At 40.7% G+C, this 144179-nt stretch overlaps 7 protein-coding genes across 15 annotated transcripts in view; 2 read left to right on the top strand and 5 right to left on the bottom strand.

The window, feature by feature from the left end:
• LOC133619710 (anthrax toxin receptor 2-like) overlaps window positions 1-3265 on the bottom strand; it is a 28325-nt gene extending 25060 nt beyond the window's left edge. For 2 of the 3 annotated variants that reach the window (XM_072915383.1, XM_072915384.1), the window contains exons 1-2: window positions 3033-3265; window positions 1-57 (exon numbers count right to left, since the gene is read on the bottom strand). The exon at window positions 1-57 is cut by the window's left edge and continues 15 nt beyond it. In XM_072915383.1, the coding sequence (XP_072771484.1) occupies window positions 1-57; window positions 3033-3238 (263 nt within the window). In that variant the 5' untranslated portion in view covers window positions 3239-3265. Of the gene's footprint in view, window positions 58-470; window positions 543-3032 lie in introns of those variants that run through there. The other variant, XM_072915385.1, reaches the window with a different exon arrangement.
• A 4088-nt stretch (window positions 3266-7353) lies between these two features.
• On the top strand, window positions 7354-19299 carry LOC133619833 (progestin and adipoQ receptor family member 3-like). 3 transcript variants are annotated; one of them, XM_061981104.2, is made up of 7 exons: window positions 7354-7519; window positions 11060-11269; window positions 11843-12005; window positions 14459-14614; window positions 14692-14889; window positions 15052-15142; window positions 18371-19299. In XM_061981104.2, the coding sequence occupies exons 2-7, from the start codon at window positions 11082-11084 to the stop codon at window positions 18505-18507; spliced, it is 933 nt and encodes a 310-aa protein (XP_061837088.1). In that variant the 5' UTR covers window positions 7354-7519; window positions 11060-11081; the 3' UTR covers window positions 18508-19299. The 3 variants fall into 3 exon arrangements, with proteins under 3 accessions (XP_061837088.1, XP_061837087.1, XP_061837089.1); XM_061981103.2 differs by having other exon boundaries at window positions 11048-11269; XM_061981105.2 differs by lacking the exons at window positions 7354-7519; window positions 11060-11269 and having other exon boundaries at window positions 11938-12055.
• An 11582-nt stretch (window positions 19300-30881) lies between these two features.
• Window positions 30882-46150, bottom strand: slc26a1 (solute carrier family 26 member 1). Of its 2 annotated transcripts, none has more exons than XM_061980938.2 (8): window positions 45913-46150; window positions 37061-37484; window positions 36809-37000; window positions 34925-35171; window positions 34623-34854; window positions 33889-34072; window positions 33539-33826; window positions 30882-32537 (listed from the first exon to the last, which is right to left on the bottom strand). In XM_061980938.2, the coding sequence occupies exons 1-8, from the start codon at window positions 45960-45962 to the stop codon at window positions 31992-31994; spliced, it is 2163 nt and encodes a 720-aa protein (XP_061836922.2). In that variant the 5' UTR covers window positions 45963-46150; the 3' UTR covers window positions 30882-31991. The 2 variants fall into 2 exon arrangements, with proteins under 2 accessions (XP_061836922.2, XP_061836923.2); XM_061980939.2 differs by lacking the exon at window positions 45913-46150 and adding an exon at window positions 42707-42746.
• An 11911-nt stretch (window positions 46151-58061) lies between these two features.
• Window positions 58062-94589, bottom strand: LOC133619707 (5-hydroxytryptamine receptor 4). The gene is made up of 8 exons (XM_061980934.2): window positions 94504-94589; window positions 92303-92393; window positions 85289-85360; window positions 85074-85229; window positions 82826-83026; window positions 82516-82669; window positions 79588-80210; window positions 58062-59237 (listed from the first exon to the last, which is right to left on the bottom strand). Exons 3-8 carry the CDS (start codon window positions 85309-85311, stop codon window positions 59144-59146), a joined length of 1251 nt encoding a protein of 416 aa, XP_061836918.2. The 5' UTR covers window positions 85312-85360; window positions 92303-92393; window positions 94504-94589; the 3' UTR covers window positions 58062-59143.
• A 2039-nt stretch (window positions 94590-96628) lies between these two features.
• On the bottom strand, window positions 96629-104270 carry inip (ints3 and nabp interacting protein). Its single transcript, XM_061980932.2, has 5 exons — window positions 104174-104270; window positions 103892-104088; window positions 101881-101977; window positions 96981-97068; window positions 96629-96902 (listed from the first exon to the last, which is right to left on the bottom strand). Exons 2-5 carry the CDS (start codon window positions 103914-103916, stop codon window positions 96804-96806), a joined length of 309 nt encoding a protein of 102 aa, XP_061836916.1. The 5' UTR covers window positions 103917-104088; window positions 104174-104270; the 3' UTR covers window positions 96629-96803.
• On the top strand, window positions 104268-126043 carry snx30 (sorting nexin family member 30). Of its 2 annotated transcripts, none has more exons than XM_061980931.2 (9): window positions 104268-104602; window positions 106794-107009; window positions 110418-110528; window positions 110606-110764; window positions 111156-111345; window positions 119041-119240; window positions 120814-120903; window positions 121031-121183; window positions 124875-126043. In XM_061980931.2, the coding sequence occupies exons 1-9, from the start codon at window positions 104444-104446 to the stop codon at window positions 124959-124961; spliced, it is 1365 nt and encodes a 454-aa protein (XP_061836915.2). In that variant the 5' UTR covers window positions 104268-104443; the 3' UTR covers window positions 124962-126043. The 2 variants fall into 2 exon arrangements, with proteins under 2 accessions (XP_061836915.2, XP_072771483.1); XM_072915382.1 differs by lacking the exon at window positions 124875-126043 and adding an exon at window positions 123132-123863.
• A 14214-nt stretch (window positions 126044-140257) lies between these two features.
• The window catches only part of palm2akap2 (PALM2 and AKAP2 fusion), a 129009-nt gene continuing 125087 nt past the window's right edge, over window positions 140258-144179 (bottom strand). For all 3 annotated transcript variants that reach the window (XM_072915379.1, XM_072915380.1, XM_072915381.1), the window contains one exon: window positions 140258-140651. In XM_072915379.1, the coding sequence (XP_072771480.1) occupies window positions 140493-140651 (159 nt within the window). In that variant the 3' untranslated portion in view covers window positions 140258-140492. The remainder of the gene's footprint in view (window positions 140652-144179) is intronic.

Below are 144179 nucleotides of genomic sequence, written 5' to 3'. Positions count from 1 at the left end.
GTGAGCTGCTCCACAAATCCATAGATGTCATGCCAGTGTGCCGACACACTGCCCGACCTGCACACACCAACACAACAATGTCCATCAACTTTATAATCTTTGTTCAATATTACAAGCAGCATTTGATTGTTGGGCCAGCAACACCTTCTCTGCTGGCCTAACAACCACAAATCATCATCATCATTAAAGATAAAAGTCATTGACTTTCCCTAAATATGTAAAAGTATTCATATTGTCTTCATGTCATATTATGTTCCTTCCACTGCTGTTCTTTTTACTTGATAGAGTTTGTATCCAATCACAATTCAGCTAGCTTATGTTGCCATGCTGTACCAAATCTGCCTTCACAATCAACAATGTGTGTGCACTGGAAGTGAACGGACACATACAGTTGATAGACAGTTGTGATAGCCAATCAGATCAGGAGTTGTTGTCAGTAGCCTATCTAGGTAGTCTGATTGGATACTCACTTGTCACTCCAAAGTGAGTATCCATTCACAAGTTGCAATTTAGCAGGAAGTGTTGCACCGTAGTAGCCATACCGGGCTAGCAGAGCAGGAGAAGAAAACGTTGATTAGGTGTCAGATATATATTTGCAAGGCCATTTTCAAGAAGGATATTTAAAGAGAAACTACATCTTGTGAGACCATGTCGGCCAACCCTGGAAGCTAGCTCAGCTGTTCTGGAATGAAGCGACTACGATGGTACCACTGGTTTATACGGCCTCGAATAGGTTCTACTAATTGTGAGTTCAAATATTTTATTTTTTCACTTTTAATATGTTTTTTGCCATTTTTATTTTGACAATACCACATAAGATATGTTTTAATTGCATATGCGGGTTAATTGGTTTTTAAACGCGCCAGAAAATAACCCATTTTGTACACTGTTGATGTGCTTCAATATTAAGTAGTGTGTAAATGTGTTTCTGTATAGTATTTCTCCAGCAATGGTCATGTGGTGACATCAATGATGATATTTTGAGAGGTAATCATTGATGTCATCACTGAAAGCCTAGGTGGGAAACTCACGGCCCACCACTGTATTATATACACTGTTTAAATACAAACCCTGTTTCCATATGAGTTGGATGTAAATATGAACGGAATACAATGATTTGCAAATCCTTTTCAAGCCATATTCAGTTGAATATGCTACAAAGACAACATATTTGATGTTCAAACTCATAAACTTTATTTTTTTTTTGCAAATAATAATTAACTTAGAATTTCATGGCTGCAACACGTGCCAAAGTAGTTGGGAAAGGGCATGTTCACCACTGTGTTACATGGCCTTTCCTTTTAACAACACTCAGTAAAGGTTTGGGAACCGAGGAGACACATTTTTGAAACTTCTCAGGTGGAATTCTTTCCCATTCTTGCTTGATGTACAGCTTAAGTTGTTCAACAGTCCGGGGGTCTCCCTTCTGCTATTTTAGGCTTCACATTTTCAATAGGAGACAGGTCTGGACTACAGGCAGGCCAGTCTAGTACCCGCACTCTTTTACTATGAAGCCACGTAGATGTAACACGTGGCTTGGCATTGTCTTGCTGAAATAAGCAGGGGCGTCCATGGTAACGTTGCTTGGATGGCAACATATGTTGCTCCAAAAGCTGTATGTACCTTTCAGCATTAATGGTGCCTTCACAGATGTGTAAGTTACCCATGTCTTGGGCACTAATACACCCCCATACCATCACACATGCTGCCTTTTACATTTTGTGCCTATAACAATCCGGATGGTTCTTTTCCTCTTTGGTCCGGAGGACACGACGTCCACAGTTTCCATAAACAATTTGAAATGTGGACTCGTCAGACCACAGAACACTTTTCCACTTTGTATCAGTCCATCTTAGATGAGCTCAGGCCCAGCGAAGCCGACGGCGTTTCTGGGTGTTGTTGATAAACAGTTTTCGCCTTGCATAGGAGAGTTTTAACTTGCACTTACAGATGTAGCGACCAACTGTAGTTACTGACAGTGGGTTTCTGAAGTGTTCCTGAGCCCATGTGGTGATATCCTTTACACACTGATGTCGCTTGTTGATGCAGTACAGCCTGAGGGATGGAAGGTCACGGGCTTAGCTGCTTACGTGCAGTGATTTCTCCAGATTCTCTGAACCCTTTGATGATATTACGGAGCGTAGATGGTGAAATCCCTAAATTCCTTGCAATAGCTGCTTGAGAAAGGTTTTTCTTAAACTGTTCAACAATTTGCTCAGGCATTTGTTGACAAAGTGGTGACCCTCGCCCCATCCTTGTTTGTGAATGACTGAGCATTTCATGGAATCTACTTTTATACCCAATCATGGCACCCACCTGTTCCCAATTAGCCTGCACACCTGTGGGATGTTCCAAATAAGTGTTTGATGAGCATTCCTCAACTTTATCAGTATTTATTGCCACCTTTCCCAACTTCTTTGTCACGTGTTGCTGCCATCAAATTCTAAAGTTAATGATTATTTGCAAAAAAAATAAAGTTTATGAGTTTGAACATCAAATATGTTGTCTTTGTAGCATATTCAACTGAATATGGCTTGAAAATGATTTGCAAATCATTGTATTCCGTTTATATTTACATCTAACACAATTTCCCAACTCATATGGAAACGGGGTTTGTGTAAACTACCAACACAATGACAATATAGTACAGTATACATATTGTCTGTGTCAACCAAAACTGACAATTCTGACATTTTTGATGCAACTCCTGCATTGGATTATGCAGGTGTACCTAACGCTGTGGTCAGGTATTATTGACAGTTTGCACAGTCAAATGAGGGCTGCAGCTGAATATACAATTGAAAAACACATTTGAAGTAAATGACTGTTAATGTCATATACAACATGAAGTAAGGTGACAATTGCAAACACAAAGTTACAATACATCGACATTGTGCAGCTACTTCAAAGAACAGTTTGTCGAGATGCGTGAAATTGTTGTGCAGCAGCAGCTGAGATGAGAAGTCAAACACAACCATACATGGACACTGATGCTGAGCAGCCTGGACGCTCAACTTTAAAGTCATCCTCACCTGTCCAACACAAAATAAACATCGAATGCACCATTGCAGGACTCGTCGTCAATGTCCGTCAACGTTGGCTTCACCAAAACAATTATTAATAATAAAGTCAATGAGCAGCAGATCCATAAACGACCCATAATCCGACACACAACCGAGTGTTCTCCTCCCCTCCCCTCACGATCAAATGAATCCATCATCTTCATTGTGGGCTTCATCTTCCCCAGTGGTGCGTTCAAGTGCCTCACATCTCATACACTGACGGAACCGCCCTCTCTGGATTTCAAAGTTAAAGCCCCGCTGCTATTAAAGGTTAAAATAAAACTCGATTTTCAACATTTTATTGTTGCGGGTTCTGCCCACAAACACACAGACAACATTAAGTACATATTCACAATTATCTGATGTGCTCATATGTATCTATTCGTGTGTGTGTGTGTGTGTGTGTGTGTGTGTGTGTGTGTGTGTGTGTGTGTGTGTGTGTGTGTGTGTGTGTGTGTGTGTGTGTGTGTGTGCAAAAACAAAACAAACATGTACTTGCTTTTATTTTGAAATATATTACACCCTCACCAGTACATTACATTTCCTGTTTGTTGTAAAAATGTGACTTGACAGTTGAGTGCTCAAACAGCTGACACCATTACCAAAATAAACGGTGACTGAATGGGACACAAACTATGCAAAGACACTATTATCAACATAAATAGTGACTGAATGGGACACAAACTATGCAAAGACACTATTATCAACATAAATAGTGACTGAATGGGACACAAACTATGCAAAGACACTATTATCAACATAAACGGTGACTGAGTGGGACACAAACTATGCAAAGACACTATTATCAACATAAATAGTGACTGAATGGGACACAAACTATGCAAAGACACTATTATCAACATAAACGGTGACTGAGTGGGACACAAACTATGCAAAGACACTATTATCAACATAAATAGTGACTGAATGGGACACAAACTATGCAAAGACACTATTATCAACATAAACGGTGACTGAGTGGGACACAAACTATGCAAAGACACTATTATCAACATAAATAGTGACTGAATGGGACACAAACTATGCAAAGACACTATTATCAACATAAACGGTGACTGAGTGGGACACAAACTATGCAAAGACACTATTATCAACATAAATAGTGACTGAATGGGACACAAACTATGCAAAGACACTATTATCAACATAAACGGTGACTGAGTGGGACACAAACTATGCAAAGACACTATTATCAACATAAATAGTGACTGAATGGGACACAAACTATGCAAAGACACTATTATCAACATAAATAGTGACTGAATGGGACACAAACTATGCAAAGACACTATTATCAACATAAACGGTGACTGAGTGGGACACAAACTATGCAAAGACACTATTATCAACATAAATAGTGACTGAATGGGACACAAACTATGCAAAGACACTATTATCAACATAAACGGTGACTGAGTGGGACACAAACTATGCAAAGACACTATTATCAACATAAATAGTGACTGAATGGGACACAAACTATGCAAAGACACTATTATCAACATAAACGGTGACTGAGTGGGACACAAACTATGCAAAGACACTATTATCAACATAAATAGTGACTGAATGGGACACAAACTATGCAAAGACACTATTATCAACATAAATAGTGACTGAATGGGACACAAACTATGCAAAGACACTATTATCAACATAAACGGTGACTGAGTGGGACACAAACTATGCAAAGACACTATTATCAACATGAGTGGGACACAAACTATGAGCACCTGTCGTGGCCGATGACTACAATGATCATTTTGATTGAATCTTAGTGATTTTAATGGCGACTGTACCATCTGTTCTTGATGAAAACAGCACTTCAATTGCAATTGATATGGAAAGCACTGCAATGTCTGCAGGACAAAGAAATACAAATAGATCCAGATGGAAAGAAAAGGAGCAAAAGTAGCATTTAGTTGTATTGAGTCATGACATGTAAATCAAATGTTCCTCTCCAGAGATGGGCTGACTAGATTCATTGTGGGAAGCATTTATCTGAACCTGCGCTCTATAATAAATGGACATAATGAGGTTTTCATAATGTCTTTCTCCTATCAACACAATGAGGACATGACATGTAGAATCATGTCATTTTGTGGGCTCCCCCTTGGAGACTTCTGTTATTGATCTGTGTTTAGTTTGTGGGTGTAACGTTACACAATGCAGGCCCCAACCTCCTGCTCGCCCATCTTTGGGCTCTTTTCTTCCACCTCATGTCCACCCAGGGCCCCTGCAGAGGATATGCACAACCGTCTCCATGCACACACTGAAAGGGCTGAACATTATGTGCAGCCAAAACACATTTCAATAAGTTAACACGATTGTACCAACAAGTGCTTTAGTGCATTTGTGTTGTGTTAGTAGAATTTAATCTAATTTAGCAGGTTTACTGGAATTGAACCCAGCCTTGACAAACATCATTTAATTGTAAAATGTTTGTATGTTCTTAACCGTTTTGACCTGGGGGCCCTACCGACCCACTCAAATATTATTACTGAAGTAGTAACCTTACTTTTGAATATATTGAATAATTATATCTCACTTACTTACAGTTACAACCTTGTCAAATGATATGAAGCCATGTGTTCATCACAAATGTTGTTATTTATATAACACAAATACCTTAAGCTTAGGTCAAGATGATTAGAACAATTATTGCTAAGCAAATATATATACTGCAAAAGAAGAAATTCATAAATAACTGACAAAAAAACATTTACATACACAACTATGTTTATAAAACAAATACACTAGTGCTTCTCAAACTTCTTTTCACTAAGTATAACCTCAGAAAACACTTGGCTTTCCAAGTAGTGTAGTAGACATAAGTATTCATTAAGTACCACCATATTGACAACATTAAATACAGTAGTGTAGTAGACCTAAGTATTCATTAAGTACCACCATAATGACAACATTAAATACAGTAGTGTAGTAGACATAAGTATTCATTAAGTACCACCATAGTGACAACATTAAATAGAGTAGTGTAGTAGACATAAGTATTCATTAAGTACCACCATAATGACAACTTTAAATACAGTAGTGTAGTAGACCTAAGTATTCATTAAGTACCACCATAATGACAACATTAAATACAGTAGTGTAGTAGACATAAGTATTCATTAAGTACCACCATAATGACAACATTAAATACAGTAGTGTAGTAGACCTAAGTATTCATTAAGTACCACCATAATCATCAACATCAAAATACAGTAGCGTAGTTGGCCTAAATATTCATTAAAAACAAGGCAGAGGTTTTAATGAACAAATATATGTCATATTTTGGCCACTGTAACATTACACACAGTTTGAATAGTAACACTGTTTTTGAATATCTAATGAAGTGATTCTCTGGCATACCACTAGCTGGAGCTCACGTATCACGAGTGGTACAGTTTGAGAGTCACTGACATAAACTGAATTAATATTAAATATGTTTCTTAACTAAACTTTCAACACAATTAAAGTGGAAATGAAATGCAGCTTCAGCACTTTAGTGAAAATTCTGTATGACTTTAGCTCCAGACTTCTTCTGTTTGTTTGATATTTCCATTACTGCCACAAGTGGTGTAAAAGTGTATTAGAATGAAGTATGGCTGCACAGCTGACAAACACATCTGTTCTAAGAAACGCTCTTCTAACTCAGTGTTCTGCCGACTTGCTCTGCAGGCTCTTTCTAGTGGCACTTCATTACATTTATACTATTCATTTTCCTATATTCAAACACAGTCTTAATGTTCAAACTATGTCATACATGGTACTTGGTAAATAAAACCTCTGCCTTGTTTTAATGACTACTTAGGCCTACTATGCTACTGTCTTGGTACTTAGAAAGCCAAGGGTTCTTGGTAAAAAAAATAAAATAAAAAAAAAAGTTTAAGAGTCACTGTTCTAACATTTAGAAAACGATTGTAGTGGACTTAAACATGTTTTAAGTTTTCCAAAGATATAATAATTAAAACCATATTCAAGACAGTTAGATCGTATTTTAAATATTAAAGATATATTTTCAATTATGATTCCGTTTCAAATCACATGGTTGCACTGTAGTGTCCTCTAAAGATGATTAGTTGTCTATTTGACGCAGTGCATCCTAATAAATGAATAGAATAAGGTTTTATTTTTATTTCAAAGGTTAAATTGTCGATGACTTGCAGTTTTTCTAGTTAGCAGAAGAGTGTGGATGTGCACTGACGGACTTTGGCCACTCGATGGCAGCAGAGCTCATTCTCTACTATGAATAGCAAACAAACAGGCTTTGTAATTGTTGCTGACGGATTGTGTGTGTGTGTGTGTGTGTGTATTATCCAACAAACATGCCGCATGTGTGCATCTAAGTGGAGATGTGAAGCCACGGAGGCATGGCTGGATGCGCCGAACAAGAAGAAGAGCGCCATTGGGACTCCGAAGATTAAAGATTAACGGTCAGTGAGTTTTAGCTGCCCGACGTGATGCCTGTTAGTCTCTGTTAGCATCCTGCTAACTAGTGCTACTATGTCTTCTTCTTCTTACATATGTCTTTATAGTTCAACTATATCTTCTTCTTGTCCTCCAACTGTCTGTTGTAACAAGGCTCAGATAGAAAATATCAACATTTTAATTCTGTCACAAGCTGTTTGATGTTCTAAACTATGTTGACTTTGTGTGCTTCTTTCTCACATTTGTCTCATTAATGCCTTCTTTCATCATTAGGGGTAGTTGTATACCATTAATGTCTTCTTTCATCATTAGGGGTAGTTGTATACCATTAATGCCTTCATACATCATTAAGGGTAGTTGTATACCATTAATGCCTTCATACATCATTAGGGGTAGTTGTATACTATTAATGCCTTCATACATCATTAAGGGTAGTTGTATACCATTAATGCCTTCATACATCATTAGGGGTAGTTGTATACTATTAATGCCTTCATACATCATTAGGGGTAGTTGTATACCATTAATGCCTTCATACATCATTAGGGGTAGTTGTATACTATTAATGCCTTCTTTCATCATTAGGGGTAGTTGTATACTATTAATGCCTTCTTTCATCATTAGGGGTGGTTGTATACTATTAATGCCTTCATTCATCATTAGGGGTAGTTGTATACTATTAATGCCTTCCTACATCATTAGGGGTAGTTGTATACTATTAATGCCTTCTTTCATCATTAGGGGTAGTTGTATACTATTAATGCCTTCATTCATCATTAGGGGTAGTTGTATACTATTAATGCCTTCCTACATCATTAGGGGTAGTTGTATACTATTAATGCCTTCTTTCATCATTAGGGGTAGTTGTATACTATTAATGCCTTCCTACATCATTAGGGGTAGTTGTATACTATTAATGCCTTCTTTCATCATTAGGGGTAGTTGTATACTATTAATGCCTTCATACATCATTAGGGGTAGTTGTATACTAAATCATTATTAATGCCTTCCTACATCATTAGGGGTAGTTGTATACTATTAATGCCTTCTTTCATCATTAGGGGTAGTTGTATACTATTAATGCCTTCATACATCATTAGGGGTAGTTGTATACTATTAATGCCTTCTTTCATCATTAGGGGTAGTTGTATACTATTAATGCCTTCATACATCATTAGGGGTAGTTGTATACTAAATCATTATTAATGCCTTCCTACATCATTAGGGGTAGTTGTATACTACAAACCCCGTTTCCATATGAGTTGGGAAATGGTGTTAGATGTAAATATAAACGGAATACAATGATTTGCAAATCCTTTTCAAGCCATATTCAGTTGAATATGCTACAAAGACAACATATTTGATGTTCAAACTCATAAACTTTATTTATTTTTGCAAATAATCATTAACTTAGAATTTCATGGCTGCAACACATGACAAAGTAGTTGGGAAAGGGCATGTTCACCACTGTGTTACATGGCCTTTCATTTTAACAACACTCAGTAGTGAAGTGAAGTGAAGTGAATTACATTTATATAGCGCTTTTTCTCAAGTGACTCAAAGCGCTTTACATTGTGAAAGCCAATATCTAAGTTCCATTTAAAGCAGTGTGGGTGGCACTGGGAGCAGGTGGGTAAAGTGTCTTGCCCAAGGACTCAACAGCAGTGACTAGGATGGCGGAAGCGGGGATCGAACCTGCAACCCTCAAGTTGCTGGCACGGCCGCTCTACCAACCGAGCTATACCGTAAACGCTTAGGAACTGAGGAGACACATTTTTTGAAGCTTCTCAGGTGGAATTCTTTCCCATTCTTGCTTGATGTACAGCTTAAGTTGTTCAACAGTCCGGGGGTCTCCCTTCTGCTATTTTAGGCTTCATAATGCGCCACACATTTTAAACGGGGGACAGGTCTGGACTACAGGCAGGCCAGTCTAGTACCCGCACTCTTTTACTATGAAGCCACGTAGATGTAACACGTGGCTTGGCATTGTCTTGCTGAAATAAGCAGGGGCGTCCATGGTAACGTTGCTTGGATGGCAACATATGTTGTTCCAAAACCTGTATGTACCTTTCAGCATTAATGGTGCCTTCACAGATGTGCAAGTTACCCATGTCTTGGGCACTAATACACCCCCATACCATCACACATGCTGCCTTTTACACTTTGCGCCTATAACAATCCGGATGCTTCTTTTCCTCTTTGGTCCGGAGGACACGACGTCCACCGTTTCCAAAAACAATTTGAAATGTGGACTCGTCAGACCACAGAACACTTTTCCACTTTGTATCAGTCCATCTTAGATGAGCTCAGGCCCAGCGAAGCCGACTGCGTTTCTGGGTGTTGTTGATAAACGGTTTTCACCTTGCATAGGAGAGTTTTAACTTGCACTTACAGATGTAGCGACCAACTGTAGTTACTGACAGTGGGTTTCTGAAGTGTTCCTGAGCCCATGTGGTGATATCCTTTACACACTGATGTCGCTTGTTGATGCAGTACAGCCTGAGGGATGGAAGGTCACGGGCTTAGCTGCTTACGTGCAGTGATTTCTCCAGATTCTCTGAACCCTTTGATGATATTACGGAGCGTAGATGGTGAAATCCCTAAATTCCTTGCAATAGCTGCTTGAGAAAGGTTTTTCTTAAACTGTTCAACAATTTGCTCACGCATTTGTTGACAAAGTGGTGACCCTCGCCCCATCCTTGTTTGTGAATGACTGAGCATTTCATGGAATCTACTTTTATACCCAATCATGGCACCCACCTGTTCCCAATTAGCCTGCACACCTGTGGGATGTTCCAAATAAGTGTTTGATGAGCATTCCTCAACTTTATCAGTATTTATTGCCACCTTTCCCAACTTCTTTGTCACGTGTTGCTGGCATCAAATTCTAAAGTTAATGATTATTTGCGAGAAAAAAAAAATCAGTTTGAACATCAAATATGTTGTCTTTGTAGCATATTCAACTGAATATGGCTTGAAAAGGATTTGCAAATCATTGTATTCCGTTTATATTTACATCCAACACAATTTCCCAACTCATATGGAAACGGGGTTTGTAAATCATTATTAATGTCTTCTTACATCATTAGGGGTAGTTGTATACTAAATCATTATTAATGCCTTCCTACATCATTAGAGGTATTTTTATACTAGATTGTTATTAATGCCTTCCTACATCATTAGGGGTAGTTGTATACTAAATAATCTTACATCATTAGGAGTAGTTGTATACTAAATCATTATTAATGCCTTCCTACATTATTAGGGGTAGTTGTATACTAGATCATTATTAATTATTAATGCCTTCCTACATCATTAGGGGTAGTTGTATACTAGATCATTATGAATTATTAATGCCTTCCTACATCATTAAGTAGTTGAATAGTCAATCATTGACAAATGTATGTGCAATCGTGCATTTGACCATTTAATTAAAAAGATAGAATGATGTTCTTCACTACTATACAACAATAGTGCAGCAGCTAATCACTAGAAAATGATTAAGTATAATCTTATAAACTTACTGTTTTCAGTTCCCTTTCTAGCGGTGGAGACGCGTAGCAGAAGATGGCGTTGAAGATGCCCAAGAAGACAGCTCACTACATGGAGCTGGGCAGCAACCAGCACTGGCCAGTCCTCAGTCCACAGAGGATCAGACTCTACACTTACCAACAAATCCCCCTCTTCCTTCGAGAGAACCCCTTCATCACAGACGGCTACAGAGCACACCTGCCTTCAAAACTCTGCCTGAAGAGGTGACACTTCTGCTTGAAGTCTTTGTGTCGCTGCCTGTTTGTGTGTCGCTGCTTGTTTGTGTCGCTGCTTGTTTGTGTCGCTGCTTGTGTGTTTCGTTGCTTGTGTGTGTCGCTGCTTGTTTGTGTGTCGCTGCTTGTTTGTGTGTCGCTGCTTGTTTGTGTCGCTGCTTGTTTGTGTGTCGCTGCTTGTTTGTGTGTCGCTGCTTGTTTGTGTCGCTGCTTGTTTGTGTGTCGCTGCTTGTTTGTGTGTCGCTGCTTGTTTGTGTGTCGCTGCTTGTTTGTGTCGCTGCTTGTGTGTTTCGTTGCTTGTGTGTGTCGCTGCTTGTTTGTGTGTCGCTGCTTGTTTGTGTGTCGCTGCTTGTTTGTGTCGCTGCTTGTTTGTGTGTCGCTGCTTGTTTGTGTGTCGCTGCTTGTTTGTGTCGCTGCTTGTTTGTGTGTCGCTGCTTGTTTGTGTCGCTGCTTGTTTGTGTGTCGCTGCTTGTTTGTGTGTCGTTGCTTGTTTGTGTGTCGCTGCTTGTTTGTGTGTCGCTGCTCACCAGTGTGATAAACTTGACCGTGCTTTTGTCTTTCCAGTATTTGTGTCATGTCTAATGAGACGGTGAATATTTGGAGCCACCTGTTTGGGTTCATTCTCTTCTTCTCCCTTGGGGTCAACGACTTCAAATCAGTGTTGCCGGCCTCGGGAGCTAACCAGGAGGACTATGTCATCTACACTATAGGACTGTTTTGCTTCCAGGTAACCAGGAGGACTATGTCATCTACACTATAGGACTGTTTTGCTTCCAGGTAACATATCAACATGCACACTTTGGGTTAAAGCGGCTTGGACAGTCAGGATCAGACTCCACTGTCTTATTTGCTCAAATGTTGGCCTTATTCAACTGCAACTTCCTGGCATAAAAACATATTTTAGAAATCTTTCCAAAAATAAAAATGTTATTATTTATTTGGCAAATGGTAAACTGAAACAACTAAGTAAACTTGTTCCAAATATATGCATATTTTAAATGACCTCTTTTGGCCTTAAAACAGCTTGCAAAATGTAAGTGTTCTGTTCAGGGATGCAATTAAATAACTCTTAATTTCACAAAAATAATCATGTGCTTCACTACTTATTTCTTCCAACATCATTTTGGTTAGAATGTCTACATACTGGTGTATAAAAAGAATTACAAAAACAAAAATGTATTCTAATTATTTGGTAGGGATTTGAATCTTACAACAATTCAGGATTTGATTCGGATTCTTGGCATGATGATTGGATTCTCACAATATGTTGTTACAAAAGCACCTCGATGGATGTATGTTGGATGTATGTTGGATGTATGTTGTATGTAAATTGGATGTATGATGTATGTATGTTGGATGTATGTTGGATGTATGATGTATGTATGTTGGATGTATGTTGGATGTATGATGTATGTATGTATGTATGTATGTGCAGTGAATACACATTTGCTCTTCATAATTAAAAATACTTTTAAAACATTGATTCCAGAAAATGATGAATTGATTCAGAATGTGATTATAATAAGAATTGCGATTCAGGTGTGAACCGATTTTTTTTCCAGCACCCCTAATATTTCAGTTAGGACTGCACGATATTGACCAAAAATGCAATCCATTAATTTCACAATGTTAGAAAACACCAATCCTGAAATGCTAAACAAACATTATACAAATATTTAAAGACAAATCTTTGTGTCTTCTTCCATTATTTCTATCAACAGTTTATCCTTTTCTCCTTACTTTGTGCATTTTGCTCTGGTTTTTCATTTTTTATGGGTTTTTTTTCCCATGTAAATTGTGCCACAGATCCGTAGTTCCCCAAATGGCACCCAGGGCACACTTTGAACATCACAGGTTTTCAGATTTTATACGTCTTGCCAAAACCCCCAATAGGGTGTGTTTTTGATTCATCATGACTAATTACAGTAAATCACTTGCTTGAAATAACTTAAAACAATTTTTTAAATGTTATTGTCAGAATCTCATCAACGTACACAAAGATTTTAAACATGTTGTAATTAAAACGGCTCATTTATTTGCTCAAAACTTGTTAACAGTATTATTTTAAGCTTTTCGTTGGATGGCAAAAATATATTAGCATACCATACAGTGTATATATTCTAATAGATGTATTGATCATTTGCCAGTACAATGAAATTAATGTCATGATATGATTTGTATGGATATACTAAAACAAACCTACTGTGTAACCACATGATTGAACCTTTGCTATGAGACGTCGTAACAGAAGTTCAATAACTTCTGTTTCCTAAAACAGGTTCATTCAGTCCACCCCTGTCACCCAGCTGTGGAACCTGTTTGTCTTTCCTCTTAAATAGTTTTAATAGGAGTGTTTGCGTGTTGGCACTTTGTGGATTGTACAGTAGTAGAACCGGCTTGACACACTCAAGTGGTCAGTTTGTGGATTGTACAGTAGTAGAACCACCCTGACACACTCAAGTGGTCAGTTTGTGGATTGTACAGTAGTAGAACCGTCTTGACACACTCAAGTGGTCAGTTTGTGGATTGTACAGTAGTAGAACCGGCTTGACACACTCAAGTGGTCAGTTTGTGGATTGTACAGTAGTAGAACCGGCTTGACACACTCAAGTGGTCAGTTTGTGGATTGTACAGTAGTAGAACCGGCTTGACACACTCAAGTGGTCAGTTTGTGGATTGGACAGTAGTAGAACCGGCTTGACACACTCAAGTGGTCAGTTTGTGGATTGTACAGTAGTAGAACTGGCTTGACACACTCAAGTGGTCAGTTTGTGGATTGGACAGTAGTAGAACTGGCTTGACACACTCAAGTGGTCAGTTTGTGGATTGTACAGTAGTAGAACCGGCTTGACACACTCAAGTGGTCAGTTTGTGGATTGTACAGTAGTAGAACCGGCTTGACACACTCAAGTGGTCAGTTTGTGGATTGGACAGTAGGAGAACCGGCTTGACACACTCAAGTGGTCAGTTTGTGGATTGGACAGTAGTAGAACCGGCTTGACACACTCAAGTGGTCAACAGAGGGCAATAAGTACGTTTGTGCTTATTTCTTTGATTTTGTTAACTTGACTATATGACAAAAGTGACATCTCAGTCTATGAAATTGCACTGTGAGCATATCAACAAACATATTGTTTCCATGTGTGGTTGTATTAGTAAAGGTTGTGTTTATCTTCCCAGGTGTGCATGTTGTGTTCTGTGGGTTATCATCTGTTCTCATGCCACCGATCAGAGAAGACCAGTCGTCGCTGGTTGGCCTTGGACTACGCAGGAATTTGTGTTGGCATCTTGGGATGTTATGTGCCTGGACTCTTTTACGCCTTCTACTGCAACCTTGTAAGTCGTATTCTTCCTTCTTTTTGCTGACAAGTCATCCAGCTCTCACAAAAGCTTTAAATCATTTTTTTGGACAGTTTTGGCGGCAGGTCTACCTCATTATGGTGCTGTCCCTGCTCCTGGCTGTCTTCTGCACCCAGGTTCACCCACATTATCTCAGCAGGGACTGGCGCTGGATCAGGGTGACCATCTTCTCCTGCATGGTTGGCATCAGTGTGGTTCCGGCGGCCCACTGGGTGTGGCTCAATGGGGGGTTTACCTCCTATATTGTTCAGGTCAGCAAATCATCTTACCAAGACGTATGGATGTCCTGAGGGTAGCGTTACTTGTTTTTGTGTTTCCTGCTTCAAGTCATTAGTGAGTGACCAAGTCAACACACTTGGACTTGCCTATGTTTTACACAACTGCTCAAACCTTGCATTTTGTTTTATGTACAGCACTTCTTTCCTCGAATGATCATCATGTACCTGATTGCTGGAGCTGCCTTCTTATTCTACCTTACCAAGATCCCTGAGCGCTACTTCCCTGGTGAGTTTTCTCTCAGCGAGCAGATGATGCACTAACAAACAAGTTGGAGACGGTGGTAAGGTCACTATTAAACAAGTCAGAGACGGTGGTAAGGTCACTAACAAACAAGTCAGAGACGGTGGTAAGGTCACTATTAAACAAGTCAGAGACGGTGGTAAGGTCACTAACAAACAAGTCAGAGACGGTGGTAAGGTCACTAACAAACAAGTCAGACACGGTGGTAAGGTCACTAACAAACAAGTCAGAGACGGTGGTAAGGTCACTAACAAACAAGTCAGAGACGGTGGTAAGGTCACTAACAAACAAGTCAGAGACGGTGGTAAGGTCACTAACAAACAAGTCAGAGACGGTGGTAAGGTCACTAACAAACAAGTCAGAGACGGTGGTAAGGTCACTAACAAACAAGTCAGAGATTGTGGTAAGGTCACTAACAAACAAGTCAGACACGGTCAATGACACAACGGTCATTTGGCCATGAAGCAAATATAAAATAAAAAGTGTCCCGATACAACTTTTTGACTTCCTACACAATAGCAATATTGGAGCTTTGCATATTGGCCGATACAGATATTAATCCCATACGATATCAACAGAAATAATGTACTATTTGAAAGTGTGGAATGTTGGAAATGGCTTGATCAAGTGAAATTCCTCAGAAAACAATAAGCTTATGATGCTGTCTTTAAATTGAAATGGAAGGGTAATTTGTTTTACGCCGACACCTATTAGCCACAATAATTCATTAGGTTAAGCTTATGACGCAGTAAGATGAATGATGCAGACACCTGTGTTACTGGATACTCTTATTACGTTTTTGCCTGGTGATGTAGCATGTGTAAGTAATATGCCACGACAGTAAGACCTGCATTTACCAATTGAATTGTTCCGTGAACATGGTTGGTCAATCAAAAGGGTTTTATAGTGAAGCACAATGTCAACAAAAGTCCTGCAATACAAATAAAGTGGATTGGACTGAAAGTCTCTTTACTCTGTAGATTTGTCGCTTTTTTTGAAAAAGGACTATCTTGAGGGCTGTGATTATTTGCTAAATATAGCAACAAAGTGGCTAAGTTGGCAACACTGATCCCTCCTACTCTGTTGTCTTCTTCTCTGGCAGAGCAGCGTTTATGAGCAAGGGTGCCCCACAAAGACATATTTCCTCAAATAGATGGGAAAGGCCATAAGGTCTTACTGTGGCCAAAAAGGAAGTCAAGTGTTGCAAACTCTGCCAGGCGTTCCCAGCAGACCCTCACTACTCGTTTGGGCCTGCCAGGTCTGTCCAGCGTCCTCCCACACCATCGCAGCCAACTCACCACCAGGTGGTGATGGGTAGAAAGCTCCGCCCCTCTCTTCACCCGAGTGTCCAAAACATGAGGCTGCAAATCCGATGACACAACTACAAAGTGGATCATGGAACTGAGGCCGAGGGTGTCCTGGTGCCAAGTGCACATATGGACACTCTTGTGTTTGAACATGGTGTTTGTTATGAACAATCTGTGACGAGCACAAAAGTCCAACAACAAAACACCACTCGGGTTCAGATCTGGGTGGACATTCTTCCCAATAACGCCTCTCCAGGTTTCACTGTCGTTGCCAACATGAGCGTTGAAGTCCCCCAGTAGGACCAGGGAATCACCCGGGGGAGCACTCTCCAGTACTCCCTCCAGTGTATCCAATAAGGGTGGCTACTCTGAGCTGCTGTTTGGTGCGTAAGCGCAAACCACAGTCAGGACCCGTCCCCCCACCCGAAGGCGGAGGGAAGCTACCCACTCGTCCACTGGGTTGAACTCCAACGTGCAGGCTTTGAGCCGGGGGGGCAACAAGAATTGCTACCCCAGCCCGTCGCCTCTCACTGCTGGCAACGCCAGAATGGAAGAGAGTCCAGCCCCTCCAGAGAACTGGTTTCAGAGCCCTTGCTGTGCGTCGAGGTGAGTCCGACTCTATCTAGCCAGAACTTCTCTACCTCACGCACTAGCTTAGGCTCCTTCCCCCCCAGCGAGGTGACGTTCCACGTCCCAAGTGCTAGCTTATGTAGCCGAGGATCGGACCACCAAGTGCCCTGCCTTCGGCTGCCGCCCAGCTCACATCGCACCCGACCTCCATGGCCCCTCTCTATGGCCCCTCCCATGGGTGGTGAGCCTATTGGAGGGGGGACTCACATTGCCTTTTCGGGCTGTGCCTGGCCAGGCCCCACGAGGACAGGCCCGGCCACCAGGCGCTCGCCATTGTGCCCCAACTCCGGGCCTGGCTCCAGAGGGGGTCCTGGTGACCCGCGTCCGGGCGAGGGAAATCGGAGTCTCAGTTTTTGTAATTCCATAGAAGTCTTTGAGCTGCTCTTTGTCTGATCCCTCACTTAGGATTTGTTTGTCTTGGAGACCCTACCAGGGGGCATAGAGGCCCCCGGACAACATAGCTCCTAGGATCATTGGAGACCCTACCAGGGGGCATAGAGGCCCCCGGACAACATAGCTCCTAGGATCATTGGAGACCCTATCAGGGGGCATAGAGGCCCCCGGACAACATAGCTCCTAGGATCATTGGAGACCCTACCAGGGGACATAGAGGCCCCCGGACAACATAGCTCCTAGGATCATTGGAGACCCTACCAGGGGGCATAGAGGCCCCCGGACAACATAGCTCCTAGGATCATTGGAGACCCTATCAGGGGGCATAGAGGCCCCCGGACAACATAGCTCCTAGGATCATTGGAGACCCTACCAGGGGGCATAGAGGCCCCCAGACAACATAGCTCCTAGGATCATTGGAGACCCTATCAGGGGACATAGAGGCCCCCGGACAACATAGCTCCTAGGATCATTGGAGACCCTATCAGGGGGCATAGAGGCCCCCGGACAACATAGCTCCTAGGATCATTGGAGAGCCTACCAGGGGGCATAGAGGCCCCCGGACAACATAGCTCCTAGGATCATTGGAGACCCTACCAGGGGGCATAGAGGCCCCCGGACAACATAGCTCCTAGGATCATTGGGACATGCAAACTCCTCTACCACCACAAGGTGGCAGCTCAGAGAGCTTTATAATCATTTATGTGTAGACTGGCTCATAATAAGGTGAAATGCATCTGTTGTTGCCATGACAACCATAGACATGCTATCTTCTAACTAATAATGATCAATATGTCAACAGCATGTTTCTTCATTGGCATGTTTTCACTCAGTCATTTGTCATTTTCACTCAGTCATCTGTCCTCAACATGTTCTCTCCTAGGCCAGGTGAACTACATCGGTGCCAGTCACCAGGTGTGGCACATCCTGGTGGTTGTCATGTTCTACTGGTGGCATCAGACTGCAGTCGCCATCATGCAGTTCAGGCACAGCCAGGCCTGCTCCTCACAGACAAGATGATCCATCATGCAGTTCAGTCACAGCCAGGCCTGCTCCTCACAGACAAGATGATCCATCATGCAGTTCAGGCACAGCCAGGCCTGCTCCTCACAGACAAGATGATCCATCATGCAGTTCAGGCACAGCCAGGCCTGCTCCTCACAGACAAGATGATCCATCATGCAGTTCAAGCACAGCCAGGCCTGCTCCTCACAGACAAGATGATCCATCACTGGAGCTGTGGATCAAGCCTCACTAGCAGGCAGGTATCAACATGGTATCAACATGGTATCAACAGGTATCACAGCATGAAGACTTTCATTATGTACAGAAACATGTGCTTTATTTTGATGGTCATCATCTTCTCATGGCTGATTGACAAGGACAGACTATTGAAGGAAATATCCATGAAGGAGCCTTTTTGAACAATGCTGCCTCAACTGTTCACAAGCATGAAGTGCATGTGTGTGTTTGTGCAACATGTGTGTGTTTGTGCAACATGTGTGTGTTTGTGCAACATGCTTCAAATGTTTGGAGACCAAGCTTGACAGTGTGATGATGGGAGTCAACATAGTATTGACTACATTGCTGTTAAAGAAGCTTGACAGTGTGATGGGTGTACTGGGAGTCAACATAGTAATAACTACATTGCTGTTAAAGGTGCTGCCTTCAATGACCATTACGCATGCTGCAATGATGTTATTAAAAGACAAATATAGACATTTCTATATTGAATGATGTTATTAAAAGACAAATATAGACATTTCTATATTGAATGATGTTATTAAAAGACAAATATAGACATTTCTATATTGAATGATGTTATTAAAAGACAAATATAGACATTTCTATATTGAATGATGTTATTAAAAGACAAATATAGACATTTCTATATTGAATGATGTTATTAAAAGACAAATATAGACATTTCTATATTGAATGATGTTATTAAAAGACAAATATAGACATTTCTATATTGAATGATGTTATTAAAAGACAAATATAGACATTTCTATATTGAATGATGTTATTAAAAGACAAATATAGACAGTTGTATATTGAATGTGTTCAGCACTCTTGCTAACATGTGCTCAGTGTTCTGATGTTTTTGAGTACATGTCATTTGGAGCCTGCTTCTAAGTGCACCTTTATTGCTGAACTGTATTACAAAAGTGATTACCAATCTATTCCCCAGTCAGATATTCTACTCTACTCTATATCTAATGAAGGTTCTACATGTAAAGCACAGAAAGAGAACATTTACTTGACTAGAAATAAATTGGTCATTGAAGTTTCCATCAACACTACTAACAACCTGTAATGCTTTACTATAAAATATAAGTTTATAAAAGATAAGTTTCCATCAACACTACTAACAACCTGTAATGCTTTACTATAAAATATAAGTTTATAAAAGATAAGTTTCAATCAACACTACTAACAACCTGTAATGCTTTACTATAAAATATAAGTTTATAAAAGATAAGTTTCCATCAACACTACTAACAACCTGTAATGCTTTACAGATATGTATTTTTCTATTATTGAAGCAATTGTTTGCATGTTTGTTGGTGCTCCTCTTGCAGGCCAGCTGTGTGTAACTTTGTCAGAGTTTGTTTGCTCTTATTCTGACACTAAAATATAAAACACTCTCTTTATTTTTGCACCACAAGGCCACTATAATTGTGTGGTTGAAGAAACAAGATTATTTTTTACTACAAGACGAGTGTTAATGTTGCCTTTTTAAAGTGTTTTTAGTTTGGACCGTGAATCATCTTTTGTGCTCTTCTCCAATATGATCATGTACAATGATGATTAAACATGAATAAAGAATGTTAATGGTGGGAGGTCCTCTCATTCCTATCTTTGAACAACAGAGGGCAGCATTGTGATGATCAATGTTAAATATGAAATACTTGACCCTATTTTCTAGTTCATGTTAGCACATATGTTTGAGTCTTTAACATTTTAATACACATGCATTTAAAGTATAAATATATCCATCCATCTTGTCCCTTACATATTTCATCATTATTTGAAATATTTTTTCCTGACAATATGGCACTTGACACTTGTACAACAGTGTACATATATATATATATATATATATATATATATATATATATATATATATATATAATTTTTTATTTTTTTATTTTTTTTAACATGAAGTAAAGAAGGGCAGCATGGTGGCAGAGGGGTTAGTGCATCTGCCTCACAATACGAAGGTCCTGAGTAGTCTTGGGTTCAATCCCGGGCTCGGGATCTTTCTGTGTGGAGTTTGCATGTTCTCCCCGTGACTGCGTGGGTTCTACTCCGGCTTCCTCCCACCTCCAAAGACATGCACCTGGGGATAGGTTGATTGGCAACACTAAATGGTCCCTAGTGTGTGAATGTGAGTGTGAATGTTGTCTGTCTATCTGTGTTGGCCCTGCGATGAGGTGGCGACTTGTCCAGGGTGTACGCCGCCTTCCGCCTGATTGTAGCTGAGATAGGCTCCAGCGCCCCCAGCGACCCCGAAGGGAATAATCGGTAGAAAATGTATGGATGGATGAAGTAAAGAAGCCCCCATATGTAAATATGATGTGAGATTGTGCTGCATGCTGACACACAGAAGGATGTTTGACAAGACTATTTGGTGAAAGAATGCAAAATAGTACGTGCAGATTGTGACACGTCAGCACTCTTGCCAAGTAAATCATCTTTGTTTGGACAACTTATTAACCACATCTTGTTCAAATGCTCCCTAGTGTGTGATGAGGTGGTGACTTGTCCAGGGTGTACTCCGCCTTCTGCCTGAATGCAGCTGGGATAGGCTCCCATGACCCCGAAAGGGACAAACGGTAGAAAATGGATGGATGGACGAAATAAATGTGGAATATTCCAAAGACCAAGTGAAACATTTCTGATGTTTTTTGTCAAATAATACAAATTCAAATCCAAGGTCTAATTGTTAGTTCATGGTAAAAGTATTCCTCTTTTGAAAATAACTCTACTTCTTTTTCATTTTTAGTCTCGTACTGTTTCACTAAACTTTGAATTCAACAAAATGAAATATAATCAAAACAGCCTTTGTGGAGCGGCCACATTCACTTTTTACTAACTTAGCCTTTCCATAGCAAGTTTAAGGCTTGATGTGACATGAAGGTCACTGCATTTTAACAACTGCTTACACACACACACACACACACACACACACACACACACACACACACACACACACACACACACACACACACGGTTATCATTTGGAATGGGGAGCAAGTTTTTGATCATGACTTGTGGGGACCAGCCTTTCTGCAGGTTGTGGAGGCATAAAAAGGTCAAAGTGTGTAAAATGTCCACTGGCCAGTTAGCTCATACACGACTTTAAATCTCTGGATTGATGAAGTCATGTTCTGATCATTCTTACTGGGGACTCTGGGGAAAAGACTTCATATGATTCAGAATGGATCTGACCATTTAAAAAGGTTTCTCTTTAGGGGACCTGTGTTTTTGTCCCCATACCGTCAGAGGTCCCCTAAAGGTGACTGTGTAAACGGAGCAATGTCTCCATTAAGTAAGCATTGCCAGAACACACACACCTACACACACACACACATGCTCACACACACACACACACACACACACACACACACACACACACACACACACACACACACACACACACACACACATACGCACAGACACGATCTTTAATTGCTACATGGGGTTAAAATGACATTTAATGGTAATAAAATACGTTTTGGACCTGCCAGGCAGTCAACGTACTGTAAAGCCTGGAATACAGTAGTCACATGACTGTCACATGACTGTCACATGACTGTCACATGACTGCCACATGACTGTCACGTGACTGTCACATGTGACATCAAATGAAAGGATTTGTCTATATTGCAATATAAAATAGTAATAAATAGTCGCTGCTATGCCGATGCTGCACATCTATGTAACTCCACTCAGGAACAAAAAGAGTAACATTGAAGCATTTAACAAAGCTTAAATAACTAAAAGATGTAAAGACTCAGACTATCAACACAACTAATATGTGGACCTATCATGTGGAACTATCATGTTCTAATAACATAACTAATATGTGGACCTATCATGTGGAACTATCATGTTCTAATAACATAACTAATATGTGGACCTATCATGTGGAACTATCATGTTCTAATAACATAACTAATATGTGGACCTATCATGTGGAACTATCATGTTCTAATAACATAACTAATATGTGGACCTATCATGTGGAACTATCATGTTCTAATAACATAACTAATATGTGGACCTATCATGTGGAACTATCATGTTCTAATAACATAACTAATATGTGGACCTATCATGTGGAACTATCATGTTCTAATAACATAACTAATATGTGGACCTATCATGTGGAACTATCATGTTCTAATAACATAACTAATATGTGGACCTATCATGTGGAACTATCATGTTCTAATAACATAACTAATATGTGGACCTATCATGTGGAACTATCATGTTCTAATAACATAACTAATATGTGGACCTATCATGTGGAACTATCATGTTCTAATAACATAACTAATATGTGGACCTATCATGTGGAACTATCATGTTCTAATAACATAACTAATATGTGGACCTATCATGTGGAACTATCACGTTCTAATAACATAACTAATATGTGGACCTATCATGTGGAACTATCATGTTCTAATAACATAACTAATATGTGGACCTATCATGTGGAACTATCATGTTCTAATAACATAACTAATATGTGGACCTATCATGTGGAACTATCATGTTCTAATAACACAACTCCGTCCACCTTCAACCGCTTATCCGGAATGGTGTGGCGGGGACAAGAGCTCCAGCAGACTTCCCTCTCCAGAGCAACATTAGCGACTTCCTCCTGGGGAATCCCGAAGCGTTCCCAGGCCAGAGAGGAGATGTAATCCCCCATCTGGTCCTTGGCCTGATGGTCTCCTCCCAGTGGGACGTGCAAGGAGGACCTCCCTAGGGAGACGCTGGTGAGGCATCCGCACGAGATGCCTCAACCACCTAAGCTGGTTCCTTTCCAAGCGAAGGAGCAGCGGCTCTACTCTGAGTCTCTCTCGGGTGACTCAACTTCTCACCCTATCTCTAAGGGAGATGCCAGCCACCCTTCTGAGGAAACTCATTTTGGCCGCTTGTATCCGCCATCTTATTCTTTGGGTCATGACCCACACTTCATGACCATAGGTGAGAGTAGGAATGTCGATAGCTCGCTAGACCGAGAGCTTTGCCTTCTGGCTCAGCTCTGGTTTGGTCCCAACAGAGCGGCAGAGAGACTGCAACACTGCCCCAGCTGCTCCCATTCTCCGGCTGATTTCCTTCTCCATCTTTCCCTCACTCGTGAACAAGACCCCAAGATACTTCAACTCCTCCACCTGGGACAGAGTCTCATCCTCTACCTGGACTGTACAATCCATCGGTTTCCTGCTGAGAACCATGGTCTCAGATTTGGAGATGCTGATCCTCATTCCAGCCGCTGAACACTCGGCTGCGATCTGATCCAGTGAGAGCTGAAGGTCACGAAGCGAAGGTGCCATCAGGACCACATCATCTGCAAACAGCTGTGACACAACCTTTAGCCCCCTGAGACATATACCCTCTCCACCATGGCCACGACTCTGCCTAGAGATCCTGTCCATGAAAATGACAAACAGGATAGGTGACAGAGCGCAGCCCTGGCGGAGACCAACCCCCACTGGAAATGGATCCGGACACAACTCTCGCTTTGGTTGTACACAGATTGGATGGATGTGAAAAAGACAAAGAGAAGATGTGTTACCCGGCCCGGAGGAAGCCTGGGGCCCTCATCCGGAGCTAGGCCCGGAGGCAGGGCTCGCCAGCGAGCGCCTGGTGGCCGGGCTAGCCACGGAGCCCGGCCGGGCACAGCCCGAAGAAGCTACGTAAACACACCATCTTCTCCGCCACGTGGGCCCACCACCCGCGGTCGGAAGCAGTGGGGTCGGGTGCGCTGCCAAGTGGATGGCAGTGAAAGTGGAGGCTCCAGGCGGACCAATTCAGGGCCAAGTGGATGGCAGTGAAAGTGGAGGCTCCAGGCGGACCAATTCAGGGCCAAGTGGATGGCAGTGAAAGTGGAGGCTCCAGGCGGACCAATTCAGGGCCAAGTGGATGGCAGTGAAAGTGGAGGCTCCAGGCGGACCAATTCAGGGCCAAGTGGATGGCAGTGAAAGTGGAGGCTCCAGGCGGACCAATTGGGGGCAGCAGAGGTTGACTTTCAGGACGTGGAAGGTCTCTACGCTGGTGGGGAAGGAGCCTGAGCTGGTGCGAGAGGTGGAGCGCTACCGGTTGGATCCGGTGGGGCTTACCTCCACGCATAGCAAAGGCTCTGAAACCACACTCCTGGACAAGGGATGGACCTTGTTCACTTCTGGAGTAACACAACTAACCCTAACCCAGAATCTTACTGGACAAGAAGAAAACATGAACATTTATGATTACAAATCTTGTTTGACCTTTGCTGTGTTTCATATGAACCAAGCAGTACTCTTGTGTTGTTTGGGGTTACACTCAAATGATTCCTACTAGAAACAATGACACAATAAGCAGTACTCTTGTGTTGTTTGGACTTACACTCAAATGATTCCTACTAGAAACAATGACACAATAAGCAGTACTCTTGTGTTGTTTGGAGTTACACTCAAATGATTCCTACTAGAAACAATGACACAATAAGCAGTACTCTTGTGTTGTTTGGAGTTACACTCAAATGATTCCTACTAGAAACAATGACACAATAAGCAGTAGTCTTGTGTTGTTTGGGGTTACACTCAAATGATTCCTACTAGAAACAATGACACAATAAGCAGTACTCTTGTGTTGTTTGGAGTTACACTCAAATGATTCCTACTAGAAACAATGACACAATAAGCAGTAGTCTTGTGTTGTTTGGGGTTACACTCAAATGATTCCTACTAGAAACAATGACACAATAAGCAGTACTCTTGTGTTGTTTGGAGTTACACTCAAATGATTCCTACTAGAAACAATGACACAATAAGCAGTAGTCTTGTGTTGTTTGGGGTTACACTCAAATGATTCCTACTAGAAACAATGACACAATAAGCAGTACTCTTGTGTTGTTTGGGGTTACACTCAAATGATTCCTACTAGAAACAATGACACAATAAGCAGTACTCTTGTGTTGTTTGGAGTTACACTCAAATGATTCCTACTAGAAACAATGACACAATAAGCAGTACTCTTGTGTTGTTTGGGGTTACACTCAAATGATTCCTACTAGAAACAATGACACAATAAGCAGCACTCTTGTGTTGTTTGGGGTTACACTCAAATGATTCCTACTAGAAACAATGACACAATAAGCAGTACTCTTGTGTTGTTTGGAGTTACACTCAAATGATTCCTACTAGAAACAATGACACAATAAGCAGCACTCTTGTGTTGTTTGGGGTTACACTCAAATGATTCCTACTAGAAACAATGACACATTCCCATCACAGCAAGTTGATTTCACTTCCCGTGATAACATCTTTCTCATATTGCTTAACTTGACTTGTGGAGGTGAACATTTTATGAGGATCAAAACATGTGTGATTATTATGAGGATCAATACATTTGTGATTATTATGAGGATCAATACATGTGTGATTGTTATGAGAATTAATACATGTGTGATTATTATGAGGATCAATACATGTGTGATTATTATGAGGATCAATACATTTGTGATTATTATGAGGATCAATACATGTGTGATTATTATGAGTATCAATACATTTGTGATTATTATGAGGATCAATACATGTGTGATTATTATGAGTATCAATACATTTGTGATTATTATGAGGATCAATACATGTGTGATTGTTATGAGAATTAATACATGTGTGATTATTATGAGGATCAATACATGTGTGATTATTATGAGGATCAAAACATTTGTGATTATTATGAGGATCAATACATGTGCAATTATTATGAGGATGAAAACATTTGTGATTATTATGAGGATCAAAACATTTGTGATTATTATGAGTATCAAAACATTTGTGATTATTATGAGGATCAAAACATTTGTGATTATTATGAGGATCAATACATGTGCAATTATTATGAGGATGAAAACATTTGTGATTATTATGAGGATCAATACATGTGTGATTATTATGAGGATCAATACATTTGTGATTATTATGAGTATCAAAACATTTGTGATTATTATGAGGATCAATACATGTGTGATTATTATGAGTATCAATACATTTGTGATTATTATGAGGATCAATACATGTGTGATTGTTATGAGAATTAATACATGTGTGATTATTATGAGGATCAATACATGTGTGATTATTATGAGGATCAAAACATTTGTGATTATTATGAGGATCAATACATGTGCAATTATTATGAGGATGAAAACATTTGTGATTATTATGAGGATGAAAACATTTGTGATTATTATGAGGATCAAAACATTTGTGATTATTATGAGTATCAAAACATTTGTGATTATTATGAGTATCAAAACATTTGTGATTATTATGAGGATCAATACATGTGTGATTGTTATGAGAATTAATACATGTGTGATTATTATGAGGATCAATACATGTGTGATTATTATGAGGATCAAAACATTTGTGATTATTATGAGGATCAATACATGTGCAATTATTATGAGGATGAAAACATTTGTGATTATTATGAGGATCAAAACATTTGTGATTATTATGAGTATCAAAACATTTGTGATTATTATGAGGATCAAAACATTTGTGATTATTATGAGGATCAATACATGTGCAATTATTATGAGGATGAAAACATTTGTGATTATTATGAGGATCAATACATGTGTGATTATTATGAGGATCAATACATTTGTGATTATTATGAGTATCAAAACATTTGTGATTATTATGAGGATCAATACATGTGTGATTATTATGAGTATCAATACATTTGTGATTATTATGAGGATCAATACATGTGTGATTGTTATGAGAATTAATACATGTGTGATTATTATGAGGATCAATACATGTGTGATTATTATGAGGATCAAAACATTTGTGATTATTATGAGGATCAATACATGTGCAATTATTATGAGGATGAAAACATTTGTGATTATTATGAGGATGAAAACATTTGTGATTATTATGAGGATCAAAACATTTGTGATTATTATGAGTATCAAAACATTTGTGATTATTATGAGTATCAAAACATTTGTGATTATTATGAGGATCAATACATGTGCAATTATTATGAGGATGAAAACATTTGTGATTATTATGAGGATCAATACATGTGTGATTATTATGAGGATCAATACATTTGTGATTATTATGAGGATCAAAACATTTGTGATTATTATGAGTATCAAAACATTTGTGATTATTATGAGGATCAATACATTTGTGATTATTATGAGGATCAATACATGTGTGATTATTATGAGGATGAAAACATTTGTGATTATTATGAGGATGAAAACATTTGTGATTATTATGAGGATCAATACATGTGCAATTATTATGAGGATGAAAACATTTGTGATTATTATGAGGATCAATACATGTGTGATTATTATGAGGATCAATACATTTGTGATTATTATGAGGATCAAAACATTTGTGATTATTATGAGGATGAATACATTTGTGATTATTATGAGGATGAATACATTTGTGATTATTATGAGGATGAATACATTTGTGATTATTATGAAGATCAATACATGTGTGATTATTATGAGGATCAATAAATGTGTGATTATTATGAGGATGAATACAATACGTGTCATAAAGTATTATTTAGTGACAAACATGAGGCAATAATCATAGTCTATTTCTCTCTAATTAGGTCATAGAATGATTTTATTTTCAACACATTCACACAATGTTTGTTTATTTATACACAATGTTTGTTTATTTACACACAATGTTTGTTTATTTACACACAATGTTTGTTTATTTACACACAATGTTTGTTTATTTACACACAATGTTTGTTTATTTACACACAATGTTTGTTTATTTACACACAATGTTGGACTAGAAAACAGGAAGTTTATTTCAAGTATGGAGCAATAAGGTTGTGCTAATACAAAACTGTTATTCCAAAAATGAACACATGTCAGCCATACAACACTGACACTTACACACATGTATACAACACTGACACTTACACACGTATACAACATTGACACTTACACATATGTATACAACACTGACACTTACACACGTATACAACATTGACACTTACACACATGTATACAACACTGACATTTACACACATGTATACAACATTGACACTTACACATGTATACAACACTGACACTTACACACATGTATACAACACTGACACTTACACACATGTATACAACACTGACACTTACACACATGTATACAACATTGACACTTACACATGTATACAACATTGACACTTACACACATGCATACAACATTGACACTTACACACATGCATACAACACTGACACTTACACACATGCATACAACATTGACACTTACACACATGTATACAACATTGACACACACATGCATACAACACTGACACTTACACACATGCATACAACATTGACACTTACACACATGTATACAACATTGACACTTACACACATGTATACAACATTGACACTTACACACATGTATACAACATTGACACTTACACATGTATACAACATTGACACTTACACACATGTATACAACATTGACACTTACACACATGTATACAACATTGACATTTACACACATGTATACAACATTGTCACTTACACATGTATACAATATTGACACTTACACATGTATACAACATTGACACTTACACATGTATACAACACTGACACTTACACACATGTATACAACATTGACACTTACACACATGTATACAACATTGACACTTACACACATGTATACAACATTGACACTTACACATGTACACAACATTGACACTTACACGTGTATACAACATTGACACTTACACACATGTATACAACATTGACATTCACACAAATGTATACAACATTGACACTTACACACATGTATACAACATTGACATTTACACACGTGTATACAACATTGATATTTACACACATGTATACAACATTGACATTTACACAAATGTATATAAAACATTTGACAAGTGCAGGTAAATCTAAAAAGTGAAATGATTAAATTCCAATGTGATGTTAAAGTTGACTCATGTATACAACAATGAAGAAAAAGTACAATTTGAAATGATGACATTCCTCAGATTGGTTAAATTGTGGGGTTTGCACAATCAGACAAAAGTAAATACTGTGTATCAATACAACAACTCACAATCAGACAAAAGTAAATACTGTGTATCAATACAACAACTCACAATCAGACAAAAGTAAATACTGTGTATCAATACAACAACTCACAATCAGACAAAAGTAAATACTGTGTATCAATACAACAACTCACAATCAGACAAAAGTAAATACTGTGTATCAATACAACAACTCACAATCAGACAAAAGTAAGTAGAGCATCAATACAACAACTGACAATCAGACAAAAGTAAGTAGAGTATCAATACAACAACTGACAATCAGATAAAAGTAAGTAGAGTATCAATACAACTGTCATGACTTGGTCCGGGGTGTTTGCTTTTCCAGGATGCAACGGAAAGTTGGCACGGGCGAGACGGGAATTAAGGTACATGGCGGGTTTTAATATATCAAAAAAAAAGGGATAAATGAAAGCGCGCACAGTGGCGGATAATAAACTATGAAACCAAAAGACTATAGCAAAAGCACAAATGAAAAGCACGCACAGTGGCGGAGAATAAACTATGAAAAACAAAAAGATTATAAACATGGAACAAAAACTTACTTGGCTTGGACAAAAAAGGAGCAGCGTGAACATGGCCATGAAACAATGGACAGAGCATAAATGTGGTGTGAGGTCGTCAGGCCGAACAACAGAAAATGAATGAACTTAAATACTATGGACATGATTAGTGAAAGCAGGTGCGTGACTCAAAACGTGAAACAGGTGCGTGACGTGACAGGTGAAAACTAATGGTTGCTATGGTGACCAGACAAGGGAGTGAAAAGACAGAAACTAAACAAAACATGACTTAAAACAAAACATGATAATACAGACATGACAACAACAACTGACAATCAGACAAAAGTAAGTAGAGTTTTAATACAACAACTGACAATCAGACAAAAGTAAGTAGAGTATCAATACAACAACTCACTTTGCAGTACAAAAGAAGCTGTTTTACTCTTAGTGAAAACCTAAGGGGATGTTTTTCTATGTTTTGGGGAAATCTAGGATAAATATTGTTGCATTAGTTAGTACAAAGTAGAGAGTTTGAAAGTGTGTTTATTTCAGCAACATAATCATGCACTTAGTTCTAAGAAATGATTTTTAGGCCTGAGGTAATTATTAGTGTCTGTTAAATCACCAAGTCTGGACTCTGGCCACATGCATTAGTGCAATTATTAACACACTGAGCAAAGTCTGCACAATCACCTCATGATTGAAAAGTGTCAAATGTAGTTTGTTTAAAAGAACTTCTACACATGAGTTGGTGGTACTTGTCTACTGATCCCCTGCTAATTGTGTAATCAATGTTTATAAGAACGTCTACACATGAGTTGGTGGTACTTGTCTACTGATCCCCTGCTAATTGTGTAATGAGTGTTTATAAGAACTTCTACTTGGTGGCACTAGAATATTCCTACAGGAGTTGATCCCCTGAACTTGAGAAGGAAATGAAGAGTCCACAGTTCAACTGAGAGACAGAATGTAAAGACTATGTTCTTTCATCATTGGGTACAGGAAGTCAATCAATGTTTTCCTTTCATGAGAAGGTGTCTTTTGTTAATACTCTTCTTCCTCTGAGGAAGGCTACAGTGATCCATTTCCCAAGTGTGGAAATGCATGATCAGTGTGTGAAATATTGCCTCTCTTAGGCAGCACACAAAGGATGAAGCGAGTCTAAAAAGTCGGTATGAGTTGTACGCTGGTCTTTGGTATGAAAGACCTCCATTATTTCAGCAATTTCATTTCAGTGAATTCATTGCTTGTTTTGCTTTGACTTTGGTCCAACAGTGTTGTTTGTGTGTGTGAATGGACAAACTGTTTGTTGATGTGACAAACATGCTAATTGTTTTGCTGATAAGTCCAATTCCTTAAAGATGATTGTGATACAATTGTGAACAAGGAAGTCATGATTGGGGAGAAAAGTTATTATGTGTTACCAATACTGGCCCTTGGACCGCTGGAGGACCCCCGATGAAGGGCCACAGGTTAGCCTGCACTAATCATTGGCCCCTGATGAAGGGCCTGCCACAGGTTAGCCTGCACTAATCATTGGCCCCTGATGAAGGGCCACAGGTTAGTCTGCACTAATCATTGACCCACTGAGCTCTACAGACTACCTTTCTAGTTTGTTCTCTGCAAAGCTTCCTTCTACACAACGTTGTCTGCTACCATTGAGTTAGTTTGCAGGACGGCATGGTGGACAGAATGGAACAGCATGTTCTTCATCTCTTTGCCAAAAAACTGTCCCTTCTGCAGAGCGTCCACCAGCGAGGTGTTGCAGCCCGCAAGGACCACTCTGACGCCAATCTGGTCAAACTCCTGGAGCAGCCCCTTAAAGGCAGCCATGCCGGCAGAGTCTATGAAAGGAATGGTGGAGCAATCCAAAATAATGGTGTGGAAGTCAAGTTCTCTCTGAACGAGTCCGACTACAACCTCCCCGTTGGTGGTGTCCCCGTTTGCCTGCGTGGTGGACATCTTCTTGGCCTTCTTCTCCGCCTTCCTCCTCCTGGTCTTCTCCAAGAAAGGCGTCACCCCGACAGCCTTGTAGAGGGACGCCAAGAAGATGTCCTTGTTGGCGTAGTAGAGAGGAGCCTGGAAGCGGAAGATCCTGATGCGGAGTGGCGGGACCAGGTTTTGGTACTCCTCCACGTCCTCGTAAAGTTCAGAGTCATTGGCCCGGCCCAGGAGAGACACCTGAAGTTTGACATGAGGTGTGGTTATGGACAGGAAGTGCTATCAAAGTTTGACATGAGGTGTGGTTATGGACAGGAAGTGCTATCAAAGTTTGACATGCGGTGTGGTTATGGACAGGAAGTGCTATCAAAGTTTGACATGAGGTGTGGTTATGGACAGGAAGTGCTATCAAAGCCATACCATAGAGCTGTGATGCTTGCAAACTAATCGAGTCTTTTGAAAAGCTCTTTTAAATACTGACCTCAGTTTTGAATGAGGTCAGTACTACTGGGTACGGTGTCATATTTCCATACCTTTTGTTGCACATTATGTCACGTCGAGTTGCAAACTCGGCACCGGTTCAAACGCTTGGTGGGTAAACAGGCAGTCAAGCAGTCTCAGGTTAATTTGACAATTTTCTATGCCCACAAAGCAAGAAGAAGGCTCTCAAAAGTACAGTAAGGGTCCACTGTTGTAAATGTGCCAACTTGATGCTAATATACATTGGATATGCCATAGAATGGCTATTGATTAGAATTAGCGATTTTACATGGCGATTTCAACACCTCTAAATTTAGTAATGAAAACTACGACTAAGATGGGTAAACACAAGTGTGTACAAGTACAATACTTACAGTATTGAAACTTTGTAAGGCTCAACAAAAGACAAGACTGGCACATTCAACTTCATGGCAAAGACTACTTCCTGACTATTGCAACACACTGTAATCCTTACACTGCTGCTGTCTGATGTCTTGGAATTGCAACTGCATGCAAAGCCTACTATAATACTTGCAAATAAGACTGCAAAATGTCTGAAGAAAATAAGATACAACTAAAGAAACAAATATAATTGTATGATTAAACAATGAATGACAGGTTAAATGTTTTCTGTAAAAAAAGTAGCTTTATTACAGGCAGCGCTACTTTGGTCAATGAAAGTTGTTTCCATCCAGCAAATAATCAACACATAATCCAGCAATGGTATGACAAGGAGCATCCTGCTGATGACTAAGACTCACCTTGGGTTTCTGGGTCTTGTAGATGATGCACATCATGGAGAAGGTGATTCCCACCAGCAGGCCCAGCTCCACGCTGATCAGAGCCGTGGCCGACACGGTGACCAACCACACCACCGCATCGTTCTTGCTGGCGCGCCACTTAGACGGGACGTCCTTGAACTTGCGCAGCGCTCCACGGAGGCTGACGATGATGATGCAGGCCAGGACGCACTTCTGCAGGGCGTGGAAGTACGGGGCGAAGAAGAGCAAGACCAGCAGGACCACCACAGCACTGATGAGGCTGGAGACCTGATGGGAGGGGAGGCCACATTGATTGTGCACAAGAGCAGTGTGATGTGCAGGAACACCACCTGGGTCTGACAGCCTGTGGAGTCCTTGACCATGGTCTTGGCCAGAGCTGCACTGGTGGTGAAGCAGTGGAAGAAGGAGGGGATGATGTTGCAGCAGCCGATGGCCAGCATCTCCTGGTTGGGACGCACCGTGTAGCCATTCTTCTTGGCAAACATCTCAGAGAGCGACACAGTGAAGGCAAAGCTAAAAGATAAGATGACATTTGTGTTGACTCATAGAAAAAACTCATTCAAATTCGACTTTTAAACCCGGAAGATTCACACTTTTACATTTGGATGAGTCGTGGCCAACAGTCAATGACTTCCAAATGAATGTAAAAAGACTCCAATATTTGGACAATAATGCAATTGTATGGTCAGAATGTCATGGAGGAACATCTGTTCAAGGGTTTACTACAATGCACCTTCTTGTTTCCCACAACACCTTGCAGGTAAACATCTACTTACTTTAAGACTTTAAAAAGACGTTTTACATTTTTCATCTGATTTTAAAAAGTATTTGACAAAATATTTGCATTTTTACATTTTATTTCCTATGGATGCATTTATTTGGTGATGTTTCTCATATTTATTATTGCTATTATAATTTCATATTTATTTGTCAGCCTGTCCACAAATAACTCTGAGGTCATGCAGGCCAGGATGATTCACTCTCATTCTAGTATTGTCATCATATTTCATCCTAATGACAGCTGCTACATCACAAAGAGTTTGGTATTGACAGAAAGATGTACCTGATGACAGCTAGAGGAATGGCGTCCAGGGCCACTCTGGGCATCAGACCAAAGCTGGGCACCTGAGGAGGGATGAAACCGGTGGGGATGTGCCCTGAAACACTGGAGCCATAAAGATGGTTGAGGTTCCCAAAATGACTGGCCAGCGTGGCTCCGGCGACCACAAGCAGTTCTGTCGGCAGAGGAATCTTTAGGCGGTCTTTGTAGCGCTCCTGGATCTCCTTGCCTGTTACTGGAGGAGCCCAAACACACAAATATGTTACCTCCTGGTTTACAGGACTACGGCCTGGTCTCATGTTGACCTAGTATGGCGATACAGATGGCGCTGGTGACAAGGTCGCACACGTTGGTCTTGTGGATGTTGGCAAAGATGTTGAACCAGGTTACGAGAACGGTGCCGTAGCCCTGATGGCGAGGAATCTTCAGACCGAGGAGATATTTGGCTTGCACGGTCAGGATGGTGAAAGATGCTCCTGTGGCGAAACCATCCAGCATGGGAGCGGAAAGGTAGACGGAGACGAAGCCTAGACCAAAGACGGCCATCATGACCTGTGGGGGAAGAGCACTGAGGTATAATGTAATAAATGTTCACTTGGTCTATGATGTTGTCCTTCATCAGGTCAGTGTAGTCTCAATGAATGTTGTCCTTCATCAGGTCAGTGTAGTCTCAATGAATGTTGTCCTTCATCATGTCAGTGTAGTCTCAATGAATGTTGTCCTTCATCAGGTCAGTGTAGTCTCAATGAATGTTGTCCTTCATCAGGTCAGTGTAGTCTCAATGAATGTTGTCCTTTATCAGGTCAGTGTAGTCTCAATGAATGTTGTCCTTTATCAGGTCAGTGTAGTATCAATGAATGTTGTCCTTTATCAGGTCAGTGTAGTCTCAATGAATGTTGTCCTTCATCAGGTCAGTGTAGTCTCAATGAATGTTGTCCTTCATCAGGTCAGTGTAGTCTCAATGAATGTTGTCCTTCATCAGGTCAGGGTAGTCTCAAAGAATGTTGTCCTTCATCAGGTCAGTGTAGTCTCAATGAATGTTGTCCTTCATCAGGTCAGTGTAGTCTCAATGAATGTTGTCCTTTATCAGGTCAGTGTAGTATCAATGAATGTTGTCCTTTATCAGGTCAGTGTAGTCTCAATGAATGTTGTCCTTCATCAGGTCAGTGTAGTCTCAATGAATGTTGTCCTTTATCAGGTCAGTGTAGTCTCAATGAATGTTGTCCTTCATCAGGTCAGTGTAGTCTCAATGAATGTTGTCCTTTATCAGGTCAGTGTAGTATCAATGAATGTTGTCCTTTATCAGGTCAGTGTAGTATCAATGAATGTTGTCCTTTATCAGGTCAGTGTAGTCTCAATGAATGTCCTTTATCAGGTCAGTGTAGTCTCAATGAATGTTGTCCTTCATCAGGTCAGTGTAGTCTCAATGAATGTTGTCCTTCATCAGGTCAGTGTAGTCTCAATGAATGTTGTCCTTCATCAGGTCAGTGTAGTCTCAATGAATGTTGTCCTTCATCAGGTCAGTGTAGTCTCAATGAATGTTGTCCTTCATCAGGTCAGTGTAGTCTCAATGAATGTTGTCCTTCATCAGGTCAGTGTAGTAATAATGAATGTTGTCCTTCATCAGGTCAGTGTAGTCTCAATGAATGTTGTCCTTCATCAGGTCAGTGTAGTCTCAATGAATGTTGTCCTTCATCAGGTCAGTGTAGTCTCAATGAATGTTGTCCTTCATCAGGTCAGTGTAGTCTCAATGAATGTTGTCCTTCATCAGGTCAGTGTAGTCTCAATGAATGTTGTCCTTTATCAGGTCAGTGTAGTCTCAATGAATGTTGTCCTTCATCAGGTCAGTGTAGTCTCAATGAATGTTGTCCTTCATCAGGTCAGTGTAGTCTCAATGAATGTTGTCCTTTATCAGGTCAGTGTAGTCTCAATGAATGTTGTCCTTCATCAGGTCAGTGTAGTCTCAATGAATGTTGTCCTTCATCAGGTCAGTGTAGTCTCAATGAATGTTGTCCTTTATCAGGTCAGTGTAGTCTCAATGAATGTTGTCCTTTATCAGGTCAGTGTAGTCTCAATGAATGTTGTCCTTCATCAAGCAACAACAACAATAACAATAGAGCAACATCAGCAGTTTTCCTGCCAAGTGTTTGGTAGCCATCCCCCATTGTGACACTATTGCTTGTGTTTACCTGGTAGATACCAGCCAGGAAAGTGAGAGCAGCTGCGATGCTAATAGCATAGCACTCCTTCCCACATTGCACACCCATTAGCTCCACGCTATGAGCATCATGGCCACTGAAGTTGGTCCTCAATGAAGCATTGAAGCCTAGAAGATCCTCACTGAGATCAAAACCAGCCAGAAAGACCTCTTTGTCAACCACCTGCAGACATGCAGTCATAAATCCCAAGATACGACAGAACGAGGAGATGAAATTGCTCACCTGTCCAACCATGAGGCTCATCAGGCTGAAGATGCCTACAGAAACATGTCTGGATGTGCCCATGAAGAAGTAGATGATGTTGGCGTAAAAAGAGGTGTATAAGCCATAGATGGGCTCCACTCCAGCCAGCAGGCAGTAGGCGATAGCTTGTGGTACCAAGATGATGCCCACAATCAAACCAGACATGACGTCCCCCCACACATATTCCCTCAGTCTGTACTTGGGCAGCCAGCCCACCACCGGGAAGAACCCGGACAAGGTGGAGCGCACTCTGGGAACAGAGCAGCTCACGCTCTGCTTCAGCTTGGACTTGAGGACAGAAAGTGCCAGCTGCCGATGGCGGACCCTCCGCTCCAACAGAGCTGGCGGGCTTTCTTTGAGCTTGATGACCTCCTCCATGCTCTCAGATAGGAAGAGGATGCAGCTGATGGAGAGGAGGACCAACAGAGAGTAAACAATGCAGAGATATATCCAGATAGACTAACAAGTCACATTGATTGGACTCATTTTCACGTAGGGGAGTACAAATATTGTGGCTTTACCACCTAGCTTCATTCTTTAAAAAAGAACATTTTGGGCCTAATTGACACATGTTCAAGCATAAAAATACCTAAATGAACTAAAGGTATCATTACTACAGTAGTATTGGCCAATAAAGGAGCCCAAACCAATCAGAACGTGGTCACTGATTGGCTTAGCCTCAGACATCGTTACTATATTGCTTTCAAAGAGTATACAAGTGACTAAAAGGTGTTTTCTTCAAATCTACATGGATTTGATTTTTTGAAAAATGTATTTAGAAGGTTTTGACGTTCCAGCTAAGAAACATTCCAAATGACATACTACTAGTGGAAGCAATTACCTGCAATAAACTGTACTTACTTTTAATGGCTGGAGGTTGCCGGTTGTACACCGACTACTTGACATTGTATCAAAGTCAGTGATGATGATCGTCAGTATAAGATTTGCAGAAATGTGAGGGCTATACTCTCTATTGTTTAAGCATTTAGACATTAGAGGACAGTAAAAGTACAAAGTGTCAACTGCCATACTGTCAGATTAAAATAATTATTCAATATATAAGGGACAAGAAAATGGATGGATGGATGGATGCAGTATATATAAAATAATGTAATAATAATTGAACATTTTAGAATATATATTTTTTATAAAAGAAAAAAAAGGTTAAAGGCACATTTTTTTAAATCCGGATTCTTACTGATCATTTTAAACTCTTCTTCGGTTCTTATTTTTATTCTGTTATTTTACATGTATATATTACATGTTATTATGAATGTTACTACATGACATATATACTTACATCATGTATATATTACATGTTATTATTAATGTTACTACATGACATATATACTTACATCATGTATATATTACATGTTATTATGAATGTTACTACATGACATATATACTTACATCATGTATATATTACATGTTATTATGAATGTTACTACATGACATATATACTTACATCATGTATATATTACATGTTATTATGAATGTTACTACATGACATATATACTTACATCATGTATATATTACATGTTATTATGAATGTTACTACATGACATATATACTTACATCATGTATATATTACATGTTATTATGAATGTTACTACATGACATATATACTTACATCATGTATATATTACATGTTATTATGAATGTTACTACATGACATATATACTTACATCATGTATATATTACATGTTATTATGAATGTTACTACATGACATATATACTTACATCATGTATATATTACATGTTATTATGAATGTTACTACATGACATATATACTTACATCATGTATATATTACATGTTATTATGAATGTTACTACATGACATATATACTTACATCATGTATATATTACATGTTATTATGAATGTTACTACATGACATATATACTTACAGCATGTATATAAAACCTTAATGGAGGTGTTTGGATGTTTAGTTAAGGGCTTTATAGGCAGAATAGAGCAGCTTCCATAAGCTCCATTGTAAGCAGACTTTTGATCTTATTTACTATTTAGAATGCATTAAAAAATACATTTATAGGAGACGCAATCATCAGTGTGCAAACTTAGTAGTTTGCACATGTTTTAATACATGCAAAACTGTTCAGGCTCATACTGTATGTCCATAAAGCAATGTTTGTTTTCAAAGAAGAAAAAGAGCAGCAACAAGCACATTTTCTTGTCATCTAGCATCACACTCACTGTGAGCTTCATTCACCAGCACCCAAACTTTGAACATGAACATGCAACACATTGCATTACTCATTAGCAAACATGGCTGCATCAGTAGAAAAGATATCTGCAGAGTGTGTAAAGTCTTCTTGGTTTGTTGTCTGTTAACTTTTGAACTGAGGAGACGTGTTTTTCTTTTGAGTCATTGAAGCACAAATACCAAAATGTACTGCCTTCTGTGTCTATATATTCTATTTTCTTTCCTCCGTGTGTGTGTGCCTTATGGCAGAGGTCTTTTCTTTATTCAAATCATTTATTGCTTTCATTGAAGAAAAAACAAGTAAAAGAGCAAATATTGCCAGTAGTATTTCTACAAAAGACACCAGTTTTTCCAGTTATATGTATCTCAACTGTCATTTTAGAACTAAAAGGAACTGGTTGTTAGTACTTTTTGCACTAAAGGAAATACACACTTTTGTATTTCAATTAGGGCTGTAAAAATAACAAAAAAACTTGTGATAAATCACAAAAAATATTGCATGAATGATGTATAAATGCAGATGAATCACATACTTTATTATGACTGTACATGCTCCTTTAAGTTTTGAACAAAATAAATGACGTGTAAAACATTTGAGGAAATATTCCTTTCTGAAATTCTGACAATAAAATTGCATTTGTGTACAACTCTTACATTATGCAAGTGAGTAATAACCTCAGATTAATCATGATTAATCCAAATTCAAAAGTAGGATTACCTTGATACAAAAAAAATCATTTGACAGCACAAATTTTAACTTGTCTAGGTTTTTTTACTGTTAGTTTTTTGGTTTTCTTACCAGTGCTGTCAAACGATTACATTTTTGTAAATCAGATTTATCACACTTTTGCATTTTGATTAATTGCGATTAATCACAGTAAATTACTTAGGTGCATAATTTAAATTAACTTTAAAAAAAGACAACAATGTTTTGACACAAATGCAATTTTATCATCAGAATCATGTTATATATTTGCTCAAAACTTGCTAACATTTTGATTTAAGTCCAGTTCATTTTTAAAGTGAAATGTGTAGTGAGTCATCACTATACATTGTCGTGATGCATGTAGTGAGTCATCACTATACATTGTCGTGATGCATGTAGTGAGTCATCACTATACATTACGCCGTTCATCTGCGTTCATACAATACAATATTTTTGGGGTGATTAATGAGTTAACGCATTATTTTTGACAACCCTAATTCTCACATACTACTTTCCTTTTTAGACATACATATATACCGTATTTTTCGGAGTATAAGTCGCACCTGCCGAAAATGCATAATAAAAAAGGAAAAAAACATATATAAGTCGCACTGGAGCCCGGCCAAACTATGAAAAAAACTGTGACTCATAGTCCGAAAAATACGGTACTTTAACAGTCTGGATATGGTTCAATTATTATTCATATGCCAGAGAATATTTGATGCAATATGGATTTGATACTGTGGGCCGTGTCGTGCATCACTCGCAGGGATTTACTGTATGATGAATATAAAGCATCAATACTGTTGCTATACCTAAAATGATCTTTCAAATCTTCAAAACTGTAAAAATTAGTCAGAGGGCAGAAAGGTTAGCCGAGACTGGAATATTATTTATGGCTGACTTCATATCTTACTGACTTACTGATTACTCAATCTCTTGTAAAGACGTTTGCTCAACCCTAATTATACTATTTTTGTCCAGTTAAATACAGGAAGTGTGATTTATATTTTCAATCTATATATTAACATATTCCAATACATTTTTATCAAAGGACTCATTGTTACATTTGTAATTATTCCTCATACCTTATGTGGAATGATCCACACACCTGTCATAGTAGGTACTCACACACTCTAATGAGGCAATACCATATATAGTACATAGTAGGTACTTAAACACTCTAAAGAGGCAATATTATATATAGTACATAGTAGGTACTCACACACTCTAATGAGGCAATACCATATATAGTACATAGTAGGTACTTAAACACTCTAAAGAGGCAATATTATATATAGTACATAGCAGGTACTCACACACTCTAATGAGGCAATATCATATATAGTACATAGTAGGTACTCACACACTCTAATGACTATGAGGCAATACGATATATAGTACATAGTAGGTACTTACACACTCTATTGAGGCAATATGATAGCTCATTTGAAAATAATAGCTTATTATTGCTCAGTTTTGATCGGTACCGGAAAATATATATAGGAGTGCAGCTGGGATAGACTCCAGCCACCCCCACAATCCCGAAAGGGACAAGCATTAGAAAATGGATATGATAAATATTAAGACATGATGGCGTCACAAGGTTGGTTGCAGGAAGACATGAAAGACTAAAAGAGGGTAATTGTTCTCAACACAAGAGTGTAGTCAATTAATGATATGCGAGTGTTACGCAACATACTTTTTCTTTGCAGGGTTACTTGTTCCAAAAGGTCTTCCATCAGTTAGACTGCTAGAAGAAAATACAAATACTGTGCTCCTCTCCAACTAAAAGCGAGAGGACACAAATGATCAGACCATGAAAAGCAAAAGCTTTGTGTGGGTTCCAGCTAAACTCCAGCCTTCTTTATAGCTGAACATTAGAGGAGACACCCTGATGATCTTTTGTCGGCACAAGTAGGATTTATCACCGCGTCAAACCCTGAAACAACCTTGAATGCTGCTTTTCATCCTGTGGTGGACGAGCAGTGCTGAGAAAAAATGTCTTTTTTTCCAATTTCCACTGAAGTGTGACTTTGAATGATTGTGTTGTATTGTTGATCAACAATGGAGAAAGACATTACTCCTTTTTGGACATACAATGTTTATTTTTCTATTAATATTACTAATGTATTTTTTAAATAATGGCGATATTGTATTTGAAATGCAAATAAAAGTGTGTTAAATGTCAGTTTACAGCATATTGATTCAGTACCCAATGACAGAGCAGATAAAGGAGAAAACATGTTTAGTTATTTCTTTTTTACTACTTGCACAGTTAAACCAAATATTTCCAAAAAACTAAATCTGTGTGGGATTTAATTATAGAATTTATATTTATTAATTACATTTAAGTAGTTGTTTTTTTCCAGTGATTGTACAAAAGCCTTAGCATTCTTTATCAATTAACTGCTGCAAAAATAATAATGCTGTCAACCATTAATAAAATGCTAACAAACTGTGGACTTTGCAATCTGCCAAACTATTTGTTTCCCTTTCTAACCCAGAAGCGAGAGTCTTGTTGTAAAGTGCAAGACATATTAATGAGCTGTTTACATTTGACAACTGGCTTCTTCTTGTCTAACGGCAGTGTGAAGAAGTCAGACATTATTATGAACTAATCACAAGTCCTGCATAAACTTAGCCCTTTTGTTCCAGCAAACAATACCAAGATTTAGATTGTGTGTTGGTACTCACCTACAACATGTGAGGTTTAGTCTGCACTCTCCAAGTGAAGTAAGTGCACTTATAGTCAGATAAGAAGACTCATCGGAGCGCGGCGTCTGATAGTGGGCGGGGCTTATTTGTCATCATTTGCATCAACATCACCTGACGTGAACCCAGTGAAGTTTTGTTTTTTATCAAGCATGTTTGCTGTCTGCACACAGGCTTGATTACACACACCTGAGGGGTCAATAGGTCAAGTGATTGACACCCCCAAACAGATGCAATCACCTTTTCCATGAAATGATTTCTCAGGTTTGGCTCAATAGCGATTCAAAGTAGTTTGTCAACGTGTGGATAGCCTCATGTTAGCATCACATGATAATACCTATTCTACTTTGGGAATGTCAAATCCTCTTTCACTTTGTAATTATGGTCAAACCAAGATTGATTAGTACACGTTGAAACACTTAGTGACTCTGCTCATTTCACAGAGAAGCAGTTGGACAGCACATGAAACTTTCTTTATTCAATGATTTCAGTGGCGACTTTTGGGGCAGATTGTGATGCTAACTGAAATGTGCATCCTTGCATCATCTCAAGTCTTCTCTGCAACAACTTCATGTGTCCATAAAGAGATAAGCACAGATCTTAAATAAATAATTGAGAAAAAAACCTGTAAATATAATCATATTTTTTCAATATGTTATTTTAAAGAAAGAGTGGCTCATTCATTTTCAAATAAAATGTTTCCCTCACAATAATAAGTTTTGTGGAAAATCGTTTGTTTTATGCATTTAAAAATCCTAAAATCTTTAGTACCTCATTTTAATAAATGTTGCAGTTTTTCCCCTTTTTGTAAAACAAAATGAAATTATCTCTCTTTAGATTGACAATTTTGCACTGTCACTGATTTTGAGAGTGGCCCTCAGCAAATTTGATTTTGAGGGCCACCACGCTACAATTTTTGTTAACACTTTATTTTTGTCAAACAATTTTTAACAGGGACAAGCGGTAGAAAATGGATGGATGGATGGACTTTTTAACTTTTTTGAATAAACTTTAATTGAATTTAATGGATGTTTTGCAATAAAACACTTTTATGGGAAATACATTTTCTGTCTTGTGTCTGGTGAGGGCGGTCGCATTTTTCTCCGCTCCCTCTTTTCCCAGCTGGCTCTCTTCGTTTTTGTCTTGTCTGAACTTTTTTGAAGCCTCTTTCTTTGCGCTGTCCTCAAATCTAAACATCAGACATGGATATGATCAGCTGGACTTTCCACGCAATTGACAAAGTCTTTTTGACGAGGAAAAGAGGTTCGGGGGAGCCTGGCTGATAGAACCATTGCTGCGGGGTACATGAAAGATTCCTGGGATAAATGGAGAATCATGTGCCTCTCAGTCCTTTCCATCGAGGATGTGGAAGACATCTACCTATTTGGAACCGTGATCGCGAGGCACCTGCTGATTGGCCTGGGCATTGATCTGGTGTATCGTTAAATTCGTAAGACGATGGCAGCCACTCAAGGAGCCCAAAGGCTGTTCGTCGCAATGGATGGTTTGGGCAGGGCTGCGGAAACACAGACTGCGGCGATTTCTGAACTGAATCGCAAGATGGATCACATCATGGAGAAGCTTGCTGAAAAGGATAATTGAATTGAATTTGAGAGAAGCCAGCATGGACAAATAGAACAGACAAGTCATTGTGCTTTTTGTCTGCTCGCGGAAAACAAACATCCTAATCTACGATTTGACTCCCTCGAATGGCCTTGACGCTGTGAACAACAGGACCAGGCTGTTCTGAAAAACACCCCCGAGGACACCTCAATGATGGATGCTTTTGACCTCCCTCCCTCCTCAACGACACCTGGAGTCGAACTTTTGCAGATCGGCCTCAGTCTATAAAAAACATTACATCGACACACCCAAGACAATGGGCATATACACCCCTCCCCCACCCCACGCCTTCACCACCGCTTCTTTCTCGGGGTGATGGTCGGATGGCAGCGCTTCATGGCAGCGGTCGCCTTCAGAGGCCCCAACTCCCCGCCCTTCTGTTGCAAGTTTGGTGTGATTAAATGCAACATGTCTATGTGTGCATGGCATGGAGGTTTTTTCCCACTCCAGACTAGACCCCCTTAGGAGCCCAGTCTCGATTGTATTTTTTTACTCATCTTTTTCCCCACCGTTCTACCTTTTTCCCATCTTTTACGGAGTGCCTTAAAATGGCGACCCATCAGCGTTCCTGTTCTGTAACCCTGTACACTGTTTGTTTGTCTCATCTGGAACGGGTTTATGCTGAAAACAAAGTTTCGTTGTACTTGTGCAATGACAATAAAGATCTATCTATCTATCTAAATTGTTCAATCATTAATATTTTTAGTGCAAACTAACAAATGTATCAAAATGAAAATATTGCAAACTTCCCTGAAACATCTCTGGCCAGCATGCTATCCAACACAAGAATAGATTACATTCAAATAAATATACAATAAATGACCAACGCTGTGTGACACACGGGGGATGGAGTCGTCATCAGTGATGGAGCAGGAAGGGGCTGGGAATACATTTGTGGTAAGGATTCATATAACGCGCTCAGTCATTCATTAACTGACATTTTACATGTGCTTTTTGTGAGTGATTTGATGAAGACATTATTGATATATGTCAAACACATTGTGGTTGTTCCCTCCTCTCAGTGCAGTGCAACATAACATTAGTCACACATCATTATAGTCATACTTTTCCGCTTAAAGTGACCAATATCTTGTGCTTGTTGGTCACAGGGAGGAGAACTTCCTGTCAGAATGAGGAGTGATCAAATATAGTCAGCTTTCATCAAGCTCATTTAGAACATAACCAACAACCTCAATCATATTGTCACCTTTTGTTAAGCCATCATTGGTGTACTGTACCTTTAAATTGGTGTACTGTCCCTTTAAATTGGTGTACTGTCCCTTTAAATTGGTGTACTGTCCCTTTAAATTGGTGTACTGTCCCTTTAAATTTGTGCACTGTCTCTTTAAATTGGTGTACTGTGCCTTTAAATTGGTGTATTGTCTCTTTAAATTTGTGTACTGTCCCTTTAAATTGGTGTACTGTCCCTTTAAATTGGTGTACTGTCTCTTTAAATTGGTGTACTGTCCCTTTAAATTGGTGTACTGTCTCTTTAAATCCACCTCTATGTGTTCATGTGTTCAAGCTCTAGCAACCTAGAAGAGGAAGTAAAAAGAGGAGCTCACCCCGACAGGAGCGTGGATGCTTTTCGGGGGCCATAGCTCCTCCAGCACATCTTCTAGCTCATCTTCTAGCTCCTCCAGCACATCTTCTAGCTCATCTTCTAGCTCCTCTAGCACATCTTCTAGCTCATCTTCTAGCACATCTTCTAGCTCCACCAGCACATCATCTAGCTCATCTTCTAGCACAACTTCTAGCTCATCTTCTAGCTCATCTTCTAGCTCATCTTCTAGCTCATCTTCTAGCACATCTTCTAGCTCATCTTCTAGCACATCTTCTAGCTCATCTTCTAGCTCATCTTCTAGCACATCTTCTGATCTTCATTCAGTCTGCTTTTCACTGCCTTCTTCTTCCTGCTTCTGACCGCAAAGCATGATGGGAGCTGTCAGCCCCGCCTCCTTCCCATGGGCGTGTCTGGAGACGAGCAAGAGGGGGAGGGGAGAGCAACGGGATGGAGCGCGTGCACAGATGCAGGGCCATGGTTACCATGGTGACGGCGCGCAGGTGTTTTCTTTGTCAATAGGCTGACATTGTTTGTGTGCAATGTCTGTATAAACATGCATTTAATGTCTGTATAAACATACATTTAATGTATGTATAAACATACATTTAATGTATGTATAAACATACATCTAATGTCTGTATAAACATACATTTAATGTTTGTATAAACATACATTTAATGTATGTATAAACATACAATTAATGTCTGTATAAACATACAATTAATGTTTGTATAAACATAGAATTAATGTCTGTATAAACATACATTTAATGTTTGTATAAACATAGAATTAATGTCTGTATAAACATACATTTAATGTTTGTATAAATATACATTTAATGTTTGTATAAACATGCATTTAATGTATGTATAAACATACATCTAATGTATGTATAAACATACAATTAATGTCTGTATAAACATACATTTAATGTTTGTATAAACATACATTTAATGTTTGTATGAACATAGAATTAATGTTTGTATAAACATAGAATTAATGTCTGTATAAACATACATTTAATGTCTGTATAAACATACATTTAATGTTTGTATAAACATACATTTAATGTCTGTATAAACATACATTTAATGTCTGTATAAACATACATTTAATGTATGTATAAACATACATTTAATGTCTGTATAAACATACATTTAATGTATGTATAAACATTCATTTAATGTTTGTATAAACATACATTTAATGTATGTATAAACATACATTTAATGTCTGTATAAACATACATTTAATGTTTGTATAAACATACAATTAATGTATGTATAAACATACATTTAATGTTTGTATAAACATCAATTTAATGTTTGTATAAACATGCATTTAATGTATGTATAAACATACATCTAATGTATGTATAAACATACATTTAATGTTTGTATAAACATACATTTAATGTTTGTATAAACATACATTTAATGTCTGTATAAACATACATTTAATGTTTGTATAAACATACATTTAATGTTTGTATAAACATGCATTTAATGTATGTATAAACATACATTTAATGTATGTATAAACATACATTTAATGTCTGTATAAACATACATTTAATGTATGTATAAACATACATTTAATGTCTGTATAAACATAAATTTAATGTATGTATAAACATACAATTAATGTATGTATAAACATACAATAATGTATGCATAAACATAAAATTAATGTATGTATAAACATACAATTAATGTCTGTATAAACATACATTTAATGTCCGTATAAACATACATTAAATGCATGTATAAACATACATTTAATGTATGTATAAACATACATTTAAACACCTTTAACATGTGGAATAAAATAATCTATACGAGCAAGGAACTCAAACAAGACACAAATGTAAACAATAACAAAAAGTCTACATATACATTATGGATTATTATGGAAGACGAATGATGTATCCTGAATTGATTAATGTGTTATTATTTAATAAATGCCACATTGTCTGATATCAGTCTTCCTGAATTTATTCATGTATTATTGTTTTCTATGAAAACCAGAGTCTGGTATCATTTGTCCTACATGCATCTATATATTAGTGCTCGAAATAAAAACCCCAATCTGATATCAATAATCATTATCTAAGGTTTTATCAGTATATAATACTTGTCAATAACACTTTTTTGTCAGTTTTGCCAATTATAGATTCAGTATTTGTTCAATCATTGTACTATTTGTCAGTTTTTATAGTTTCTCAGGCTGTTTTCACCAAGTACCACCTCAGGAAACACTTTGCACTCTAAATACCAGCGACATGACCAACAGTGGCATAGTAGGCCTAAGTATTCATTAAAAATGAGCAGAAATGATTACCGTAATTTCCGGACTATACGGCGCACCTGACTATAAGCCGCACCAGCTAAATTTAGTGGAAAATACAGATTGCTCCATATATAAGCCGCACCCGACTATAAGCCACAGGCGTTTTGATGTGTAATTACCGTAGTATATAGGGATTCCTGCTACCACGGAGGGGATTGTCGGGACAGAGATGACTGTTTGGGAACGCAAAGCGTCCCATTTATTAACAATAAATCTTTCAATCTTTCAATCAAACTTTCACATCTTTGACATGGCGAACAGCATTCATGCAGAGTACAAATAATACAACGGTGCAAAGTAATACAAAGTGCTCGCCTGTAACACGGCAGTAAAAGTGCAGTCCCGCGGCCGTTTACGTTATCAAAATAACCAGCCTACTACCGGTATGTGAAAAGTCAGTCTTTAATCATTGTGTCATCGTCTTCCACCTGCGTACTAAAACCACCGAAATCCTCTTCGTCGGTGTCGGAGAAGAACAGGTCCAAAATGGCGTCGTCAGCCATTTTGTTCTCGCTCTCAAAACCTTCCTCTTCGTCAGTGGAATCAACGGCTCCGACTTCGTCAGCCGTTACGCCGTCCTCTTCATCATCATCATATGCACTTCTCCGTTTGTTTTCCATATTGAGGGTGTTTGCATGAACACTTCCTTTGTGCAAACTGTCGCTGACGCTCTCCTACTCTTTGTTTTGCTCTCGCTACCTGGCGCCAGATGTCTGCCTCGGTCTCGCGCATCCTCGGTAGTGCGCGCCCCTGGTTACCGTAAGCCGTAGAAAAGCCACACCGTTGTATAAGCCGCAGGGACCAGAACGAGGGAAAAAAGTAGCGGCTTATAGTCCGGAAATTACGGTAAGTATATTTAATATTTTTGTCCACTGTGTTTAGATATAAGGCTTGAAAGTGTGACGTGAAAACGCAATGCATCTTGGGTCTTACATCACCTGGGACACCTTGGTGTGTTCACTTAGACCGCCAAGTTTGAATCAAAGCTTGTCACATGTTTGTTTACTTTTAGTCACAAGATGAGTATTATTTTCAGAGAGGTGACACATTCTTTCCTGCTAATAAAACAAAGACATCCAGTGAGAGATGAAAGAACAAACCATCACTTGTACTTGTACTTGTACTTGTACTTGTACTTGTACTTGTACTTGTACTTGTACTTGTACATGCTAACAGCTCATGTCAGTCAATCCCAACATTTTATATTCTTTTTTTTTCTAGGCAGCGAGCCTTTGGAATAGGTACAGTTTGTCTCGGTACGCTCCATTGTTTTTTGTACGATCCATTTTAATCCAGTTTGTAGCTCGCTTTCACATCGTAAACAAAGCCTTTATTCAACAAGTATGTCTACCCAGCCCCCACAATGCATTGCACAATCACGTGGCCTTTGGAGTCCTGTAGGAATATAAAACACTGTACTTAAATAATGAATCAAATCTTTGGTGTAGTGGAGCTCACGTACCACCAGTGGTACAGTTTGATCCAAGCAGTCTTTATGTGTGATTATGACATTATTCTGTCAGTTTTTATGGGGTTTTTAGTTATCCTTTGCTTTATTTATTACATTGCTGTTTGAAAATACAGTAATGCATAATTGTGTAAATGAAAAGAAAAACACAATGAAAAGGTACAAAGGAGGACACTTTTTGCTTTTTTAAATAAGAAATATAAATAAGGTAGTGCACAAAATAACTTCCTCAAAAACAAAGTCCATTTTAGGTCGTATTTATGAGAAAAACATTTCTTGTAACAATCTGGCTGTGCCATTTAATGTTGGCCTGTTATTCCAGCCATTTTATACCGCTTGTCCCTCTCGGGGTCACGGAGGTGCTGGAGCCTATCCCAACTGCACACGGGCAGAAGGCAGGGTACACCCTGGACAAGGAAGGCGGGGTACACCCTGGACAAGTCACCATCTCATCAACACAGATGTACAACATTCACACTCACATTCACACACTAGGGACCATTTAGTGTTACATTTCTTTAGAAAAACAAACAAAAGCACACATGCCTCTTCACTTATGTGCACCTAACAACACACCTGTGAACCTTCTCAGCAATGACACACTTCACCTTCTTACTTAGTAACACACGCAGTCAAGAGAAAAGTACATTCATGTTCCATATTTAACTGGAACAACATGCCTTTCATCGTGTATGTGTGTGTGTGTGTGTGTGTGTGTGTGTGTGTGTGTGTGTGTGTGTGTGTGTGTGTGTGTGTGTCCCACATCCATGTGGGCCCAGTTATGGGGAAATAACAAGCCAAGACCTGAACGGTGGAACAGGCGGAGGATGATTGCTAACCCTATGGAGCGTCACAACAGCTGGGATGGCGGATGAAGGCTGCAGCAGAAAAGGGTCCCCAGTCGTCTTGGACTCCATGCCACTGGACCCTGACTCGGATCTGTCAAGGATTGTGGTGTGACTGTCAATGCACCAGTCTCCCCACGTTAAACAAAGTCATGCACAGACATCCTCCATAAAGGGATCCACTTTAACATCCTGGTCCAAAGTCCTATGGCGACCAGCAAGTGGCGACGGGGGCAGGTTTGTGAAATTTGGAAGCCCCTAGTCATGAGCTGGCACACTAGGCGGTGGGTGTAAGATTCAGTCGCTGAGTTCTTAGGATTGAGGCAGAAAGTGCCCTTCGGCAGCTGCACCCATGACTGAGCAGCCCTGTTTAGGATCCACTCTGCTCACCCCATTCGGGGAAGGGGCTGGAAAAGGTTCCCTAAAAATAGCCTGCCTCAGACCTCCCGACTGGAATACCGCATCCAGAGGGATCACCACTTTGCGGTCAGAAAAACACAAATATGAATTTCAGAGCCTGGAATGTGCGCACTCTGATGGATAGTTCAACCAGCGACAGACCAGAGAGGCCAACTGCAATAGTTGCTAGAGAACTGAGGAAATGCCAGATCCACATAGCTGCACTCTCCGAAACCCGATGGGCAGGCGAAGGACAACTAAAGGAGGAGAATGGTGGATAATGTACACTTTCTTGACTTGACTTGACTTTATTCATTCATGCTTGCAGTGGAGCCATGCAGGGCCCCACTGAAAAAACAGCTGAACTTTACAATGAATATCAAACAAACAAAAACAAACAAATGAAAAGAACACAGTATTTTATACAAAAAAAAACATTTTCAGGACAACAGCAGCATGGAAACTATTAGCATTCTGGTATATGACTGTATTACTTATTTAATTAGATAGTGTCATTATACAGTTTAATTGCAGTATGCAGGGTTGAGTTTTTAAGTCTCTTTGTCTTGGCTTTGGGCTCGGGTTCAGCCAGCTTATGTTGGTTCCTCAATGTCCTGGCAGTGGTGTGTTGGAGGTAGCAGGTCATGCAGAGGGTGTTGCTCATCATGCATTCATGCAGATGACCTGGTGTTGGAGGGTTAGGGTCATGCAGAGGGTGTTGCTCATCATGCATATCCCTGACCAGCTTCACTGCAGCAAACTCTCTCCTGCTCTGGAGTGATGGTAGTGGTTGTGAGATGTTTCCAGCTCTCCTCGTAATGATTTTACAGGCACCTTTCTGGACTCGCTCTAGCTCTGCCTGTTGTTTTTTGGATCAGCCCACTAAGAGCACTGAGCTATATTCCAGACACGGCCTGATGAGAGTGGAGTAGATGGTAACAAGGTCGTCTGCAGGTCGTCCATGTCTCGCCATGACTGTGAGGTCGTGCAGCCGCTTGGAGGCGCTTTTTATTGCCTTCTCGATGTGCACATCTCCAGTCAGGTTTTGATGGAGGTGGTAAGCCAGGTACTTTGTTGTTTCCACGACAGGGACCTCCTGTCCCCCCAACATCAGTGCAGGAGGTTGTGATGGATTTTGGGCAAAACATATCCGGAGTTCTACCGACTTCTTCCCGTTGAGTATAATTTTCTTATTTGCTGCCCATTCGTCCAGCCTTTGTGCCTCCTGGCACATGGTTGTGTCTGACATGATGCTGGATATGGGGATCGCCCTCGATAGCCCGATGTCGTCTGCATATCCGACATCAAGGGTGTCCTCAAACACAGCATCCCTTACAAAAGAGGAAGACATATGGGGAGACAACACCCCCTTGTGGCACCCCACATGTAACTTCAATCCAGGGGCTGTGAGCTCCATTTGCCACCACTCTCTGTCTCCTTCCTGAGATGTAACTATGTAGCCAGGCAGTCAGATATGGGCACAGTCCTTGGTCCAGTATGTTTTGTATCAGGATCCCATGGTCAATTACATCAAAAGCTCTCGACATATCTGCCAACAGTACTCTCACCATGGTTGGTTTGGAGTGGGTTTCGGTAAGCCAGGTGTGCATTAGAGCCGTTGTAGTACTGTGCTTAGGCAGATATGCATATTGATTTTTACACACGTCAAGCACGGTTGGCATAAGCTTTTTCAACACCAAACGTTCTATTGTTTTCCCCACACAAGAAGTTAGTGAGATAGGACGCCAGTCTGAGATTGAGCCAGGGTCTTGGCCTTTGGGTATGGGACAGACATTTGACTCTCGGGGACACAGCCCTGTTGGAAAGAGCAGTTGGCCAGATGTGTGATGACCGGTGCCAGGTCCTCTGCATGTTCTTTCAGCAGCCAGGTGGGAATGCCATCCGACCCACTTGCTTTCTGGGGTCCAGCCGAGTGAGGGCTAGCTTCATCTCACCAATGCTACAGATGTTACTTGGTGTAGCTCTTGGTAGAGGATAGACACAATAGGGCGTTGCTTTAGTCCACGACTCTGCAAAGAAGTTGTTCAGGGCTTCTGCAGCTTTGTCCTCTTCAACTTCTTGTATTTTGATTGTTCCATCAGTTGATGATTTAGTCCTTTATTTATATAGTCCCACCACTCCTTGGGGTTCTTTTTCTTTAGGTTTTGCATTTCATTTTTATAATATCTAGTCTTTGCCTTGCATATAAGTCTTTGGACGGAGTTTCTGATTTCTCTCCATTTTCCCACTCTCCCCCATTTATTGTGGGCTTTTTGTCTTTTCTTTATAGCTCTCTCTCTCTCTATCATCCATGGTTTGTCCGCATTTGTCATTTTTTTCAGTCGCACAGGCATGCATATGTCCATTGCTGTCTGGATGTAGTTGTTGAAACTTGCTGATGTCCACAGCCTCAAAGCAGTCAGTCATAGCGATGCATGTTGACAGAGCCTCTTTTCTTTCTGTGGTCACTAATCGAGCCCTCCTCCTCTTCACCTGTTCTTTCTGCCCTGTTCTATTCCCTGGGCTCAGCACCAAGCACTTGTGGTCACTTGCACCTAGGGGGGCAAGGGTGGTTGGGGGGCTGTAGAAGTTAGCCATGTTGGTAAAAATCAGATCTAGGGTGGCTTGCCCACGTGTTTGACGTTTAACTATCTGCCGAATATCGGGGTGGGAGGAGGTCAGCATTTTTGTGGGCAGTTTATTGAAATCCCCACCCAAATATAGCTCCATCTGGGGGAAGACGCTTTAATTGTGTCTATGGTGGTTATTAAATACTCCAGGACTTGATCCTGGCACGATTTTTTGTCTGCCCATGGTGGGTGATATAGGTTTCCCACAAATATGGTTGAGACACTGCTGGGGTCCGGTGCGGTTGTATTTCAACCCAAAGTCATCACTCTCCAGGTCCTCTCTTCTCTTTGCCTGCAGTCTCTCATGACAGTACACAGCCACGCCCCCTCCACTTTTTACATTTCTGTCTCTCCTTAATAGTTGCTAGTCCTTGACTGACAACCATTCATCTGGAATATTATTGTGCGCCCACGTCTCAGCAACGCACCCAATGTCTGCATCTAAAGTTTTCAGCAACAGTTCATATTCGTCAGTTTTGTTTAGCAATGACCTCGAGTTGCAGAGAGTTAACTTCGGCATGCGCGGCTTCTCTCGGTCAGGTTTAACACCACATATTTCAGCCAGGACTCTCACCCTAACCCTTCTTTGCATGGGGCTCGCTCTGTCCGTGTCCTTCTGTAACTCTTATTTTCTGCCGCCGGTTTTTACCGTCTTTAGATCCTCGCTAAAGCTGGTGCTTCCTTGGTATCGATGTGACACCAACATCTGCAGTATCGCCCACCTTCCTCAGGGCAATACATGATACTCTGACAAAGTTGTGTAATACATGTCGTGTAATACATGATACTCTGACAATGTTGTGTAATACATGATACTCTAACAATGTTGTGTAATACATGATACTCTAACAATGTTGTGTAATACATTGTCAGATCAAAAGACAAAAAGTTCAAATGAAGTCATTTTCAAGTGTCACTGTCATTCATACTCATTTGCCAAATAAGGACACATTTGTGTTTGTGGTGTAATAATGAATAAATAATGATAATAGCCAGAGGGACAAGCATTTGCCAAATAAGGACACATTTGTGTTTGTGGTGTAATAATGAATAAATAATGATTCTAGCCGGAGGGACAAGCGGTAGAGAAAAGGATGGATGGATCCAGCAGCACAATTGCCATCAAGAGGCAGCGACCTGTCTTTGAGTGACCTCTAGTGGTAGAAAAAGATTGTGCAGCTGTCATATTTCACTAAATGTGTCCAGAATGTTGACTTTTGAAAAACATTCCATTGAAAGATAAGCAAATATGATGATATTGCAGTTTATTGGACACATGCTTGCAGTTAAATGCTTGTTTGAAGAGCTATTTACAGTAAGTGTTAGAGGCCTGATTTACAGTAAGTGTTAGAGACCTGATTTACAGTAAGTGTTAGAGACCTGATGTACAGTAAGTGTTAGAGGCCTGATGTACAGTAAGTGTTAGAGGCCTGATGTACAGTAAGTGTTAGAGACCTGATGTACAGTAAGTGTTAGAGACCTGATGTACAGTAAGTGTTAGAGGCCTGACCTCCACATGGAAGCTGAAATCTCTTGGACTTTATTCCAACAACATGACAAATCCCACAGCAGATTGCTTTGCTTTGTGCCTGTTTTTGTTTTTGGTCAAATGTGCTGATGAGAAAAAGACACACAATGTTTACAAAAGATGCATCAACATAACAATCATCTTTTAGAAAATCATCTTTTTACCGCTCATTTCTCCTCTGATTGCTTCATGGCCAGCTTTAGTGCAATCACTTATTTGTTTACTGTCACCTATTTGTTTACTGTCACTTATTTGTTGACTGTCACTTATTTGTTTACTGTCACCTATTTGTTGACTGTCACTTATTTGTTTACTGTCACTTATTTGTTTACTGTCACCTATTTGTTGACTGTCACTTATTTGTTGACTTTCACTTATTTGTTGACTGTCACTTATTTGTTTACTGTCACTTATTTGTTTACTGTCACTTATTTGTTGACTGTCACTTATTTGTTGACTGTCACTTATTTGTTTACTGTCACTTATTTGTTGACTGTCACTTATTTGTTTACTGTCACCTATTTGTTGACTGTCACTTATTTGTTGACTGTCACTTATTTGTTGACTGTCACTTATTTGTTGACTGTCACTTATTTGTTTACTGTCACTTATTTGTTTACTGTCACTTATTTGTTGACTGTCACTTATTTTTTTACTGTCACTTATTTGTTTATTGTCACTTATTTGTTGACTGTCGCTTATTTGTTTACTGTCACTTATTTGTTGATTGTCACTTATTTGTTTACTGTCACTTATTTGTAGATTGTCACTTATTTTTTGACTGTCACTTATTTGTTTACTGTCACTTCTATGTTGACTGTCCCATATTTGTTTACTGTCACTTATTTGTTGACTGTCGCTTATTTGTTGATTGTCACTTATTTGTTGACTGTCACTTATTTGTTTACTGTCACTTATTTGTTGATTGTCACTTATTTGTTGACTGTCACTTATTTGTTTACTGTCACTTATTTGTTGACTGTCACTTATTTGTTGACTGTCACTTATTTGTTTACTGTCACTTATTTGTTGATTGTCACTTATTTGTTTACTGTCACTTATTTGTAGATTGTCACTTATTTTTTGACTGTCACTTATTTTTTGACTGTCACTTATTTGTTTACTGTCACTTATCTGTTTACTGTCACTTATTTGTTTACTGTCACTTATTTGTTGACTGTCACTTATTTGTTTACTGTCACTTATTTGTTGACTGTCACTTATTTGTTTACTGTCTCTTATTTGTTGACTGTCACTTATTTGTTTTCTGTCTCTTATTTGTTTAAATAAGAAAGTTTGTCAGTGTGAACATGAAATATCTTGTCTTTGCAGTCTATTCAATTGAATATAAGTTGAAAAGGATTTGTTGTATTCTCTTTTTATTTACCATTTACACAACGTGACAACTTCACTGCTTTAGTAGTTTGTATAATAAGTGTTAAAAATATGTCTTTATAAAGATAGCTGGAAGTCCATGAAGTAGTTTGCAGAACAACAAGTCCAATAATAAATAAAGTATGACGTCGGGGAAGACAACTGAAGATGTGTTGTAGTGGTGGCATCACATGATTATTGCCAAATTCCACCCCACCCAAGAGGACATCTCCAATTTAATTGTTGTGCTGAATATTTAGGGATCTTTAACGACTAGTCCTATTAAGAATCCTAAAATCATGTTCTACTACTCCTATGTCAAATAATGTTGTGTACAAAACATTTGCAAAGATGGACTTTTTGGGTGTGATTAGAATATACAAGTGTACCTAATGTTGTGGCCCGTCCAAGCAGTGCTGGTGAAAGTAAAACACACCCGTCACAAAATGTTGGAGGACGCCTAACACTAACTGAATATCATCAATTACCAGGAAAAAATGGACTGCCTTGTGATCCATTTATTGAAAAGATGCATGTTGTTACTAATTCTTGCTTCCTGCTGCTGGGAACACAAATAATAATAATAATAATATTCAGCATTTAATGCTCATGTACATGATCAATCATGTCAAAAAAGAAGTTGCTCATTTTCCTTTCATTGAAAGTCCAAGGAAATGATTGTATGTTATTAACTAGGCATGATTCAATGATGGCTTCTATTGCAGGAGAAAAAGACTTTCCAACACAATAATTAAGACATATTTGCTTCATCAGAAAATACTGAATTGAAATGTGACATTCAGGACCGGCAACATGTCATTTTAGTACAGTACAGAACAAAAATGTCCTCATATTAATCCCTGCATTATCTTAACTGATAAAAAATGTTCCAAGATTTTGAATCCAAACTATTTTGGATGTTTTTGTGTAAAAATGTCTACTTATGTGGAATGATCTTGTCATTTGATTTAAGTGCAAAACTATTTCACAATATATGTATTTTACACTCCTAAGATGCATCAATTGTGCTAAATTGGACCCTCGTACTTAAACACAAGCACCTGTAGAGTCCTGGCCTTCCAGACTTGATCAGCAGTAGAGATGGCCGATAATATCAGCACGCCGATAAATGCGTTAAAATGAAATATCGGAAATTATCGGTATCGTTTTTTTTATTATCGGTATCGTTTTGTTTTTGTTTTTTGTTTTTTTATTAAATCAACATAAAAAAAAAAACAAGATACACTTACAATTAGTGCACCAACCCAAAAAACCTCCTTCTCCCATTTACACTCATTCACACTAAAGGGTTGTTTCTTTCTGTTATTAATATTCTGCTTCCTACATTATATATCAATATATATCAATACAGTCTGCAAAGGATACAGTTAATAATAACAATATATCAATATATATCAATAGAGTCTGCAAGGGATACAGTTAATAATAACAATATATTAATATATATCAATAGAGTCTGCAAGGGATACAGTTAATAATAACAAAATATCAATATATATCAATACAGTCTGCAGGGATACAGTCCGTAAGCCCACATGATTGTGGTCCACTAATAGTACTAACCTTTAACACTTCATTTCACTCATTTTCATTCATTACTAGTTTCTATGTAACTGTTTTTATATTGTTTTACTTTCTTTTTTATTCAAGAAAATGTTTTTAATGTATTTATCTTATTATATTAATTTTTTTTAAAGTACCTTATCTTCACCATACCTGGTTGTCCAAATTAGGCATAATAATGTGTTAATTCCACGACTGTATATATCGGTTGATATCGGTATCGGTTGATATCGGTATCGGTTGATATCGGTATCGGTAATTAAGAGTTGGACAAAATCGGAATATCGGATATCGGTAAAAAGCCATTATCAGACATCCCTAATCAGCAGTGATGATAAATAGATCAAATCATGTCTAACATCAACTACAAACACACTTGGAGCAGTTGATGACCTCCTGGAGGAGAAGTTCTTTCTCATAGTGGTCCCACAGAGTCCTGGAGGAGAAGTTCTTTCTCATAGTGGTCCCACAGAGTCCTGGAGGAGAAGTCCTTTCTCATAGTGGTCCCACAGAGTCCTGGAGGAGAAGTCCTTTCTCGTAGTGGTCCCACAGAGTCCTGGAGGAGAAGTCCTTTCTCATAGTGGTCCCACAGAGTCCTGGAGGAGAAGTCCTTTCTCATAGTGGTCCCACAGAGTCCTGGAGGAGAAGTCCTTTCTCATAGTGGTCCCACAGAGTCTTGGAGGAGAAGTCCTTTCTCGTAGTGGTCCCACAGAGTCCTGGAGGAGAAGTCCTTTCTCGTAGTGGTCCCACAGAGTCCTGGAGGAGAAGTCCTTTCTCATAGTGGTCCCACAGAGTCCTGGAGGAAAAGTCCTTTCTCATAGTGGTCCCACAGAGTCCTGGAGGAGAAGTCCTTTCTCATAGTGGTCCCACAGAGTCCTGGAGGAGAAGTCCTTTCTCATAGTGGTCCCACAGAGTCCTGGAGGAGAAGTCCTTTCTCATAGTGGTCCCATAGAGTCTTGGAGGAGAAGTCCTTTCTCGTAGTGGTCCCACAGAGTCCTGGAGGAGAAGTCCTTTCTCGTAGTGGTCCCACAGAGTCCTGGAGGAGAAGTCCTTTCTCAGAGTGGTCCCAGAGAGTCCTGGGACTCCTGCTCGTTGGCCAGTATCCTTCTTCCATTGTCGCAGTAGCTCCGGTTTGGTAGGAAGGACAATCTGTAAGAAAAACAAAGGCTGCAAAAATATGGATTCCAGTGGGAGAAGGAAAATATGAAACAACTAGTCGTGGAAACACAAGAACATGAAGAAACACTTCACTGTTTTGTTGGCCACATGATCAGTGCTTCTCTAACCTAAGTACCACCATCATGTAGTAGACCCAAGTATTCATTAAGTACCACCATCATGACAACATTAAATACAGTAGTGTAGTAGACCTAAGTATTCATGAAGTAAATTAGGGTATTTTGAGAGGTGAAGTGGGACTAAGTAGGACATCCCTAAAGGTCTAGGTGAGACTAAGTAGGACATCCCTGAAGGCCTAGGCGAGCCTAAGTAGGACATCCCTGAAGGCCTAGGTGAGACTAAGTAGGACATCCTGAAGACCTAGGTGAGACTAAGTAGGACATCCCTGAAGGCCTAGGTGAGACTAAGTAGGACATCCTGAAGACCTAGGTGAGACTAAGTAGGACATCCCTGAAGGCCTAGGTGAGACTAAGTAGGACATCTCTGAAGGCCTAGGTGAGACTAAGTAGGACATCCTGAAGGCTTAGTTGAGACTAAGTAGGACATCCTGAAGGCCTATAGGTGAGACTAAGTAGGACATCCCTGAAGGCCTAGGTGAAAGGCACAGCCCATCCATCCATCCATTTTGTACCGCTTATTCCCTTTGGGGTCGCGGGGGGCGCTGGAGCCTATCTCAGCTACAATCAGGCGGAAGGCGGGGTACACCCTGGACAAGTCGCTACCTCATCGCAGGGCCAACACAGATAGACAGACAACATTCACACTCACATTCACACACTAGGGCCAATTTAGTGTTGCCAATCAACCTATCCCCAGGTGCATGTCTTTGGAGGTGGGAGGGGCCTATCCCCAGGTGTATGTCTTTGGAGGTGGGAGGGGCCTATCCCCAGGTGCATGTCTTTGGAGGTGGGAGGAAGCCGGAGTAGAACCCACGCAGTCATGGGGAGAACATGCAAACTCCACACAGAAAGATCTTGAGGCCGGGATTGAACTCAGGACAGAAAGACACAGAATGATAATAAACACCTTCTATTCAATGTGGTCCATGCAGCTTGGAAATGAGCCTGATACTGAAAGACTAATTTCATGCACAGTCCATGTCACTAATGAGCTTGATACTGGAAGACTAATTTCATGCACAGTCCATGTCACTAATGAGCCTGATACTGGAAGACTAATTTCATGCACAGTCCATGTCACTAAGCCTAATGTAACGCAGGTGTCAAATCCATACCTTTTGCAGTGACTGCTTTTATCTTGCTTTCTATTTACTCTTTGCGCTCTTCCTAGTCACGTGACCGCCACAGTCCAATCAGCTTTGGTTATAAGCCGGCAGCAGGAAGTGGCCAGTAGACAGAACTTGAGGGGAAACCGATTGTATTTCTGCTCGAGAGCCAGAGTTTTTTGTCATGAAGCTGTGTGTGACTGGAGAAGAGTTGGCCAGGCTTCTCTTTTTGATGACGAGCAAAGGAAAAGAAGCATCTAGTCCAAGGATGGTTCTTGGAAGATTCCAGCCAGGAACCCCACCACCTGTTCTGGTAGGAGGCTCTCCAGCTGACCCTTTACATTTGTTCATCTTTAACCTGCAGTACATGGACTGTACCGCCATCCTTTTTTTCTACAACTTTATTAAGTCTGAACTGAGATTTTTTACAAGATCCAGAGACACGAATTAATGGACTTAGAATTGTATATATGTACGTATATAGTAATTGTGTTGTTTTCCAAATTGCTTTCATGTTGAATGGCCATTCAACTCATTGTTGTGTTTATATCTGATGTCCATCACTAAATGTAACCTATATGTGCTACAAATCAATGCAATATATATATGGCGTGTTATGGGCTAGGAACAGAGACTAGGGTTTGGACTCTGAGAGAGAGGCAGAGCTTGAATTGCAGTGTGGTTGACATCGTGTATTAGACAATTAGTGATGGACATCAGATATATACACAACAATGAGTTGAATGGCCATTCAACATGAAAGCAATTTGGAAAGCAACACAATTACTATATACGTACATATACACAATTCTAAGTCCATTAATTCGTGTCTCTGGATCTTGTAAAAAATCTCAGTTCAGACTTAATAAAGTTGTAGAAAAAAAGGATGGCGGTACAGTCCATGTACTGCAGGTTAAAGATGAACAAATGTAAAGGGTCGGCTGGAGAGCCTCCTACCAGAACAGGTGGTGGGGTTCCTGGCTGGAATCTTCCAAGAACCATCCTTGGACTAGATGCTTCTTTTCCTTTGCTCGTCATCAAAAAGAGAAGCCTGGCCAACTCTTCTCCAGTCACACACAGCTTCATGACAAAAACTCTGGCTCTCGAGCAGAAATACAATCGGTTTCCCCTCAAGTTCTGTCTACTGGCCACTTCCTGCTACCGGCTTATAAGCACAGCTAATTGGACTGTGGCGGTCACGTGACTAGGAAGAGCGCAAAGAGTAAAAATAAAGCAAGATAATAGCAGTCACTGCAATAGGTATGGATTTGACACCAACTTCCACCAAGTTCCACCAAGCAGCTCCAACACTGTGAGTGTGTGGGCGTCACCAGCCTGAACTGGAATGTTCTTACACTTCTGTTTTCTGTCCAAGGAGAATGTTTACTATCCAAACAAGAAGTTCTGCTCCTTGAAGTTGAGCACTAAACAGCTTTAGGGAGGATTTAGTGTCCAACTATGACATCCTGTTAGTGATCAGGAGGGAACTTGTCATCTTCATCACACACAAATAACTTGTCATCTTCATCACACACAAATAACTTGTCATCTTCATCACACACTAATAACTTGTCATCTTCATCACACACTAATAACTTGTCATCTTCATCACACACTAATAACTTGTCATCTTCATCACACACAAATAAGTCACAACATCAAGAATACTCAAATATATGTGATGTACAACATGGTTTGTTCTTCATTTAACCTCATATTCCACATGGAAGTCTTCTATTTATTATTCATTTATGAGCTCATTTGACAAGAACACGGCTCATAAATAATCACAGCTGTGATCATTAATACGCTGTGACTATCACACTGATGATAAGATGCTGGCCAGACATCACAAATGTAGAACAAAAAAGAAAAAGAGGTGAAGATATTAAAGCCGGGAGTGAAATATTTGCATGGATATTATGTTTGTGTTCTCATATTAAGTTTGTGTTCTCATATTAAGTTTGTGTTCTCATATTAAGTTTGTGTTCTCACGATAAAATACAGCTTTTTTTTTTCTTTCTTCCTATTTCAGTGATTTCATTTTTGGGGAGAAAAATGTGAAGTCTAAAAGTAACAAACTGGTGCCAGAAGTTACTTTTAAATCCATTTGCATACAAATTGTGTTAAACAGAGCTTTCATTTTTAATATATTTCCAATAAATATTTATATTTCACACAGAATTAGTGACTCATAAGCAATATTGTCAAACATGTACAGTATATGTATAGTACATGTACTATACATACACTGTACATATACTGTACATGTACTGTAGATATAGTGTACATATACTATACATGTACTGTACATGTACTATACATATACTGTACCTATACTGTACATGTACTATACATATACTGTACCTATACTGTACATATAGTGTACATATAGTGTACCTATAGTGTACATATATGGTATGGTTAATGGCTAGACACAAGCATGAAGCTTTAAGGCCAAAGGAGATGTTTGGAGCAGCAGATAAATGAAAGATATTCTTCCAACATGAAACGAGTGGAATGCTGAGTATAAATCTCTGCTGGGACATCAGAGATGAGTCATTAGTCATTAGTCATTAACTGTCCAACTTTTTGCTCTAAGACAGCTTTATATGGTCAAAAAAGTAGAAAAAAAGCAAATTCCCCCACAAACAGAACATTCCTCAAAGTCAGAAAAAGGTTATTTTGGAGAAGTGATCACAGATGAGCTTTTAAAGACACCTCAGGGATGTTCTGACAAATCATCCTTTTAAGTCCTTTTAAGTCTTCACTGTCCTACTGGATCTCATAAAGAGGAATGACAAACACAAAGCAGGACCAACACACAAGTCATTATTAGTGATCTTCACACACAAGTCATTATTAGTGATCTTCACACACAAGTCATTATTAGTGCTTCTTCACACAGAAGTCATTATTAGTGATCTTCACACAGAAGTCATTATTAGTGCTTCTTTACACAGAAGTCATTATTAGTGATCTTCACACAGAAGTCATTATTAGTGCTTCTTCACACAGAAGTCATTATTAGTGCTTCTTTACACAGAAGTCATTATTAGTGATCTTCACACAGAAGTCATTATTAGTGCTTCTTTACACAGAAGTCATTATTAGTGCTTCTTTACACAGAAGTCATTATTAGTGCTTCTTCACACAGAAGTCATTATTAGTGCTTCTTTACACAGAAGTCATTGTTAGTGCTTCTTCACACAGAAGTCATTATTAGTGATCTTCACACAGAAGTCATTGTTAGTGCTTCTTCACACAGAAGTCATTATTAGTGCTTCTTTACACAGAAGTCATTATTAGTGATCTTCACACAGAAGTCATTATTAGTGCTTCTTCACACAGAAGTCATTATTAGTGATCTTCACACAGAAGTCATTATTAGTGATCTTCACACAGAAGTCATTATTAGTGATCTTCACACACAAGTCATTATTAGTGATCTTCACACACAAGTCATTATTTGTGCTTCTTTACACAGAAGTCATTATTAGTGCTTCTTCACACACAAGTCATTATTAGTGATCTTCACACACAAGTCATTATTAGTGATCTTCACACACAAGTCATTATTAGTGATCTTCACACGCACGTCATTATTAGTGATCTTCACACACAAGTCATTATTAGTGATCTTCACACACAAGTCATTATTAGTGATCTTCACACACAAGTCATTATTAGTGCTTCTTCACACATAAATCAGAATCAGAATAGTTTTTATTGCCATTGTTTGAGAAGGGGTTCACAAACCAGGAATAGTTGTTGGTGCAACAGGAAAGACATAAAACACAGAATAGAATAACATGAGCTGTAACTGAGCTATCAGATCTAGTTATTGTTCATGTGTCTGATGGCGGAGGGGAGAGAAGTGTTGAGGTGTGGGTCTGGATGGACCGTAGTCTCCTGCCTGAGGGGAGAGGGGAGAATAGTTTGTGTTTTGTGCAGCCAATCACCTTCTCAGCAGCACGTACCATGCGCTGCAGTCCATGCTTATCCTGGACTGTGGCGCCGGGGAACCACACGGTGATGGAGGAGGTGAGGATGGACTCCATGATGGCTGAGTAAAACTGCACCAGCATCTCGGTCGGCACCTTAAGCTGCCGCAGGAAGTACATCCTCTGCTGGGCCTTCTTGATGAGGGAGCTGATGGTCAGCTCCCTCTTGAGATCCCGGGTGATGGTGGTGCCCAAGAAACGGAAGGAGTCCACAATGGAGACGGGGGTGGGAGAGTCAATCAGGGTGAGGGGGGGATGGTGGGGCTTTGACTTTCCTGAAGTCCATGATCATCTCCACTGTTTTCTGGGCGTTCAGCTCCAGGTTGTTGAGGCTGCACCAGGACGCCTCTCTCCTGTAGGCGGTCTCATCGCCATCCGAGATGAGCCTGATGAGGGTAGTGTCATCCGCAAACTTGAGCAGCTTTACGGACTGGTGACTGGAGGTGCAGCAGTTTGTATACAGGAAGAAGAGCCAGGGGGAAAGTACGCAGCCCTGAGGAGTACCAGTGTTCGTGGTTCGACTGTCCGAGACAATCTTTCCCAGCCGCACGTGCTGTCTTCGGTCTGTCAGGAAGTCATTGATCCAACTGCAGAGGCAGTTGGGCACGCTGAGCTGGTAGAGCTCGTCTCGTAGCAGTCCAGGGAGGATGGTGTTGAAGGCAGAGCTGAAGTCCACAAACAGGATCCTAGCGTAGGTTCTTGGGGAGTCCAGATGCTCCAGGATGAAGTGGAGGGCCAGGTTCACTGCATCATCCACAGACCTGTTGGCTCTGTAGGCAAACTGCAGTGGGTCCAGGAGGGGGGCGGTGATGTCCTTGAGGTGGGGCAGGACCAAGCGCTCAAAGGACTTCATGACCACAGACGTCAGCGCAACCGGCCTGTAGTCATTAAGTCCTGTGACCCGTGCTTTCTTGGGGACAGGGACAATGGTGGAGGTCTTAAAGCAGTCATTTTCATACTTTTAAAAAAACTATCAAACACAATCTTTTGCACTTTTTCAAATAAATGTTGGTGATTTGTAGTGTTATCTCCAGCTAAAGGAGAGCCATATCATGTTCTCCTCTTCTTGTGCTTGAGCCATGAGTGTGTTGTCAAAACAGATTCTCTTCTTTCAGCTCATTTTCATGTCAAGGTCCTGCAGGACTTCCTAGTTCCACTCAACACTTCTAGTTTCCACTTGCATGAACTTTACGTCTACTTTTAGTCCCTACATTCAAATGACAGCAACCATTTCCAGCTTTTTGTCCATGGATGGTCACAGCGGAGAAACAAAAACTTGTCTTCACAGTGGAAAAACATCTTTTCTTTGGAGGCGTTTCAAGCGCTGCAAGGCACTTGACTGAAAGCTTTGCACCCGAGAGAGATGGACACAAGAGATAGGAGACCTTTGTGTTCCTTTCATTTGCTTCTAATATCCTCTGAGAACAGGAAACACTCCTATCTTTTTGCCTTCGGAGCTGCAAAAGTGAGAAAAAGCTGCAGCATTGATGGCGATCAGAATCAGAAGAGTTTTTATTTGAAAGGTTTAAGCAAATTAAATATTAACTGTGAAACTACTTTGTGATTTATTGTGGAGATTTGTGTAGGGGTCCACTTGGAGGAACACATGATGCTGCAGAGTCAAACAACTTGCACTGAGCCTGGTCTATAAAATCCGCTACACCTCCCTGATACCCAAGTACATGTCAAACTACTTCCTTAACCGCCATAACCACAACACCAGGGGGAGCTCCACTAACCACGTTAAACCCAGATTCCCATCTATCAAAGGTCTTAACTCATTCTCTTTGTATGCCACATCAATGTGGAATGCACTCCCAACAGGTGTAAAAGAAAGTGCATCTCTATCCTCCTTCAAAACCGCAATAAAAGTTCACCTCCAGGCAGCTACAACCCTAAACTAACACCCTCCCCGGATTGCTAATAATCAAATGTAAACAATCAAATGCAGATACTTTTCTTATGCCTTCTGATCTCTCTCTCTCTCTCTCTCTCTCTGCCCACTACTTGCTGTCCATATCCTACCAAGTCAGACCTACACTGTTCCAATATCCATGTCTCTGTTCTCAATTGTTGATGACTGATGATAACAACCATCCCCGGGAGGAGCTGGACTAAGTGGCTGGGGAGAGGGAAGTCTGGGCTTCCCTGCTTAGGCTGCTGCCCCCGCGACCCGACCTCGGATAAGCGGAAGAAGATGGATGGATGGATGGATGGCTTGAAAAAGAAATGGTCCTACTTTGCAATGATTCCTCAGACAGAATGTTAGTGTTAGGGTCCAAGCATGTGGAGTGTTTCCTGCACAAATGGAGTTGTCGCTCATTAACACTCACAATTAAAAGAGCAAGCTGGTGTTGCCAACTTATTAGCTATTTTTAGCCAGTAATAAGACACCTCCAGATACTTGTATATCTTTTTTTTACTAACAGCAACATTTTCATGTAGAAACATTTGGGGATTCAGACATTAAAGCACATCAGACTCCTCCCCATCTGTAACAACCCTCACAGGGGGCTCAGTTTTATTTGTGACATTAAAATCAACAAAAGTACATTTGTAGTTATAAGACTTTTTAAAATTCAATTTTTGCAACAGTCTCACTGCCAATTATGCAAATTTACCAATTGTGTCAATAAGATTGATTCAATTAAAGAAGGAGGAGCTTGAGCTGCTTCTGCTGTATTGCTTTTCAGTTCATGACAGTTATAAATCATGACTATCACCTGTATAGTAAGAGGTCACCTGTATAGTAGGAGGTCACCTGTATAGTAAGAGGTCACCTGTATAGTAGGAGGTCACCTGTATAGTAGGAGGTCACCTGTATAGTAGGAGGTCACCTGTATAGTAGGAGGTCACCTGTATAGTAGGAGGTCACCTGTATAGTAGGAGGGCACCTGTATAGTAGGAGGTCACCTGCATAGTAGGAGGGCACCTGTATAGTAGGAGGTCACCTATATAGTAGGAGGTCACCTGTATAGTAGGAGGGCACCTGTATAGTAGGAGGTCACCTGTATAGTAGGAGGTCACCTGTATAGTAGGAGGGCACCTGTATAGTAGGAGGTCACCTGTATAGTAGGAGGTCACCTGTATAGTAGAAGGTCAGGTGTATAACTATAGAGGAGGTTGTGGCACCAAGCTGAGAAGTTGGTGAACTTTGAAAATACGCTAGCAACTAGATCGTATACGGCTGTAATGTTGGCTGTCATCAAAGAAAATGCAGCATTGGGCCATCACAACATTGCTAAGAAACGTTTTATATCTGGGGATCATTCTGAATGTAACAAGTACTGAAAGATACAAGCATCCCATCAGTCTCAGTGAACGTGTGCATTGTAAGTCACAGTTTTATGGTCTTATTTGAAGTGTTAGCTATAGTGCTACATGATCAATCAATCAATCAATCAATGTTTATTTATATAGCCCTAAATCACAAGTGTCTCAAAGGGCTGCACAAGCCACAACCACATCCTGGGTTCAGATCCCACATCGTTGTAAGGCTCTCAAATACAAATACTTCCTCCATCCTTGGCTGTTATGGAGTTGCAGAAGATGATGGATGAAGAACTTTAGTATCTCCCGCTTGCAGAAAAAAGCAAGACTCTGCAATTGTCAAAAACAAAAACAATTGCATGTCCACAAACTTGTATTTCATTCATTGGCCGTGTGGTTTTAGTCCATGTAGTCCTTTCAGAATCTAAAGGGACTTATAATAGATTTACATCATGTGTTCATTTCTCCTTAAATCCTGAAAGCTATTTGCTAGATCTTCTATCCAATAAAGAAGACTGTTTGTATTTCATCAACTTGGATTACAGTCAATTTGACTTGCACTTTTATTTGGCTTCTGCGGTGATGTTGGACGCCTTCTGCACTTCCACTTTGCAACTCTGTCAGTTAGTCCTGGTAGAAGCAGATAATAATAATACTAAGCCCAAAAGCAGTCAAGTTGTGTAAATGCTCAATAAAAAGAGAATACAACAAATCCTTTTCAACTTATATTCAATTGAATAGACAAGATATTTCTTTTTCACATGAGAAACTTCCTTTTTTTTTGCAAATATTAGCTCATTTGACATTTGATGGCTGCAACATGTTTCAAAAAAGCTGGCACAAGTGGCAAAAAAGAGTGAGAAAGTTGAGGAATGCTCATCAAAGACTTATCACAAATTCTATTCCATTTTTGTGAGAAGACCCTCGGTAGTTTGTGCAACAAGAGTTATGTTTATTCTTCCATATAAACAAAGACAGGGTGTGGTATAATGAAGGATGTGTGACACCTGCTAATCACATCCTGGATGTGACTTGAGCCTGTTTGACCTCTGCTGCAGTCTTATTGCATCAACTGTTGCAGGAGATGCACAGTAGATATTAAACATTGCATTAGATCAGTGACGTGCGGTGAGGTTGATGACTGGTGAGGCACTGACTTCATCACAGTCAGATTTACAAACATATGAACCCTAAAGAGTATCTTATTCACCATTTGATTGGCAGCAGTTAACGGGTTATGTTTAAAAGCTCATACCAGCATTCTTCCCTGCTTGGCACTCAGCATCAAGGCTTGGAATTGGGGGTTAAATCACCAAAAATGATTCCCGGGCGCGGCGCCGCTGCTGCCCACTGCTCCCCTCACCTCCCAGGGGGTGATCAAGGGGATGGGTCAAATGCAGAGGACAGATTTCATTACACCTAGTGTGTGTGTGACAATCATTGCTACTTTAACTTAACTTTAACTTTACACATACAAACTGTAGCACACAAAAAAGCACATTTAATTAAAAAAAAACGTTATTATGGTCTTACCTTTACTTACAAGTGTGGGAACAGTGGTGTTGGTGTTGGAGGAGTTGTGAATGAATGAAATATGAAATCCATGCTGCAGTCTGCAGGTGTACCTAATGCTGTGTCCTTGCAGTCGTTCACGGCTCCTCCGGCGCGAGCAATGTTGTTTTTGCACTTTTTGGCTTCTTGTTAAGTGACTTTTTTGGGTGGATTCGGTCTTGCACATGGAGGGTTTGGGTGTGGGCTTTGGTTGGTGTGGCGCTCCCGTCGGGGGGTGCATTCTGCGGCACCAGGAGGCAGGATTACGCGAGCCTCAGCCAGTGCGTCTTCGCAGCCGTTTTATGATTGCTCAGCACAAGAAATAAGTTACACACATACAGTTGTTGACAAAATACACTGTACATTATATACATCAGCTAACTTAACTATGGAAATGTATAATATAATTCATATAGCAATACAGTCTCACTGCACAGCAGGCCAGCAATTAGCCCAGTCATTGCGCAATCCATGTTGAGGCACTGAGTGGCGTGCCTCAACTGGCTGCTGTTCACCGCACCGTCTCTTCTCAGTATTTGAACGGCAAATGTGAAAATTCAGCGATTTTGAATAAAAATAATCTAAAACTGGTGAAGTTAAATGGAAAATAACCTTATAGTATAATCACTGGGTACATATAACAATTTAATAGATTTTTTTTCTTTTTACATTTTTTTTCTTTCCATGATGGCAGGTGAGGCCCCGCCTCACCTGCCTCCAGTGACCGCACGTCACTGCATTAGATGCACAGTAGATATCAAACATTGCATTAGATGTACAGTAGATATCAAACAGTGTGCAGCTGCAGTATTTATGGATCATGTGACACAATTAATCCTAAACGCTTCATTAATGGTTTAGAATGGTTTAGAATGAGAGGGTTGGTCTTGAGCTGGGTAAGAAGCTACTTAACCAACAGGAAGCAATACGTGAAATATTTCAAGAGTGCTCAATATATCTTGTGGCGTACCCCAGGGATCAATACTGGGACCAAATCATTCAATCTCTACATAAAGAACATTTGTAAAGTTACAAAGGACTTGAAGTTCATGTTATTTGCAGACGTCACGACTGCGTTTTTGTTCAGGGAAAAACACAAAGAATCCAAGAGAATAATAACAGAAGATTAAAAAGATGCTTTGACAAAAAGAGATTATCTTTGAATGTCAGTAAAAGTCAAATCATGCTTTCTGGTAAGAGTAGAACTAAAAGTCAAAGACAAATACAAATGGACAGAATAGAAATGAAAAGAGTAGATGCAATCAAATGTAATAATAGATGACAACATGAACTTGAAATATAAAGAATATGCAACATAAGTTGGCAAGAAATATTTCAATAATGAAGAAAGCAAAGTATTTTCTAACCCAAAAATGACTTCATATTGTCTACTGTGTTGCATATCTGATGATTGTGTGGAAATAACTACAAATGTACACTTCATTCACTAACTGTGTCACACAAAGATTAGTTAGAATAATACATTATGTTGGATATAAAGAACTCTTTACGGAATAAAACAATGAAATTCTATGATTTAGTGCGTTTGCAAACAGCTAAAAGTAAGCACAAAACAAAGTAAATCCTCCTACTGAAGAATGTACAACAATTTCTTCTCAGAAAAGGAGGATAAATATAACCTGAGAGAAAAATCCAACTTAAAACATGTGTATGCACGTACAACACTTCAAACCTTCAGCATATCATTATGTGGAATTACATGATGGAATGGATTAAGCAAAGAAGTCAAACTTTGTGATGGAGCACATTGAAACTGTTCAAAATAAACGTCAACAGTATATATAAGTAACTCTATAGTCTACTAAAGTAACATCTGTGATGTAACACATTGAAACTGTTGAAAATAATATACTTATATATATATATTCAATCACACATTTGTGTAATTTCCCCATGTGTTGTGTTCAGGGTCTTATTCATGGAGTTTGCAAACATGAACAAAAACGACAACAAAAACAGATTTTGAGAATAAAAAAATCTTGTCATTGTTCAAAGGCTTCTATTCATTATTTTAATTCTCCTGAAGGAATCAATAAAGTACTATCTTAAAGTTAAAGTTAAAGTAGCAATGATTGTCACACACACACTAGGTGTGATGAAATGTGTCCTCTGCATTTGACCCATCCCCTTGATCACCCCCTGGGAGGTGAGGGGAGCAGTGGGCAGCAGCGGCGCCGCGCCCGGGAATCATTTTTGGTGATTTAACCCCCAATTCCAAGCCTTGATGCTGAGTGCCAAGCAGGGAGGTAATGGTTTCCATTTTTTTGTAGTCTTTGGTATGACTCGGCCGGGGTTTGAACTATCTATCTATCTATTTGTGTTCCTGCCAATGCATTTGCCTTCAATTGTCGCACTCTCCTTTCCTCCTGACTGCCAGTGTCCGTGACACTCATGTGATGGATGCACATGATGGCAGCACACGTTAGAAGGCACCATCAGGAGAGTTTATAGCTCATCAAACAACAGCTGGAAGTCCAGTTAATGATGAGCATAGAAGGACAAACATGAACTTACAATTCAACTGTGGGCTTTATTTCTAAACAACAACAAGATAAAAACAGAGCAAATAATCCATCAAAAGTGGAGAGCTCATCCCCAAATGTGAACCAATCAAGTTCCTAAATGGAGGTTCCAGTGTACATCTCAGTACCAGAACAATCCAAAGGATGACAAAAGTGCTGAAAGCCGTCACACATTTTTCTGCCCGTCCTGCTTGCGTCCTTCATGAGATTAGCGGGAAAAGAGGTCGGTCATGCTAGCCGCTCACGTCGCCATGGCGATGGGCGATAGCTCAAACCCTTTGAGGCCTTTGAGGCTGGCGAGAGATGTGATGTTTCTAATGAAGTTAGCATTTATTCCAGCGTGGATCGCTCAGCTGAGGCTAAAGTCCCTCGGCTGCGTTCAGAAGGTCTTTGCTGGATCCTCAGCTGAGGCTAAAGTCCCCCGGCTGCGTTCAGAAGGTCTTTGCTGGATCCTCAGCTGAGGCTAAAGTCCCCCGGCTGCGTTCAGAAGGTCTTTGCTGGATCCTCAGCTGAGGCTAAAGTCCCCCGGCTGCGTTCAGAAGGTCTTTGCTGGATCCTCAGACTCCAGGGAGTCAACATCTTGACATTTTCTCAGAAGAAAATATCTTGCTTGTGTAAAAGTAGACTTGTGACGTGAGGCCCAGGTGTTCATTAGAAACAAAGACTTTCACATTTAGCACTCATTTCTTTTTTACACATTACATTTCATCTTCTTTTTAATTGGCTAAAAGCATTTATGACCAATTAATTTTGTCGAATGTTTTACTAAACTTGACTTAGAACCTATCGTAAATAATAGCAGATCATTTAAGTGGATTTAAACAATTCCCAAAAGGCTACTCAGGGTAAATAGTTTATCACCAACATACTTGTAAAAATATATCATTATATTTACTCTTTATTATTTATATGTCTGTTATCAAAAACAAAAAAGCATCTCTGTGGAAAGAAGGAAATGTGAGTGAGTATTAATTGTAAGTGTGCTGTTTGCTATCCACAGCGAAACTACATCAACACATTCTTCATTCAACTGTGCAAAACTACAAGAACAAGCAACATTCATTCACACTTTTTACATCCAGAAACACCCACCAAGTGCTCAGTTTCCACACCTTTTCAAGTGTAGTCTCTAATTCTGTAGCAACATTCTCTATTGTCTCTGTCCCTCCTGTATATGATCTCCCCAGGGTGCCCCAAGAGGATGACATCATGGACTCATCACTCCAGAGACACCAAAAGGCTTTATGGAGGGTCGAATGTGACACAATTCAATAAATAAATCATTTAGAAAATAATGACTTAAATGTGTCATTAATCAATTAAATCAATAAATTAACATTGAATAAATACATTAAATTGTGAAATATATCATCAAAATAAACTAGTTAAATCATGAATTGATTAAATGATAAATATTTAAATTATACTTATAATTATTAATGACACATTTAAACAATAATTATTTATATATTGATTTGTGTTTTTTTCCATTTGGCCCTCCAAAAGGTTTTACCTTGACCCTTTTTCTCAAGATACAATTGAAATGTTAATGAAATATAAGCAGGACATAGGAAGAGTGAAAGTAGGATTTGGGTTTCAATCAAAGAACAATAAATGATCAATCAGCTTTGTGCTCCACCAAACATTGATTGAGAAATGCTTCTCACTTCTCAAGTTCACAATGACCTGCTCAAATATCCATCCATTTTCTACCGCTTGTCCCTTTCGGAGATGTTCAAACTCCATTTAGCTTCTTTGGACATGTTAAAAGGCTGCGACATAATAAAGGTGACATTGGTTTGATACCCAAAACATAAAAGTAAGGTATATAAAAAAAAAGGCCTTTCTGGCCAAGCGACATATTCAAGTTTATTTATCATCAAATGTGATACATTAGAGTTATAATCACAGTTCTTTCTGTTTCCAACAATACTTAAGATCTCAACACCTTTTCCTCATTTCTGTCAAATTTAGAAACAGTCATTTTCCAACTTCCTTATCACGATCATTCTCTAATTCCAAGACAAATGTTATTCTGCAGCAAACACGGCGTGGACAAGATCCATGAGAGCGGTGATGATGTCATGGTTAGGAGATAAGGTCCATTCAGGATGGAGGAACTGAACTAGATTTAGTGTCCAGGAAGACTTTGACATGCTGAGTTGTAGTTTGTTATGCAGCAGCTTGCATAATAGCCTTTTGGCTTACCTTTACATAGGATGTTGCATAATAGCCTTTTGGCTTACCTTTACATGGGATGTTGCATAATAGCCTTTTGGCTTACCTTTACATAGGATGTTGCATAATAGCCTTTTGGCTTACCTTTACATGGGATACTTTGTTGACTTCACCTTTTTTCATACCACTTTATTGCTTGACTTTCATTCTGGAGTTCAGCCTCTTTGAGGTTCTCATGGCAGAAAGAAGCTGATAAAGATAATCATAGATTTAACTGGGTTAGCAACATGCTACATGTCAACAAGCTAAAGCCATGACTATTTGTTTATTCACCTTTAACGCCACATACCAAAGACTATAAAAATGAGAGCCATTACTTCCCTGCTTGGCACTCAGCATCAAGGCTTGGAATTGGGGGTTAAATCCTCAAAAATGATTCCCGGGCGCGACCACAGCTGCTGCCCACTGCTCCCCTCACCTCCCAGGGGGGTCAATCATTGATACTTTAACTTTAACTTAACATTGAACCAACTGAACAAGATAAGTATGCTTCATGTACAATGATGATGTCATTCATTTAGTCGAACTGTATTATTTGAATGTTACTAATGATGTCATTCATTTAGTCTAACTGTATTATTAATTCCATTTCTGTGCAGAGTCACAGGAATATCATTTAAATCAATCATTAGACCAAAAACAAGCAAAATATGGACATAAAGAACAATCATTTTCTCTGGAAAAAAGTCTAATAATGATGGGTACATGTAATGTTAGGCTTTATTATGATGTGCATTTTATGCTGGATTTTCCTCTTTTACAAAAATATTAGCAATTTAGGGTGAATGATGTTTGTGAAAATACAACCCCAGCCTATTTTTTGGAAATATATAACTTTTGGAAACAAAAAATCTGGGTATTTCCCAGGAATGCTAACTGGGGACAAATTGGCTCTTGTTCACGCACACGCACACACACACACACACACACACACACACACACACACACACACACACACACACACACACACACACACACACACACACACACACACACACTACTATTGTAGCCCAAGAACCATTCAAAAATAGCTACCGTAGTAAATAAATCTCAAGTTACTCAATGCTTGAGTGTGTTTTGTTTTTTAACGGACTACTGACTTACGCAAGTAACTATTTTGATGACTACTTTTTACTTGTACTTGAGTCATGCTACTATAAAGTAAAGGTACTCTTACTTGAGTACAATTTTTGATTCTCCCCACCTCCGTAAATGACCTGGACTATAATGGAAACGGGCAACATATTCCACAAACATGACACAGAAGTCTGTATTTTGCTATGAAGTCATGCAATTATGATCCTAAAGTCATTCTAAAATCAACCAAATAGTCACGTTTGTAGGTCAAACATAAGCAGCTAATATAATCCTGCAAAAAGCTCACCTTGTAGTCTACAAGTCACTTCAAGTCCATAGTGGACGTATTGATGTGTATATATATATGTATATATATATATATATATATATATATATATATATATATATATATATATATATATATATATATATATATATATATATATATATATATATACACATACATTTCTAGTCCATAGTGGGCCCAACACAGTACCTCCAGGATGTGATGACTGACTAGAACTATTATTGGCCTGAGCCCTGTCAGATCTACATCTACATCTATGTGAGCCTCACAAGTCTACACTGGCCAAAGATCACAGCCACTTTCCCTGTGGGATTTGTAACTATGAGAATGAAGAATGTTTTGTAGCTGAAGATGCACATGACTACTAGATAACTATGAGAATGAAGAATGTTTTGTAGCTGAAGATGCACATGACTAGTGGATAACTATGAGAATGAAGAATGTTTTGTAGCTGAAGATGCACATGACAACTAGATAACTATGAGAATGAAGAATGTTTTGTAGCTGAAGATGCACATGACTAGTGGATAACCAAAGACTGAAGGTGGAACATTAGCATCGTTATGTTGTCAAAGAAGCCTGCAGGACTGAAAGTGTCTCTCAGCATGTTGTTGAAATGATCCACTAGGAATGAGAACTCCTAAAAAGACATGAGCTATAATTGCATATTCCACAAATCCTCCTCTGCTAAGTTGACACAGAAGAAGATGAATAAATAAGAGTGTGGCCTTGGTGACATTATTTCATTCTCAAACAAAATGCTTCCCTTGTCTCAAAGCTTCATTTTCTTGTGTATCATAAAGATGTTGGTCTACACCATGGCTGTCAAACTCTGGCCCCCATGTAATTTCAAATGAACAATAGAGCTGATTATATACAGCGGCGGTGCCGCGGTAACACCGCATTCACCGCTAATTCTCATACTTGCCAACCCTCCCGGGAGACTCACACATTTCAGTGCCCCTACCTAAGATCGTCACGTCCGCTTTTAATCCGCTTTTAGTCCGCTTTTAATCCAGTCCAACGAGTGCTGGCCCAGTCGCATAAGATGTGCAACTTCTGCACGCACACACAAGTGAATGCAACGCATCCTTGATCAACAGCGATACAGGTTACACTGAGGGTGCCGTATAAATAACTTTAACACTGCTAGAAATATGAGCCACACTGTGAATCCACGCCAAACAAGAATGACAAACACATTTCGGGAGAACATTCGCACCGTAACACAACATAAACACAACAAAACAAATACCCAGAATCCCATGCAGCACTAACTCTTCCGGGCTGCAATATACACCCCCGGCCCCCCCAACCCCGCCCACCTCAACCGACGCACAGAGGGGGTGTATATTGCAATATTAATAATGTTGCGTTTAAAGTTAAAGTTAAAGTTAAAGTACCAATGATTGTCACACACACACTAGGTGTGGCGAAATTATTCTCTGCATTTGACCCATCACCCTTGATCACCCCCTGGGAGGTGAGGGGAGCAGTGGGCAGCAGCGGTGGCCGCGCCCGGGAATCATTTTTGGTGATTTAACCCCCAATGCCAACCCTTGATACTGAGTGCCAAGCAGGGAGGTAATGGGTCCCATTTTTATAGTCTTTGGTATGACTCGGCCGGGGTTTGAACCCACAACCTACCGATCTCAGGGCGGACACTCTAACCACTAGGCCACTGAGTTGGTTATATTATATTATATTATATTATTATACGTAGTGCACTTTAAATAGTTTCGACCATATCTAGGAATTGATACGACGGGAATTTTCAGATTGTTTGCTTGATGCTGCGATAGACTGAACGCATCATGATTTGCCACCTCAGTAGAATGCATATCTACCTCTAACACATTCACAACAGAAAACACATTATGTGAGTTGTGTATTATTCCAAGAGAATTGCTATGCGCACAGGAATTATCCAGCCTGGCGCTGGCTAGTTCTAGCTTAACTGACTCCTCACCCGGACTAGCAGGCTCTGTAATTGCCTGTGACCGGGCTTGCTCTAGTGTAGTTAGTCAAATGTGACTTAAACAGTAGTCTATGTTTTTAGGCAGGATGATGGCGCCTTCCTGGTTAGGGTGAAGGCCATCTCTCATCAGCAAGCCTGGTTTGCCCCAGAAAGAGGGCCAATTATCAATAAACGTTAGTCCCTGTTGTCTACAGAAGCTAGCCAGCCACTTGTTAAGCGAGACTAATCTGCTATATCTCTCATCATTGCCTCTCGCAGGCAGAGGGCCAGAGACAATTACTCGATGCCTGGACGTCTTTCTAGCGAGATCACAACTCCTCCACTTGGGGCAGGGTCTCCTCCGCAACCCGGAGATGGCACTCCACCCTTTTCCGGGCAAGAACCATGGACTCGGACTTGGAGGTGCTGATTCTCATCCCAGTTGCTTCACACTCAGCTGCGAACCGATCCAGTGAGAGCTGAAGATCCTGGCCAGATGAAGCCATCAGGACCACATCATCTGCAAAAAGCAGAGACCTAATCCTGCAGCCACCAAACCGGATCCCTTCAATGCCTTGACTGTGCCTAGAAATTCTGTCCATAAAAGTTCAGAACAGAATGGGTGACAAAGGGCAGCCTTGGCGGAGTCCAACCCTCACTGGAAACGTGTCCGACTTACTGCCGGCAATGCGGACCAAGCTCTGACACTGATCATACAGGGAGCAGACCGCCACAATCAGACAGTCCGATACCCCATACTCTCTGAGCACTCCCCACAGGACTTCCCGAGGGACACGGTTCAATGCCTTCTCCAAGTCCACAAAGCACATGTAGACTGGTTGGGCAAACTCCCATGCACCCTCAAGGACCCTGCCCAGAGTATAGAGCTGGTCCACAGTTCCACGACCAGGACGAAAACCACACTGTTCCTCCTGAATCCGAGGTTCAAAAACACCACTACTGTAAATTCTACTATTGTTTATGATTCCGTGTAACCTCCAGAGGACAAACACCAAAGAGCTAAATATTTACAATTTGACATGAAATACACAAAACGTTGAAGTGTCTACACCAGAGAAAAAGTTCCGTACATGTTTATACTACAACTTGAGAGACAGCGCTCTCTGGTGTGGAAACACATCAATAAATCCACTAACCCTGTAATCTAACCTCCTCTGCACTGAGCCATGGATGGAATTGCACTTTTTCAACAAGCAGTTTTGTCCCGTGCACTTTTTAAGGTCCGAAGCTAATGTAGCGCTATTCAACAGAGGTCAGTCCAACACTAGCTCCAGGCGGAAAACCATTGTTCTGGCTGAAGTTTGTCGCCTTTGCACCGTTCAAAAGTTTGGAGGTTTGTGAGGCTGCCTTCTTGCTAGTATGACGATGATTGACAGCACACAACAGCTGACCAATCAGCAGTCAGATGCGTGATAAGAGTGAGTCTGCCTCCACACGGCAATAGGAAGAAAAGTAAGACAAACAAAAAATCCAAACAGAGTCTAGTGTTCACATCCAAGCTGGTTATGTTGTGGACTAAGTAAGACCTGGTAGTCGTTTGTTCCAGCAGACATTTGTTTTATTCTCTTAATGTTGCCTAAGTTCATACATCTTGTGTGTGTGTGTGTGTGTGTGTGTGTGTGTGTGTGTGTGTGTGTGTGTGTGTGTGTGTGTGTGTGTGTGTGTGTGTCCATTTTTCAAGAATGTTCATGCGTTTTCTTTAGTCTGTGCACGTTGTGTGACAAGTAAAACAAAACAGACCCGAGCGGGTCGCCGCCTCCATCATCCTCTCCACTTGAACCCAAACACAGCTGTCAACTGAGCCGTGGCTAACATCCAGCGTTACGAGTCATTATTGTGATGAAAAGTGAGGCTATTTTTAATGTGTTGTGTTAAATATGTGAGGACAAGTAGATGAAATCATTGCTTACAAGAAGAAAGTTATTACATTGGCCCAGATGACTTTAGTGGCGTATAAAGTTGAGTTAGCTGCAGAGTTTGTGTTACTGTTCTGGATCATGTTGGAAACACAAGACATTTTCTTTAGCACATAACTAGCTTGCTATTTTTAGCTTTGGACTTTGGGAAATTGAAAGGGAAACATGGATGGCTATACCAAAGTGGGAACACAGAAAGTGGTATCTTTACCTTAGTGCCATGGAAGTCCCGTTGAGGGATGGCGAGCACACTCTGTGGGCGGGTCCATAGGAGCAGCTCGCCTGGCGTAATAAACGCTCATCCCCACAGCAAAGAATCACCAGAAAGGCCCTTCGAAAAGCCCGGTTCAGGAAGGCGTAGAGGAAGGGGTTCAGGCCCGAGTTGATGTAGCCGAGCCAAAGCCATGTTGTCCATAGCTGCCAGGGCACGGAGTAGTGGATGAAGGGGTCCACCACGTTGGTGATGAAGAAGGGCGCCCAGCACAGGCAGAAGCAGCCCATTATGATGGCCAGGGTCTTTGCCGCTTTGGTCTCAATGTGCATGCGACTGTTGGCAAGAGGAGTCTGCTCTGTCCTGAGGTGGTAGTGGTCCGAGCAGGTCGATGACCTCATGATGATGGCGGGGGTAACTGGGGCGGAGCCAGCGCGTTGTAGCGTCTCAATCTGCCGCACATGGCTCATGGCGGTGACGTAGATGCGCTGGTAGGCCAGGACCATGAGGGCCAGCGGGACGTAGAAGGCCACCGTGGAGCAGATCAGAGCGTATGGACGGTTGACCACAAACACGCAACTTGTGTCGTTGGAGCCTCCTGGTGAGGAACGCTTCTCCTCGATCTGCAAGAAAGGGGAAAATAACTTATGTTAGTGATCAGACCTACCTACCTACCTACCTACCTAACAAGCATACCAGGAACTGCAGTATGTTAGCCTCAGACCATCGTCTTCAACAGACAACCCAAACAATGTATAAAGATATATATATATATATATATATATATATATATATATCAGTGACATGCAGTCAGGGGAGGCAGGTGAGGCGGGGCCTCACCTGCCATCATGGAAAGAAAAAAAATTTAAAAGGGAAAAAAAAAATTTAAATTGTTATGTATCCAGTGATTATACTATAACGTTATTTTCCATTTAACTTCACAAGTTTTAGATTATTTTTTATTCAAAATCGCTGAATTTTCACATTTGCCGTTCAAATACTTAGAAGAGACTTGCGGTGAGGCAGCAGCCAGTTGTGCCTCACCATGGATTGCGCAATGACTCGGCTAACTGCTGGCCTGCTGTGCAGTGAGACCGTATTTCTATATGAATTATATTATACATTTCCATAGTTTAGTTAGCTGAGGTATATAATGTACAGTGTATTTTGTCAACAACTGTATGTGTGTAACGTATTTCTTGTGCTCAATCAATCAATCAATCATTGTTTATTTATATAGCCCTAAATCACAAGTGTCTCAAAGGGCTGCACAAGCCACAACGACATCCTCGGTACAAAGCCCACATAAGCTGAGCAATCATAAAACTGCTGCGAAGACGCACTGTGTGAGGCTCGCAGTAATCCCGCCTCCTGGTGGTAGAGGGCGCTAGTGATCCCAGAGATCATTTCTGCGACTACTCGGCTGCAGAAGAAGTGACAACAAGCAGCAACAGTTAGCAGCGATCATTTATTTGTTCCTCTTGCCTGGACTTTTAACATGGAGGATTACATATGTAAAATAAAACACTTTTATAAACTGGACTTTCAATGGAAGCAGGAGGTAATAATTAAAGGAAGATCTCCATGGAGACAGAGAGACTTTTAAAACTGAAGAAAGATAAGGAAGACTTCTATAAACAAATTATCGATGCTTTTGTTCAAAAGCAGCAGCGCATGGACTTCATTTATAAGTAAAGGTAAGACCATAATAACGTTTTTTTTTTAATTAAATGTGCTTTTTTGTGTGCTACAGTTTGTATGTGTAAAGTTAAAGTTAAGTTAAAGTAGCAATGATTGTCACACACACACTAGGTGTGGTGAAATTTGTCCTCTGCATTTGACCCATCCCCTTGATCACCCCCTGGGAGGTGAGGGGAGCAGTGGGCAGCAGCGGCGCCGCGCCCGGGAATCATTTTTGGTGATTTAACCCCCAATTCCAAGCCTTGATGCTGAGTGGCAAGCAGGGAAGAATGCTGGTATGAGCTTTTAAACATAACCCGTTAACTGCTGCCAATCAAATGGTGAATAAGATACTCTTTAGGGTTCATATGTTTGTAAATCTGACTGTGATGAAGTCAGTGCCTCACCAGCCATCAACCTCACCGCACGTCACTGATGTATATATATATATATATATAGTGGAGAACAGGCTTGATTGTCACTCATAACTCTGCCCGAGAGGGAGGTCTTTCTCAAATACCTTACTTAAGTATTCATTAAGTACCACCATAATGACAACATTAAATACAGTAGTGTAGTAGACCTAAGTATTCATTAAAAACAAGGCAGAGGTGTGATATGTTGTCACCATGAATCAGTAGCTCCATTGACTTCTTCCTATAATATCATGATGTGTGTCAACATGGACTACATCTCTGACACATCCAGTATGTTCCTATAATATCATGATGTGTGTCAACATGGACTACATCTCTGACACATCCAGTATGTTCCTATAATATCATGATGTGTGTCAACATGGACTACATCTCTGACACATCCAGTATGTTCCTATAATATCATGATGTGTGTCAACATGGACTACATCTCTGACACATCCAGTATGTTGTCTGCAAGCAGCCTGGCTTAGAGGCAGATGTGTATTTCATTAAAGTAGGCTCTGTCCTGCTGGCTGGGATTTCTGCAGCTCATGTTGAGGTAGTTGTGAAATAAACTGGCCACAAAGCAGCAGAAAATGTCTGCTGAAGTCGCTGGCAGCCACTGAGCCTCCGCTGAGGATGAAATAGTTGAGTTTAGTGTGTTGGAGAGTTTGGTTATTAGAATGTTATTAGAAAGACACCATGTGAGGCCTTTATCCAAACAAGCGCTTCCTCTTTAAGGAGGTATACCAACTCTTCAGGACAGTTGGTTGACCTTGGTTTGTAAGACTTGATTCTCTTGTCCTGGGCGCAGCGTTCTAGGACTTACAATATCCTCGATGCCAATGGCGTGCCAGCTTTGCATGATGGGTAAGAAGGAAATGAAGGTGGGGATGAGCCAGCAGCCACCGAGCATCACCGCCACTCTGAGGTGGCTCATCTTGTGTCTGTACACCAGAGGCTGGCAGCAGATGGCGTAGTACCTGGAACACACTTCCAATGTTAGCCTCCCATTGCACACACACACACACACACACACACACACACACACACACACACACACACACACACACACACACACACACACACACACACACACACACACACACACACACACACACACACACACACACACACACCTGTCCAGTGCAATGCAGCAGAGATGCAGAATGGAGGCGGTGGTCAGCAGGACGTCCAGCGAGGTCCGCACCAGACAGAAGAGCTGGCCGTACTTCCACACGCCGGTGGTCAGCTCGATGGCTGCGAAGGGCATCACCACCAGCGCCACCAGCAGGTCGGCAAAGGCCAGCGAGACGATGAAGTAGTTGGTCTTTTTCTTCCTGACATAAGCAAGTGTTTTAATACAAAGACAATTAAAGAAACTAACACAATTTATTGAAAAGTACATCCACTTATTTGCAAAATAATATCATTTCAAACTAATAAAAATAACTATTTATGATCAATGTTTTTATTTCATGACCAATTGCTATGTTTCATGATCATTTCACTCCTCTCTGAGCTTCTACCTTATCGCAGATTGCGTGTCCCAATGATCCTAGGACCTATGTTGTCTGGGGCTCCTAAGCCCCTGGTAGGGTCTCCCAGAACAAACAGGTCCTCGGTGAGGGACCAGACAAAGAGCATCTCAAAGACTTCTATGAATAGACAAGAACGGGAACTCAGTTTGCCCTCTGGAGCCAGGCCTAGAGGTGGGGCTCGATGTCGAGTGCATGATGGCCGGGCCTCAGCCTGAATACACAATGTGGTCCCCTCCCCAATAGGCTCACCAACCACCTGAGAGGCCATAGAAGGTTGGGTGCTTTGTGAGCTGGGTGGCAGTCAAAGGAAAGGCCCTTGGCGGTCTGATCCTCAGCTACTGAAGATAGCTCTTGAGACGTGGAGCGTCACTTCTCTGGGGGGTAAGGAGCCTGATCTGGTGCGCGAAGTGAAGAAATTCTGGCTAGATATAGTCGGTCTCACTTGGATGCACAGCAAGGGCTCTGGAAACAGTTCTCTGGACTCTTTTCCACTCTGGCGTTCCAAGCAGTGAGAGGCGACAGGCAGAGGTGGCAATACATCGGAGTTTAACTCGCTGGATGAAAGGGTAGCTTCCTTCCGCCTCTGGGTGGGGGGACAGGTCCTGACAGTAATGTTGTGCCGTTCGTGAACGATTCGTTCGAACGAACGCATCTTTTGAGTGAACTTACTGAACCGATTCACTTCATGAACTGATTCGTTCCTTTCTCAGTTCAGTTGAGCTCCGCCGCGACCATGCCGGTATGAGTGTAACTGGCGCATTCTGTGACTCACTGAACCCTCGACGTCGGCGAACGACGCAGCCAGCTACTCATCATGGGGGCGGGGGGAGGGACTAAGCGAACGATTCGTTCACCGCGGATTAACGACATGAATCACTCAGTGAAGGACAGAATCAGGACCGGCGAACCTACTGACACAGAGAAGTGACTGTGTCGCGGAGGAGGACGTCACATTGAGGCTCTCGTTCAGTCACTGTGCGCGTCCTTCATTGGGTGCTGAGGGCTTGTGTCGTTGGCCAACTGACACACACCGAGATCTGCCGCTGGGGAAGCTGTTACTGACTGACTCATGATTCACCGACCTGCACACAGAACTGCTGCTGCAGAAGTGATTCAGGTTCACGTACTGAACTGTGTCACTCACTGCCTGGTGGACTGCATGCACAGAGCTGGGTAGGGACTCGTGTTCATCCTATTTGCTGCTTCTCCCGCGAATGTCTGCACTGTACTACGCACGCCCCCCCTCCTATTTTTTTGGGGGGGGGGTCGGTGAACAAATTTTTTGAACGACTCAATTTAAGGAACTGATTCTAGTGATTTAGTACAGTCAATAGAACTGCCGATCCCATCACTACCTGACAGTAGTTCAGAGTACCCGACTTTTTTTGAGTCCCTAAAGGGAACACTGGAGAGTGCTCCCTCAGGGGATTCCGTTGTTCTACTGGATGACTTCATTGCTCACGTTGGCAACAACGGTGAGACCTGGAGAGGCGTGATTGGAAGGAACAGCTGGCCTGATCTGAACCGGACTGATGTTTTGTTATTGGACTTTTGTGCTCGTCTCAAATTGTTCATAACAAACACCATGTTCAAGCATAAGGGTGTACATTGTTGTGACTTGAGTACTATGATGCTAATGCTACATTGTTGTGACTTGAGTACTATGATTCTAATGCTACATTGTTGTGACTTGAGTGCTATGATGCTAATGCTACATTGTTGTGATTTGAGTACTATGATGCTAATGCTACATTGTTGTGACTTGAGTACTATGATGCTAATGCTACATTGTTGTGACTTACACAATGAGTCCAAAAAGCATTTTAGAGAGTTTCAAAAGACCGACCGTAGATTTCGATCCTTGCAGAGCGCCACCATGACCAGCAGGTTTCCAAACACTGTCATGACGATGATGATGGACAGCCCGGCGGTGAGAAGGATGCTCTCCAGTGACTTCAGCAGTTCTTCTTCCCGTTCTGCCTTAATGACTTCATGGTGAAATCTAGAAAGAGTGAAATGAAATGGTTGATTGTGTAGCGCAGTGATGAGTGAAGCACTTACAGTCCAGGTGATGCTGTGGCCATCACTGGTCATCTGCCTCGAGGTCGGCCCAGGTCACCCCATGTTCCTGCCCTGGTGGAACATTTGCAGAAAGTACACCAGGATGCTTTGAAGATGTGAGCTTCAATTCCACAACTTCTAAACAATTCACTTGAAACAAACAGATGTTAAAAATACGGAGATAATGCAAATGTGCTTTGTAAGCAGAAAGGTAGACGAGTATACGTTAATAACTACCTTTTTATGTCCTTACTGTACTTGAAGCCACTTTACACAATCTTTTGTATCAGCAGGGGGTCTCATTGGCTTTGAACACCTATCATGACTTCATATCTTTGAACACCTATCACGACTTCATATCTTTGAACACCTATCATGACTTCATATCTTTGAACACCTATCACTTCATATCTTTGAACACCTATCATGACTTCATATCTTTGAACACCTATCATGACTTCATATCTTTGAACACCTATCATGACTTCATATCTTTGAACACCTATCACGACTTCATATCTTTGAACACCTATCATGACTTCATATCTTTGAACACCTATCATGACTTCATATCTTTGAACACCTATCATGACTTCATATCTTTGAACACCTATCATGACTTCATATCTTTGAACACCTATCATGACTTCATATCTTTGAACACCTATCATGACTTCATATCTTTGAACACCTATCATGACTTCATATCTTTGAACACCTATCATGACTTCATATCTTTGAACACCTATCATGACTTCATATCTTTGAACACCTATCACGACTTCATATCTTTGAACACCTATCACGACTTCATATCTTTGAACACCTATCACGACTTCATATCTTTGAACAACTATCACGACTTCATATCTTTGAACACCTATCACGACTTCATATCTTTGAACACCTATCACGACTTCATATCTTTGAACACCAATCACGACTTCATATCTTTGAACACCTATCACGACTTCATATCTTTGAACACCTATCATGACTTCATATCTTTGAACACCTATCATGACTTCATATCTTTGAACACCTATCACGACTTCATATCTTTGAACACCTATCATGACTTCATATCTTTGAACAACTATCACGACTTCATATCTTTGAACACCTATCATGACTTCATATCTTTGAACACCTATCATGACTTCATATCTTTGAACAACTATCACGACTTCATATCTTTGAACACCTATCATGACTTCATATCTTTGAACACCTATCATGACTTCATATCTTTGAACAACTATCACGACTTCATATCTTTGAACACCTATCATGACTTCATATCTTTGAACACCTATCATGACTTCATATCTTGTCTTTGTATGACCACTGGGAGGTGTTGTCACACTCAAAGGTCAACAAAGTGCTCTCAAAGTGATACTGTCAATACTTACTCATATGGTTATATTACTCGTATATTACTCATATGGTTATATACTCGTATATTACTGGTATGGTTGTATTACTGGTATGGTTATATTACTGGTATGGTTACATTATTGGTATGGTTATATTACTGGTATGGTTACATTACTGGTATGAAATGTGGACTCGTCAGACCACAGAACACTTTTCCACTTTGTATCAGTCCATCTTAGATGAGCTCAGGCCCAGCGAAGCGTTTCTGGGTGTTGTTGATAAACGGTTTTCGCCTTGCATAGGAGAGTTTTAACTTGCACTTACAGATGTAGCGACCAACTGTAGTTACTGACAGTGGGTTTCTGAAGTGTTCCTGAGCCCATGTGGTGATATCCTTTACACACTGATGTGGCTTGTTGATGCAGTACAGCCTGAGGGATGGAAGGTCACGGGCTTAGCTGCTTACGTGCAGTGATTTCTCCAGATTCTCTGAACCCTTTGATGATATTACGGAGCGTAGATGGTGAAATCCCTAAATTCCTTGCAATAGCTGCTTGAGAAAGGTTTTTCTTAAACTGTTCAACAATTTGACAGGACTGAAATGGACACATCATCTTCTCACAGCTTTGAGATGTGACCCGAGTGTGTGTGTGTGTGTGTGTGTGTGTGTGTGTGTGTGTGTGTGTGTGTGTGTGTGTGTGTGTGTGTGTGTGTGTGTGTGTGTGCGTGTGTGTGTGTGTGTGTGTGTGTGTGTGTGTGTGTGTGTGTGTGTGTGCGTGTGTGTGTGTGTGTGTGTGTGTGTGTGTGTGCACGCACCAACACTTTTGCAATGTGGAGGATATTCAGATCTAGTTGCTAAGGAAACTGTGCTCAGCATGTTATCACTCTGTAATATTTGAGCATGGTATCACTCTGTAATATTTGAGCATGGCATCACTGTAATATTTGAGCATGGTATCACTCTGTAATATTTGAGCATGGTATCACTCTAATATTTGAGCATGGTATCATTCTGTAATATTTGAGCATGGTATCACTCTGTAATATTTGAGCATGGTATCACTCTGTAATATTTGAGCATGTTATCACTCTGTAATATTTGAGCATGGTATCACTCTGTAATATTTGAGCATGGTATCACTCTGTAATATTTGAGCATGTTATCACTCTGTAATATTTGAGCATGGTATCACTCTGTAATATTTGAGCATGGTATCACTCTAATATTTGAGCATGTTATCACTCTGTAATATTTGAGCATGGTATCACTCTAATATTTGAGCATTGTATCACTCTGTAATATTTGAGCATGGTATCACTCTGTAATATTTGAGCATGGTATCACTCTAATATTTGAGCATGGTATCACTCTGTAATATTTGAGCATGGTATCACTCTGTAATATTGGAGCATGGTATCACTCTGTAATATTTGAGCATGGTATCACTCTGTAATATTTGAGCATGTTATCACTCTGTAATATTTGAGCATGGTATCACTCTAATATTTGAGCATTGTATCACTCTGTAATATTTGAGCATGGTATCACTCTGTAATATTTGAGCATGGTATCACTCTGTAATATTTGAGCATGGTATCACTCTGTAATATTTGAGCATGATATCACTCTGTAATATTTGAGCATGGTATCACTCTGTAATATTTGAGCATGGTATCACTCTGTAATATTTGAGCATGGTATCACTCTGTAATATTTGAGCATGGTATCACTCTGTAATATTTGAGCATGGTATCACTCTGTAATCTGCAATATTTGGACAGGAGGAAGCTGAATCTCCCAGATAAAACAAATGAAAAGTTGATACTGTAAGTTAAAAGTGGAGCTGTGCTTTAATGTACACTCACACATTTATGTACACATTAAAAACAAATATTTGTCTAAATGTTGAATATAGTGAGTGTGACCATCGTCAGATAGTGAGGCAAGCAGTGAGGGTCAAAGTCAAAGTATGCATTTGGACAGCCACAAATAGATTTGGAGCTATCTTGTATGATCTAGAATAAACTTACAGACTTTGTGATGTATGATTAATTATCTAGAATAAACTTCCAGGCAGCAGAACATTCCATGATGTAAACATCTGCACACAGGAAGTGATCACAAAGTAGAATAAGTATTGTTGGCACTTTTTGGATGTTTATTCATCAAATGTTATTGGACTCCCATTGACCATTGACTCCGCTGGAAGCAGACTTTTGTTTACGTAGACTTTATATTTACAATGCAAAAAAAACATTCATTGTCATGTCTTTCCTAAATATGTCTCCATGTCTCCAGTGTGTGCAGGTAAGACCATGTCTCCAGTGTGTGCAGGTAAGACCATGTCTCCATGTCTCCAGTGTGTGCAGGTAAGACCATGTCTCCATGTCTCCAGTGTGTGCAGGTAAGACCATGTCTCCATGTCTCCAGTGTGTGCAGGTAAGACCATGTCTCCATGTCTCCAGTGTGTGCAGGTAAGACCATGTCTCCATGTCTCCAGTGTGTGCAGGTAAGACCATGTCTCCGTGTCTCCAGTGTGTGCAGGTAAGACCATGTCTCCATGTCTCCAGTGTGTGCAGGTAAGACCATGTCTCCATGTCTCCAGTGTGTGCAGGTAAGACCATGTCTCCATGTCTCCAGTGTGTGCAGGTAAGACCATGTCTCCATGTCTCCAGTGTGTGCAGGTAAGACCATGTCTCCATGTCTCCAGTGTGTGCAGGTAAGACCATGTCTCCATGTCTCCAGTGTGTGCAAGTAAGACCATGTCTCCATGTCTCCAGTGTGTGCAGGTAAGACCATGTCTCCATGTCTCCAGTGTGTGCAGGTAAAACCATGTCTCCATGTCTCCAGTGTGTGCAGGTAAGACCATGTCTCCATGTCTCCAGTGTGTGCAGGTAAGACCATGTCTCCATGTCTCCAGTGTGTGCAGGTAAGACCATGTCTCCATGTCTCCAGTGTGTGCAGGTAAGACCATGTCTCCATGTCTCCAGTGTGTGCAGGTAAGACCATGTCTCCATGTCTCCAGTGTGTGCAGGTAAGACCATGTCTCCATGTCTCCAGTGTGTGCAGGTAAGACCATGTCTCCATGTCTCCAGTGTGTGCAGGTAAGGTCATGACTGGCAACAACCAGTTCTCTGGTAAACAACAACTTGAAGATGTTCTGCATGAGCCCTGATATATTTGATCAAGGTCATGTTAAGACTTTGCCTCAAGGGTGAAGCGAGTTATTCAAGCAAGAACTACTTTGACAACTTTGATAAGATCAACTCAACACAAAGCAAACTCTGCACTGGAAAACTGAGCCAAAGAAAGAAAAGGACAAGACACCTCTTCTTTCTTTACTATGTTGATGATCAATGAGCATACAACACCATGTTTACTATGTTGATGATCAATGAGCATACAACACCATGTTTACTATGTTGATGATCAATGAGCATACAACACCATGTTTACTATGTTGATGATCAATGAGCATACAACACCATGTTTACTATGTTGATGATCAATGAGCATACAACACCATGTTTACTATGTTGATGATCTATGAGCATACACCACCATGCAACAGCAAGCCACATCTCTACACACACACGCTGCTAATTACACTTCAGTCTAAAGATGTTTATACATATTTAGCTAAGATCATTTCCATCCATCCATCCATTTTCTACCGCTTATTCCCTTCGGGGTCGCGGGGGGCGCTGGAGCCTATCTCAGCTACAATCGGGCGGAAGGCAGGGTACACCCTGGACAAGTCGCCACCTCATCAAATCACATGATCAAATCATTCATCATTGGTGTTTGCATTTAGTGGACTACATGTACCAAGTTATATGGCAATGTGAAAGGTTTGAAACTGTAGCCTGTAGGCACACCTTGGTCAAATGTCTCCTCTCCAGTGTTGGGCGTACATTAGGCTGCTAAACATGCTCTACTTATTTTCACTAGATTACAGAATTTTGACGGTGATTGCAGTACCGTGTCTGGCCACATTTTTACATATGACTCCTTTAATAAAACAAAAATACAATCTCATTCATCTCATAAAGGATGGATAAAGACATCAATGACTCTCCTGTTTTGTTTGATCAGCCGTTTTACTGCCTTCAAATATCTTTACAACCACAGTTGCCTTTTTGAAGCCTGCAGCATCGGGTGTGGCCCTACAGTAAATGTTGTTTGCAAAGCTGACGACATCATGTCAGCCATCGGACGCACAGAAGACTTCCTCTTCATTACTTTTATTAGACAAGAACAAAAAACAGGTCGAATAATGAAGTTGATTTGTCAGAAAAACAGAAGCATTAGGAGAAAGAACCACATTGGGGACTCTCTTGGTGCAGAACAGGGCATAGAAACGTATGTTGCAAGTTATCAAATCCAACCAAAGTAATATTACAAAAGTGAAATTGGGCTGAAAGCTAAATATTGTTAAGGACCACAAAAGGGGTCAAATTGTCCTGTTCTCTTGGAAGCTGCTAGAATGTTAGGCCTGATGATTAGCTGTTCTCTTGGTCCCTATCCAGAGAAGCTGCTAGAATGTTAGGCCTGATGATTAGCTGTTCTCTTGGTCCCTATCCAGAGAAGCTGCTAGAATGTTAGGCCTGATGATTAGCTGTTCTCTTGGTCCCTATCCAGAGAAGCTGCTAGAATGTTAGGCCTGATGATTAGCTGTTCTCTTGGTCCCTATCCAGAGAAGCTGCTAGAATGTTAGGCCTGATGATTAGCTGTTCTCTTGGTCCCTATCCAGAGAAGCTACTAGAATGTTAGGGCAGCAGTAGAGCAACAGAAGTTGAGCTCAGGTTTAAGTCAATCACAACAAAGACCTCACACAGCCGCCAAGCTCTAGCTACCAATAGTAAAGAATCTATTTTTTTAATTCTGAATGCAAATGGTGATCCGGATCATCTTCAAGCTCTACTCCTTAATTATCCCATTTCTGACATTTCCTTTAAGTTGACTCAAAATGCTGCCATAACTTTTATTCCCAACTAAGATAGAAAGAAACACATGTCAGTCATTACGTAACCGGATGGCAAGAGTACTAAATCCAAGGTCAAGGTCTTCCAAACAGGCTGCAAGAGGGTTCACTCTTTGCATTGATCTCAGCACCTGGGCAAGTTTGTTGAAATAAAGAGAGTGAACCCTCATGTCAATCAAAACTCATTACAACTGCTCATTTGTTATTTCCACAGTTCATTTCAAAGTGGGACTTTTTGTCATCACTACACACACTGTCAAATATTCAAGACTGTATTTCTTCATCATTGTAATGAATATGCTGCATCATTCAAAACCAAATCCACTATCTTATAACAATGTCAATATAGCTCTAATGGAGATGTATTTTTCATCACTCGCTTACAAATGACTGAAATCAGAAAACATTTGCACCATATTCTAATTTATTGAGATGCAAATGACACCTTAATGAACTCAAATTGTGGAGAAAATAGTAACTTTTCCTCTCAAATGTGTGCATTGCTGAACATGTAGAGCCAATATCACACCTGTAGGAAGGTCCTCCTAAACAATATGGTGGATTCTACATCACATTAACATCCAATTCCTTCCTACTCTAACACAATCTTCCCTGGGGAACTTCTCCAAATAGCCCACATGAGTTTGCTCACCTGCGACAGGCTCCTCGCCTCCGTTCCTCCTGTTCAGGTGTGCTGAGATGCTCTCATACTCCAGCTGGACTCTCCAATAGAAGGCTGCTTCCTGCCGGGAGATAGAGAGCAGAGAGAGAGAGAGAGAGTGAAAATAGAGCGAGAGGCAGTGTGGGGACCAATGCTGCCATCTAGTGGCCACATGGAGCAATGACCTCTCACAATGCTGCCATCTAGTGGTCACATGGAGCAATGACCTCCCACAATGCTGCCATCTAGTGGTCACATGGAGCAATGACCTCCCACAATGCTGCCATCTAGTGGTCACATGGAGCAATGACCTCCCACAATGCTGCCATCTAGTGGTCACATGGAGCAATGACCTCCCACAATGCTGCCATCTAGTGGTCACATGGAGCAATGACGTCCAACAATGCTGCCATCTAGTGGTCACATGGAGCAATGACCTCCCAAAATGCTGCCATCTAGTGGTCACATGGAGCAATGACGTCCAACAATGCTGCCATCTAGTGGTCACATGGAGCAATGACCTCCCACAATGCTGCCATCTAGTGGTCACATGGAGCAATGACCTCCCACAATGCTGCCATCTAGTGGTCACATGGAGCAATGACCTCTCACAATGCTGCCATCTAGTGGTCACATGGAGCAATGACCTCTCACAATGCTGCCATCTAGTGGTCACATGGAGCAATGACGTCCAACAATGCTGCCATCTAGTGGTCACATGGAGCAATGACCTCTCACAATGCTGCCATCTAGTGGTCACATGGAGCAATGACCTCCCACAATGCTGCCATCTAGTGGTCACATGGAGCAATGACCTCCCACAATGCACACATTGCTTGGAGGAGTATGGTTTTAAATAACTTTTATCAACGTTTCTTTCATTAATACAACTCACAAAACGTTGGGGATGTTCAGCTTTCGGGTGAAATTTCAGGATTTATATCAAATGTACTAAAACCTAGTGAATAGTTTGGGGACAGTTGTAATGTCTTGCTCACATTCACATACATCATGGTTTCAAAACAAAACAATTCAGCATGTCAACATGCATTCTCTTAAAGCAGGCAAATAAATCAATGAATAACATGTTTTAAAGTGGCCTTTTAAAGGGTCATTTAACAGCAGGTATACCCCCTGCACTTTGACACATACAATATCAATATTTACATTATGTGCAGCAACCAATGTACACTTAGCTTCAAAATATATCTCTGAAAAATATATATATATATATATGGGTGTGTTGTAGTAGACATATAAGACAGGTTACATACAGAGTTGTAGTAGACATAAGACAGGTTACATACAGGGTTGTAGTAGACATATAAGACAGGTTACATACAGGGTTGTAGTAGACATATAAGACAGGTTACATACAGGGTTGTAGTAGACATATAAGACAGGTTACATACAGGGTTGTAGTAGACATATAAGACAGGTTACATACAGGGTTGTAGTAGACATATAAGACAGGTTACATACAGGGTTGTAGTAGACATAAGACAGGTTACATACAGGGTTGTAGTAGACATATAAGACAGGTTACATACAGGGTTGTAGTAGACATATAAGACAGGTTACATACAGGGTTGTAGTAGACATATAAGACAGGTTACATACAGGGTTGTAGTAGACATAAGACAGGTTACATACAGGGTTGTAGTAGACATATAAGACAGGTTACATACAGGGTTGTAGTAGACATAAGACAGGTTACATACAGGGTTGTAGTAGACATATAAGACAGGTTACATACAGGGTTGTAGTAGACATATAAGACAGGTTACATACAGGGTTGTAGTAGACATATAAGACAGGTTACATACAGGGTTGTAGTAGACATATAAGACAGGTTACATACAGGGTTGTAGTAGACATATAAGACAGGTTACATACAGGGTTGTAGTAGACATATAAGACAGGTTACATACAGGGTTGTAGTAGACATATAAGACAGGTTACATACAGGGTTGTGGTAGACATATAAGACACATTACATACAGGGTTGTAGTAGACATATAAGACAGGTTACATACAGGTTGTAGTAGACATATAAGACAGGTTACATACAGGTTGTAGTAGACATATAAGACAGGTTACCTACAGGGTTGTAGTAGAATATAAGACAGGTTACATACAGGGTTGCAATAGACATATAAGACAGGTTACATTGCCTTAATGCAGAGACTTACCTGGGCTGAAGCCCATGAGGCCCCCACCCCATCAGAGGGAATGCAAGGATTGGTGTTCATAGCTGTCAATCACAGAGAGATTGTCAACTCCTCTGTTTTCTTCACACTGCTGTGGGCGGGGCACAAAGCCATGTCACCGGTGTGGGATGCGTGCAGACTACCGAGCAGGGAATCTTCCAGATCATCAGTACAGTTCTTGAAGTGGACTGGGTTCTGTTACACGTCACTAAGGAGATGTTTTCATAAATATAATTATTTTTTTTTAATTGATATTTTTGCATTGTTGTTGTGTTGAGTAAAATGATATAGTTTCTTCACAATAAGGCAGCCCTGGTTGTACAAGACATACTTGTTATTCTCAAACTATCACCAAACTACATCAAGTCCTTCAAAACATGAGGCCCTTCCCATACATTTGGGACATTTGTTTTAAATACAGAAAAAGCTTATTTTATCATCATAGTACATCTTTAGGCACTATTAGCTTGCATGCATGAGAAGTATGAATGAAACATTATTCATCTTTTTAGTTGTTGTATATTCCAAGAGTTTCACTTTGTGCTTTACATCCAATTGTGTGTTTATTTACCATGACAACACATGAATCTATCTCGTTGACAAAGCTCAGTTTTCCATTTTGGTTCTTTTTGGATTTACATCTCAAAAGTGTCAAAGGCAGCATGTGTGATGGTATGGGGGTGTATTAGTGGCCAAGACATGGGTAACTCACACATCTGTGAAGGCACCATTAATGCTGAAAGGTACATACAGCTTTTGGAGCAACATATGTTGCCATCGTTATCATGGACGCCCCTGCTTATTTCAGCAAGACAATGCTAAGCCATGTGTTACAACAGCGTGGCTTGATAGTAAAAGACTGCGGGTACTAGACTGGCCTGCCTGTAGTCCAGACATTAAAAATGTGTGAAGGCTAAAATATGAGAAGGGAGACTGTTGAACAACTTAAGCTGTACATCAACAAGAATGGGAAAGAATTCCACTTCTAAAATGTCTCTCCTCAGTTCCCGAACCTTTACTGAGTGTTGTTAAAAGGAAAGGCCATGTAACACAGTGGTGAAAATGCCTTTTTTGCAATGTGTTGCTGCCATTAAATACTAAGTTCATGATTATTTGCAAAAAATATAAGTTGAAAGGATTTGCAAATCATTGTATTCTGTTTTTATTTACCATTTACACAACGTGACACCTTCACTGCTTTTGGGGTTTCTACTTAATCATTTAAAAAAAAGTTGACCACCAATTGTGATTGTAAACCTTCTTTTATTTATATCTATCCACCCATTTTCTACTGCTTGTCCCTCTTGGGGTCGCGGGGGTGCTGGAGCCTATCCCAGCTGCATTCGGGGAGATGGCAGTGTACACCCTGGACAAGTCACCACCTCATCAACACAGATAGACAACATTCACACACTAGGGACCATTTAGTGTTGCCAATCAGCCCATCCCCATCATTTAGGAAGAAAGTACAGTTACTACAATGCACAACCAAGTTTGCGACTATCACATTTTTTTAAAGCATAATTTATGTATTTTTGGCCTACATTACCCTTTTTAAAGCATGAAAATGGCTAAATGAACTGTAAGTATTAATATTGCAGCACACGAGATGAGAGCAAAGACATCAGTATCAGGTCCACTGATTGGGTGACAACTTCACTATATTGGGTGGAAAGTGAGGGCTCTCATAATAGTATCAAACATATTTAGAAGACTTTTGTACCAGCTATGAAAATATTCCATTTATGTTGAATCATTCCTTCTCCTCGAAAATGAATTGAGTACAGTCAGGCCTGAAGCAGGTTTTACTGTAGTTGAGGACAACCTGAACGCCAACTGCTGGCATCTTATGGCCAAAAGGAGCAGTGCTTTCTTTGATCAAATGCTTTGCTGCAAAATGATTTTCTCTGGTATAGAAGAAATACCATCAGGCATATCGGTTTTATCCAAAAACGTATCATTACAAACGTAATAACACTGATAAGTAATAATTACCCAAACATTATTACAGAGCTCGTTTTGTATCAGCTGTAATTAGGGGACCTAATGTAGTGTCCTGTGAGTTCTTCTAAAGGCTCCGAAATAAACAGTACGCTTTAAGATAAACTGATGAAAAAAAACATCAAATTGAATATTAGAATTTTATTACCTAGACAGCATTCCAAACAATTCAATGTGTAGAAAATAATGAGCCCTATGTTTGGTAGTGATGGCATGGAAGACTGGTGTACAGTCTTGGTATGTTGTATGTGGTCACATGATAAGAAACCTGGGAGTGTGCGTCACGACTCAGGGTCCAGGCGTGGAATCACAGGGAGGATGAGGTTACCGAATGAGGAGTCCTGAGTGATGAAGAAGCCTGACGAGTGTGCGTGTGCATGCTGCAAGGAAAGAGCGCACACTAGTTTCACCTGTGTCTTAGTTGATGGATTATGGCGTCATTAAAGAAGGTGCATCACCTGCAGGGCTGCTTTCTGCTGGACAACAATGTGCTGCTGCTCTGCACTGTCCCGGAACTCCTTCATGCTGGGCCGAGAAATCGGGCTGCTGTAAGATGAATATGAGGACAAACAGAGCAGGGGCTCTTAGATGAGAAATGACAATCAATCACTTTTAAATGACATTTCTGAGGGTGTACATTAGGTCAATAATTATCTTAAAGGATTCACCTCCTCACAAAAGAAGCCGTGGTCATTTTAACTTCCTGACCTAAGGACTGTTCTACATACTCTTGCCATGTTTAAATCAAGAAGGTTCCAATGTTTTGAGGCTAATTTTTTTTGTCCAACAACATTGAATCGTTCTATGATTTTATTATCCGTGGTTGAAGTGTTCTTGGTAACCTCAAATGTCACAGCTTTTAAAGGAAAACAAATACTGCGTTGAGGTTTACTCCTCTTAAAGCAGAGTTCAAGTACACGCTCGATGGCACATACTCGGTGTCAAATGTATTCATTCATTATTAGCAATAATAGTAATAATTAATCGGATCTGAACCCGAGTGGTGTTTTGTTATTGGACTTTTGTGCCCGTCACAGATTGTCAATAACAAACACCATGTTCAAACATAAGGGTGTCCATATGTGCACTTGGCACCAGGACACCCTACTAGGCCGCAGTTCCATGATCGACTTTGTAGTTGCGTCATCGGATTTGCGGTCTCATGTTTTGGACACTCGGGTGAAGAGAGGGGCGGAGCTTTCTACCGATCACCACCTGGTGGTGAGTTGGCTGCGATGGTGGGGGAGGATGCCGGACAGACCTGGCAGGCCCAAACGCATTGTGAGGGTTTGCTGGGAACGCCTGACAGAGTCTCCTGTCAGAGAGAGTTTCAATTCCCACCTCCGGAAGAACTTTGAACATGTCACGAAGGAGGCACTGGACATTGAGTCCGAGTGGACCATGTTCCGTGCCTCTATTGTCGAGGCGGCCGATTGGAGCTGTGGCCGCAAGGTGGTTGGTGCCTGTCGTGGCGGTAATCCTAGAACCCGCTGGTGCAGCGGTAAGGGATGCCGTCAAGCTGAAGAAAGAGTCCTATCGGGCTCTTTTGGCTCATAGGACTCCGGAGGCAGCAGACAGGTACCGACAGGCCAAGCGATGTGCGGCTTCAGCGGTCGCGGAGGCAAAAACTCGGACATGGGAGGAGTTCGAGGAAGCCATGGAAAACGACTTCCGGACGGCTTCGAAGCGATTCTGGACCACCATCCGCCGCCTCAGGAAGGGGAAGCAGTGCAATGTCAACACCGTGTATGGTGAGGATGGTGTTCTGCTGACCTCGACTGCGGATGTTGTGGATCGGTGGAGGGAATACTTCGAAGACCTCCTCAATCCTACCAGCACGTCTTCCTATGAGGAAGCAGGGCCTGGGGAATCTGTGGTGGGCTCTCCTATTTCTGGGGCTGAGGTTGCCGAGGTAGTTAAAAAGCTCCTCGGTGGCAAGCCCCCGGGGTTGGATGAGATCCGCCCGGAGTTCCTTAAGGCTCTGGATGTTGTGGGGCTGTCTTGGTTGACAAGACTCTGCAACATTGCGTGGACATCGGGGGCGGTACCTCTGGATTGGCAGACCGGGGTGGTGGTTCCTCTCTTTAGGAAGGGGAACCGGAGGGTGTGTTCCAACTATCGTGGGATCACACTCCTCAGCCTTCCTGGTAAGGTCTATTCAGGTGTACTGGAGAGGAGGCTACGCCGGATAGTCGAACCTCAGATTCAGGAAGAACAGTGTGGTTTTCGTCCTGGTCGTGGAACTGTGGACCAGCTCTATACTCTCGGCAGGGTCCTTGAGGGTGCATGGGAGTTTGCTCAACCAGTCTACATGTGCTTTGTGGACTTGGAGAAGGCATTCGACCGTGTACCCCAGGAAGTCCTGTGGGGAGTGCTCAGAGAGTATGGGGTAACGGACTGTCTTATTGTGGCGGTTCGCTCCCTGTATGATCAGTGTCAGAGCTTGGTCCGCATTGCCGGCAGTAAGTCGGACACGTTTCCAGTGAGGGTTGGACTCCGCCAGGGCTGCCCTTTGTCACCGATTCTGTTCATAACCTTTATGGACAGAATTTCTAGGCGCAGTCAGGGCGTTGAGGGTATCTGGTTTGGTGGCTGCAGGATTAGGTCTCTGCTTTTTGCAGATGATGTGGTCCTGATGGCTTCATCTGGCCAGGATCTTCAGCTCTCACTGGATCGGTTCGCAGCCGAGTGTGAAGCGACTGGGATGGGAATCAGCACCTCCAAGTCCGAGTCCATGGTTCTCGCCCGGAAAAGGGTGGAGTGCCATCTCCAGGTTGGGGAGGCGATCTTGCCCCAAGTGGAGGAGTTCAAGTACCTCGGAGTCTTGTTCACGAGTGAGGGAAGAGTGGATCGTGAGATCGACAGGCTGATCGGTGCGGCGTCTTCAGTAATGCGGACGCTGCATCGATCCGTTGTGGTGAGGAAGGCAAAAGTTCTCGATTTACCGGTCGATCTACGTTCCCATCCTCACCTATGGTCATGAGCCTTGGGTCATGACCGAAAGGACAAGATCACGGGTACAAGCGGCCGGAATGAGTTTCCTCCGCCGGGTGGCGGGTCTCTCCCTTAGAGATAGGGTGAGAAGCTCTGTCATCCGGGAGGAGCTCAAAGTAAAGTTGCTGCTCCTCCACATGGAGAGGAGCCAGATGAGGTGGTTCGGGCATCTGGTCAGGATGCCACCCGAACGCCTCCCTAGGGAGGTGTTTCGGGCACGTCCGACCGGTAGGAGGCCACGGGGAAGACCCAGGACACGTTGGGAAGACTATGTCTCCCGGCTGGCCTGGGAACGCCTCGGGATCCCCCGGGAGGAGCTGGACAAAGTGGCTGGGAAGAGGGAAGTCTGGGCTTCCGTGCTTAGGCTGCTGCCCTTGCGACCCGACCTCGGATAAGCGGAAGAAGATGGATGGATGAATGGAGTAATAATTAATCAGACTGTAGGTAAGGTTGTATTTTTGCCTCATTCCTGTGAGGAGAAAGAATCTCTTTCTGACTTATCAGGTTGGTAGTACATTCTTCACACATTTGTCACTTGAAGTGAGGAAAAAACTAACCCAGACCTACTTTTTTTTTTTTATAGAGGTTTATTTGAAATAGTTATATAATATATATATATAATAATTATACTGTCATTATAAAAAGAAACCCCACCAATGGCTTCCTTATTGTCTGCTGTCTGCCTTGACTTCCATCATTGCAGACATGTTCTGTGTATGCTTGAAGTGTTTGTTCAACTTAACCCTTCACTTATGTTCCAACACATTTATGCCTGCATGTTAAGAGCATTTGTGAACTGTTGACAGTAGAGATATTATCGGCCGATATATGCTTTCAAATGTAATATCGGACAGTATCGGTATCAAAAAGTAAAACGAATTACTTTTTAAAACGCCCCTGTACGGAGCGGTACATATCCGGTAAAACACGGACGTAGGGCATACTTGCCAACCCTTCCGATTTTCCCGGGAGACTCCCGAATTTCAGTGCCCCTCCCGAAATTCTCCCGGGGCAACCATTCTCCCAAATTTCACCCGGACAACAATAATGGGGGCGTGCCTTAAAGGCACTGCCTTTAGCGTCCCCTACAACCTGTCGTCAGGTCCATACAAACAGCGTGCCTGCCCAGTCACATAATATATGCGGCTTTTACACACATATAAGTGAATGCAAGGCATACTTGATCAATAACCATACAGGTCACACTGAGGGTGGCCGTATAAACAACTTTAACATTGTTACAAATATGCGCCACACTGTGAACCCACACCAAACAAGAATGACAAACACATTTCGGGAGAACATCCGCACCGTAACACAACATAAACACAACAGAACAAATACCCACAACCCCTTGCAGCACTAACTCTTCCGGGACACTACAATATACACCCCCCCCCTGCAAAAAAAGCCATTATCGGACATCTCTAGTTGACAGCGATGTATAGCGCAATTTTTTGTTGGTGAATGAGAGTATGAGAAATTATCAGCACACTTATACGTCTCTATCATGTAAATGCTGCCTATTTGCTAGGTCAACATTGCAAAGGAAATGATGTTCTTAATAACACTACCATGGATTTATAGAGGTTAAATAAATATATAAGTACAAACTAGGATGTGAGCACTCGGGTGTGTTGCTAAATGTTTGTATACTACATTACCCAGAAGGCTTAGAGCACTGTAGTCAGAAGTAGGTCTGAGCTACGCAACGTGGATTGACCTAAATGTGCGGGCATAATTCACAGAGATTGGTTGAATTGCGACATTGCATATTTCTGGAGGGACAGGTTAATGGACACTGTGATACTCAACTACCTGGTTAGTGTGACTTTAATGGACACTGTGATACTCAGCTACCTGGTTAGTGTGACTTTAATGGACACTGTGATACTCAGCTACCTGGTTAGTGTGACTTTAATGGACACTGTGATACTCAGCTACCTGGTTAGTGTGACTTTAATGGACACTGTGATACTCAGCTACCTGGTTAGTGTGACTTTAATGGACACTGTGATACTCAGCTACCTGGTTAGTGTGACTTTAATGCACACTGTGATACTCAGCTACTTGGTTAGTGTGACTTTAATGGACACTGTGATACTCCGCTACCTGGTTAGTGTGACTTTAATGGACACTGTGATACTCAGCTACCTGGTTAGTGTGACTTTAATGGACACTGTGATACTCAGCTACCTGGTTAGTGTGACTTTAATGGACACTGTGATACTCAGCTACCTGGTTAGTGTGACTTTAATGGACATTGTGATACTCAGCTACCTGGTTAGTGTGACTTTAATGGACATTGTGATACTCAGCTACCTGGTTAGTGTGACTTTAATGGACATTGTGATACTCAGCTACCTGGCTCCTGGAGTGGTCATGGACGGATTCTGCATCAAGCGTTTTCTCTCTTTCTCCAGCTCAGCCAGGATTTGTACTCGGGCCTTATTCTGGAAGACTGCAGTTAGTAAAAGAACATAATTACTAGTACAGTGGTATTTAATACACATGCAACTCTGAATACACCCATAAGCAGATTGTGTATGTACGAGGGTGAGCTGAGAAGCTCATAGGCTGACTACAATGCTCCAATTTGACCATGTGTGGGGTTTTTTCCCGGACATTGTTGTCCACACACTTCTATTGGTGTGGCAGCCCTTTAAAAAGCAGATATGACCTCATCATCGCTTCGATAAGGCTTCCCAGGCAAATATGTATTCTAAAGTCATGAAAACGGACACTAAAATGTAGACTAATCCATCATGTTAACACAATTAAGCCATCTTTTGCACAGTTGATAAAAATGAAGCATCGTACCTTAATGCTGCACATGTCAGCATGAATGTCTTTGGAGGGCTAACTCCTTTTTCTGCAGATCCTGGAATTTAATAACCTGACTCTCGCCAGATCCTTGTAGTTCACTAAGCTCCACACAAGGATCTGGGCTCGAGGGCAACGCAAACTCCTTCCAGATAGCAACAAATAATGAACTAATCAGGATCGCCGGGCGTGATTTCATAGATGTGACGTAACGCTTAAGCGACTGTTTGATTCAAACAACAATGGCGCCACGCAGCGAGGAGTCGTGTGCTGACATTGATTCTGCTATTGCAACTGTTTTGTCTAATCTATCAAATATTCATTATTTACAAGATTAACAGAGAACGGTTTTGAAGGCATTTATTAACTTTTCGCTCTGTCGTTATCCAATATGTCGGCTGTTCTGTTTTGTATTTCCCAGCATGGCTCTCATCAGCGTCACGGCTTGATGTCCATGTGAGTGTTTGAAGTAGCACCTCATTCAAGATAATGGACAAGTGCTTTGTCCAATCACATACAAGGATTGTTTTTCCTATTGAGAAGTCCCACATCCTTGTGTGGAGCTCAGCCAACTACAAGGATCTGGCCAGAGTCAGGTTAGCAATTTGATCCACTTTTACCGAATGTCTACATAACTGCTTTTTTCAAAGTGAAGGACTATTTATCCATTGTGGATTCTTATGAAAAGAAACCATGCAGATAATATCAGGTACGGAATGCATAGCAATGTTTACTGCTCTGGCAACATCAACTCTTCTTAGTCTCTGAACTTTTTAGCCCACCCTGGTCATCTAGACCAGGGGTTCTTAACCTTTTTGACTACAGGGGGCCCACTCAAATATTACACTGCATTAATAATCTTACTCTTCATATTTATCATATTCAATAATTATATCTAACCTACTTAGTTTAACAGGGTAAACCTTGCCAAATGATATGACACCATGTTTTAATCACAAAGATTATTATCAAGGCTTAGGTCAGGCTGACACTAATCAAATATTATGCACAAGAAGTAACTAATTAAAACTGATTATGCAGTGCTAAAATAATTACATTCCAAATAACATGTATGTTTCTAAAATATACTGTCAGCAAAATATAAGTGCAAATAAAAATACAGCTTTCACTCCTTTAGTCATAATTTGTGCGCTTATGAAACTTATCGCTTTAGCTCTAGACTTCTTCTGTTTGTCTGATATTCTGATTACTGCCACGAGTGGTGGAAAAGTGTATTACAACTGCAGCCATACGGACCACAGCTGACAAAAACATGTTTCTGACGTCACTCCAGGGGGCGCTCGCGGCACAACAATGTGTTGGGCCCAGCCCTGTGGTTAACTAACAGTTGTACAACCAAACAAATTGATGTAATATCATAAATACATACAAGAGCACAATCTCCATAACATTACGCAGAATTTTGGTGTCAGCTTAGAATGGTATTGAGTTGATTAGTTTAAAGAGCAAAAGAGTGAAATAGTGAGGGTTAGTTCGGCAGGCTTGATAACGACAAAGCACAAGAAGACGCTGCCGTGGGGAGTAACTTTACCTGGTCCTGGAGGATTAGCGGTCATATCGACGAGGGAAAAGACAGATTAAGTGTCGATAATAAAGTAAGTCTTTGCTTTATTTGCCTGCAACGTGTCGCCTACCCACGTGTCTGCTTTCTTGTGTCCTCGCGCGGTGATTCTCTCGGGCGCCGTACTAAGGTGTCCGTGCGGATGCCTGATTACAAATATGACAAACCTTCAAATTCAAAAACATAAAATACATACTGTTATCAAACACATTGTGATACTACAAACTCCATTTAACGGGAGAAAATACGTACGTTATTCAAAGTAATTGTGCGCGTCTCGTTGTCACAGACAGTCACAGTGTTTACTTCCGGTCTCTCAGCGTTTAACTTCCGCAGCTGCGCAGTAGAGCTGTGCTGACTACCAGAGCAAATAGCGGCTCCAAGCTGCAGGAAGACAAACGGAGCCGAGGAGCCGAGGAGCGGAGGAGCCGAGGGGCGGACAAACAACAAACAGTCGCGGTCAACTTGGCCTCCGCTTCCAGCCAAGACCCAGCCGAGACCCCGGGCCCCGCCTGCCGCACCATGAGTGTCGGCGCCCCGCGAGGCCTGGCCAGCTCGGGGCAGAAGCACCTCGCAGACATTGTCCACCCGCTGTCCGCCGCTGAGGAGCCTCTGTCCCCGGGGCCACATGGCAGCGTCACCCCGGGGCCGGATGGCAGCGTCGCCCCTGGGGGCCACAAGGTAGGCTCCACGTCGCTGGGCAGAAGTGAGGGAAAAGAGCAGTGATGGTGCTTTCATTCATTCATGTTTACTAACCTGTTGGTGCTAAATGCCTATTTCAAACTGAACCATTTCGAAATACAAATATCATTGTGATAGCAAGGGTTGTTATTATTAATATCATTGTGATAGCAAGGGTTGTTATTATTAATATCATTGTGATAGCAAGGGTTGTTATTATTAATATTATTAATATCATTGTGATAGCAAGGGTTGTTATTATTAATATCATTGTGATAGCAAGGGTTGTTGTTATTAATATCATTGTGATAGCAAGGGTTGTTATTATTATTAATATCATTGTAATAGCAAGGGTTGTTATTATTATTATTATTATTATTAATATCAATGTGATAGCCAGGGTTATTATTTAAACAACTCGGTGTATCATGTATGTGTGGGATAGTTTGACAAAAAAAAGTGGTAGTGCTTTTTGCTCGAAGTGCACAAAAGATCGATTCAAATCCGTATCGTGATTGTTATTCATCTCGATTCTAAGTCAATTCATCATTTTCAATAATTCATTAATTGAATAAATATCAATCCATGTTCTATCGCTTGTCCCTTTAGGAGTTGCAGGGAACGTTAATAAGTTGAAGGTGTTTAATGTTTAACACAAATAGATTCCTTTCTTTCATGAAGACAAGAATATTCTGATGACTTGCATTGGCTAGAATCAGACAAGATTCACAGTAGTGCAGATAACTTCCACATTTTTGAATGGTGGACGGAAAAAAAGGCCTCCTGTCTGTCCAATACCACATGAAAGTGGTTGCATTTTAGCTTCCTCTTTGTCCAGCTTCCATGTTTGTTTTTATACACTTCGTAAAAAAAATCAATTCACAGCAAACTCCGTAGCTTGCTGGCTTGTTCTTATTGTGTTAGTGCAAGCAGGATGGAGCAGTACTTTTATTGTGAAGACACGAACTGTGCGGTCGGTCTTTAGGGTTTTGACAGCAGGTACGGCGCAAGAGTCTGTTGTAATAAAAAGTGTTTCTCGCCTTCCTGCCGGTCGTTTTTTCTTAACAATGATCTGGCAGCAGCCAGCATCATCTCACTAGACCCTCGGGTGCCATGAATGTCACTCAAGTAACAAAAGGGACGTCCTAGTGAAGATTGATGATCGCTCATTTTTAGGTCTATTTTTTTTTAATGCCTGGCTGGAGATGGCAAGCTAATGCTAATTAAGATCAGCTGTTTCACTGTGGCATTTTCTACGCCAACTAATGGCAAGGGTGCTTGTAACTCAAATGTTTGCTTCCAACTTAAAGCATAACAATTAGCCAAGAAACAGCTCTTCTCTTAAACACTCTTAAGTTGAGGTACCACACAATGCTGTTTTTTGCTCTTTGGATAATTAGGAAATGGAGTCAAATACCTGGTTTGCCATAGCTAGTTGCTAACCTTCTGGGTGACACTCGTGGCCAGAAAATGTGCAACAAATGTAATTCCAATGAGGCAGCACTAAAATGACAGCAACACGTCTGCCAGATTTTCTTTTTAAAGAAACAAATACATTTCTGGACTTTCTCAATGTGTTATTTTCTGTGAGTGAGTGGCCTGGCTGTTCATCCCTGTGATACAATGATGCAAGCCACTGCAATTACGTGGGCTGTGATTACAAGTTTAGGGTTTTGTGCTGCAGTGTAAAAGGGAAAAAACACTCTGAACCCGAGGGAGGAGGAAAGGAGGGAAGACCAAGGGATTCTCAACACTTTCTGTTGCCTTCAAAACAAACGTGGGAATAATGCAGTAAAATCTGAATTCCAGGATGCTGGTTGACCTCAAAATAATCTCTTATATTTTTTGTATTTGTCAGCGCAGCCTCCTTTTAAGTGTTGGCACTACAAAGCAAAGACTTGGGGCGTTCATTTCTTTAGTCTTTGAGTGGGAAAACTGTAAGTTGTGTTCACTTTTGCTATAATTACAGTGCAATGTTTGCTCCATGTCTCTTGCCTCAGCCATCACTCAGTTAGGGTGACTGCAGATGTTGGGTCACATGATGCATGGTGCGAGGCGAGCACATAAGCGGGACGCCAACAATAGCTTCATTCACAGCAACAAACAACTGTATCAGCATCATTCTATCACCCCTTTGTTTGCCCTTCCTCTTCTTCAGCCTTTTTAAAGATATATACATCTGTCTTCTCAGGAGGCAGAGCTGTCCAATGGCACGCCAGTGGACACGCCGAGTCCGGCCTCCGCGTCCTCACTGTTCAACAGGCTGCAGCTGGACGACGACCTGGAATCCGACCCACGAGACCACTACGTTTCCACCGAAACCCGTGATCTGTTTGTCACGGTGGACGAGCCAAAGAAGCACGTCTCTACCATGGAGACCTACATCACCTACAGAGTGTCCACAATGGTCTGTTGTTTACTTCTGTCATGGTGACATGGTCAAGCCCTAGGAACTGCTTATGTTCGGCCAACCTACCAATCATTCATTTTTTCTTTAAGAAATGGAATTCCTATATTTCAGTCACAGCAGGCTTGTGCAAAACTCCCAAAGTAGTTGAGAATGTCTCTCAAATTCCAAGTTTTCACTGGAAATTGAATTGAGGTTGCAAACAGGAGTTAGATTTGCAATTCCAATTTGAAATGAGGGAAGTAAAATTCAAATTCAATGAAATTCCAATTGATAATGTTGGTGAATGCCAGAATGATGCTTTACAGTATAAGAATTATAATGGATTAGATTTTATAGAGCACTTTTCTAAAAACTTAAAACGCTTCACAGAGAACTGGGAAGCCATCATTCATTCACTCCACATGTATGGTGGTAAGCTACACAGCTGCCCTGGGGTAGACTGACTAAAGCAAGGCTGCCAGTTTCCGACAACCACCTACATCCGCTGACATTCATACACCAGTGTGAGGGTGGGTGTCTTGCCCAAAGACACAACCAGGAACCCTCAAGTTGCTGGCATCTGAGCCACACCACCTGATAGTATATTCCATATAAGAATGTAACGATAATCAATATTAATTATAAACCAGGGTAAAACTCCTTGTATTACCCTTTCTAAATTTAAATTATCGTAAAACTGTGAATTTTTATAAACTCACGGACCGGTCATACTGTTTATTTACCGGAGAAGCAAGCTATCGCTGGCTAGCTAACTTAAATGCTAAGATGAATACAAGAGACATTAGCATCTTTCCTCATGAAGAAAAGTCATACCCCAATCTAAACTTAGACACACATTGCTGTCCGAGCAACTAATATATTCAATTGTGCACATAGAGGGATGGATCTACATGATACTGTTTGTGACATGGACAGGAGGTGTCTACAACAGGAAATGGACGTGACATCACAAACTGAACGTGAAACGCTGTTTTTTATTTGTTATCATTAATAAACACCTTCACAAATGAAGACGGAAAAGATCAACTTATTTAAACACTCAAAAATAATATGGCTCTGAAGAAGCCAGAACAATATTTAATGTTTATTCTGCCTAGAAAGTACGTTGCGTGTCTATTTATATTAACATTTAAAAAAGAAAACTTGGTTAAAAGAAATAAATGTGCGTGTAAGTACTTTTTGAGCACATTCAACAATATGATAAGTGTAATCATTTTAATTATAATACAATACGTTCATATCATTAACTCCAAATATGACTGTTTTACATATTTCATTTAAATATTATGATTAGGTGGCGACTTGTCCAGGGTGTACCCCGCCTTCCGCCCGATTGTAGCTGAGATAGGCTCCAGCGCCCCCCGCAACCCCGAAGGGAATAAGCGGTAGAAAATGGATGGATGGATGGATTATGAAAGTCATAGTCACAGAACACATTTATTACAGAAAATGTTTTTAATGGACAATTAGAGGGGCAGCACGGTGGTAGAGGGGTTAGTGCGTCTGCCTCACAATACGAAGGTCCTGAGTAGTCGTGAGTTCAATCCTGGCCTCGGGATCTTTCTGTGTGGAGTTTGCATGTTCTCCCCGTGACTGCGTGGGTTCCCTCCGGCTTCCTCCCACCTCCAAAGACATGCACCTGGGGATAGGCCCCTCCCACCTCCAAAGACATGCACCTGGGGATAGGCCCCTCCCACCTCCAAAGACATGCACCTGGGGATAGGCCCCTCCCACCTCCAAAGACATGCACCTGGGGATAGGTTGATTGGCAACACTAAATGGTCCCTAGTGTGTGAATGTGAGTGTGAATGTTGTCTGTCTATCTGTGTTGGCCCTGCGATGAGGTGGCGACTTGTCCAGGGTGAACCCCACCTTCCGCCCGATTGTAGCTGAGATAGGCTCCAGCGACCCCGAAGGGAGTAAGCGGTAGAAAATGGATGGATGGATGGAATTAAAGGGGCTGTGGGCAACATTTACGTGGAAGCTAAAAGGGCGTTAACGTTTCAATGTATTTAAAGCATTTATATCCTTGTGGCTTGTGCAGCCCTTTGAGACACTCGTGATTAATCTCAGTTATTAGGCGCTATTTAGACAGTTATTAGGAGTTCACTGCTGATGCTGAGCACAATTTAACACCCTAAATTATATTTTAAACAGTCTTTTTTTATTAAGTGTTAAAGAACAGTTACCTTGACCGTTACTTATTTTACAAAAATATTATTAAAAATATATTTTATAGGAAACAATGTCTATAAAGTCTTCTCCCTAATTAATATCTTAGTTCTCTCTACCATGAAATAAAGCCATACTTCTAGAACAGTAATCTGTCCCAGAGGTCAAATACAGTAGCAGGCTGTCAGTTATTGACAAATGATGACATCATCCTGTGGTAATAAACTCAAGTCATTCTCTCGGCTGAAGAAACACATTCATTCCATTTTGGGCACAGCTTCTTCTTTCAATCCCTCCTATGAAAAATGATTCAATGGTAAATTCAATAGCTTCTATTTACCAGCTTGATCGCCTCGCCTCCTTTACAGTAGGCCCAGGCCTGTTGGCGTCATGGCGACCGTTGCTATGTGACTAGGGTGTTGAGGGTGAAAGGCTTTAAACAAACATCCCAGGCAAATATGAAGACATAGTGTTCATTAAGTGAGACTTTTTAACACTGCTCTACTTGCACAAGTGCACTGTGGACTCCAGTTGATATACATAGGATGTGAACACACCCTAGTTAATAATGTACTATATAGGATGTAAACACACCCTGGTTAATAATGTACTATATAGGATGTGAACACACCCTGGTTAATAATGTACTATATAGGATGTAAACACACCCTGGTTAATAATGTACTATATAGGATGTAAACACACCCTAGTTAATAATGTACTATATAGGATGTGAACACACCCTGGTTAATAATGTACTGTAGAGGATGTGAACACACCATGGTTAATAATGTACTATATAGGATGTGAACACACCCTAGTTAATAATGTACTATATAGGATGTAAACACACCCTGGTTAATAATGTACTATATAGGATGTAAACACACCCTGGTTTATAATGTACTATATAGGATGTGAACACACCATGGTTAATAATGTACTATGTAGGATGTGAACACACCCTGGTTAATAATTTTCCTATTTAGGATGTGAACACACCTTAGTTAATAATGTACTATATAAGATGTGAACACACCCTAGTTAGTGGCTAATGGTGCAACGTGTGTATTTTAAGTGGCTAATGGTGCAACATGTGTATTTTAAGTGGCTAATGGTGCAACATGTGTATTTTAAGTGGCTAATGGTGCAACATGTGTCTTTTAAGTGGCTAATGGTGCAACATGTGTATTTTAAGTGGCTAATGGTGCAACATGTGTCTTTTTCCTCAAGACGACACGGATGGAGTTTGACCTTCCCGATTACTGCGTGCGGCGACGGTATCAAGACTTCGACTGGCTGAGGATGAAGCTGGAGGACAGCCAGCCCACCCACCTCATCCCCGTAGGTGACCTCATCCCCAGCGTTCTCCTGGCTGACATATAAAAGCATCATTTATCCTTCCTCTCCTCCTCTTCCAGCCTTTGCCAGAGAAGTTTGTGATGAAGGGCGTGGTGGATCGTTTTTCGGAAGAGTTTGTGGAAACGCGCATGAAAGCGCTGGATAAGTTCCTCAAACGGGTTGCAGACCACCCGGTCCTCTCCTTCAATCCACATCTTAACGCTTTCTTGTCTGCCAAGGTGAGGCCACCGCCATCCATTTTCCTTCAAGAAAAACTCTTTAGTGGACGTCAGCTGCAGCCATAAATCAGTCTGCTGCTGATGCAGTAAAAAAAAGAGAAGTAGTAAGGATGCAAATCTCAAATACTTTCCCAGCACAAGTAGACAAACGACCTCTCTCAAGGCTATAAAGTGGTCGTCTATCAAAACTGTCCCAGATAATCTTCCCTTTTCTTCTCACATGCAATTTGGTCCCGTGGCTCTTGGTCACATTGCAAAGTCCCGATTGGATCATCCCTCCTGGATCACAGTGTTAGGAAATCAAATGAATGGACTCTCTCATCTCCAGACAAAATGAGAAGCAGTGAAATATTACATGTGATCACATTCTCAACCCATGATGTGTCCACAGGACCTGAACAAGCGCCAAGGCCTGGCACTGCTCACCAAAGTGGGCGAGTCAGTCAAGCACGTGGCCGTAGGATACAAGCTGCGGGCGCGGCCTCCCGACTTCTGCGCCATGGGAGAGTACCTGGACACATTCACCCAGAAACTGGGGACCATCGACCGCATCGCTCAGCGAATCCTCAAAGAGCAGTCAGGTAATCCAGTGAGGGGGCCGACTGATTGTCAGGTGACCCAGTGAGGGGGCCGACTGGTTGTCAGGTGACCCAGTGAGGGGGCCGACTGGTTGTCAGGTGGCCGACTGATTGTCAGGTCACCCAGTGAAGGGGCCGACTGATTGTCAGGTCACCCAGTGAAGGGGCCGACTGATTGTCGGGTCACCCAGTGAAGGGATGACTGATTGTCAGGTGATCCAGTGAAGGGGCCGACTGATTGTCAGGTGATCCAGTGAAGGGCTGACTGATTGTCAGGTGACCCAGTGAAGGGCTGACTGATTGTGTCTCTGACACCAAACACAACCTGCAACAAAAACATAACAAACGGACATTTGTTTGTCTAAATGTTAACTTACTTTTATACTTGTGTGCTCGGTAAACAGTTTGTGTTTGACCTCTGAGGTTACACACTTTATGACCCTAGTGCAGTGGTTCTTAACCTGGGTTCGATCGAACCCTAGGGGTTCGGGGAGTCGGGCTCAGGGGTTCAGCGGAGGTCAAAACTCATCATGTAAATACAAACGTCTCCCTATCGGCGTATTACGGATACGACAACAGCAGAAGTCAGACTGATTTGCAGGTGTGTCATTTGTTGTGAGTTTATGCACTGTGTTGGTTTTGTTGTTTGAACAAGGTGATGTTCATGCACGCTTCATTTTGTGCACCAGTAAAAAAACACGGTAACACTATAGTATGGGGAACATATTCACCATTAATTAGTTGCTTATTAACATGCAAATTAGTAACATATTGGCTCTTAACTAATCATTATTAAGTACTTATTAATGCCTTATTCGACATGGTCTTATTATAACTCTAACCCTAACCCTAACCCTCTAACCCTAACCAAATAACTCTGAATTAAGTCTTTGTTACTTAGAATATGTTCCCCATACTAAAGTGTTACCAAAAACATATAACTTTGTCTTGAATTTGAAAAAAAAAAAACATTTAAATTTTAACTAAAGAAGGGTTGGGTGAATGCGCGTATGAAACTGGTGGGGTTGGGTACCTCCAACAAGGTTAAGAACCACTGCCCTAGTGGAACATAAAGTGATGTTTTAAGAAGGACCAGGCAACAAATATGGAAAATGTCAGATTATTTCAGAAATCTTTTAACTTTTCATGTCAGTTTTTGACATGCATTGTCTGTGCTCAGCCCAGCAAGATTAGTTGTGTTGTCTGCATCTGAAGTGAGGAAGTTAGCTTTTCACACATTTAATGTTGTGAAACAGGAAGCAACACCAACAGCACAACATTTGACTTCTGTGTTGTAAGTTTATCTTTTGAACTTGAGTCCGCTGTTGGCTCAGCAACCTTATCCTTCTTTTCATTGTTACCAACTGATGTTTCCAGAAATAATAGTTTGTTCTAATGTTGCGCAATATAGACTATATACAATATAAATTATATACAGGTTGTCCACAAAGTCTGGGTACATGGTTAAAAACACTTTTTTTTTTTTAAAGAAAACAACTTTATTCAATTCTAATGTTGATATATAATATTTTCAACATGATTTCCGTGATTTTCAAAGTATTTCGTATAATTAATATTTTCATCCAATTTATCTGAAAACTATTCAGGAACATTTGGCCAATAATAGAACAGGACTGTACAGTGCGAGCATTTTACTCGCATTTGCGAATAAAAATAGGTCGTGCAAGTATTGAAAAAAAAAAAAAAGTAGCACTAGTGCGATTACAGATTTTAAACCTTCAATGAGCATTTTTCCATCCTAATTTGATCAAACTTGAGAAAACTTTTACCCCATCTTTTATAGCATGTTTAAAATAAACTTAAACCATAACCAAATGGACAAGTGATTGTGTCACAGATCACTCTGTGTGCGCAAATAGTTGTGTGTGTCCCTCCCTTCTGCGCCATGCACATAGGGGGGCGGGGCTGGAGCCCCTAGCACAGTAAATGAATACCGTATTTTCCGCACCATAAGGCGCCCTGGGTTATAAGCCGCGCCTTCAATGAACGGCATATTTCAAAACTTTGTCCACCTATAAGCCGCCCCGTGTTGTAAGCCGCATCTAACTGCGCTAAAGGAATGTCAAAAAAAACAGTCAAATAGGTCAGTCAAACTTTAATAATATATTAAAACCAGCGTGATGTGGGCGCGCATGGAGTCGTATATCAACATGGACGAAGCTGCGTGAAAAAAGCCACCCGGCCTCTTCGCGTAAACTTAAACTTACCTTAACCACTCGCTCATCTTTTCTTCATCCATCCCTTCGAGTTAGCTTTTATGATGACGCCGGCTGGAAAGGTCTCTTTTGGCAAGGTCTTCCTTTTGAATATCACCATGGGTGGAAGTTTCTGGCCATTAGCATGGCAAGCTAGAACCACAGTGAAGGATGACTTCTCATTCCCTGTGGTGCGAATATTCACCGTACGTGCTCCCGTTGTATCCACAGTGCGGTTCACAGGAATATCAGTTGCTGTGAAATAGTAATCCGTGTGCGGATGGAGAGATTGCGTCTTTTCATGAACCGGATCCCTGTCGTTTAGTAGGAGCCATTTTGTGGTCTTTACAGATGTAAACACACAAAGGAAATGAAACGTACGTAATATCCCCGCGCTTTTTCTTCTTCTACGCGGGCGGGTGGTTGCTTACAGTAGAAGAAGAAGCGCTTCCTGTTCTATGGGGGCGGGTGCTTACCTTGGCGGTTGCTTGAGTAGAAGAAGAAGCGCTTCCTGTTCTACCGGGAAAAAAGATGGCGGCTGTTTACCGTAGTTACGAGACCGAAACTTTATGAAAATGAATCTTAATATTTATCCATATATAAAGCGCACCGGGTTATAAGGCGCACTGTCAGCTTTTGAGAAAATGTGTGGTTTTTAGGTGCGCCTTATAGTGCGGAAAATACGGTAATAGTTCATTCAACTGCCTGACATTATATATAACTTAAATGGTAAATGGGTTATACTTGTATAGCGCTTTTCTACCTTCAAGGTACTCAAAGCGCTTTGACACTATTTCACCCATTCACACACTGATGGCGGGAGCTGCCATGCAAGGCCCTAACCACCGCCCATCAGGAGCAAGGGTGAAGTGTCTTGCTCAAGGACACAACGGACGTGACTAGGTTGGTAGAAGGTGGGTGTTGAACCTGGAACCCTTAGGTTGCTGGCACGGCCACTCTCCCAACTGCGCCACACCGTCAACAACTTGCTAATTAATGTACCCATTTGAAACAACTGATAGGGTGAAATATACAATTTATTGAAGATGTTTAATTGACTCAGTTTATTCTTAATGCATCTAAAGGCCTTATTGGCATCTTTCCGTGACATGTCTTTTTTGAAAATGTTTAAATCAATCATTGCAATCATGCACCGTTTGCATTCCTGCTATTGTGTTCGTTTATTATTCCGTAAAAACTAAGCTTTTAAAAAAATAAAAATTAAAAAACCTTCTCCAGTTTGTGGCCATTATAAGTTAGACTTTCAGTGAATATTCATTTTTACAGCATGTTTTAATGAGATATCGGTTTTTTTAAATGACTTCTGATTCTGGATATATTTTGTTGATCAACTAACTCACAGCTGGATGTTTATTTATAGGGCTTAAGTGCAGTTCCCCTTTAATCATTTTGACTGAAGGTACACTGTGATGATGATTGACAGATGGAACCTTTTATTTGGCTATTTTCTATTGCCGTGCACTAAGTCAGAACACCGGATGCTACTACAGAACAATAAATACAAATACATTCTCCCATGAAACAGTCTAGCGAGTTAATACTAATTCACATAATAGTAACGAGTAAAAGTCAACTTTTCAACTATTCAACATTACTATAGTCAAATGCTAACAATTGTCTGTATACAGACAATTGTAAGCTTTTGACTATATATAATAACCATATGTGCTCGGACATAGGCATTACATTAAAATAACTGATACCTGTAGAAACCCTGATTACATGATACAGGTGAAAGAATATGGTGTACAAGTCCATTCATGTCAGCAATTAACTTCAAATGTGAAAGTGATATGTGTTATGGACGTATTACATGCAACATGAGATATGTCAAGCCTTTATTTCTTATCATGTCGATCATCATGGCTTACACTTTTTGAAACCTTACATTTTCTGAGATTTGAAATTCAAAGTTTTTATAAACTGTAATCATCAACATAATAAGCAATAAAGGCTTGACATATCTCACTTTGCATGTAATACGTTAATATCACATGTTAGTAAATGTTACATTCGTGTGTCATTTGCACATGATTCAATTCTACAGAAGAAAAATCATTTCTTATTTATTTACAAACGTTTTTATTTTCTTCTATGCTACGTGTGTGCCTCTTGAAACATGACTGTAGGCTTTGTAAGGTCACGTTACCTCTAGACTAAACACATTTGATGTTAATACACCCTTTTTTCTCGTTTTTTCCCCCAAATATTAATCGATAAGAGAACCCTTAAGGAACCGAGTCGTTAAGCAGAATCGAAAGTGGAATCAGAACCGGAAAAATCTTATCTATTCCCATCCTCATGATATGTATGTTGTTTGAGTGTTAATCATGATTCAGAATCAGAAATACTTTAAAATGAATAATTGAAATTGTGATGTTGAAGACATTTCATATCGCAAATTATTTTTCTGTGTTACTAATTTGTTTCATTTAGTATCTTAGTGAAAAAGCTAAGCGTAGTGCTTTGTGATAATGCATGTTGATGTCCAACACACTTGACCGTGTCCTCAACACAATGTAGTGTAGCAGCATCTCTAAGTGCCTAATCCTCCACAATACATGAAGTAAGGACAGCTGGACTAAACACCATATGAGGATAGAACAAACCATGCTAACTTCTAAGCTCTTGAATGTAAACAAAGGTGGGCGATCGATACAGATATCAACAGCAAGGATACCAAGTATATTATGAGTATATGGTCGTTATGACAGTGTTTAGATCAATGTTTTTTATCAGCACAAAATCTTTTGCCGATTATGTTATTTAGCAGTGCTTTTCAAACTGGTTTGGCCTCCATCTAGTGAAGTGAAGTGAATTATATTTATATAGCGCTTTTCTCTAGCGACTCAAAGCACTTTACATAGTGAAACCCAATATCTAAGTTACATTTAAACTAGTCTTCTATCTAGTGGTACGCCAAAGAATCACTCACGGTAATTAAATATTCAAACACACTGTTACTGTTCAAACTGTTTAAATGTTTCAGTGGCCAAAATATGAAATATACTTGTTCGATTAAACCGCTGCTTGGTTTTTAATAAATATTTAGGTCTACTACGCTACTGTATTTTGATGTTGGTCTTTATGGTGGTACTTGGAAAGCCAAGTGTTTTCTGAGGTAGTACCGTATTTTCCGCACCATAAGGCGCCCTGGGTTATAAGCCGCGCCTTCAATGAACGGCATATTTCAAAACTTTGTCCACCTATAAGCCGCCCCGTGTTATAAGCCGCATCTAACTGCGCTAAAGGAATGTCAAAAAAACAGTCAGATAGGTCAGTCAAACTTTAATAATATATTAAAAACCAGCGTTCTAACAACTATGTTCACTCCCAAAATGTACGCAAATGTGCAATCACAAACATACGTATATCAACATGGACAGAGCTGCGTGAAAAAAGCCACCCGGCCTCTTCGCGTAAACTTAAACTTACCTTAACCACTCGCTCATCTTTTCTTCATCCATCCCTTCGAGTTAGCTTTTATGATGACGCCGGCTGGAAAGGTCTCTTTTGGCAAGGTCTTCCTTTTGAATATCACCATGGGTGGAAGTTTCTGGCCATTAGCATGGCAAGCTAGAACCACAGTGAAGGATGACTTCTCATTCCCTGTGGTGCGAATATTCACCGTACGTGCTCCCGTTGTATCCACAGTGCGGTTCACAGGAATATCAGTTGCTGTGAAATAGTAATCCGTGTGCGGATGGAGAGATTGCGTCTTTTCATGAACCGGATACCTGTCGCTTAGTAGGAGCCATTTTGTGGTCTTTACAGATGTAAACACACAAAGGAAATGAAACGTACGGTGATATCCGTGCCCTTTTTCTTCTTCTACGCGGGCGGGTGGTTGCTTACAGTAGAAGAAGAAGCGCTTCCTGTTCTATGGGGGCGGGTGCTTACCTTGGCGGTTGCTTGCGTAGAAGAAGAAGCGCTTCCTGTTCTACCGGGAAAAAAGATGGCGGCTGTTTACCGAAGTTGCGAGACCGAAACTTTATGAAAATGAATCTTAATATTTATCCATATATAAAGCGCACCGGGTTATAAGGCGCACTGTCAGCTTTTGAGAAAATTTGTGGTTTTTAGGTGCGCCTTATAGTGCGGAAAATACGGTACTTGGTGAAAAAAGTTTGAGAAGCACTAGTTTACAGGAAATAAATCCCTGGACACAGGAGCACTTTCAGGGAAAATGTTAAATCAGAGCCAATATTAGGAATCATTTTAATATGAATGACTATTGTTACAGTGCCATACTGTGATTTGACTGATTATAATTGTAATCAAAAATAGAATTATTGGATGATGTTGACAATTTGAAGTATCAGCACTGGTATGACTACTTGGTATTGAATCATTTGTAGTGTCGCCCAAAGCTAATATGAAGTACTGAAACAACCGAAGATGACATGTTTAGTACATTTTAATAAAAGTTTAGATAGAAACATGTTACAACATAAAGTAACATTAACAGTAAATGAGCAAGTAGACGAATAATAGTGTTGACATAAAAATAATAAGTGAAAATGATACAATATGTTACTGCAGCCAAATTAGGAGCCTTTGTAACCCATCTTGAAATGGTCCTTTGAGTCTTCATAATGATGATATATATTGTTATGGCAGGAGGCTGCAATATATATATATATATATTATATACATCAGTGACGTGCGGTGAGGTTGATGGCTGGTGAGGCACTGACTTCATCACAGTCAGATTTACAAACATATGAACACTAAAGAGTATCTTATTCACCATTTGATTGGCAGCAGTTAACGGGTTATGTTTAAAAGCTCATACCAGCATTCTTCCCTGCTTGCCACTCAGCATCAAGGCTTGGAATTGGGGGTTAAATCACCAAAAATGATTCCCGGGCGCGGCGCCGCTGCCGCCCACTGCTCCCCTCACCTCCCAGGGGGTGATCAAGGGGATGGGTCAAATGCAGAGGACAGATTTCACCACACCTAGTGTGTGTGTGACAATCATTGGTACTTTAACTTAACTTTAACTTTACACATACAAACTGTAGCACACAAAAAAAGCACATTTAATTTAAAAAAAACCTTATTATGGTCTTACCTTTACTTATAAAGGAAGTCCATGCGCCACTCCTTCTAGCAATACGGTCTCACTGCACAGCAGGCCATCAGTTAGCCGAGTCATTGCGCAATCCATGTTGAGGCTCAACTGGCTGCTGCCTCACCACAAGTCTCTTCTCAGTATTTGAACGGCAAATGTGAAAATTCAGCGATTTTGAATAAAAATAATCTAAAACTGGTGAAGTTAAATGGAAAATAATTTTATAGGATAATCACTGGATACATATAACAATTTAATTAATGTTTTTTCTTTTTACATTTTTTTTCTTTCCATGATGGCACATGAGGCCCCGCCTCACCTGCCTCCCCTGACTGCACGTCACTGGACAACATAGATTTTAGTCCCTAATGTGCTCCTCTCCACTAGAGTACCTGACAGAGGTGCGTGAGTACAGCACCATGTACTCCAGCTGGGCGGGCTCGGAACAGGAGCTGCGGTGTCCCCTGGAGGGTGTGGCCAGCTCTGTGACCACGTCCTGCGGGGCCATGGATGACCTTAGTGAGAACATCTGCCAGGACATCCTGCCTGTGCTACGAGAGTACATCCTTTACATCGAGTCCATGAAGGTGAGAAGGTGGAATATTAGTAATACCTCAACTTAACACTTCCATTGCTTCTATGAGGGAAACACTTCTACTGTAACCTCGCCCATAGAAATGAATTGAAATTCATTTAAGTGGTGTTTGGCCCCCAGAACAGCACGTTTTTAACACACAGCATGACTTTTCAAAAGAAAAACATTATTAGATCAGAAATATTGTACAAACCCCGTTTCCATATGAGTTGGGAAATTGTGTTAGATGTAAATATAAACGGAATACAATGATTTGCAAATCCTTTTCAAGCCATATTCAGTTGAATATGCTACAAAGACAACATATTTGATGTTCAAACTCATAAAAAAAAATGTTTTTGCAAATAATCATTAACTTTAGAATTTGACGCCAGCAACACGTGACAAAGAAGTTGGGAAAGGTGGCAATAAATACTGATAAAGTTGAGGAATGCTCATCAAACACTTATTTGGAACATCCCACAGGTGTGCAGGCTAATTGGGAACAGGTGGGTGCCATGATTGGCTATTAAAGCAGCTTCCCAAAAACTGCTCAGTCTTTCACAAGAAAGGATGGGGCGAGGTACACCCCTTTGTCCACAACTGCGTGAGCAAATAGTCAAACAGTTTAAGAACAACGTTTCTCAAAGTGCAATTGCAAGAAATGTAGGGATTTCAACATCTACGCTCCATAATATCATCAAAAGGTTCAGAGAATGTGGAGAAATCACTCCACGTAAGCGGCATGGCTGGAAACCAACATTGAATGACCGTGACCTTCCATCCCTCAGACGGCACTGTATCAAAGAGCGACATCAATCTCTAAAGGATATCACCACATGTGCTCAGGAACACTTCAGAAAACCACTGTCACTAAATACAGTTGGTCGCTACATCTGTAAGTGCAAGTTAAAGCTCTACTATGCAAAGCCAAAGCCATTTATCAACAACACCCAGAAATGCCGCCAGCTTCTCTGGGCCCGAGATCATCTAAGATGGACTCATGCAAAGTGGAAAAGTGTTCTGTGGTCTGACGAGTCCACATTTCAAATTGTTTTTGGAAATATTCGACATCGTGTCATCCGGACCAAAGGGGAAGCGAACCATCCAGACTGTTATCGACGCAAAGTTGAAAAGCCAGTATCCGTGATGGTATGGGGGTGCATTAGTGCCCAAGGCATGGGTAACTTACACATCTGTGAAGGCACCATTAATGCTGAAAGGTACATACAGGTTTTGGAACAACATATGCTGCCATCTAAGCGCCGTCTTTTTCATGGACGCCCCTGCTTATTTCAGCAAGACAATGCCAAGCCACATTCAGCACGTGTTACAACAGCGTGGCTTCGTAAAAAAAGAGTGCGGGTACTTTCCTGGCCCGCCTGCAGTCCAGACCTGTCTCCCATCGAAAATGTGTGGCGCATTATGAAGCGTAAAATATGCCAGCGGAGGATTTAGTTTTAGTTGAAGAATATAACTTGTACAAATAAACGTGTTTGAAAAACTCCAACATTAACAACAGTGTTGACTTTTTCAGAGGCTCAAAAGTAGCAAATATAGCTAAAGGTTTTGTGCTGGATTTGCAGAACGTTTTGAAGAAACGCGACCAAAGTCAGGCAGAGTACGAGGGACGCCTGGAAGCGGCCGTACTGCGCAAACAAGAAGACAAAACGCCCGTAAGCATCACCTCTTCTTGTGTTGTTGCAGGACTGACTCATTAATAATGTCAAAGAGTCTTTTGTGGCTGTAGCATTTAGCATGTAGCTCCCACTAGCAGTAGTCCTTCTGTGTTGGCCGCCATAGATGCCGGCTGAGGTGGAGCGCTGCCAGGACAAAATGGAATGTTTCAATGCGGACTTGAAGGCCGACTGGGAGCGCTGGCAGAGCAACAAGCGACAGGACTTCAAGCAGCTTCTGAGTGGCATTGCAGATAAAAACGTCAACTACTATGAGAAGGTACACCTCATCAGTGTTTTGACATATTTGTGACATGCCAAGTGCTTTCATGGGTGATCAAACACAATGAAAGATAGTTGGACTATCTTGGTTAGTGTAGAAATGTAAGGAGCCACATGACAAATGTGTTCCTTGTTTGGTATGAAAAGAGCTTGTTCTGTCTTGGGCCACACATGGCAGATAAAAGGAAGTCTACAAGCTTGGAAGACTCATGTCATGCACAGTAGAAATCAACACAATAGAGTTAAAGAGCCCATGGTGGTGTCATAGAAAGAATGAAATCATGCATAGTAGAAATCAACAGAATAGAGTTAAAGAGCCCATGGCGGTGTCATAGAAAGAATGAATTCCATGTACTTGTGTTTGGAGACTTTTTCATTCTTATGCTGGATGAACATGACGTCACACTTGCTGCTCCAACTCTACTTTCTCCCCTTCAAAGCTGACACTCTCCTCTTAATATTTGCACATTTTGTAGATGGCCGTCAAGGTGTACCGTATTTTCCGCACCATAAGGCGCCCTGGGTTATAAGCCGCGCCTTCAATGAACGGCATATTTCAAAACTTTGTCCACCTATAAGCCGCCCCGTGTTAGAAGCCGCATCTAACTGCGCTAAAGGAATGTCAAAAAAACAGTCAGATAGGTCAGTCAAACTTTAATAATATATTAAAAACCAGCGTTCTAACAACTCTGTTCACTCCCAAAATGTACGCAAATGTGCAATCACAAACATACGTATATCAACATGGACAGAGCTGCGTGAAAAAAGCCACCTGGCCTCTTCACGTAAACTTAAACTTACCTTAACCACTCGCTCATCTTTTCTTCATCCATCCCTTCGAGTTAGCTTTTATGATGACGCCGGCTGGAAAGGTCTCTTTTGGCAAGGTCTTCCTTTTGAATATCACCATGGGTGGAAGTTTCTGGCCATTAGCATGGCAAGCTAGAACCACAGTGAAGGATGACTTCTCATTCCCTGTGGTGCGAATATTCACCGTACGTGCTCCCGTTGTATCCACAGTGCGGTTCACAGGAATATCAGTTGCTGTGAAATAGTCATCCGTGTGCGGATGGAGAGATTGCGTCTTTTCATGAACCGGATCCCTGACGCTTAGTAGGAGCCATTTTGTGGTCTTTACAGATGTAAACACACAAAGGAAATGAAACGTACGGTATATCCGCGCGCTTTTTCTTCTTCTACGCGGGCGGGTGGTTGCTTACAGTAGAAGAAGAAGCGCTTCCTGTTCTATGGGGGCGGGTGCTTACCTTGGCGGTTGCTTGCGTAGAAGAAGAAGCGCTTCCTGTTCTACCGGGAAAAAAGATGGCGGCTGTTTACCGAAGTTGCGAGATCGAAACTTTATGAAAATGAATCTTAATATTTATCCATATATAAAGCGCACCGGGTTATAAGCCGCACTGTCAGCTTTTGAGTAAATTTGTGGTTTTTAGGTGCGGCTAATAGTGCGGAAAATACGGTATATGTGGGATGTATGAAGCATGGCAGACATGCTCCAGGCCATACCTTACTTACGTCATCACCACATCTCAGCCATCAAAGTCTTCTTTCAGCGGACACATGTTTGGTGCATCACTAGTCAATAGTGTGCAAAAAAAGGCTGTGTACAGAACATCATTCATACATTACAGGGTGTGGGGGTGGTAAGGGCTTGGTCAATATGACATCATCCTATCATTTGCTATGATAAGATTTTCTATAAAAAGGCTCTGAGAATGCATACATATACCACATCTGTGGCATTATTCATTAGTAATATAGTTTATTTACTATATCCATCCATACATTTTCTACCGCTTGTCCCTTTTGGTGTGGCGGGGGGGTGCTGGAGCCTATCTCAGCTGCATTTGGGCGGAAGGCGGTGTACACCCTGGACAAGTCGCCACCTCATCGCAGGGCCAACACAGATCATTTTGCTCTATTTTCAAAAGGTTGTATTGAGACACGTGAAGGAAGTGAAGGAAGTGGTGGCCCACCAAAGCAATATGAAGTGGTGGCCCACCAAAGCAATATGAAGTGGTGGCCCACCAAAGCAATATGAAGTGGTGGCCCACCAAAGCAACATGAAGTGGTGGCCCACCAAAGCAATATGAAGTGGTGGCCCACCAAAGCAACATGAAGTGGTGGCCCACCAAAGCAACATGAAGTGGTGGCCCACCAAAGCAATATGAAGTGGTGGCCCACCAAAGCAATATGAAGTGGTGGCCCACCAAAGCAATATGAAGTGGTGGCCCACCAAAGCAATGTGAAGTGGTGGCCCACCAAAGCAACATGAAGTGGTGGCCCACCAAAGCAACATGGCTACTGTGCAGCAAACCAAGAGTTAGATCTTACCATTAAAAGCAGATACGAGCAACACATCTAACTACGCAACGCCTTTACACACTTTCTTTTCAAACCATTTTCATCTTATCAATGCTGAAATGTTCATTAAACAAGTTTTATGCAAACTTTGTTTGATTAATGGTGTAATCACACTTTACAGCCTCGGTGCAGTTTTAGGGAAAATAGTTAAAGATTTTTCTGCTGACTATAACCTTCATTCATTTTGAAGAACAAATGTACATCATCAACATTGAAATTGCACTTTTAACATGTGCACAGTAATAACACACACACACACACACACACACACACACACACACACACACACACACACACACACACACACACACACACACACACACACACCTCTTATGTGCACTCTATTGCAGCCATTGTGTCCCAGATTGAAAGTTCCTGGCACACTATGTGGTCTGGATTTGATTGATGTTTATTAGTCACACTCATTCAACCATAAATGAAAGCAATATATAAATCAAAGCTTTTCTTTCATCAAATGAACTGTTGCTTGTCATTTTGCACGACCAGAAGTTCAAACGTTTGTAGACATTTGAGTTGTAAAATGTCCACTAACTTCTCATTAGGTTGTGAATGAATGCTAAAGCAGTTGAGAACCACTGCTAGGGTCCAAGACTACAGTCTTGAAAAGAATAGAACATGTCTGTCATATTTTGACAATCAATCACATTTCATTTATATAGCCCTTAATCACAAATGTCTCAAAGGGTTTCTCAAGTAAAATATGACTATTTATGTCTAGATTATTCCTTTTAGGGCTAGGCTCTCATACTCATTCTGTGGCCCCATATTAATATGGAAGTCTAATGGCAGTTTTACTTTACGTTAGTGGAGTGTAAAGTTCATGTATTCATGTGGTAGAAATAGAAGTTGTTTATATTCAGACAAGGCAAGCACAACAATAGCTCAGGTGGATGTCCATCAGCATTACAACATTCCTATCAACTTCTGATGTAAATGGAACACAGCAATGTTGTTTATAATCAATAATAAGAATGATTATTCAAAACCTAAATTTCTCTGAATTAATTCAGTAATATTAAAAAAATACCATTTTTTTAATAACCAAAAGTCCATTTGGTGAAGTGAAGATGGAAAGGTCATGGAAATGTATAAGATACAAAAAAGAATGAACTGTACGTGCCTTTTATTTATGCATTTTTGTGAAAGGAATAAAAAGAAATGATGATGATGATGATGAAGGTCTTCCATACACAAAATGATTCAGTTGAATAGTACTAAAACTTTCTTGACTTATGTATTAGAAAGTTGATGTTTTATGTGAACACAGTCTGATGTTCTTTACCTTTTAGTGCCAAACAGCGTGGGAGTCGCTGGTTAGTGTCCTGCAGGACAAACAGACTGAGGACCAGCCAAGTCCTGAAGGACAAACAGACTGAGGACCAGCCAAGTCCTGCAGGACAAACAGCCTGAGGACCAGCCAAGTCCTGAAGGACAGAGTGAGGACCAACCAAGTCCTGAAGGACAAACAGACTAAGGACCAGCCAAGTCCTGAAGGACAGACTGAGGACCAGCCAAGTCCTGAAGGACAGACTGAGGACCAGCCAAGTCCTGAAGGACAGACTGAGGACCAACCCAGTGAGACAGACTGAAGCCTTTTTCTTTTTGTCACGCCAACAATGACTGAGGACTTTTTCCTTGATGGAAGTGACTTTGGGACCACTTGGGAGAAGAGACATTGTTTTTGATGTTGTTGCTCCATTCCTTTCTTTCTTACCTCATCTCACCTGCTAACAGTTGCCAAGCTAAGAAGGAATGTGTCCGTCTTTTCTACTTTCAGCGTGACAAAGTCACTCTGTTTACAAGCAACTCCTGAAACGCAATCAACTCCCACCTTAATTGCTAAAGATTATTCTCTAAAAGTCCAAACATTTGTTGTTTTTTGTCCATCCAGTTATGTCCGATTACTTGACAAATCCATTTTCAGCTTTGGAAGAAGTTGTCTGTCAGATGTGTTGAGTGACACAGCAGCTTTCAGCTGAGACCACTAAGATGTCAGATGTGTTCAGCTAAGACCACGAAGATGTCAGATGTGTTGTGTGACACATAATCTTTCAGCTAAGACCACTAAGACCTAAAGGCTGCGCTCCATCAGGGGAGACATCCATCTTCCATTAGTTGGGAGACTAAATCACTTTTGCTAACTAGAGAATCTAGTCTAGTTTGTCAAGTGAGCTGTGGATGAAGGACAAAGAACCTGAATCAGATGTTGAAGTTCTGGTCAAACACTGACATCTAGCGGTCAACAAGAGAACAGACATTTTTGAGGGTTTTTTTTGCCAATGCATCTCAGTTGTATGTTCCATTGTTGAAAACTCTTTTATAAGAAGTACATGTTATTATAAATATCTCCAGTTTATTTCTAAATAACTTTAAAGAAAGTATAATATCCTAAGTGAAGTATTCACTAGCGCACACCACAATAGTAAATATATACTGTATATAAAGACTGGAATTTTGATACATGTCTTGTTTATCTCTTCAGATCACTCACACATGCATTGCCAACTATAATTACTTTGTCACTGTTTCACTTTCTTCTCTTCATGCTAAAAGTTGCTTCATCATCACATACAAAGCAAATGGTCACTTGGGTATTAGTGATTGGACTTCACAGATCTGCTTTATTCTCCACAATTAAGAGCATAGTTATTATATAAACTACAGCTGGTTGACTCTATCTTTCAATGCAATGTAATAAATGCAGCAGTTATTTTTTTTGTAAAAAAAACAAACAAAAACAGCTTTGTTTACTTATTTTGGTTGCCTTGTCTCATTTGTCCCAAACTGACAGCTTCAGTTACTTAATTGCTTTCTTTAGGATGCCAGGGAACATCTGCAATAACAATACTAAGCTAATATATTTACAAAAAGATGTTTTGTGTGCGTTCACCAAGCCAATGTGAGGCTCCATGGAATCATTTATTGCTTTATCTCAGCGTGGGAACTAATGTTTGTTTTGTTCAAGCCACAAATGATAAGATGACTCATGAAAGTGTCAAGACTTTTGTTTTGTTGAAATGTCAAACAAATAAGCCCAAATGTCATCATCAGACTCACAAGAGAAATATGATCAATTGAACTTACTTAGTGTTTTTCTACATATTGTACATCTTGTCACAATATAGAAATATATACAAAGCTTGTATATTGATGTTGTTTTGATGCAATTATCTTTACCTCAAATTATTTTGGGATATATTGGACCAATAACAAAATAAATTCATTTCATATTCAACTGCTCATCTTTTTTAAATATATATTTATATATATATACATATATAAATATATATATATATATATATATATATATATATATATATATATATATATATATATATATATATATATATGTATATGTGTATGTGTGGGAAAAAAATCACAAGACTATTTCATCTCTACAGGCCTGTTTCATGAGGGGGGGTACCCTCAATCATCAGGAGATTTTAATGGGAGCATTCACATACCATGGTTTATATAGGGCACAGAGTGGGTGGGTACAGGCTGGCCTAGGGGCGTGGTGATTGGCTCATGTGTTACCTAGGAGGTGTTTCCGTCTATGGCGGCATGTTGTTACAATTTCGCTGCGCTTGTTGAGGGATGACAGGTCTGGACGGTAAATAATAAACAGTTTCTCTTTCAAGCATAGGTTGCATCTTTTATTACCACTATTGTAAGGTGTGCTGGATGCAAGAATTTGCCATGTTATTGAATATTCAACATTATTGTCTTTGAGGTCCCAAATGTGTTTGCTGAGTTCTGTGGTATTTCGCAGGTTTTTGTTCCTGAAAGAAGCCTTGTGATTGTTCCATCTGGTTTTGAATTCACCCTCGGTTAATCCTACATATGTGTCGGATGTGTTAATGTCCTTGCGTATTACCTTAGATTGGTAGACAACTGATGTTTGTAAGCACCCCCCGTTGAGAGGGCAATCAGGTTTCTTTCGACAGTTACATCCTTTGTTTATATATATATATATATATATATATATATATATATATATATATATATATATATATATATATATACATACACACACACACACACACACACACAGCTTTATTCTAGTCATTAACAATTGGGGGCAGACAACCTCAGAGCCAGTAAAGGTGGGGATGTAGACCAGGGCACAGAACCTCGGAGCCAGTAAAGGTGGGGATGTAGACCAGGGCACAGAACCTCAGAGCCAGTAAAGGTGGGGATGTAGACCAGGGCACAGAACCTCGGAGCCAGTAAAGGTGGGGATGTAGACCAGGGCACAGAACCTCATAGCCAGTATAGGTGAGGATGTAGACCAGGGCCCAGAACCTCAGCGCCAGCTGCAGGGCGGTGAGATTCAATCCTGACAGGAACACAAAAAGATGAGAGCTTGTAATGTGTCAAATAAAAAGTATTTCTGCCAGCTGTTTTATTGTGTGAATGCTCCAAACATTCACATGCTTTTCTACACCAAAATTCATCTATTATTTTCTTTTCCAGATTTTGGCGCTCTCCACCTTCCACATTTTTCATCTGATTCAAACCATTCCAACTTCAAACTGTTCAGCCTATTCGAGAATTGCAGGCTTTCCCTTGACAGATTCCAAAATATCCCAGATTTCCCAGAATTACAGGTTTTTCGGGAAATTTGGCATCGTCGTGTGTGGCTGACCGTCTACCGCTCTGTCGGGTTTCAGTTTTTGTTGATTTTGTCTTACCGTTAAACCGTTGGAGTCTCTGCTGGTGTCTGATCGCCAATAACCTGACCACCTGTCAATTGCTTTTGATCTCGGTGGTCCAAATGTCTTCCCAACTCGCCTTTTCCGCTTTTCAGCCCCGTGCTTTCAGAGGAAGCGTCGCCGCGGAACCCGTAGTGGCACCCGTAGTGGCACCCGTAGTGGCCAGCGGGTAAAGCCGAGAGTACTCTTGGCGTGATCTTCCAGCGCTGCCCGGACGGGAAATGGATGAAAGATTTGCCTTGTTGCTTTCTGGCCCTCCGTGGATCCATCAGGTTATCCTGCACCGGAAATCTGCCCAGATGAGAGACCCTGGACTGCTGGATGCGCCGCACCCGCACCTGCTCAGCCCGGTGCCGCCAACGTGGGGTGAATCCTTCCAACTTAAAGTTGCTGTGCCGGGTTTCCCGGTGTGCTGCGACCCAGGTCTCATCTCCTGCCAGAGTTGGTGTGGTAAACACTAGATCAATGGCAAACAAAATGTTTCCACTCGGGGATTTCTTCTGTCTGGACTTCCTGTGCACGTGGCTCGGTGCCGGTGAGTCCAGTGTTTTCTCCCAACTTCTGTGGGCAGACTGTTGCTATTTTAGCTCTCTTCGTACCTCAGGCCGTGGAGGAGGAATGGCGACACTTTATAAAAACGACTATAAATGTAAGCAATGCTTTCCTTCCTCATTTTTGCAGCTGGGAGGCGATACTGTAGAAATAAATGCTTTACATTAAGTACATTACACTACTTGTTATTGTAGTGCATCATTTACAATGTTTCTCATCTAAAAGTGTGTTTTTATTTTAAAAGGGCGTTACATGTTACAATTGTGCTGTTTTGGAGGCCAAGCAGCGATTAAATTGAAGTCAATTATTTTGACGTTGCCTTTAAATACAAGTGTTTTGAGTTAAGAGCTGTGTCACAGAACCAATTAAGCTCCCAAGTTGAGGCACCAAAAAGTTGGCAAAACATAGAAAAGTGCGCACAAATACAGCAGCCACAGCGCCATCTGCTGTAACAATAGAGAATTGGTATTTAATACACTTCTCTCAACCTGGGAGACACTTTTCCTGCTGGAGACCAGCCGGGCCAGTAAGCACAGAACCCCCCCGGACAGGCTGGAGAGAACCGCAGCCCCGAGCATCACCTGGATGGAGAGTTGGAGAAGAAGCAGCAGTAGAACATCACCTGGATGGAGAGTTGGAGAAGAGGCAGTAGAACATCACCTGGATGGAGAGTTGGAGAAGAAGCAGCAGTAGGAGGGTGATGCTTGACAACAGATACCCGCACAAGGGCACCACGATTGGGGCTCTTCTCCAGCCGCGGTCGCCTGCTTTGGCGAGGAGGAGAGTGGGCACTATTGGCGTCAGCTGGGCGAGGAGGTTATAAATCATGTAGAAGTCTGATATGGCCTTTTGTTGCTCCTCCCCCCGGGAGATGATGGCGTCCGTGCCGGGGTAGCTCGTGTTGGCACACCGCTGCTTGACCAGCAGCAGCAGGGCGGCGTCCAACAGAGCTGTGCCCACCAGCTGCTTCAGCACCACCAGAGACTTCAGCACCACCAGCTGCTCCAGCACCACCAGCTGCTTCAGCACCACCAGCTGCTCCAGCACCACCAGCTGCTTCAGCACCACCAGCTGCTCCAGCACCACCAGGGGCTCGGCGTGGCGTAAAAAAGCGAAAACACTTTGGCAACAACTTGGCGACGCCATGTTTCATCTAATAGACAAATAATACAACACTAAAGTGTAAGAATAACTCCGCCATGATTCTTTCAGCGCCTTGGCGGGAAACTTTCACTTCCGCTTTGCAGTCCAACTTGAATACTTGTCCACTTTTCATTGCCACTTGCATGTGAGTATTACGGGAATCACAAACTATTACGGTAATTCATCATAAATACAAACAATTTGCAGGTTTAGTGATGGAATAAAAGCAACTCTGAATAATATAATACTAACAGGTTAAATAAGTACAAAGTTATGTTTTCAAATAAAGTAACAAAAATATGTTTTTTTTAATGATATGCGTTTTATACAGCGTGTCAAATAAGACAAAATAAATACATCTTTAAAATATTATGTACGTATGTATCATTATTTATCATTTGAATTACCGTATTTTCCGCACTATTAGCCGCACCTAAAAACCACAAATTTACTCAAAAGCTGACAGTGCGGCTTATAACCCGGTGCGCTTTATATATGGATTAATATTAAGATTCATTTTCATAAAGTTTCGGTCTCGCAACTACGGTAAACAGCCGCCATCTTTTTTCCCCGTAGAAGAGGAAGCGCTTCTTCTTCTACGCAAGCAACCGCCAAGGTAAGCACCCGCCCCCATAGAACAGGAAGCGCTTCTTCTTCTACTGTAAGCAACCACCCGCCCGCGTAGAAGAGGAAGCGCGCGGATATTACCGTACGTTTCATTTCCTTTGTGTGTTTACATCTGTAAAGACCACAAAATGGCTCCTACTAAGCGACAGGTTTCCGGTTCATGAAAAGACGCAATCTCTCCATCCGCACACGGACTACTATTTCACAGCAACTGCCTAAAGACTTTCAAGAAAAGCTGGCTACTTTCCGTGCATGTTGTAAAAACAAGATAGCTGAAAAAAAGATCCGGCCAGAGAACATTATCAACATGGACGAGGTTCCACTGACTTTTGATATTCCTGTGAACCGCACTGTGGATACAACGGGAGCACGTACGGTGAATATTCGCACCACAGGGAATGAGAAGTCGTCCTTCACTGTGGTTCTAGCTTGCCATGCTAATGGCCAGAAACTTCCACCCATGGTGATATTCAAAAGGAAGACCTTGCCAAAAGAGACCTTTCCAGCCGGCGTCATCATAAAAGCTAACTCGAAGGGATGGATGAAGAAAAGATGAGCGAGTGGTTAAGGGAAGTTTAAGTTTACGCGAAGAGGCCGGGTGGCTTTTTTCACGCAGCTCCGTCCATGTTGATATACGACTCCATGCGCGCCCACATCACGCTGGTTTTTAATATATTATTAAAGTTTGACTGACCTATCTGACTGTTTTTTTGACATTCCCTTTAGCGCAGTTAGATGCGGCTTATAACACGGGGCGGCTTATAGGTGGACAAAGTTTTGAAATATGCCGTTCATTGAAGGCGCGGATTATAACCCAGGGCGGCTTATGGTGCGGAAAATACGGTAAATACATTTGTTGTTATGAAGAAGGTCAAATGGGACAAAATGAAATGAATATTTAAATAATGACATAAATGTGGCATTCATTTATTATAATTAGAAACATGCACAGATGTGTTTATTAAATGTGTCATTAACCTATTCAATGTAAAATGATGTTATTTTTGAAATAGTTCATGATGTGGTTCATTGTTTCATGACTTACTTAATCATTTCATGATTTAAGTAATTATTTCATGATTTTCTTAAATATTTTATTTGTAATCATTTCAAGATTTAAATATTTTTTCATAATTTTATTTCATTTTTATATGACAATTTTAATGATTTATTTCATTATTTAATTCGGAAATAAATCATTAGACCTTGAAAAAAAAAAAAAAAAAAAAATTCTACCGCTTGTCCTTACAAAAATAATTGTTTCATTAACTAAATAAATCATGAAATTGTTATATTTTTGCTCACTTTGGTTTTGGTTTTGCTGGAAGAGATCAATCTTGCTGTTTTGGCTCCAGTTTTAAGAATGTGAAGATGTACCAGCTGGGGATGGAATAAGAGTGCTAGGTTAACTTTCAGTTTCGATCTCCGCCGCTGAAAACATTGACAAATGTTAACATAGACTACTCTAAAAGGGGGCTTGTATTGCAATGCAGTTTTAGAAATAGCCACTAAAACACATGTTTTGGAATCAAATGGCAAAATAAATCATGACACAAAATAAGACACTTTATTATTTTTCAGGTTTTTGTATTTAATGAGAAAATATTTATAATATGTAAAAGTGAATAACTGAGCTGTAACACAATATGAAGTGGTTAACATAGGAGGTTATACATCATGTCGTCACAAATGCTAACCAAGCTGCATTTAAATGATAAATAAATCTTCTCTGCATCAACAATCCAAAACAACAACAATGGTGTTCATCAACAATCCAAACAACAACAACAATGGTGTTCATCAACAATCCAAACAACAACAATGGTGTTCATCAACAATCCAAACAACAACAACAATGGTGTTCATCAACAATCCAAACAACAACAACAATGGTGTTCATCAACAATCCAAACAACAACAACAATAGTGTTCATCAGTCTTGGACAGTTTGGGACGCGACAAAAAAAGGTAGAAGTTTTACTTCCTTAATAAACTTGACTTCCTTAACGTTTGTGGAGCTTGTTTGCATATAGAAAAGTAGAATATTCCACATCAACACAGCAATAAAAAACATTTCCCGCGCTGATTTACTGCAGTATTTCTTTGTCCTGTTTCTGACTGGGCTTGTTGGACCTTCTCATAACAATGTACTCCCCATGTTGTATATCAGCAAATGTAATTAATACTCCCCATGTTGTATATGATCAAATGTAATAAATACTCCCCATGTTGTATATCAACAAATGTAATTAATACTCCCCATGTTGTATATGATCAAATGTAATAAATACTCCACATGTTGTATATCAACAAATGTAATTAATACTCCCCATGTTGTATATGATCAAATGTAATTAATACTCCCCATGTTGTATTTGATCAAATGTAATTAATACTCCCCATGTTGTATTTGATCAAATGTAATTAATACTCCCCATGTTGTATATGATCAAATGTAATAAATACTCCCCATGTTGTATATGATCAAATGTAATTAATACTCCCCATGTTGTATTTGATCAAATGTAATTAATACTCCCCATGTTGTATATGATCAAATGTAATAAATACTCCCCATGTTGTATATGATCAAATGTAATTAATACTCCCCATGTTGTATATGATCAAATGTAATTAATACTCCCCATGTCGTATTTGATCAAATGTAATTAATACTCCCCATGTTGTATATGATCAAATGTAATTAATACTCCCCATGTTGTATATGATCAAATGTAATTAATACTCCCCATGTCGTATTTGATCAAATGTAATTAATACTCCCCATGTTGTATATGATCAAATGTAATTAATACTCCCCATGTTGTATATGATCAAATGTAATTAATACTCCCCATGTTGTATTTGATCAAAAGTGAATCAAAGCAATCACGGAGACTTCGGCTTTTTTGTTTTGAGCAAACATTTCGAGTGAATGGCGACAAATACAACGTGTACGATTCTCACTGACCTCACTGACCTCACTGACCTCATTGACCTCACTGACATCACTGACCTCACTGACCTCACTGACCTCAGGTCAGTGCCAAGCTGAAGGACACTTGGACAAGACACATTGGCGACTTTTGGTTTGACTTTCACTATCCTCCTGACATTGTCACGCTGGGGGGAGAAGAGTAGAAGAATGTTGCTACTTTTCACTTCATCTTAATGAAGAGTCATTGAGTGTCAATCTGATAAGACACTCATTACACATTCTAATGAAATATCTGACAAACTGATTCTCTCACAACTTTTCTGTGGTCACACCAGCACACAACAATATATATATATGTATATATATATATATATATATATATATATATATATATATATATATATATATATATATATATATATATATATATTTATATATATATATATATATATATATATATATATATGCACCAACACAACACTTCCTGTTTGAAGCTCAGTCAGCAGGGAAAAGAAAAGCGAGTCCTTTGTCACACTTTGTACTCATCATCACTAACCTATTCACTATTAACAGTCTGGAATAGACTTACGCAGTCTTTAAGTTGACCTAGAGTGGTCATTGTTTTTTATGGCAACACCTAGTGGCTAAAATAATTCATTAAGTTAAGGTCACAATGCTGTAAATTGAATGATGCGGACACATTTGTTACTGAATACTTTAAGCAATTTGCAACTGTGTTTATATTGTTGTGTTTTAGACTGCAATATTCTTCAATTAATCACTAGCTTGTGTGCTATTGTGGGCTTAGCTGTTGTGTAGCTGCTGGCTCGTAGTAGCTTATAGCCTAGCATCTTTACCTTCTGTCAATGACTGGACTGAAATACAAGAACGTGTTTTTATGAGGACATTTACAAGTCAACTGGCTGTCCAGTCACTAAGTCCAGTCATTAAGTCAAGTCACTAAGTCCAGTCACTAAATCCAGACACTAAGTCCAGTCACTAAGTCTAGTCACTAAGTCAAGTCACTAAGTCCAGTCACTAAGTCAATTCACTAAGTCCAGTCACTAAGTCTAGTCACTAAATACAGTCACTACGTCAAGTCACTAAGTCCAGTCACCAAGTCAAGTCACTAAGTCAAGTCACTAAGTCCAGTCACTAAGTCAAGTCACTAAGTCCAGTCATTAAGTCGAGTCACTAAGTCCAGTCACTACGTCAATTCACTAAGTCCAGTCATTAAGTCCAGTCACAAAGTCAAGTCACTAAGTCCAGTCACTAAGTCAAGTCACTAAGTCCAGTCATTAAGTTGAGTCACTAAGTCCAGTCACTAAGTCAAGTCACTAAGTCCAGTCATTAAGTCGAGTCACTAAGTCCAGTCACTAAGTCAATTCACTAAGTCCAGTCATTAAGTCCAGTCACTAAGTCCAGTCATTAAGTCTAGTCACTAAGTCCAGTCACCAAGTCAATTCACTAAGTCCAGTCATTAAGTCTAGTCACTAAGTCCAGTCACCAAGTCAATTCACTAAGTCCAGTCACTAAGTCCAGTCATTAAGTCTAGTCACTAAGTCCAGTCACCAAGTCAATTCACTAAGTCCAGTCATTAAGTCTAGTCACTAAGTCCAGTCACCAAGTCAATTCACTAAGTCCAGTCACTAAGTCAAGTCACTAAGTCCAGTCATTAAGTCTAGTCACTAAGTCCAGTCACCAAGTCAATTCACTAAGTCCAGTCACTAAGTCCAGTCATTAAGTCTAGTCACTAAGTCCAGTCACCAAGTCAATTCACTAAGTCCAGTCATTAAGTCTAGTCACTAAGTCCAGTCACTAAGTCCAGTCACTAAGTCCAATCATTAAGTCTAGTCACTAAGTCCAGTCACTAAGTCAATTCACTAATTCCAGTCACTAAGTCTAGTCACTAAGTCCAGTCACCAAGTCAATTCATTAAGTCCAGTCACTAAGTCAAGACGGTGCAGGACTGTGTTTGTTTTGCAGCTTATCACACATTTGACATGCAAGATGAGATTTATGGAGCCAATATAGAACCTAGACTCAGGACACACCTCATGTTTAACTATCAAAACACCAGGAGGTGGTAGTCACTCACTGTGGGCTTGGTAGTCACTCACTGTGGGCTTGATAGTCACTCACTGTGGGCTTGATAGTCACTCACTGTGGGCTTGGTAGTCACTCACTGTGGGCTTGGTAGTCACTCACTGTGGGCTTGGTAGTCACTCACTGTGGGCTTGGTAGTCACTCACTGTGGGCTTGATAGTCACTCACTGTGGGTTTGATAGTCACTCACTGTGGGCTTGATAGTCACTCACTGTGGGCTTGATAGTCACTCACTGTGAGCTTGGTAGTCACTCACTGTGGGCTTGATAGTCACTCACTGTGGGCTTGATAGTCACTCACTGTGGGCTTGGTAGTCACTCACTGTGGGCTTGATAGTCACTCACTGTGAGCTTGGTAGTCACTCACTGTGGGCTTGATAGTCACTCACTGTGAGCTTGGTAGTCACTCACTGTGGGCTTGATAGTCACTCACTGTGGGCTTGATAGTCACTCACTGTGGGCTTGGTAGTCACATTTATTTCCATCCATCCATCCATTTTCTACCGCTTAATCCCTTTGGGGTCGCGGGGGGCGCTGGAGCCTATCTCAGCTGCATTCGGGCGGAAGGCGGGGTACACCCTGGACAAGTCACCACCTCATCACAGGGCCAACACAGATAGACAGACAACATTCACACACTAGGGCCCATTTAGTGTTGCCAATCAACTTATTGTAGTGTGGAGAAATAAGAAGTAGGTTTAAAAAGAAGAAGTAAATGCAAACATCTTTTGAGCAGCTGCTGCATCATTTCTATTATTGCTGTCAAATGATTCTTTTTAACTTCAATCACTTTCACATTTGGATGAAAAATGATGAATGATGAATGATAATGATAATGATAATGATGGTTATATTAATGATAATGATCATGATGGTTATATTAATGATAATGATGATGATGGTTATTACTCGCTCACACAATTTTAATGACCTTTAACAGTTCAATATTTGGACACAAATGCAATTGTATTAAATATGAATATGCAGATGTCTTACTTGAATGGACTTCATTGAACTCATCACTACTTGCTGACAGATTTATTTCAACTACTTTGGTCAGTCTCATCTTAGTAGTGACCTGTAACATTGACCTGTAACATTGACCTGTAACATTGACCTGTAACATTGACCTGGACATTGACCTGTAACATTGACCTGGACATTGACCTGTAACATTGACCTGGACATTGACCTGGACATTGACCTGGACATTGACCTGGACATTGACCTGGACATTGACCTGTAACATTGACCTGGACATTGACCTGGACATTGACCTGTAACATTGACCTGGACATTGACCTGGACATTGACCTGTAACATTGACCTGGACATTGACCTGTAACATTGACCTGGACATTGACCTGGACATTGACCTGGACATTGACCTGTAACATTGACCTGGACATTGACCTGGACATTGACCTGGACATTGACCTGGACATTGACCTGTAACATTGACCTGTAACATTGACCTGGACATTGACCTGGACATTGACCTGGACATTGACCTGGACATTGACCTGTAACATTGACCTGGACATTGACCTGGACATTGACCTGTAACATTGACCTGTAACATTGACCTGGACATTGACCTGGACATTGACCTGGACATTGACCTGGACATTGACGTGGACATTGACCTGGACATTGACCTGGACATTGACCTGTAACATTGACCTGGACATTGACCTGGACATTGACCTGTAACAAGACACACAAGTAGTGTAAATCAATGTTGTGATTCCTCTGCAAACATTCTTGACTATTGCGACATATTTGTGTGTTTCATCACATGAAAGTACGTCTATTAAATATGTGACATGGACCTTTTTTTGGTAGCTCATTTTTGCTTTTTAGTGAGCAAACTAACAACATGATATGTTTTCCCTTCAAGGATATTACCATTATAAAGCCATAATAGAATAATAAGTCATTAGTTATTATGTCGGTGAGCTCTGATCCTAATTCCTAATATTTCCATAGCTCAACTTGGGAGACAACGCACTCTGGTGAGGAGACATGAGTGTGACTATTAGTGATTATTGACAAGGTGTGACTGACTAAAGATGACATCATCATACGTGTCATGAAGGCATGGAGGCACAACCAGGAGCATCTTGCATGATTAATGATGACATCATCATACGTGTCATGAAGGCATGGAGGCACAACCAGGAGCATCTTGCGTGATTAATGATGACATCATCATACGTGTCATGAAGACACAACATCTTGCATGACTAAAGATGACATCATCACACGTGTCATGAACATACAACATGTTGTATGACTAAAGATGACATCATCACACGCGTCATGGAGACACAACATGTTGCATGACTAAAGATGACATCATCACACGTGTCATGGAGATACAACATGTTGCATGACTAAAGATGACATCATCACACGTGTCATGAACATACAACATCTTGTATGACTAAAGATGACATCATCACACGCGTCATGGAGACACAACATGTTGCATGACTAAAGATGACATCATCACACGTGTCATGGAGACACAAGATGTTGCATGACTAAAGATGACATCATCACACGTGTCATGGAGATACAACATGTTGCATGACTAAAGATGACATCATCACACGTGTCATGGAGATACAAGATGTTGTATGACTAAAGATGACATCATCACACGTGTCATGGAGATACAACATGTTGCATGACTAAAGATGACATCATCACACATGTCATGGAGACACAACATGTTGCATGACTAAAGATGACATCATCACACATGTCATGGAGATACAACATGTTGCATGACTAAAGATGACATCATCACACGTGTCATGGAGATACAACATGTTGTATGACTAAAGATGACATCATCACACGTGTCATGGAGATACAAGATGTTGTATGACTAAAGATGACATCATCACACGCGTCATGGAAATACAACATGTTGTATGACTAAAGATGACATCATCACACGTGTCATGGAGATACAACATGTTGTATGACTAAAGATGACATCATCACACGCGTCATGGAGACACATGTTGTATGACTAAAGATGACATCATCACACGTGTCATGGAGATACAACATGTTGTATGACTAAAGATGACATCATCACACGTGTCATGGAGATACAACATGTTGCATGACTAAAGATGACATCATCACATGTGTCATGGAGATGCAACATTTTGCATGACTAAAGATGACATCATCACACGCGTCATGGAGATACAACATCTTGCATGACTAAAGATGACATCATCACACGTGTCATGGAGATACAACATATTGCATGACTAAAGATGACATCATCACACGTGTCATGGAGATACAACATCTTGCATGACTAAAGATGACATCATCACACATGTCATGGAGATACAACATCTTGCATGACTAAAGATGACATCATCACACGTGTCATGGAGATACAACATCTTGCATGACTAAAGATGACATCATCACACGTGTCATGGAGATACAACATTGTGCATGACTAAAGATGACATCATCACACGTGTCATGGAGATACAACATCTTGCATGACTAAAGATGACATCATCACACGTGTCATGGAGATACAACATCTTGCATGACTAAAGATGACATCATCACACGTGTCATGGAGATACAACATGTTGCATGACTAAAGATGACATCATCACACGTGTCATGGAGATGCAACATTTTGCATGACTAAAGATGACATCATCACACGCGTCATGGAGATACAACATCTTGCATGACTAAAGATGACATCATCACACGTGTCATGGAGATACAACATCTTGCATGACTAAAGATGACATCATCACACGTGTCATGGAGATACAACATGTTGCATGACTAAAGATGACATCATCACACGTGTCATGGAGATGCAACATTTTGCATGACTAAAGATGACATCATCACACGCGTCATGGAGATACAACATCTTGCATGACTAAAGATGACATCATCACACGTGTCATGGAGATACAACATCTTGCATGACTAAAGATGACATCATCACATGTGTCATGGAGATACAACATATTGCATGACTAAAGATGACATCATCACACGTGTCATGGAGATACAACATCTTGCATGACTAAAGATGACATCATCACACATGTCATGGAGATACAACATCTTGCATGACTAAAGATGACATCATCACACGTGTCATGGAGATACAACATATTGCATGACTAAAGATGACATCATCACACGTGTCATGGAGATACAACATCTTGCATGACTAAAGATGACATCATCACACGTGTCATGGAGATACAACATGTTGTATGACTAAAGATGACATCATCACACGTGTCATGGAGATACAACATGTTGTATGACTAAAGATGACATCATCACACGTGTCATGGAGATACAACATTTTGCATGACTAAAGATGACATCATCACACGTGTCATGGAGATACAACATGTTGTATGACTAAAGATGACATCATCACACGTGTCATGGAGATACAACATGTTGCATGACTAAAGATGACATCATCACACGTGTCATGGAGATACAACATCTTGCATGACTAAAGAGTGTCATGGAGAGGAGATACAACATGTTGCAAGAGCCTCACTCACTCACTCACTCACTCACTCACTCACTCACTCACTCACTCACTCACTCACTCACTCATTCATTCCAAGAATGATTGACAGTCCAAGTCCCTGTGAATACTTTGCAAGTCCTTCAAGCGTCTCTTGCATCACCTTCTGCTTATCTGACGTACTCACTACTAACTGTTCACACCTTCACCATCCAACTGAGGTCATGTGATCATCATCAATAAATACTCTTTCCTCCATTCCATCTTTACTCTTCTTCTTCTTCTTCTTCTTCTTCTTCTTCTTCTTCTTCTTCTTCTTCTTCTTCTTCTTCTTCTTCTTGTCCATCCTCATTGGCGTAAATGCCTGCTTCCCACTTCACCGCCATGTCACTTTTCCTCCTGGTCACACGGGTGGCCTCCAACACCTGCAACATCCAACATGACATCCATCATTGTCACATCCAACATAACATCCATCATTGTCACATCCAACATAACATCCATCATTGTCACATCCAACATAACATCCATCATTGTCACATCCAACATAACATCCATCATTGTCACATCCAACATAACATCCATCATTGTCACATCCAACATAACATCCATCATTGTCACATCCAACATAACATCCATCATTGTCACATCCAACATAACATCCATCATTGTCACATCCAACATAAAAGTTGACATGATAGTCAGAAGGAGTGACACAGCAGAAGATAGAATAACAATAAAGTCCTAAATGCTGGGCCGTGTTGACCACTAGTGAAATATAATATAATATAACATAAGTTGATATAAATAAATAAGTATATCTTCTGGTATTAGACTGTAAGGACATTTGGACAATACATTCTTACATATGTGACTTAATGTAAGAAATATACTTTCTTCTTTCTCATCATATTAGGGTTATAGTCTCATTCTTTTACAGTTTGATTTCTATAACTACAAACCCCGTTTCCAAAGTAGTTGGGAAAGGGCATGTTCACCACTGTGTTACATGGCCTTTCCTTTTAACAACACTCAGTAAACGTTTGGGAAAAGAGGAGACACATTTTTGAAGCTTCTCAGGTGGAATTCTTTCCCATTCTTGCTTGATGTACAGCTTAAGTTGTTCAACAGTCCGGGGGTCTCCGTTGTGCTATTTTAGGCTTCATAATGCGCCACACATTTTCAATGGGAGACAGGTCTGGACTACAGGCAGGCCAGTCTAGTACCCGCACTCTTTTACTATGAAGCCACGTTGATGTAACACGTGGCTTGGCATTGTCTTGCTGAAATAAGCAGGGGCGTCCATGGTAACGTTGCTTGGATGGCAACATATGTTGCTCCAAAACCTGTATGTACCTTTCAGCATTAATGGTGCCTTCACAGATGTGTAAGTTACCCATGTCTTGGCACTAATACACCCCCATACCATCACAAATGCTGGCTTTTACACTTTGTGCCTATAACAATCCGGATGGTTCTTTTCCTCTTTGGTCCGGAGGACACGACGTCCACAGTTTCCAAAAACAATTTGAAATGTGGACTCATCAGACCACAGAACACTTTTCCACTTTGTATCAGTCCATCTTAGATGAGCTCAGGCCCAGCGAAGCCGACGGCGTTTCTGGGTGTTGTTGATAAACGGTTTTCGCCTTGCATAGGAGAGTTTTAACTTGCACTTACAGATGTAGCGACCAACTGTAGTTACTGACAGTGGGTTTCTGAAGTGTTCCTGAGCCCATGTGGTGATATCCTTTACACACTGATGTCGCTTGTTGATGCAGCACAGCCTGAGGGATGGAAGGTCACGGGCGTAGCTGCTTACGTGCAGTGATTTCTCCAGATTCTCTGAACCCTTTGATGATATTACGGAGCGTAGATGGTGAAATCCCTAAATTCCTTGCAATAGCTGGTTGAGAAAGGTTTTTCTTAAACTGTTCAACAATTTGCTCAGGCATTTGTTGACAAAGTGGTGACCCTCGCCCCATCCTTGTTTGTGAATGACTGAGCATTTCATGGAATCTACTTTTATACCCAATCATGGCACCCACCTGTTCCCAATTAGCCTGCACACCTGTGGGATGTTCCAAATAAGTGTTTGATGAGCATTCCTCAACTTTATCAGTATTTATTGCCACCTTTCCCAACTTCTTTGTCACGTGTTGCTGCCATCAAATTCTAAAGTTAATGATTATTTGCAAAAAAAAAAAAGTTTATGAGTTTGAACATCAAATATGTTGTCTTTGTAGCATATTCAACTGAATATGGCTTGAAAAGGATTTGCAAATCATTGTATTCCGTTTATATTTACATCTAACACAATTTCCCAACTCATATGGAAACGGGGTTTGTATAATCTAATCTAATTACTCTTACCACTTAATTCTCATAATATTATGACTATATATTTTCTCCCAAGGGGGGTTCCTACATCTGCGGTCCCCTCCAAGGTTTCTCATTATCATCCCATTGGGTTGACTTTTTCCTTGCCCTGATGTGGGATCTGAGGCTTGTGCAGCCCTTTGAGACACTGGTGATTTAGGCTATATAAATCAACTTTGATTGATTGACTTTGAAGTGTTTTTTACCAACAATGATGAACTTTAGCAACCTGAAGAGATCAGCGTACTTCCAAACAGCGACATACCACCGTGAACATGTCATTTTGTACAGTTTGTCTCCTCCAATCACATGACACACACACACGTGCACCAGCAAGAACACAAACGTGTGCAGACATCTTACTTACACGGGGATTGAAGTGATGTCATGCTAGTGTTGTTGTGTCATGTTCTAGAACACGGGGCTTGAAGTGATGTCATGCTAGTGTTGTTGTGTCATGTTCTAGAACACGGGGCTTGAAGTGATGTCATGCTAGTGTTGTTGTGTCATGTTCTAGAACACGGGGATTGAAGTGATGTCATGCTAGTGGACTTTTTCTTATTTGTACTTGAAATGACCTTCATGACTTTCCACCTACACCTACACCTACACACACACACACACACACACACACACACACACACACACACACACACACACACACACACACACACACACACACACACACACACACACACACACACACACACACACTAGTGTATGAGCACACAGACCTGGACCAGTCACTTTTCATATGAACTTAAGATTGAGTACAAACCAAATAAAAGGCAAAATGTTAAAGTATTTAAAAATACATTTAAAATAAAAACATGTTTACTCTTTTTGTTGTAAATAAACTTTCTATCTTCTTTATTTTGCCACAACTTGAAAGAGACTAAGAATGCAGCGTTATATTTACAATCATCACATTATAATAATAATAATAATAATAATAATAATAATATTATTAATATTGCCAATAGAGATGAGATTGTGTTGATTTGACCTGACCTAGGTCTGCCATTAAAGAACAGGTTGGGGTCAGAGGTCAGAGGTTACCTCATTAGCCAGCAACACACGGGCGTACTGAACGAGCAGCAGGAGAGAAGCAACAAGACATAGTCAGGACACAGTCAGTACATAGTCAGTACATAGTCAGGACATAGTCAGGACACAGTCAGGACATAGTCAGTACATAGTCAGGACATAGTCAGGACAAAGTCAGTACATAGTGAGGATATAGTCAGTACATAGTCAGTACATAGTCAGGACAAAGTCAGGACATAGTTAGGACATAGTCAGGACATAGTTAGGACATAGTCAGGACATAGTCAGGACAAAGTCAGTACATAGTGAGGATATAGTCAGTACATAGTCAGTACATAGTCAGGACAAAGTCAGGACATAGTTAGGACATAGTCAGGACATAGTCAGTACATAGTCAAGACAGTCAGGACGTAGTCAGGACATAGTGAGGACATAGTCAGGACATAGTGAGGACATAGTCAGTATATAGTCAGGACATAGTCAGAACATAGTCAGGACATAGTCAAGACATAGTCAGGACATAGTCA

Source organism: Nerophis lumbriciformis, linkage group LG20 (genome assembly GCF_033978685.3).
Source record: "Nerophis lumbriciformis linkage group LG20, RoL_Nlum_v2.1, whole genome shotgun sequence".
In the NCBI taxonomy this organism is placed as follows: Eukaryota; Metazoa; Chordata; class Actinopteri; order Syngnathiformes; family Syngnathidae; genus Nerophis; species Nerophis lumbriciformis.
This window is presented reverse-complemented; position numbering and strand designations above follow the sequence as displayed.

What these genes read in the sequence shown, in the direction of transcription:
- LOC133619707 (XM_061980934.2), bottom strand. Translation starts at nt 85,311, where the DNA reads ATGGCCACAGCATCACCTGGACT. An exon ending in TGCTGCATTGCACTGGACAG is followed by an intron (nt 82,670 to 82,825) that starts GTGTGTGTGTGT and finishes AGTGTGTTCCAG; the next exon opens with GTACTACGCCATCTGCTGCC. An exon ending in CCATTGGCATCGAGGATATT is followed by an intron (nt 80,211 to 82,515) that starts GTAAGTCCTAGA and finishes CCTTTCTTGCAG; the next exon opens with ATCGAGGAGAAGCGTTCCTC.
- LOC133619833 (XM_061981104.2), top strand. Translation starts at nt 11,082, where the DNA reads ATGGCGTTGAAGATGCCCAAGAAGACAGCTCACTACATGGAGCTGGGC. An exon ending in ACGCCTTCTACTGCAACCTT is followed by an intron (nt 14,615 to 14,691) that starts GTAAGTCGTATT and finishes TTTTTTGGACAG; the next exon opens with TTTTGGCGGCAGGTCTACCT. An exon ending in CCCTGAGCGCTACTTCCCTG is followed by an intron (nt 15,143 to 18,370) that starts GTGAGTTTTCTC and finishes GTTCTCTCCTAG; the next exon opens with GCCAGGTGAACTACATCGGT.
- inip (XM_061980932.2), bottom strand. Translation starts at nt 103,916, where the DNA reads ATGACCGCTAATCCTCCAGGACCAG. An exon ending in ATGACCACTCCAGGAGCCAG is followed by an intron (nt 97,069 to 101,880) that starts GTAGCTGAGTAT and finishes TTCATCTTACAG; the next exon opens with CAGCCCGATTTCTCGGCCCA. An exon ending in AGCAGAAAGCAGCCCTGCAG is followed by an intron (nt 96,903 to 96,980) that starts GTGATGCACCTT and finishes CTTTCCTTGCAG; the next exon opens with CATGCACACGCACACTCGTC.
- slc26a1 (XM_061980938.2), bottom strand. Translation starts at nt 45,962, where the DNA reads ATGTGCTGGAGGAGCTATGGCCCCCGAAAAGCATCCACGCTCCTGTCG. An exon ending in TGAGCCTCATGGTTGGACAG is followed by an intron (nt 37,001 to 37,060) that starts GTGAGCAATTTC and finishes GCATGTCTGCAG; the next exon opens with GTGGTTGACAAAGAGGTCTT. An exon ending in CATCTGTATCGCCATACTAG is followed by an intron (nt 34,855 to 34,924) that starts GTCAACATGAGA and finishes GGGCTCCTCCAG; the next exon opens with TAACAGGCAAGGAGATCCAG.
- snx30 (XM_061980931.2), top strand. Translation starts at nt 104,444, where the DNA reads ATGAGTGTCGGCGCCCCGCGAGGCCTGGCCAGCTCGGGGCAGAAGCAC. An exon ending in TCGCCCCTGGGGGCCACAAG is followed by an intron (nt 104,603 to 106,793) that starts GTAGGCTCCACG and finishes CTGTCTTCTCAG; the next exon opens with GAGGCAGAGCTGTCCAATGG. An exon ending in CCTACAGAGTGTCCACAATG is followed by an intron (nt 107,010 to 110,417) that starts GTCTGTTGTTTA and finishes TTTTTCCTCAAG; the next exon opens with ACGACACGGATGGAGTTTGA.